We start from the raw sequence: 144179 nt of genomic DNA on the forward strand, positions 1-144179 counted from the left end.
ATACACTAACAGCTCAGACTATTGCTAGGAAATGAATGCACAAGTTGTTACATCTTTCCTAGGTCCAGGGGTCTTTTTATAGCCCCTAGAAAAACTTATCCGCAGGCTGAAGGCGCCTTCCATAGGGCTGGAAGGCACCTCCAGCGAGGCACCGATGGATAAAATTTTATCCACTACAACGGCTTGAACCAGCCTAGTCGAAGGCACCTTCCATTGCTATGGAAGGCGCCTTCCATGATGAGTTGAAGGCACCTTCCATGCGTAAGGAAGGCGCCTTCCATGAAGGCTTGAAGGCGCCTTCCAGCAGAAGGCTTCAGCTTCTTTTCTCTTCCTCTCGCTCTTCCACTTGGGTGATTTCGGCCAATCGAAATAAGGCTCACCAGAACTCAATTTCAGCCTTCTCCTGGAACAGCCTTCCTCCCCGGCTTCTCATCCCTCGGATCGCCGTGTGTGTCCTTCTCATCCACCGGTGTACTCTTCCGCAACACCTCGTCCCTCAGATGCACCGAACCCGTCGGCTCTCTCCTGTGTCATCCTTCTCGCTAGCTGCATCTTCCACTTGACTTCCTATGCTCTCAAGCTCCTGCACACTTAGACACAAGGATCATAACATAATAGGACCTAACCTAACTAGTTGATCACATCAAAATTAATATTGGGGTTCCAACAGTACGTACCCTAGAGGAATTGTTTTCGACTTTAGAATTACATGAGACTCGATATGTAGGTACAACAGTAGAGGCAAGCCAGAATCTGGCACTAAGAGCCACCAGGAAGGACAAACCCGAGTCAAACTTAGATCTGGAAGGAGACTAAGAAGCGTACATGGTAAGAAAGTTTAAAAAAAAAATTAAATCAAATAAATTTAAAGAATTACAAATAGAGAAAATCAAAGAAATAGAAGGAAGGTTCGATACTTACTAGTGCCAAAAAGGACACATAGAACAAAGCTCCAAACAAAACAAAAGCCAGCATCGATGAAGGGATGAAAGTAAAAAGGCAAAGGTCCCAAGCAAAACAAGCACAAGAATCTCAAGGTCACTTGGAATGAAAGCTTGTCATCTGAGTCAGAAATATAAGCATATGTCGGACTAGCACTGATGGCTAGTCACAAAGAACAAAGCTCCTCAGAAGCCAGCATCGATGAAGGGAGAGTGGCATCAGACGAATGTAGTGAAACAGGGGGAGAATCGAGCTTCAGATCTGACATAGTAAGTGATGTATGCCTCTTACCTCCTAATCAACTTTACTTTGACATTAAATCTATGACTAGATTAATGTACAAACTAAAAACCAAAAAGGAAAACTTAGAAATAAAAAGAATCTTAGCAAAATCTTGCTTAATAGAGGAGCTTGATAAATTAAAAATTAAAAATACAAATTTAAATAAACAAATAGAAAAATTAAAAAATTCTACATGCTCATATTCTAGAAATGATCAAGGACTCAATTGATATTTTAGATAATATAAGGGTCAAATTAGAAAGTTATCACCAAAATATGTTCCTAAAAGATAGTTAATCAATCCAATAGGACGAAACCTATATTGGGTTCCCAAATTCTACTTAGAATAAATTAAACTTTTTAAAAAGTTATAATTTGTAGAAAGAAAATTAAATGATTAATTTCTTTAAAAGACTTTATCTAGAAGTGGTTGTTATTCCAATATCCAAAAAAGTCTAGTGTCTCGCAAGAGCCTGAAAGTCAATTATTAAAATGAATATTTAATAGACTAACTGTTAAATAGTTAAAAGTTTTTTGGCCAATCTAAAAATATTTGTTAATTACTGAAAAAGGTAGTTTTTAAATTAAAGTTTTTTTGGGAATTTATTTTCTGCTTAAGTTAACTCCTTTGTGTAAAATTTTATATCTGCTTTATATATGTTTGTTTAACTCCTATTAAAATTTTTAGAATTTTTTAAAATATTTTTTCAAAATTCATTTTCCATTAGACATTTTTTTGGACTGACTTCCAAGTCATGTAAAAGTACCTTATTTTTTTAATGTGATCAAAGGGGGAGAAATACGTACAAGTTAAGGGGGAGTAAGAAATTTTGCTAAATTAAATATGAATTTGTTTGCTTAATTCATTACAATATTTAATTCTAATTGCAACTTATTTACATAAGTCATGTTATTTTTTTCTTTACATAAGTTATATTATTTTTAACCCTAACTTGAACTTAGGTTGATGCACATCAAAAAGGGGGAGATTGTTAGAACCCTGAGGTAGTTTTGTGGTCAACCAAGTTCAGTTAGGTCATGTTGCATTTGATCCTTGTGTCTAAGTGTGCAGGAGATTAGGAATACAAGAAGTTGAGTGAAAAACACAACTAGCGAGAAGGACGACACGGGAGAGATTAGACGGGCTCGGCACGTCCGAGGGGCAAGGTGCTGCGGAAGAGTACACTGGTGGATGAGAAGGACATGCGTGATGTCCGAGGGATGAGAAGTCGGGGAGGAAGCCTGCTCGAGGAGAAAGCCGGAAGATGGGTCTAGGTGAACCCAATTCCAGATGGACGAAATCACTTAGGTGATCGGAGCAGCGGAAGAGCCAAATGGGAGCTACGGAGCTGCTGGAGGTACCCTCAATGTGGTTGGAGGCGCATCCACGCCTTTCTATGGGAAGGTGCCTTCAACAGGGTTGAAGGCACCTTCCATGGGTGGTAGAAGGTGCCTTCAACCCTTTAAAGGTGCCTTAGATTGGGCAAAATGCAACCGTTGGTGAAGATAAGACCTTATCTTTGCTTGCCTTGCTAGAGGCACCTTCCACCTTATTGGAAGCGCCTTCCAATCTCGGATAAAATTTTTCAGGGGTTATAAAAAGACCTCTGTATTAGGGAAATAGACAGCAACTCAAGTATTCATTTCCTAGCTTATTCCTAAATGTTCAAAGAGTGTAAGAGGCTTCTCCGCCTTTAACGAAGAAGATTTTTAGTGCTTTCTTTTTGTCTTGGATTAACAATCATCTAGGTTGTAACCAAGTAACTCTTTTGCCTCTTTCTTTTTAAAGTTGTTCATTTAATTTGTTGTTACAACTATGATACTAATTAGAGTTGGAAGTCGAGAAAGGTTTGTAATTATTATACAAGCAATTCACCCCATCTTGTCGGCCACACAGGTCCTAACAGTGGTATTAGAGTGAGGATGCTTCAGAAGGACTAATCGCTGACTGAAACAAAATCAATGGCTGGACCAAGCCTCATCCCACCAGAGTTTGAGGGGAGTTCGCACACTAGAAACGTCGAATGGAGGTATTCCTAAAAACCGACTTTAAAATTCTTTTAATAATTCAGTACAATTTTACAGTTCTTAAAGATCAACAAGGCATAGAGAAAGAAAAGTACCTCTGGATGAAAAAGGAGCAAAGTGATTTCCTAGCCAATAGTAAAGCGGAATATCAGCTTTTAAGTGTATTACCGTCTCAAGAAGTAAATCACATCGAAAGCTACACATCAACAAAAGACCTTTGGGAAAAGTTCTAAGGCCACTTGGGACGAAAGCTCATCATCTGAGTCAGAAATAGAAGCATATGTTAGACTAGTACTGATAGCTAGTCACAAATAACAAAGCTCCTCAGAAGCCAGCATCGATTAAGGGTGAGCGACATCAGACGAGTGCAGCAAAACAGGGGGAGAATCAAGCTTCAGATCTGACATAGTAAGTGATGTATGTCTCTTACCTCCTGATCAACTTTACTTTGACATTAAATCTATGACTAAATTAATGTATAAACTAAAAACCAAAAAGGAAAATTTGAAAAAGGAAAACTTAGAAATAAAAAGAATCTTAACAAAATCTTGCTTAACAGATGAGTTTGATAAATTGAAAATGTAAATTTAGAGAAACAAATAGAAAAATTAAAAAATTCCACATGCTCATATTCTATAAATTATTGAGAACTCAATTGGTATTTTAGATACCATAAGGGTCGTTAAATTAGAAAGTTATCACCAAAATATGTTCCTAAAAGATACTTAATCAATCCAATAAGAAGAAACCTATATTGGGTTCCCAAATCCTGCTTAGAATAAATTAAACTTTTTTAAAAGTTACAATTTACAGAAAGAAAATTAAATGTTTAGTTTCTTTAAAAGGTTTTGTTTAGAAGTGGTTGTTGTTCCAATATCCAAAAAGGCCTAGTGCTTCTTCATAGTTTGGAAGTCAATTATTAAAATAAATATTTAATAGACTAATTGTTAAATAGTTAACTATTTTTTGGCCAATCTAAAATATTTGTTAATTACTCAAAAAGGTAGTTTTTAAATTAAAGTTTTTTTGGAATTTATTTTCTGCTTAAGTCAGCTCCTTTGTGCAACATTTTATATCTACTTTATATATGTCTGTTCAACTACTATTAAAATTTTCATAATTTTTCAAAATATTTTTTCAAAATTTGTTTTCCATTAGACTTTATTTTGGGTTGACTTCCAAGTCATTTAAAAGTACCCTATTTTTTTAATGTGATCAAAGGAGTAGAAGTAAGAACTACGCACTAAACGCCTTTCCCATAACCCCTGAATGAACTTCAATATTAGACGCTTACTACATCTCGAAGGACCTGGAGGTAAGTACCCTTGAGGAATTATTTTCAACTTTAGAATTACATGAGACTTGATATACAGGTACAATAGTAGAGTCAAGCCAGAATCTAGCACTAAGAGCTACTAGGAAGGACGAACCCGAGTCAAACTCAGATATGGAAGGAGACCAAGAAGCGTACATGGTAAGAAAGTTTAAAAAAAATTAAGTCTAATAAATTTAAAGAATTGCATAATAGAAAAAATCAAAGAAATAGAAGGAAGGTTTGATGCTACCAGTGCCAAAAAGGACACATAAATGAGGACTACCCGGAGCTCAAAAAGGAAACAGGCAAATGCCCCAATTGCAAAACAAGCACAAGAATCTCAAGGTCACTTAGACGAAAGCTCGTTATCTGAGTCGGAAATAGAAGCATTCACTGGACTAGCACTAATGGCTAGTCACAAAGAACAAAGCTCCTCAGAAGTCAGCATCGATGAAGGGGGAGTGACATCATATGAATGCAGCGAAGTAGGAGGAGACTCAGCTTCAGATCTGACATAGTAAGTAATGTATGTCCCTTACCTCCTGATCAATTTTACTTTGGCATTAAATCTATGACTAAATTAATGTACAAATTAAAAACTAAAAAGAAAATTTTGAAAAAAAAAACTTAGAAATAAAAAGAAACTTAGCAAAATCTTACTTAATAGAGGAGCTTGATAAATTAAAAATTAAAAATATAAATTTAAATAAACAAATAGAAAATTTAAAAAATTCTACATGCTCATATTCTAGAAATGATCAAGGACTTAGTTGATATTTTAGATAATATAAGGGTCAAATTAGAAAGTTATCCATTGGTATGAGACCTTTTGGGGAGAGCCCAAGAGCAAAGTCATGAGAGTCTAGGCCCAAAGTGGACAATATCATACTATTGTGGAGATATCTAAATTTTTTTCGATCCAACAATTGGTATCAGAGCCCGGACTGCCAGAAGGTTTAACCGCCGACTGTGCACAAGAGCTATGGTCTGATTGAGCCATGTGGGTACAATATTGACCTCGAACAAAGAAAGTGGGGGCTCCTATGTTCGGATCAAGAGGACCAGATACCAGGCAGGAAGTCCTAGTTGCGACTAAGCAAGGAAGTCCTAATAGGTCGGGTGGACCGAGGGGCAGGAAGACCTGGTGGGTCGAGGATCAGACGTGGGAAGCCTATGGTCCTTTATTTGAGAGGGGGATTGTTGGGGTTGCAAGGTTACAAACATAGTCCCATATTGGAAACACATGGGAAAGATCATGGGTTTATAAGAGAAAAGATATCTCTATTGGTATGAGGCCTTTTGGAGAGAGCCCAAGAGCAAAGCAATGAGGGCCTAGGCCCAAAGTGGACAATATCATACCATTGTGGAGATATCTAAATTCTTTTCGATCCTACAATTGGTATCAGAGGGGTTTTATAGTTAACTCTTTTTGGCCAATCTAAAAATATTTGTTAATTACTCAAAAAGGTAGTTTTTAAATTAAAGTTTTTTAAAATTTATTTTCTGCTTAAGTTAACTCCTTTGTGCAAAATTTTATATCTACTTTATATATGTCTGTTTAACTACTATTAAAATTTTCAGAATTTTTCAAAATTCGTTTTCCATTAGACTTTATTTTGGACTGACTTCCAAGTCATTTAAAAATACCCTATTTTTTAATGTGATTAAAGGGGGAGAAGTATAAGTTAAGGGGAGTAAGAATTTTTGCTAATTTAAATTACGAATTTTATTGCTTAATTCATTACAATATTTGATTCTAATTGCAACTTCTTTACATAAGTCATGTTGTTTTTTTTATTTACATAAGTTATATTATTTTTAATCCTAACTTGAACTTGGGTTGATGTATATCATAAAGGGGGAGATTGTTAGAACCCCAGGGTAGTTTCGATGTAGTCAACCAAGTTTAGTTAGATTCTGTTGTGTTTGATCCTTGTGTCTAAGTGTGTAGGAGCTTAGGAACACAATAAGTCGAGCAGAAGACACAGCTAGCGAGAAGGACGACACGGGAGAGAGCCGCGGGGCTCGGTGCGTCCGAGGTACGAGATGCTGCGAAAGAGTACACCGATGGATGAGAAAAATGTACGCGACGTTTGAGGGATGAGAAGTCAGGGAGGAAGCTTGCTCGAGGAAAAGGCCGGAAGATGGGTCCAGGTGTACCCAATTCCGAATAGATGAAATCGCTCAGGCGATCGGAGCAGCGGAAGAGTTAAAGGGGAGTTGCGAAGTTGTTGGAGGCACCCTCAATGTGGCTGAAGGTGCCTTATTGAGGGCGCCTTCGTGCCTTTATGGTGGAAAGTGCCTTCAATAGGGTTGAAGACACCTTCAACCACCCATGGAAAGTGCCTTTAACTCTTTGAAGGTGCCTTACCTTCTTGTTGGAGGCACCTTTCAGCATCGGATAAGATTTTCCAAGGGCTATAAAAAGACCTTTAGACCTAGAAAATTGACAATAACTCAAGTATTCATTTCCTAGCTTATTCCTGAACGTTCAAAGAGTGTAAAAGGCTTCTCCGCCTTTAACGAAGGAGATTTTTAATACTTTCTTTTATCTTGGATTAACAATCATCTAGGTTGTAATCAAGTAACTCTTTTGCCTCTTTCTATTAATGTTGTTCATTTAATTATTGTTATAATTGTGCTACTAATTAGAGTTGGAAGTCGAGAAAGGTTTGTAATTGTTATACAAGCAATTCACCCCCTCTTGTCGGTCACACAGGTCCTAACAAGAAGTTTAGATAGTGTATTTTATTAACTTTGAGAACCAGAGCTCTATTTATAGCACACTAGTTGAGTGTAGTTGTTGGCTAATGTGACAACTCCCAAGCGCCTAGACCAGGTTTGAGCGCCTAGACGTAGTTGCCTCAATCCACTCTGCTATGGTTCTTTATCAACGACTTATTAATTTCCAGGTGCATGGACCCAGTCCGGGTGTCTGGAGTCTGCTGATGTGGCCTCTAGCGTGGATCCTCTTAGCAATGGCTCATTGACGTGACACTTACCTTCCATGCACTTGGACCTGGTCGAGGTGCCTAGAGTCTAGGAGTCTGGACCAGGTACAAGCGCATGGATAAGGTTAACTACTCCAAGTTGACCTTGGGTGATTCTCCAGCCATCTAGAGTTGAACTCACCGGAACCCAACTCCGGTCTTCTCCTCAAGCAGTCTTCCTCCCTGACTTCTCATCCCTTGAAAATGTCGCGTGTATCCTTCTCATCCACCGGTGTACTCTTCCGCAGCTCCTTGACCCTCGGATGCACTGAGCTCATCAACTCGTTTCCAGTGGCATCCTTCTCGTTCGTTGTGTCTTCCGCTTGACTTCTTGTGTTCATAAATTTCCGCACACTCAGACACAAGGTATTAAAATCACACGGTGTAATTTAACTCGATTGATCATATCAAAATCAACTCGGAGTACTTATAGATATACCTAAATTGATTGAAAATTTTCATGATTAAGAATCAAAAAGTAAGTTCCAACATCCGACAAAAAACACACAAAAAAAAAAAAAACCTTTGAGTTGTGTTTATAAATTACTTGACCTCCATTTTAGACCAACCCAAGCTATTGCAAGAAGTAACCATTGGACAATGATTTAAAAATTTAAAAGAGCGAATGCAAATATAGGTTATACACCCTTGTGCAAAGCTGTGAGTAATCATTGGAAAGGTATATTATTTTTAGACATATAGAAACCATTCTCTCTTTGTTTTTTCACTACTTCAAGTGGTAAAAGACCATTCACTTATCTCATGTCTCTCTTAATATAATTTTAGGTCAACGTAAAAGAGGTCATAATTATATATTTTTAGATCAACATAAAAGAAATAAATTATGAATGACTATTAGTCATTAGTACTCATTGTATCTTCTTAAGAGGACTTTTTTTTTTAATAATTTAAGATGATAAAAGATGAATATGCTCGTCCCAGTGCCCCCGTCAATCCGTCTCAGGACCAACGCGGAAGAGGTAAATCACGGATGACTATTAGCCTTTGGAATAGTGACTAGAACATAAGTGAGACATTTACCTTGACTTTGACGAGATTTGAACCACATATCTCATGATGATAACACATCATGCGCTACCCATTAGTAGACCTGACCACGGTTCAGAACCGACGGTTCGACGATTTGGAACCGCCGGTTCGACAGTTCCAGGCAGGTCGACCCTTAACCTTAACCGCCCAAGACGGTTACGGTTCACAGTTCAGAACCGTCGGTTCACGGTTCGGTTCACGATTCGTCACGGTTCGTCACGGTTCAAGATTAATATGTTAAAAAAAATTAAAAATTAAAAATTAAACATTAAAAATTAGAAATTAAAATTTATTGAAAAAAGAGTTTGCACTTATTTAAGTTGCCTACGTATCCCTTTAGGGGAATCAAAGTCCACGTAGTTATTTTACATTTTTATCCTTTTACATTTTCATTCACTTCCATTTCCTGTTCCTGTCGTATTTGTTCCTTCAGTATCAAAATCTTCAACTTCGTCATCTGAAAGTTGCATTCCTTGGATTCTTTTCTCCGCTCTGGTCCAATCGTCCAGTAATGCTTGGGCTTCAAATGAGTCGGGAGACAAAGTTGATCGTCGTTCATCTAATATGTTGCCGCCGGCACTGAACGTCTGCTCCACAGCAACAGTTGACACTGGACAAGCTAAAATTTCTTTTGCGATCACGGAGAGAACGGGAAAGCTTTGAGCCTTCTGTGACCACCACTTTAAGATATCGAAGTTTTCGCTATCTGCTTCATTAAAATCAAAAGAAGTCGTAAAATAATTCTCAAGTTCCTGTGTGGAACTTGAGGATCCTCGTGGACGTTTTATCCGTTCTTTTAATAAGAGTTGTGCTTTTGTAAATTTTAAATTACTACTAGTAGTTTGTTGAATTTTAGAAATATTAATTTGTGTTCCATATTTTGCATAATATTGATTATAAATATCATATAAATAAATTCTAACATTATATATAATATTAACTGGATCAGGGGAAGAAGAATCTTTAATTGGAATTAAAGCGTCATAACATAAAGTTAACATTTCTTGTAAAACTTCTAATTTAAATCTAGGATCTAAAGCAAATGCAATTAAATAAATTTTAGGAATTAAATAAAAATATTTTTCCCATTTAGTTTTCATAGCTAAGATGCAAGGAGATAAAGATTCATTATTAATATGTTCATTTAAAACTAATACTATATTAGAAAAATTTTCTAAAACTAATTGAGTAGTGGGATAATAAACATCGGAAAGTTGTTCGGTTGCATCATTAAATACTTTTAAAATTTCACAAATACTACTACAAATATTCCATTGTTGTGAAAATAAATATATATTAGTATTAGTGTTTTGTGCAAAAAATGAACATAATAATTCTTTATATTGAAATGAATCTTGTAATAATTGGTATGTTGAATTCCAACGTGTTGGTACATCACGTGGAAATTTTTTAGATCTCATTCTATTAATTTTACAAAACCTACCCCATTGTTTCATTATAGATGGATGTGACCATAAATAAGAAATTGTAATTCTAATTGGTTTAATATAACTTTCTAAAATTTTTAAACTAGCATTATCTAATGATATTGAAAATATTTTATGAGTTAAACCATATTCTTCTAAAATTAAACATAATAATTGTGCGATATTATGAGCATTATGTGATTCATCAAAAACTCTATAAGCTAATAATCTTTTTTGGAGGTTTCAAGAGTTATCGATCCAATGGCAAGTCACACCCATATACGAATGTGTTTGCCAATGATCACTCCAAATATCGGAACATAAAGAAACTTTATTATCTAATTTACTAAATTCATCAATTAAATTCTTTTTTCCTTGTTTTACTAATTTTTTAATTGTACGAGTAAGTGTAGTCCTAGGAACACGTTTAGCACATGGATTAAGAGATTCTTTACAAAAATCTTCAAATGTGCATTTAGATCCAAAACTAAAAGAAAGATGTTCTACGGAAACAAATTTAGCTAATGATTCTCTTAATTTATTATCCGAATATAAAAATAAACTGGAATCGGTACTACCGCTAGTTGAAGAAAATCTTGATAATTGTGTTTGAGAACGGTCGAGTCCATATTCCGTCGGGTGGTTGTTTTAACGACCCATAGCCGCCGCCGGCTTGGAATTTGTAGGAAGCATTGCAGTGCTTACATTTTGCACGCATTTCTCCCGACGGAAGAGTGACCTTCTCAAAATGTTTAGTAAAAATAGAAGACTTTAGAGGAGGAAGTTCCCGAACCTTAGAAGTAATTGCATCGGTACTTCCTTGTGTTTCGGGTGTCGGATTCGGAAGATGCTCGATCTCATCATCGGTGGATTGAATGTTGGGGTCCTCCTCCCGCGGATTCATTATTTGCTTTCCCTTCCGAGCTCGAGATGATGCACCTCCGCGACCTCCTTCCATTGTAATTGAAAATTGAAAACGAAAGCGTGTAGAGATTAGAGAATACGAAAATGAGATTAAGAGTAGAGAAGATGTGTGTGAAAAATGATGAAATGATCTCTCTATTTATAGAGTTTTGATAGTAACGGACACTAAATCATAGTCATTGATCAAAAAACGGTCAAATAATCCTAACCGTTGAAAAAAAATATCCAAAAAACCCTCCCAACGGCTACGAACCGCCGGTTAACCGGCGGTTAACCGGCGGTTCAAGCCGTTTAAAAAAAAAAAATTGTTTGCGGCTGAACCGCCGGTTAACCGGCGGTTCGACCCGGCGAACCGGGTCAACGGGCAACCGGCCCGTTGACCCGGTTACGGGCCCGGGCCGGGTCTGGGCCAGACCCGGCCCGGGCCGGGTCCGGGCCAGACCCGGCCCGGGGTCGGGTCTACCCATTAGACCCATCCGAAGGGATCTCCCCTCGTATCGATAGTACATTTAGAAACATGAATAATTTAGAGACCCAATTATCAAATTATCCCAAGAGTTTCAATTCGATAGTACATTTCTTATTGGTCTTAAGATTTGGTTTTATTTAATAAAATTTAGTTTGGTCCAACAATTTAAGTTATTTGGTCTGTTAAGTTTAACCGCATGAAAAATTTAAAATTGAATCTGGATCGAATTAATCAATTGAAAAATTAAATAAATTGAATTAAATTTTAAAATTTGATAGATTCATTCAATTTATTTAATTAAATTACATTTTTACTGACCTTACCAACAACAAATCTCATTAGCTTGTATCTGAGCAAGATCTCAAATATTGGAGAATTTGTTTTTTTCTGAATTGATCTGGAAATTACCTACAATCGAGGGCAGTATTCTATGCATGAATTGTGACATGAGACACCTAATGACAGAGTGTACTTAGATTGACTACGTTTTATAATCTGGATAAATAGTTATCTATAATTTATTTTTTCAGTATTCATCTAAAAGATAAGTTAACAGAGATACTAGCAACTAACAAATCATGTTTTATTACATACTTAAATTGACGATGATCTTTTAGGATGATATGATGATTAAAATATAAAGTATTATCATATAAGGTGATGATGTTTGATTAAATGATGAAAATAATTATGGGTATGAATTTAATAGTAAGATGGAATAAGAATGAAAATGAAAATTAAACTCACCTAATTATATAGGTTTAATTGATTCCCATAAATTTAGAAATTACTTCTAATTTATCATTCTCAAACACATAATTTAATTACTATCTTCTACTATCATTCTATTCTCTTATTCTTAAATCCATCAATTAAACATCCCCAAAATTTTGAGGTCAAAATTTAATAAATATAATCTTTTGTCATAAATTTAGAAATTACTTCTAATTTATCATTCCCAAACACACAATTTAACTACTATTTTCTACTATCATTCCATTCTCTTATTCTTAAATCCATCAATTAAACAACCCTAAAATTTTGAGGTCAAAATTTAATAAATATAATCTTTTGTCATATATTTAGATAGTCGACGTACCTAAGATTGACCGTTGATATATATATATATATATATATTCGAGACCGTAGATATCTTCTCCTTAGTTCGTTCATTGGATGAAAGCATATGTTATATAGAGCACCGTAGATTCAAATCGAGGATAATTGTGAATATTATTGTGATATAAATTTAATATACAGATGCTTATTTTCTTATATCAAGATAGAAAATAAACAATTATTTATTTATCAAACTATGTTTATTCATCATTTTCATAAAATGAAAAATCTCTTATTTTTCTTAAATAATTTATTAAAAAAAGTAAAAGAGTAAGGGGGTGTTTGGTTTAAGGTAATAGGAGTGGGGAATGGGAATGAGAATCATTGATTCCCATTGTTAATGTTTGGATTATAGGAATAGGAATACAAATAAGGGAATGAATCCTTCAATGAGCCATTACCCTATTTTCATCAATCAAAATATTCCCTTATTCCAAAAATACCCTTGACTTAAAACTAAAAATTTTCTCCATTAATATCAAATATCAAAGTATATTTATTTTTTTTTTCTTTCATATCACTTATCTCTCCTTATTCTCTCTCATTATATTTTCTCTCTCATCATAGTTTCTCTCTCATCATTTTATCACACACTTTCTCTCTCCTTAATCTCTCCTATCACACTCTCTTTCCTCTTTTTTTTCTCATTACACTTTCTCTCTCATCATACTTTCTCTCTCCTCAATTTCTTCCATCGCACTCTCTTCCTTCTTTTGTTCTTCATCATACTTTCTCTCTCATCACACTTTCTCTCTCCTCAATCTCTCCCATCATACTCTCTTTTCTCTTTTTTCTCATCACACTTTCTCTCTCATCATACTTTCTCTCTCCTCAATCTCTCTTATCACACTTCCTCCTTTTTTCCTCAACACACTTTCTCTCTCATCATACTTTCTCTCTCCTCAATTTCTCTTATCATACGTACGCCTTTTTTCCTCAACACACTTTCTCTCTCATCATACTTTCTCTCTCCTCAATCTCTCCCATCATATTCACTTCTCTTTTTCTCTCACCATACTTTCTCTCTCCTCAATCTCTCTCATCACCTCTCTCTCCTTATTTTTCTCACTATATTTTCTCTCTCTTCATCCTCTCCTATCATACTTTCTCTCACATCATATTTTCTCTCATCATGCTCTCTCCAATCACTCTCTTTTTTCATTTTCTCTCATCACACTTTCTCTCTCTTCATTCTTTCTTAGCACACTTTCTCTCTCATAATACTTTCTCTCTCATAATATTTTCTCTTTCATCATATTTTTCTCTCACATTCATCTTTCTCTCACATCTAATTTTTTCTCTTATTTTCCTTTATGGGTAAAAAAGGAAACTTTGATTTATTCCGATAGAAGATATACAACTAACCAAACATTGCTTTTAAGAGTGATATCCATGCTCATACCCATTCTCATTCCACAATACAATGATTCCCATTCCGATTCCTATTCCTAGGAAAGAACCAAACGCCCCCTAAATATCTTGTATAATAAATATTATTGTTTATATTTAAAAATATAATAAAATAGTACTCCATTTTAAAATAACTTTCCATCCATATTATTAGAACACCTCTGACCAAAATTATTTTAACATAAAATAAAATTATTTCATTTTAATTAAGATCACTAAGAATTATCATATTAAAATATTTTTTAAATTTGATTAATTTTTTAATATTAATTAGAATTATAAAATTTCCACAATATTTATTAATTTTGAATAAAATAATAATAGTAATAAAAATAATAGAATAAAAATGTTTTTAGATAATAAATAAAATGCTCTTTTATTGAAAAAATATTAAACACTTTTTTCACAGCTGACGATAATGAAATCAAATGATAATTGTGGAGAAGAGCAGGATACCTCCGCGAGTGAGCGTACCGCCGTTGGATCACCACAAGGATGCTCGTATAATTCCAAGATTCCGCAGCCGGCGGCCTCTGGTGGTGACGTCAGCCCTAGAGTGGTAACCGGTGAGTCTATTTCCGTGCGGTGACGACATCACGTTAGCCGGGAAGCACAATCCCTGTGCCGGTGTCTTGCGGCAGGATCTCTGCCCACGTCATCGATCCGCGTCGTGTTCCATCCGTGAACGGTCGAGATCGTCGCTTCAGCCTCTTGCAGGTGTTCTTCGAAAATTCACACTCTGTCTCTCTCTTCCTCTTCCTCCTCTCAATCAACGCGATTCTTCTCCCCTCAATTTTCCGAGATTAATTTTGTGTTTGTGTGTTTTTCGGGTGGAATTTTCTTCTCGGAGAAGATGAAGGCAGTAGGTGTGGCGGCGGCGGAGGGGGAGAGGGAGATGGAAGCGGGGAAGAAGCGGCTGAAGGAGGGGGAGATCAAGTCGGTGAACGGAAAAACCGAGGTATACGACGTCGATGAAGACGGGGAGGAACCGGAGGATGTCGTGGAGCTGGATGACGACGACGATGACGACGGCAACGTTGAAGGAGACGATGACGACGACGACGACGACGATGAGGAAGATGGTGGCGACGACGAAGACGACGACGATGTGGAGGATGTCACCCCCCATGGGTTTCAGCCCCAAGCGCAGGCGGTGGATGAGGACGACGATGATGAAGAGGAAGAAGAGGAAGGTGCAGAAGGCGGCGGCGATGGCGACGATGACGACGACGAAAGCGACGATGACGACGGCGAGGGCGAGGAAGAAGAGGTATATTTCTCCTTACTCTCCCGTTTGCCATGGATTAACGGCTGGATCTTGGTACAGTGCTAAGGATCGCGTATCAATCCCGTCGTCTTTGTTTAACGTTTTCAGATCTGGAAACATTTCTCGGTTTTCCATTTGCAACTGCTGTTAGTTACCGCTCTTTTGTGAAGAAAAAAAAAGATTCCTCTTTTGTGCTAATTTAACTGTTTTTTATGCGATTAATTCTTATTTTCTCCGATCTGTTTTGCATAGCGCCCAGCAGTAAACTTGTTATATTTTATTATGAAAATTGAATAGCTAATTGCAATCCTTTGAAAATTCATCTTTTGAAATATTGACCATAGAGGAAGGAGGACAAGGACGAGAGGGGAAGAGAGATGGAATTTTGCCCTAGATTTCATGTTTTTTTCGTTGCCAACCCTGATGTTTACCTTCCCGTTTGATTTTTTTTTTCTACTTTTGCTTCCCAAAATATTCAATAATTTAAGGAACATACTAATTTGCTATTTTTTTCATAATAGAAGTTCCTTTACAGTAATTCCTTTTGCTGCCTAGTAACAAAGCAAAGTTCTCCAGGGAATGATCAGATATAAACTTTTTAAAGATTATTCTGTGTTTTGTCTACTCAGTTTGAACTGTCACTGGACACTTACAGGAAGAGTTAGGGACTGAATATCTCGTGCAGCCGGTGGGTCGCCCCGAAGACGAGGAGGATGCGAGTGACTTCGTTCCAGTGGATGAAACAGACGAGGATGAGGACATTGATGCCCCAGGCGGCTTTGGCGGCAGTGGTTCTGTGAAGGATGGAACATCCTCGAAGAGGAAGAGATCCGCAAAGGATGACTCAGATGATGGGGACGAGGATGAAGACGATGATGGTGAGGAGAGGCCGCCAAAGCGATAGCCCACTGTTGACCTACCTCTCTACCATTTGACATCGATTTGAGCTCTTAGGAAACCCAGTGGCAAGCTATCTGATAGCCTGGTAAAAGATGAGATTTGATGAGCTTCCATTGTTTAAGAAGTGTGGATTTGTTAGGAACTAAGAACAATAAACTTGCTTTCCTTGTTTCTCAGTGTGTTATTTCAGTTTAGTTTGACCATAACTTTTCTATTGATGCCTGTGAATTATGTTTATCATCAAGTCAGTAGATTGTTGAAAAATGCACCCTCAAAAAATACTATTCTTGTTCATACATGAACTTATTTGTTTATTAGCAAGGGGATTACTTGGATGATCTACCGTGCATAAGCTCAAAACACTAGTTTATGAGTCTTGTTGAGTGAATTGGTAATGCCACTTGGGTTGAAATCAAGCCTAGATCGATATTGTTACATAGTAGATGAGGTAGAGGATGATTTCCTAAGCAATAAATCAAGTTGTTTAGCATAACTTGCCAAGATGCTTAAGTGCAAAGTGCACCAAAGTAACACATTAAGCACCATATGCATTACATTGGTTTTATTTGTTACATATGCTCGTACAATTTGAATGTGTATGGATCCACATAAGAAGGCATATGGTGTGCTTTGCACACGACTCATCATATACTAATGCGATATGATATTTTGTGCTTGTGTGTCTTATATCATGAGTTTCATTTGTTACATATGTGCTCGTGCATCCTCTATATCATGCAATTGAATGTGTACGTATCCCCATAAGAAGGCACATTATAACACTTATAGGCTACTATCGTATACAAACGATATGATATTGTGTTTGTCTTATATCATGCACAATTTGCTTATGCATGTATCTAGTATGTGACCAAGACACTTCGAGAATCATACTTACTCTACTATATAAAAAAAACATATAATATCTCTACTATATTTAATTTTTATCAAAATATAATTGTGTTTCATATATAATTATACTTAAATAATGCCTTAATTTCTCTTTAAATTTTTAATGAGTACTAGAGTTTTTATGAAAAATCTAGAAGTTGTCTTTCTTTTTTTTCATTATTACCCAATACTATATTGTAACACGTGTCCATGGAATGGTTTATAAAAAACAAAAAGGTATATATACCTGGTTGGATTGGGTTCCTCAAGCAAGCGATATAAAAGAGCATCATCATCATATGCCAAAGTGGCCAAACCAAAGAATATAATTTTTTATCATATTTTTTTTAAAAAAAATTTCTAGCATTCCTTTTTTTCATATATATATTTTTATTTTCTAACATTCCTAATATTTTCTAACATCATCATCTTACGTATTTTTATTAGTTTTATAATATGTCATGCATGAGTATAAAGGTTATGAAGATCTATATGAAAAAAGATTCTCGTTCAAGCATGGATAGAATATAAATTTAAAATCTAGATTATATTAAATCTAAGTTAACTCGTATATGAATATAATCTGTGTAAATTAACCATCACATGATAGAATAATTCCTCAGTGCTATGAAAGAGTGAAACACCTATATAAGATGATTATAATTCTGAACAAACTACTTCTTTAGTACTCAACAATATTTTTTCGACTCGGCGTACCAGTAGCGACCAACGATAATGCACTCGACGTCACTCGGGCAGTCGAATCTGCAAGTGCCATTGGACACATGGCAGCCTCCTCAACGTCCCTGAGGGCGGCAGCAACTCCAAGAAAACCACCACAAGAATAGCAAGCTCTCTCTGTCATCTTCCACCATCGCTGCCGCTGCGCCTACACGCTTAAACTTCTAGCACAACCTTAGGTGCTGCACGTTGCTCTGGCAATCACTGTGGCCGTTGGTATCGGTGCCTCCCTGCCACCGCTTCCGCCGTTCTTCTACAACAGCGACTGAGGGAGAGTTGCAGGCCTCATTAGAGACGATCTCTTTGCTTTTCAGGTTCGTGGCGGCGGTTCCAAATGACGCTTGCAGGTCGTGCTGCGATGATTTTCTTTATTATGTTATTTGGTGCTCAGCCCACCCTTTCCACAATCCCAAAGTCAAAATCCTAATTCTTGGATCCGTTTTCACATTTATATTTACATTCCTGATTATGAACAGTGATTTTAAAAAAAAAACTAAATAGAAGTGGTAATGTTAAATAAACAAAATACCATTCAATTCACTTTTTTCTTAGAGAAATTATTTTTCAATGAAAAATTCGAACTGTTCTACATAAAACACTAGTCAATCCAACACAGTTCATATCTGATTGCAGCTGAAACATGAAAGTGCATTAAGCCTGATAAACATTTAACAAGCACCACAAACCCATTCAGAACAACACCGTGATCAATTGTATTTATCAGATTTCACTCATTCTATTATTTGGCTAAACAGGGGAAAAGAACATTAATGAGAGCTGGCAATATCCATCTTCTCATTTGTATCGCTTCTACCTAATTTCATCCCCCCAAAAACCTTAACCAAGAAGACAAGGAAGGCGATTAAACTAGTTAAGAGACAAATCTATACATAATACATGAGGGAAAAAAAACAAAATGAAACTGCATAAAACGAAAGGCTAATGAATCAGGTATGCTTCTTTAGCCAAAGTGAACTGTCCTTTAGTTTACACAAACCAGATTCTAATCAATAGTTTAAGCAAGATATCCTTTTAAATTTGATCGATCGAAAGATTATGGATAAAACAACCTCCACCAGTCTCTACATTCTAAATAAATTAAAAAGATGCTACATGTGGAATAATCGCTAAAGCTTGGTTTGATGTCGAAACCAAATGCTATTCCTTCTCTACACTTTTCTGCACAGGGTAGAAGAGTTTGGCCTAGTTAGCAGAAAACCAGATACAACCTTGCAGCTTTATTCTCCCTTCTGCACAATGATATCCAAACGGATCTATCGTATGTTGATGCTCCGTGAGGATAAACGATACAGATTAGCTTCTTTGATTCCTTTGACGTGCCAAACATGCAAATTAATTACAGAAAAGGTTTAGCCAGAGCTCCAGTGCGTTTCCCCTCTATAAATATGAGCCCCAGAGCAGGTTCATGTCTCAGGCCCTGAGAGTTCAACAGATTGCAATGGCTCGTATCAGTATCAACCCCGCAGCGTCCACCGTCCTCTCTCTCAGGTTAGTGCTGTAACTCCCAAAGCTAGTGAGTTAGTTGTTTATTTGTTTTTGTGTCTGCATGAGTGTAATTACAGAAGGCGGGCATTTGCCGTGGTGGCGGCGGAGGAGCGGCGAGCACCGGCGACGGGAGGGGCGATGGAGGGGAGAGCGACTTCGGCGGCGGCGGAGAAGGTGTACTGGATGAGGGACCCCAAGACGGGGAACTGGATGCCGGAGGATCGGTTCGGCGACGTGGACGTGGCTGAGCAGCGAGCACGGCTTCTCAGCTGCTGGCCTGCGGGCAGAGCAAGCAACTGAACCGTCTGCTGTTTTTATCTAAGATTTGGCATTGCAGAATAAGGAATCCGTGGTGTGAATTTCAGATTAATTCCGGAGTATTAAGCTTGTGGAAGAACTATGTGTTGGGATTTCTAGTTTCTCATACACTTTTTATAAATTTTTAGAGTTTTTTCTTTTTTCTTTTTTCTTTAATAAAAATTAGGTTCGCTGGGCTAGGCTTGTGTTGCGCGTAGACCTAGCTCAACGCAACTTAAATTGAACTAGGCCCACACAACTTTCCATAAGTGGGCATAGACCCGACCTATGCTAGTTCGAGTCCTTTAGGACTGTTTCATAATTAAATTAACTAATATTACTGATGCTCTCATTCGAATCACTAACGAATCTTTTGAAATTGCTGAAGAGGTTTCCTTTGTTGGATGTCGTGGAATTTGGGAAGAAAATTTGTTTAAGTGGGCTCACCGGGAATTGCCTGGCAAAATCCCTTGATGTCTAAGTCATCAGAGTAATAAGGGAGAGCGAGCTGAGAGAGTCAGCCCTTTCTGTTTTTTTCCCACAGCATATAGTTGATATTTATTAGTGTGAGTTACTGAGTTACACGTAGAAATTATGAGGAAGTGAAGAAGAAATCATGGGAAAGTAGAAATTACGGTCCATCTTTTCTTGTGGTCTGCCGACCTAGACTAAAAGAGCTCGGACAGCTCGGCTTAATAACTCAGTGACTCGACTTGACAAGTCGAGTCTTGGATCAACTCGGACCAACTCAGATAGACTATGCTACTCGGGGTGGGGTCACGTAGATGCATCATGCTAAGCTGAAGCTAGCCGTCAAAGCCAACTGGGATGAAATTTGGAAGAACTGGACTGACCCAACTGTTTTGAATTGGGATTAAGTCTAGCTCGAATTCTGTGCCATCACATGGTGTTTGTTGTTCCGACCGCATCAATTCTCAAGTTGAAGGGTTTCTAATTGAGCTAAATTTAGTTCAATTAAGATAGTTCAGGAATTCTCCTACTTAGTTATTTAATCATCAAATGATCTAACTATTCTATATTATATTAAGTCGTCCTCACATATCCTCTAACTAACTAACTAACTAACTAACTATATATAGAAAAATATAGTTAATTGAATTATGCTCTTAGGGCTTGGTGTGATAATAAAAAGCAGAGTGCATTTCTCAAATAATCTCAATTCAATTTTTAAGCAGGAGACACAAGAAGATTGAACTACTAGTAAAGTTAGAACGTTACGTTAACTGTTATTGTGCTTTTTGAATTTACTTAGTGAACAAAATATAATGTTAGACTATCTATACTAGAATTAATTAGATTATAAAATTTAGATACCTAATTAAAAAAGTTAATTCAATTATATCACCTTATATCATTTATTCTTTTACATAATCAATACTTTATTTGATAAGAGCCCAAGGTTTATCAGAAACTGAAAACAAAGATATGGGATGATTGGGAATCCTCAACTTTAAACGTTATTTATTACTAGAGTCATCTATTTAGATTTGACTCGTTGGATTGATTTGTCTCATTAAATAATTTAAACGAGTTGAATTAAAATTTTATCAATACATTTAAAAATAGATCCAGGGGTTTGACCTACATAGGTTGTGAGTCTAGACGGGTCAGCCCGTGGCTGACTCAGGTTGAGAAGATTTTTTTTTCAAAACTTAAAATTAATATGAAAAATAATGTGGTTGACCCATCTAATTTACAATTCAAATTTAAAAATTTCAATCTTTTCGACTCATGAGTTGACCTGCCTAACTCACAGCTAACCTTGAATTGAGTAGAAAATTTTTCAGCCCCCTACGATGATGGGCCAACCCACCCTGACTCATCACGACTCATTAGATGATGAATTTTTAACGACCGATACACTCCACCACAGACGGATATACCTGGCACAGGACGATCATAACAACTGTATTTATTACATGCCTATATAAAAGTAAAATTTAATAATAAAAATAAATTTGATACGACAATTTATCAAATAATGTAGGTGATTATGTGTTTTTCCTGATTACGTATTTCATTTTGGAAATGTCCAAATAACGTAGTCCCTTCCTTTTACCACTCTCTCTCTTCCTTTTTTACTATCCATCTAATAAAATTCCTAAAACCAATTTTTTTTATTGCATTGCTAATTTTTCAGCAATGCAATGTTATTGATTTCTGAAATTAGTAACACAATGTTGCTGATTTTTGAAAGTGTTATCAATTTTTGAAAATCAGTAACACCATGTTGCTAATTTCTGAAAATCAACATGGAAAATCTTTCGAACCACTTATTTTTTACTATGTTGCTGATTTTCAAAAATGAGAAATACAATATTGCTGATTTTTTAGAAACACAACGTTGTTGATTTTCAATAATGTTGCTGATTTTCAAAAATCAACAACAACATTATTGTTGTCTTAAACTTTAAGAGAACATAAATTTTGATTCTGGTTGAACTATAAGATGCATAATATATCAAACCGGAGCTCGTTCAAATATCTCGCTTTAATATATTGTGCGTCCTATAATTTAATTTGAATCAAAAGTTGTCATATCTTAATATTGAACTTTTAGTTGTAGCAGCTACGGTTTCGTAGCTACTACAACGTGTATGTTGAGTAAATTTTGAGAGGTCATAACTTTTGACTTAAATTTAACAAAAGGACACACAAAATATCAAATCGAAGATCTCTGAATGAACTTCAATATGATATATTGTGCGTCCAGTGGTTCAATCCTAGTCAAAAGTTATGGTTTCTCAAATTTTAAGTTAGCAACAATGTTGTGTTGGATCGTTGAGATGCATAAATAGCGATCGTCACTATTTCAGAAATCTAGAATATGCAGCAAAAATAAAGCTAAGGAGAAAGAAATGAGAAAGAAAAAGACAAACACTAATACAAGTAGTTTTTTATTTGGTTCGAAGCCTTATACTACTCTTATTCCAAGGTCCACACTCATTGAGTACTTTCGTTGGGCAATCCATTGATAGTTCTAAATGTTACAAAAATAAAGTACAAGAACTAAAAGGAAAGGTTACTGACAACAAAGAAGATAAGTAGAACTTGATCGTTAGTTGTCCAAGGAGTGTTACAGCATCGTAGAAGCTTCTTTGGAGTAGCGCGCAGGAACGAAAGTTGTAGCAGATGTTGTGTTTTAGCTGTTGGTCAAAGCCTCTTTTTATAGCCCCGTTCGTGCACTTGGATTCCCTCTTGGACACTTGGACAGTGTTGACGTGGTGAGCTCTCGTCGAAACTTCATCCTTGAAGTTTATCCACCTCCGGACGCCCGGCCCCCTATAGGCACTGGACAGTTGACGTGGGTTCGGCTAGTCAACACGCTCTAACTTAGCTTTAAAATGAGTTTTGCTATTCTGGTGCTTGGAGCACCTCCGGGCACCCAGACCGCTTTTGTGCTTGGCCAGACACTTGCTTTACTGAAGCTAGTTTGGGTGCCTAGAGTTCGAGCGCCTAGATCAACTCTAGGCACCTGGAATTCGGGCGCCTGGATCCCTTCTAGGCACCCCGAACAACCCTTTTTCACCCTTATCTTTCCTGCAAAAAAAAGTTAGTCTAGACAACTATAATATGTTTATGTTGTAAAACAAAGGTAGTAGTATTAATTAGATCATGTCTCCCTGAGACTAGGATCTAGTTAAGGTCTAAGTTTAGATTTCTCAAATAGACCTAAGCTAGACCGACACCTACTGTTCCCTCAATCAGGAACAAGTACTCACTGGATCTCTCCTCTAGTTGATTACCTCCACCTACTGTTCCCCTCAATCAGGAACACGTACTCACTGGATCTCTCCTCTAGTTGCTTGCCTCCACTTACCAATTGCAGACTTCAGGTCCCTTGACCCACCAGAACTTCTTGCCAGATTTCAACCAATCTGGATTTCTTCCTGCCAGATCACAATCGATCTAGATTTCATGCCAGCTATTTGTTGGGGGTTGCAAGGTTGTAAATATAGTCCCACATTGAAAACACATGGAAAAGATCATGGGTTTATAAGAGAAAAGATATCTCCATTGGCATGAAGCCTTTTGGGTAGAGCCCAAGAGCAAAATCATAAGGGCTTAGGCCTAAAGTGGAAAATATCATACCATTGTGGAGATATCTAAATTCTTTCCGATCTTACAATTAGTATCAGAGTCCGGACTGTCAGAAGGTTTAACCACCGACTGTGCACAAGAGCTATGGTCTGATTGAGCCATGTGGGTATAATATTGATCTCGAACAAAAAAAGTGGGGGCCCTTATATTCGAATCAAGAAGACCAAACACCAGGCAGGAAGTCCTAGTTGAGGCTAGGCAAGAAAGTCCTAGTAGGTCGGGTGGTCCGAGGGGCAGGAAGACCTTATTGTTGGGGTTACAAGGTTGCAAATATAGTCCCACATTGAAAACATATGAAAAAGATCATGTGTTTATAAGAGAAAAGATATCATATCTCCATTGGCATGAGATCTTTTGGGTAGAGCCCAAGAGCAAAACCATAAGGGCTTAGGCCCAAAGTGGACAATATCATACCATTATAGAGATATCTAAATTCTTTTCGATCCTACAACAACCTAGTTGGACTTCCTTCTGCTAGATCTTAACCAATCTGGACTTCATGCTAGCTATCGAATTTTTAGAGTTTTTTAAATAAACTTTTTTTAAAAAAAAATAAAAATTAGGTTCACTGAGCTAGGCTTGTGTTGTGCGTAGACCTAGCTCACCGCAACTTAAATTGGACTAGGCCCACACAACTTTCCATAAGTGGGAATAGACCCGACCTATGCTAGTTCGAGTCCTTTAAGATTGTTTCATAATTAAAGCTAGGATTGTAAATGAACCAAGTGTTCGTGAATAAGTTTGGTATTCAGTTTGGTAAGAGTTTGTTTATGTCCGTTGAATATACACAAGATTAATTAAATAAACAAGCTTAAACAACTCATTAAACTAAACAAACAAGCTTAAACAGATATGTGTTCATCTTGTTAACGTTCGTGAACAACGTCCGTGAATAATGTTCATGAACCATATTTATTAATAAAACTTTTTTCAATATGCTAAATAAATAATAAAATAAAAAATAAATAAATAAGTTTGAATTATCAAGCTTAATAACCAATCAAATAACTAAAAGTTCCAAACAATCAAACAAACTTGAATTGAGAGTTCGATAATATCTAAATGAATAAACCTCAAACCAACCTCAAGTTAAGTTTGAATTGAGAGCTCGATAACATTTAAATAAACTAAGCTTCAAACAAGTTCAAATTTATAAAAAATAAACCAAGTTAAATTTGAATAATTATGCCAAAGGTTTGATTCATTTTAAGCTCAGCTCGGTTCGGCTTGACTTGATTACTTTATATATCAAATAAACTTGAACACCCTAAAATTTAACTCAGCTCATTTATAATCCTATTTAAATTAACTAATATGACTGATGCCCTCATTCGAATCACTAATGAATCTTTTGAAATTGCTTAAGAGGTTTCCTTTGTTAGATGTCGTCGAATTTAGAAAGAAAATTTACTTAGAGGACTCACTGGGAATTGCCTGGCAAAATCCCTAGATGTCTAACTCTATCATAGTAATAAGGGAGAGAGAGTCCTTTTGTCTTTTTCCCAAAGCATATAGTTTGATATTTAACTGGGATGAAATTTGGAAGAACTGGATCGACCTAACTGTTTTGAATGGATCAAGTCCTAGCTCGAATTCTGTGCTATCACATGGTGTTTGTTGTTTCTGTTGGCACGGTTAGCACTAATGATCTAACTCAAGTTTTGATGAATGATAAAGTAGGTTAACTTAGTTTCATTTGTGATCTAACACTCTGACCGAGTGTGCAGGAGAAGTCCAGATAAGTCGACGGGCTGACCGGATGTCTGGCACGAAGCCCAGCTAGGTCGACGGGTCGACCGGATAGCTGGCACGAAGCCTAGCTAGGTCGACGGTCCTACCGGATAGCTGGCATAAAGTTCGGACGGGTTGACGGGCTGACCGGACGTTTGACACGAAGTTCAGCTAGGTCAACGGGCTAACCGGATAGCTGCCACCAAGTCCAGACGAATCAACGGGATGATAGGACGTCTGACAGGTAAGTTGAGGTAAATCACTGGAAGGGAGTGACTGTGAGGACGCGTTCCTAGGAAGGGAACTTAGGCGCCGATCCAACTTAGAACTATTTCAAAACTCTAAGTTGAGATCTTGACTAGATTCCGGTCTCGATGAGACGAAATCTAATTACTATTATTTGGTTATCATAAACTGTGCTAACACTCTATTTTGCGGGATATTTTGCATTTATGCTTCGGACTAACATTTTCTTGCAGAGAAATGAAGTTGCTGGAAAATGGAGTACGGGCGCCCGGAAGGGATCCGAGCGCCTGGAATGTAAACTTTATCCCCAGCGCGCGTCGACACGTGGAGCTTCATGATTGGATGGGCTACGTCACATTCCAGGCGCCTGGAAGGGATCCGAGCGTCCGGAACCTCCTATATAAGGAGGGTCAAGGGTGGACCAAAGAAACAACTCAACAACTAATGATGTGCTCTCATGTGCTTCTGCGACGCTGCGAAGACTCTCCGACAAGTGTTATTTCTTTTTCTGTCTCTCTTTTATCATTGTCGATTTTGTCTTCTCTGAATAATTCCTGTACTTAATTTGTAATAATTGTTCAAATTATTAGTGATTGTCTAACGAAAACACTCAACGAGTGCAGGCCTTGGAGTAGAAATTGTCAAAGGTTTCGAACCAAGTAAATTGACCCTTATTAGCATTGTTGTTGTTTTCACTTTTCTGCTGCTTAGTACTCGTTTAAAGTTTTAAATCGCTATTCACCCCTACCCCCTCTCTAGAGAAACTCATCGATCTAACAGTTTCCACCTCATCATTTCTCAAGTTGAAGGGTTTCTAATTGACCTAAATTTAGTTCAATTAGGATAGTTCAAGATATTCTCCTACTCAGTTATTTAATCATCAAATGATCTAACTATTCTATATTACATTAAGTCATCCTCACGTATTCTCTAACTAACTAACTATATATATAGAAAAATATAGTTAATTCAATTATGCTCCTAGGACTTAGTGGAGTGATAAAAAATAGTGCATTTCTCAAGTAATCTTAATTAAATTTTTACACAGAAGACACCTATGATAATTGAACTATTAGTAAAATTAGAGTGTTATGTCAAGAGTCACGTACTTCTTGAATTTATTTATTGAACAAAATATGACATTAGACCATCTATTCTAGAATTAATTAGATTGTAAAATTTGGATACCTAAGAAAAAAAATTAATTCAATTATATCGCCTCATATCATTTATTCTTTTACATAATCAATACTCTATTTGATAGGAACCCAAGTTTTATCACAAACTGAAAACAAAGATATGGGATGATTGAGAATCCTCAACTTTAAACATTATTAAACATTATTTACTACTAGAGTCGTCTATTTAGGTTTGACCCGTTGGATTTATCTATCTCATCGAATAATTTAAACGAGTTAAATTAAAATTTTATCAATACATTTAAAAACAGATTTAGGGGTTTGACCAACACAAGTTGTGAGTCCAAACGGGTTGGCTCGTGGCAGACTCAGGTTGAGAAGATTTTTTTTTTCAAAACTTAAAATTAATATGGAAAATTCAATGTGGCTGACCCATCTAATCTACAATTCAAACTTAAAATTTCAATCTTTTCAACTCATGGGCTGACCTGCCTAACTCGCAACTAACTTTGAATTGAGTAGAAAATTTTTCAACCCCCTATGTTGATGGGCCAACCCACCCTGACTCGTCACGACTCATTAGACGATGAATTTTTAACGATCGATCGATACACTCCACCACGGACTGATATGCCTTGGCACAGGACGATCATAACAACTATATTTATTACATGCCTATATAAAAGTAAAATTTAATAATAAAAAAAAATTTAATACGACAACTTACCAAACAATGTAGGTGATTAAGTATGTGATTTTGGAAATGCCCAAACAACGTAGTCCCTTCCTTCCTTTTTTTATTGTTCATCTAAAAAAAATTCCTAAAACTATTTTTTTTACCGTGTTACTGATTTTTCAGCAACACAATATTACTGATTTATGAAATCAGCAACACAATGTTATTGATTTTCGAAGGTGTTGTCAATTTTTGAAAATTAGTAACTCCGTGTTGCTGATTTCTGAAAATTAACATGGTAAATCTTCCAAACTACTTATTTTTTACTATGTTGCTAATTTTCAAAAATCAACAATACAATATTGTTGATTTTTTAGAAACACAATGTTGTTGATTTTCGATAATGTTGCTGATTTTCATAAATCAACAACAACATTAATGCTGACTTAAACTTTACGAGAACATAACTTTTGATTTTGATTGAATTATAGGATGCATAATATATCAAACTGAAGCTCGTTCAAATATCTTCGTTTTAATATATTGTGCATCCTATAGTTCAAATTGAATCAAAAGTTATCATATCTTAATATTGAACTTGTAGTTGTAGCAGCTATGGTTTCATAGCTGCTATAACGTGTATGCTAAGTAAATTTTGAGAGGTCACATAACTTTTGACTTAAATTTAACAAAGGGATGCACAATATACCAAATCGAAGATCTTTGAACGAATTTCAATATGATATATTGTGCGTCCAGTGGTTCAATCATAGTCAAAAGTTATGATTTCTCAAAGTTTAAATTAGCAATAATGTTGTGTTGGATCGTTAAGACGCTAAAAAGGGGGGTGGGGTGAATAGTATTCATCACTATTTCAAAAATCAAGAATATGTAGTAAAAATAAAGCTAAGGAGAAAGAAGTGAGAAGGAAAAAGGCAAACGCTAATACAAGTGTTTTTTACTTGGTTCAGAGACCTATACGACTCCTACTCTAAGGTCCGCACTCGTTAAGTACTTTCGTTGGACAATCTATTGATAGTTCGAAATGTTACAAAAATAAAGTATAAGAACTATAAGGAAAGGTTATTGACAACAGAGAAAATAAGTAGAACTTAATCGTTGGTTGTCCGAGGAGCGTTACAGTATCGTAGGAGCTTCTTTGGAGTAGCGCGCAGGAATGAAAGTTGTAGCAGATGTTGTGTTTGAGCTGCTAGTCGAAGCCTCTTTTTATAGCCTTGTTCGGGCACCTGGATCCCATCTCAGGCACTTGGACCATGTTGACATAGTGAAGTCTAATCGAAATTTCATCCTCAAAGTTTATCCACCTCCGGGGGCTCGGACCCCCTCTGATCGCTGGACCGTTGACGTGGGTTCGGCCAGTCGACGCGCTCCAACTTAGCTTTAAGATGAGTTTTACTGGTTTGGGTGCCTAGAGCACCTCTGGGCACCTAGACCGCCTGAGTGCTTGACCAGGCACCTGCTTGGATGAAGCAAGTTCGGGTGCCCGGAGTTCGAGCACCTGAATCAACTCTGGACGCCCGGAGTTTGGGCTCTCGGATCCCTTCAGGCCACCTGGACAACCCTTTTTCACCCTTGTCTTTCTTAAAAAAAAAAGAGTTAGTCCAGACAACTATAATATGTTTTTCCTGCAAAACAAATTTAGCACAATAAGATAGTAGTATTAATTAGATCTTGTCTCCTCAAGACTAGAATCTAGTTAAGGTCTCAGTTTAGGTTTCTCAAATGGACCTAAGCTGCATTGACACCTACTGTTCCCTCAATCAGGAACGCGTTCTCACTGGATCTCTTCTCCAGTTGCTTACCTCCACTTACCGATTGTAGACTTTAGGTCCCTTGACCCACCAGGGCTTCCTGTCAGATTTCAACCAATTTAGATTTCATCCTGCCAGATCTCAACCGATCTGGATTTCGTACCAGCTATCAACCTAGTTGGACTTCTTCTACTAGATTTCATCCAATTTGGACTTCATGCCAGCTATCAACCTAGCTAGACTTCAGTATGGTGTTCCAGTCCTCTAGACCCATTAAGTCCTTCACACTTGGTAAAAGGTTAGACAAACAACACATCTAATTTTCAACCTATTTATCATACATCAAAACCTGATTATCAGTGCAGCCTGCACCAACAATCTTTTTATTTATGATGTAATGACAACCTATGTTAAACTTAGAAAAAAATATATAAATTTGAGTAAAGTGAGTTGATCTTTCTAATCTAATCGACTATATCCTCCATTTGGCATACATAAAAAAATAATGCAACGCATTAAACACAAATTTTGAATTATAAATATTTCAACTTGACTAGTGTTTAGAAACTTTTGAACAACTTAAATAAAGATTTAGCAAAATTAATAAATTTTGTAAACTGATTTTTTAAAACAAGTTTTCAAATAATAATTTCAAGTTTTTAAATAGTAATTTTGAAAATGAGTTTTTTTAATGAAAACCAACCACATTAAAAAGAAAGTGTTATATTTTGAAAGAATTTTTGCAAGTAATATTTTCACAAAGGTAAAGTAATTTAAAAGAAAATTTTCAAACTTTGCAAAGTAATTTTAAAATTTTCAAAATTTTAAAAATTGAATTTTGTAAAAATAAAATATTTTGTAAAGCTAAATTTTGTAAAGCATTTCCAGATAATTTTTAAAAAGTATTTTTTTCTAAATAAGTAATATTAAAACATTAAATTTTCAAAAGATTATTTTTTCAAATCTTGTAAAAGGTATTTTAAAAAAAATGAAGAAGTAATTGTAATCAGTTTTTAAAATAGATATTTGAAAAGTAGAAGAATAAATTTTGAAAGTTATTTTTCAAAATAATTATAAGGCAATTTTTCAAACATATATTTTCAAAATAATTTTCTAAAATGTTTAAAGGTTTTTTCAAAGTACTTTTCAAAATATTCATAAGGGTATTCAAAGACCAATGACTTTTCAAAAATCCTTGTTTACTTTTAAACTATTTGAAAAAAGTTCAACTCTTCTTTCAGCTTAATCTGACATATCCTGTTTATTCTTATTAGCAATAAGGATTTCTACCTAAGTACCTAGAAAATTTAGTGTTAGTAACACTTATGTTCAATAAATATATTATTTACATAAGTATTTTATATATACCTATTATAATTATTCATTTAAGTTTGATTAATTAAAATAATATTATTTAAATTAATCGTTAATAAATTATTCTTAAAATAAACATTGGATTAAGTTAACTAAGTTAAAATTAAGTTTTAGGTTAAATAAAATTATTGGTTACTAACTCAATAAAATTAAGTTTATTGATTAAATTTTACATAACTTAATTCACAAATTTGATTAATCAACTTAAATTTTGTATTAATTGATTGAGTTACTTGATTAATGAGAGTATTAGTTTAAATTTTATTTTAATTTACTATATCTTTAAGTTTTGATTAGATTTAACTTAAGTTAAATTATTAATTAAAGTTAATTTAAATTAAGATTAACTAAGTTTCGAGTTACTTAGGTTGCAAGTTTGAATAAGTTAAAATTTTAGCAAGATTTAACGATAGGTTATATTGAGATAAACATTCATTAAATTAATATTAAGTTATGTTTTAATTAAATCTTGAAGAATGGTTAAGTTAGATTGATGTTTTGAATTTAATTCAATTAGGTTTTAATTGTTTACATATTAATTATTTAACTAAGTTTTAAATTTAAATTTAAATTTAAATTTATTTAATTAGGATTTAAGTTTAAAGGTGATTAATTTAAGTAAACTTTAAATTTAACTTTATTAAATGTAAGTTTATTTAGTGTTTTTGATATTATTTTATTTTAAGTTAGATTTAATTTATGTTTTAGTATAAGTTTTAATAAAATTTTTAAGTTTTAGTTAAGTGTCTAAGTTTTAAATAATATTTAAAAGATTGTTAAACTAATATTTAAAATTAAAATATTTAAAATATTTTTAAAATAATTTAAAAGATTTTAAATAATTTAAAAAGACTTTTTAAATAATTTTTAAAGGATTTTTTAAAAGATTAAAATAATTTTTAAAGATTTTTTAAAAAATATTCTTTAAAAGGATTTTAAAATTAATTTTTAAAGTATTTTTTAAATAATTTTTAATTTTTTAAAAAAAAATTAAAATATTTTCAAAATAATTTTAAGAGCTTTTTTAAAATAATTTTTTTAAATATTTTAATGTAATACGTTAATTAATTTTAAGTTTAATTCAATTTTAATTTTAAGGTTTAGTTAAAATAATATTAATATTTAATTTAATTTATTTTATCCTTATTCATATCACCTAATCTATATTTTCAATTTAGGGAATCGTATAATTTTGTGAGATGAGTTAAGTTGAATTTCAGAGTTTAACTTATATTAGATTCAAGTTTAGCTTTTGGTTCAACGAATAGATATTCTCTGGATAAAGTTCTGTCCTCTGAACTTTGTACAAAACATTGGTCTAACCAGTAATGATTAGTAAGTGGTAGCTTTTGTTAGTTTCATTAAGCCAATTGTATTAGGTCGAAGTCATATTTTCTTAGACATGCACAATTAATTTCAAAATATTAATTAATTAATTTTGGAAATGTTAATTAATTTTAAGTTCATATTGACTATCAAATGTTATTTAATTTTAAAACCTTAATTAATTTTAAAACTTTAATTAATTTTAATTAACTTCAAATTTAATTATTCAAACTTGATTACTTTTCATGTGTTAATTAATCTTTAAATCAGAAATTAATTAATTGCAAAATTAATTACTTTTAAATATTAATTAAAAGTTTCAAAATTTAATTATTCAAACGTAAATATTTTGAAAAATTTAAACTTAATTACTTTGAAACTCAAATTTAAAATACTTTTTACAAATTCAAACCTAAATATTTAAAAAATTTAGACTCAATAATTTTTAAAATTCAAAATTAACCTAACTCCATCTTACACAAACTCATAAACTTAACATATTTGACAACTTAGAAAGGGTGAAATGAAAAATAAAAAAATTAAATGATTATTTTAAATATATTCTTAATTTTTTAATGTTTGGACTCTAAGATTCTCAAACTTAAATAAGTTACCTAATTTTTCTTTAGGCACTAATCAAGGGAGAGAAAAGGGGAGTTAAGTTAGTTTTAAATGTAAAAATATTTTTCAAAAAGGGAGTTAAGTTAGTTTCAAATGTCAAAGTATTTTTCAAAAAGGAAGTTAAGTTTTTTTAAAACTATTTTTGAAAGTTTTAATATTTTTAAATAGCAAATTTGAATATTTTTATATCTGGAAAAATAAATATTTGAAAAAGTGTTTATAACTAAGTTTTTATTTTGAAAATTCTCAAAAGCTTAGTACTTGGCAAAAAATTTTAAATTGAAGAATTTGGCCAAGTTTTTTCATTAAAGAAAAAGTTAAGTTCTTTTCTCAAAACCTTAAGGCATCCTTTAAAAAAAATTTCGAGGCTTTACAAAAATGCTAAGTTTTTGTTAAATTAAAAGTTGTAAATTTTTAAAAAACTATATTTTTAGTCAAGTTCTTTCTAAAAGTTTAAGTATTGTTCAAAAGTTTTTTTTTCACAAGTTTTTAACTATATTAAACTCCCTATTTGAATTTCTTTTCTCTTTCACTCCGCTTTTCAAAGTTTTTCAAAACAAAAAATTCTACTATCTTAAAAAGAAGAGTTTTGTTCCAAAGTATTGTTCGGAGTACTTGAAAAGCTAAACTATTAGATTTTAAAATTAAGTATTTTTTCCTCCCTAAATGGTTTTTAATATATGTTAAAGGGAGAGAGAATATTCAAAAGTTAAGGGGGAGAGAAAGTTAAGGGATTAAAAGGGAGCTAACAAGTTAATTCTTTATGAATGAATTTCTTAACTTTTGCTATGTTGTATTTTTTTTTCTATATGTTGCTATATATTTTACTTAACTTTTCAATCAAGTTGTCATATTAAACAAGAGGGAGATTGTTGATGTAGGGAGTACCAGAAGATCGAATCTGAGTTTTGATTATGGTAAAGGGGTCAAAAGCTAAGATGTCTTGTGATCTAACAAGTGTGACTGAGCTTTTAGGAAAGTCCTAAGTGTTCTTATGTAAAAGTCCTAGTAGATTATAGGAAGGTGGAAAACCCTAAGGGGAGGTAACCCTAGGTCGTAGGGGGAGGTAACCCTAAGTTATGAAAAGTCCCAGCCGCGGTTAGGCAACGAAGTCCTGGTTCGAGGGGCTAGGCGAGGTCTTGGCGGGTCGAGGATGTTCGGCGAAATCCTAGTGTTGAGGACACTATGTGAAAATCATGGGGTCACAAACACTAAGTCGAAGACTGGACAGATCAGGGATTGGACGTTCAACATGAAGTTATGATGTCTCGGTCGCTGAGCAAAATTCTAGATGATCTGGAGGACCAGTCTGGCAAAAGGTAAATTCTCTTAAGAGGAGTAGGTGAGGGCGCGTTCCCTATTGAGGGAATAGTAGACGTCGATTCGACCTAGGGTTTCTAGAAAATTCAAAAGTTAGAACCTAACAGTCCATAGACTATTGAATAATTTATTATTCATATTTTATTGTGCTAATTTTATCTTGTAGGGTATACTTTGTATTTGGACTAATATGTCTTGCAGGAAGTGAGATGCATAAAGAAAAGCTCGGAGGAACAATGTCTGAGGTGCCTCAAGGGCTGTTGGAGGCACCTCAATTGCTTTGGCCAAAGGCTAGTGCAGAAGAGGTGCGGAGGCTCCTTCGAAGCCCCTAAAGGCACCTAGGATCCCAGATGGAAGGCGCCTTCGAAGGGATAAAGTTCGCATAATGTGAGAATTATCGTCTCTATGGATTCAGGGATAAGGATTAGAGTTGGAGGAGCCTTCAAGGGGGTTGAAGGCGCCTTCAACAACCCATAAAAGAAGGCTTCAGGCAAGAGCTTCAATATAACTCATTCTTACGTTCTTCTCTTGTGCGCTGCTTCAAGGACGATCCTGCGACTTTGCGACATGACTCTGACGATCGAAAGTAGGACTCTCCAAATTCCAAAAGTCGTCAGTATAATCAAACCAACTAGAATGCTTGCTTAACTTTGGCTAACCAAGTGAAAACTCTATATCATGGTAAACAGTTAGTAGCTAAAGGTTAGACACTTGTTTAAGGAAAATAGATGTTTGTTTTGAAGATTTTTTGCTTTTACTTTGAACTATTATGCTTGGACTCTAGGACCCTAAAACTTAAGGCACTTAATTATTTTTTAGGCATTAATCAAGGGGAAGTGAAAGGAGTTAAGACACTAAATTTTATTTGGGTTAAATATTTTCTCAAAGTTAAAGTATTTCATTTTCCAAAATCTCAAATATTATTTTAAGTTTTTTAGAAGCTAAGTTTTTAAGGTTTAACTATTTTTGAAAAGAAAGTTTAAATAATTTTTGAAAGGAAAGCTTAAATATTTTTGAAAAAATAAGGTTAAACTAAGTATTTAAGAAAATATTTTTAAAGTTAAGTTTTTAAGAAAATCTTTTTAAATCTAAGTTTTTAAGAAAATCTTTTCAAAGCTAACCTTTAAGTATCCCTTAATTGTTTGTTTCAAGGCTTTATAAAAAAGCTAAATATTTGTGTTAAATGAAAAGCTATAAAGTTTTGAAAAGCTAAGTTTCAAAAACTATATTTTTTCCACTCTCCTTTTCGGAGTTTATCAAAACAAAAATTCTATCTCAAAAAGAAGTTTTTCCGAAGACAAAGTATTTTTCATAGTACTTAGAAAGCTAAAATATTATATTTTGAAATTATCTATTTTTTCAATACTCCCTAAATTATTTCGATATATGTCAAAGGGGGAGAGAATGTTCTAAAATTAAGGAGGAGAGAAAGTTAAGGGATTAAGGGGGAGCTAATAGAAAGTTAAGGGGGAGCTAACAAATTATTATTTTTTATCTCTTAACGTTTGCTATGTGTTGCATATGTTGCATTTTTTTGTAGATATTTTACTTAACGTTTGAATCAAGTTGTCATAATCAAAAACGGGGAGATTGTTGGTGCAGGGAGCACCAGACGATCAAACCTATATTTTGATCATGGCAAAGAGTTCAAAAGTTAAGATGTCTTGTTATCTAACAAGTGTGAATGAGCTTGAAGGAAAGTCCTAAGTGTTCTTAGGTAAAAGTTTTAGTGGATTCTAAATAGGTAGAAAGTCCTAGCTATGGTTGGGCAATGAAGACCCAGTCTGGGGGATTGGGCGAAGTCTTGGCAGGTCGAGCACTTTAGGCGAAATTCTAGAGTCGAGAACTCTAGGTGCAAATCCTAGTGGTCGCGGACCAGGTGGAAGTCTAAACGGGTCATGGAGCGAACATTCAACATGAAAACCTAAAGTCTCGGACGCTGAGCAAAAGTCTAAACGGTATGGAGGACTAGTCTGACAAAAGGTAAACTCTTCTGAGATGAGTAGGGTGAGAACACATTTTCCAAAAGAGGGAACAATAGGCGTCGGTTTGACCTAGGATTTCTGGGAAATCTAAAAGTCAGACTAGACAGTCCGAAGACTGTCAAAACTGTTTTTTACTTTATATGTTATCTACCTATTTTCTAAACTCTGTTTTGCAGGAAACTAATACTTTTGCAGGTTGAAGAGTCGACCTTTATCGGTCGATCGAACCTCCAAGCAAACAGATTAGATTTTCGACGAGTTAATCAGGTTCGACCATGGGTTCAGTCGATCGAACCATGGGTTCAGTTGATCAAACCGTGGATAGGCGTCAACGTGGTCAGACTGAGTTGATCGGACCAGATAAGTTAGGGATCATCGATGGATTAGTCGACCGAACAATGAGATTGGTCGATCGAACAAAGACTCTTATCCGAGCAGTAACATCTAGATGGAAAGTCGGACAGGCTTAGCAGGTTAGGTCGATCGAACACCTGGATTGATAGATTGAACAGTGTCGAGTCAAACATGATCCCTAGATCAGTGGATCTTGATCATGTCTAGCTTGGCCATAAAAAGGAGCCTCGACGATCACTTCAAAGACACTGAAATTGAACATCTTCTGCTTCCTTGTGTGTTGCTTTGAGACAATTCGACGACGTCCAAATACTACTCTAACAATCAACGAACTACTAATCCTTTGTTGTCGGTAAACTTTATTTTTTCAATACTTGTACTTGCCATCTCTATAAAGATTTATCAAACTTATAGTGATTGCCCAATAAAAACGATCGACAATCACGGACCTTGGAGTAGGAATCGCCACAGGCTCCGAACTAAATAACCAAAAGTGTTAGCGATTGCGTTATCTATTTGTTTATTTCCACTGCGTTTTATTCTGTCCGTTTTCTGAAAACGTGAAAAAATCCACGAGCGTTATTCACCCCCCCTCTAGCGTGTATCTATCTTACAAGAGAGGTGCAAGAAGCAAGCAAGCAGGGCCTTCCTCTTGAACTCCTCTTTCCTTTTGATGGGTTGTTGTTGACGCTGCCAGATTTGGTGGTGGTAACGTGTCACTAGTGTTGGCTTATTATTATTATTGAAGTAATTTTTGCGCTCTGACATTGATGAACAACTCCAGATCTTCTTGTGTTAAGGTGTTAGTGTTGAGTTTTCCAGCCTCCTCCATCTCATAGCTTCAGATTTAGGCAAAGATTCCCACAGACAGTGCTAAATTTGATCCTGTCTGAAGGCTGAGGAGATGGCGCGCTAGCCGAGGTGGATGATTTATTGACGGATAGTTGACTCTCCGATCTGGGATGAAACTCCTCAATGATCTTGCGCACAAGCAGACGATCCAACGAAGCGTTAGTGACCAAAGACCAGGGAAAGAATCCTTGGCAAGACCCTTCGACGCTCAATTCTGTCCCGGAGAAGAAGAATAGTAGTGGATGTGTGAATGAAGGGTTCAGATGTGAAAATTACGTACCTTGCCAATGGAGAGGGTCCTCTTTTTGTACCACCTCTCACGATCTTTATGACCATGAGGTGACTTCATGTGTCAGAGTTTGCTAGGTAATTCCTCAAAGAGCTTCGGAGGAATCTTTTTTGTACTCACATATGTACTGCTTTTGTCATTTATAACTTAAACTCTTTCTGAAGTCGTTGGAGGGAGATGTCATTATAGATGAATCACTAATGAGAAACCAAATAGACTCCGGAGGAGCTTCCAAATATTTCCTGACACTTATGCCAGACTGTTAAAATATTATCAGTTGTTTGTCTGTTGAATATATCTCAGCCGGTCCGTAAGGCCGACCGTATTTCTTGTCATTGTATTCTGTCATAGTATGTCGGTCGGTCCATAAGGCAGGTCGTATTGCTTACCATTGTATCAATCTGCTCTATTATATGTTAAGTACTACAAAGATCTGTTCAGAAATTAACATTGTGCTTATAGTATGTCAAAGCTTCATTCAAGAAGTCATATGATAAATTATGTATATTAGAGCTTTATTTTAGGGACAATGTGACATTAGGTAACTTAAACTCTATAGACCTGTGCCTGATTGAGTGAATATGTAGAGTTCCCTACATATAAGTGTATTTAAGCCCGTCCGATCTTTTCCCAGTAGAGCACACACGGATATCCTTATGCTCGACAAACTTCTGTCCGACCAACCTTATACTAAGAACTTTATAAGGCCAAGTATCCTTAAGCTCGCTTGGTTTTTAGCCGACCGGACGTATATAGACAGCCTTGTGTTCGATCGACCTTCATCCAGTCGATCTTACACTAAGATTTGTATGAGGTCAAGTATCTTTAAGCTTGTCTGGTCTTTACCCGGTCGGATGTATACAGACAACCTTATGTTAGATCGGCCTTCATCCGACCGATCTTATACTAAGATTTGTATGAGGTCCAATGTCTTTAAGCCCACATTGTCTTTACTCAGTCGGGCGTACACAGACAACTTTATGTTTGATCGACTTTCATCCGGTCGATCTCATATTAAGACTTTTATGAGGCCGAGTATCTTTAAGTCCACCCGATCTTTACCCGGTCGAGCGTATACAGACAACCTTGTGTTCGATCGGCCTTCATCCGGCGGGTCTTACACTAAGACTTGTATAAGGCCAAGTGTCTTTAAGTCCGCCTGGTCTTTACCCGGCCGGGCATATACAGACAGCCTTGTGTTCAATCGACCTTCATCCGGCTGATCTTATACTAAGACTTGTATGAGGCCTAGTGTCTTTAAGCCCGCCTGGTCTTTACTCGGCCAGGCGTACATAGACAACCTTATATTTGATCGACTTTCATCCGACTGATCTTATACTAAGACTTTTATGAGGCCAAGTATCTTTAAGCTCACCCGGTCTTTACTCGACTGGACGTATATAGACAACCTTGTATTCGATTGATATTCATCTGACCGATCTTACACTAAGACTTGTATGAGGCCAAGTGTCTTTAAGCCCACCCCGTCTTTACCCAACCGGGCGTATATAGACAGCTTTGTGTTCAATCCGCCTTCATCCGACCGATCTTATACTAAGACTTGTATGAAGCCGAGTGTCTTTAAGCTCGCCCAGTCTTTACTCGACCGGGCATACACAGACAACCTTATGTTCGATAGACTTTCATCTGGCCGATCTTATAATATACTAAGGAGGGTGTATTCAATCAAGAGATTGAATGATTTTCATTGACTTTTTTTTAATGATAGACTTTTGTAGAGTTGATTGATTTTTATTGACTTGTATCGAATCTCGCGTAGTTGTAAAAAGAATTCTATGGAGTTCTATAGACTTTTTTGCAAGACTTTTACAGACATTTATAAACTTTTTCATGGAAACTTGTGAATTTATGAGAAAGAAAAATTCGTTTCGTTATTGCCAATATGATAAACATCGCTCCACATTCGATCCGCTATTGTATCTCTCCATGCATTGACATTTGCTCGTTGTTATTCTTGAGTATCAAATAATTGATCAAAGCAATCGACACCATGAACTTATTCTGGTAAGGATGACGAAGCTTCATTATCTGGTTCAACTAGAAATTCATCAGAACGACACTCCTTGCAAAGAAAATTATGCAATTCGGCACAAACCAAACTTTTTATAATAAAAATTTTATTTTAAAAAAGATCGTAAACTTTAAAAAAAATTAAAGAAAAATTAAAAAAATGGTAAACTAATAAAAAAACATAAACTAAAAAAATCGTAAACTTAAAAAAATGTAAAGAAAAAAACATAAACTTTAAAAAAAAAACTTAAACTAAAAAACGTAAAGTCAAAACTTAAAAAAAAAACCTAAACTAAAAAAAACATAAATTTCAAAAAAAAAAAACGTAAACTTTAAAAATAAAAAAAATAGAGAAAAGCATAAAATTCAAAAAAATAATAATAATAAAGTTAAAAAAAACATGTATAGTTAGTTTTGTAACAGAGGATAACACACAAATCTCTATGGTAGACCATCGATGTGATCAAGATGGTGAAGGAATAACATCGAGAACAGTGTTAAATTTGATTAAGGTGGTGAAGATTCTTTGTTGAATATGCGTCAAGTTGGACTGTATACTATTGTATTGGTAGGCTCTGGACGGGGCTCAAAGAAATAATCAAAATCGAGGAGCGGAAAGAGAAAGGACTTATTTGTAAAAAATTAAAATGATTTGAAGTCTATAGAAATCTCAAGGATGAGGAGAAGACTTTTTTATTTTATATTTAAACTTGTACCAAGTATTTTGGAGAGCTCTCATTAGTTAAAATTTATATTCAAGGAATTCTAAAAGAATCCATGAAAATCTATTAAAATTTTGGATACCAAAAGATTTTCATAGAGTTTTTAAAAGTCGAGTTTGAATACCACATGACTTTTTAAAACTCTATAAAAATCCAATTTGGATACCATTAGATTTCTATAGAGTTTATAAAAATCTAGATTGAATACATCTAGACTTTTAAAATCCACAAAAGTCATTCAAAGTAATTAAAAGTCCAACATTGAATACACCCCCCTAAGACTTTTATGAGGCCTAGGTGTATAATGACATCCTTGGTATGATTTTCACCTGGTTAGGCTCCCTTGCACTTGGTCGACTATTCGACTAATCAGGTACATTATTTCTTGACTTTCAATATAAAATACTAGAGTCCTTATATCTGACCGATTTTGCGTCCGATCGACTTTATTCAAACATCATACTCGATAGCCACTTAGGTAGGACCTTATAGTTTTAACACAGAATGATCAACAAAGATATCTGGGAGGCACTTCCCTATTCTAACTTTCGATCCTCATCGTATCCTAATTTTGATCATCACATTATGTTTGACATCAGCTCGTTATAACTTATATTAATAATAATTAACGTTGTTTGGTAATGGTTGAATTTAATAACCTATAATGTTCGAAGGGAAAATTTGCATGCAGTCTACATTAACAAACACAACTTTGCATGCACTCTCCACTGGAAAAAATCTTTGTTTTCACTCCCTAATCTAATATACTTACCTAATTGCCCATGATATTTTAAGTATAAAAAGTCTAAAAATGTGTATAAATCCTCTTAAATTCAGTACATTAAACTAGGATCTAGTATATTTTTTTATCAAATTGAGTACGATTTTTTTTTCACCTCAATTGGATATAAAATATACTAGATTTTCTTTAAATGATACTCAATTGGATGGAAAATACACTAGATTTTCTTTAAATGATACTTAATTGGATGAAAAATATACTAGATTTTTTTCAAATGGTATTGAATTTAGGAAAAAAATCGTACTCAATTTAATAGAAAATATACTCGATTCTAATTTAAAATACTGAATTTAATAGGAATTATACTCATTTTTAGACTATTTATACCTAAAAAATATGAAGGGTAATTTTAATAGAAAATATACTCGAATATACTAGATTTTTTTTAAATAATACTCAATTAGATAGAAAATATACTAGATTTTCTTTGAATAACACTCAATTAGATAGAAAATATACTAGATTTTTTTTGAATGATACTTAATTGGATAGAAAATATACTAGATTTTCTTTTTATATGGTGCTGAATTTAGGAGGAATTATATTAAAACAGGAAAAAATATGCTCAATTTAATAGAAAATATATTCGATTTTAATGTAAAGTGCTGAATTTAACAGGAATTATATTCATTTTTGAACCTTTTGTACATAAAAAATCTGAAGGACAATTAGATCATAATATTTGCATGAGAGAGTTGAAGCAAATAAAACTTTACATGCAGGGAGTGGAAACAAAGTTTTCTATGAGTGAGAATTGTATATAAAATTCAAGTTGTGATTGAAGATTTTTCTCTATTTTAAATAAATTATTAATTTTTAATAAAACAAAATGATGGGTTTTTATTTTATTCCTATTTTATGGCCTAGTGATTAATGTTCGTATTCCAAGTAAGGTGCAAAAATAATACGTGAATAATTCAAGAAAGGGAAGTCCAGGTCAATTCTCAAATTGGAAAAATGTCGATGTATATATTTATAACAAACTAGTAACTCAAACCCAACTTGGTTTCTCCCCAGTTCACACGCTTTCATAACACCGCCTTAGGCATCCTGCTCGCCTTCTCGGCTCGTATTCCTCCTTCTTCCTCCTTTCTAGCCCTAATTCTGGTTCCTCTCTCGCCCAAAATTTATTGGAGCGGACGCTCGCATCTCGATCTCTCGTCGTCTCCCTGTGGACCAGGTTCGGCAATCCTAGGTTCGATCGGTTTCCCGTGTTTATTCGATCCAATCGCGCTTTGTCAGAACGCCTTTCATCTGTGTTTTTGCGCTTATTGAGGTGGATAAGATCGATCGATTGCTCAATTCCTGATTTCCGTCCTGTTTAGCGTTTTCTCGGATCTCATTCTGTCGGTTCCTTTCAGGTTCCAGCGATTGAAGGCTTGCTCTCGTCCCCGAGGTAATTCGACTAGAATCACTTTCTTTTGGGGAATGCAGCATCGGTACGATTAGTTTGGGTAGCCACTTGACTCGTTGATTTATAGCAAGGGATGTTCTTCTCGGGGGATTCATCCGCTCGGAAACGAGTGGATTTAGGTGGACGTAGCTCCAAGGAGAGTGACCGGCAGGTATTACTGGAGCAAGCGAGACTTGATAGGAAACGACGTTTAGAGCTTCGGCAGCAAACTTCGGCGGCCATCAAAATCCAGGTCTGGATTGCACTTTGTTACATTTGGTTTCGGCTCATTTGCCTTTTCTAACCATTAAATATGTCAACTTGGAATCATTCCATTTTTTGCATGCTTGTATCTGCTTCTTATGAACTTATGAATAAAAGGTTCCTAATTAAACTTGACAAATTATTTGCTGCAGAAATGCTTTAGAGGGAGAAAGGATGTGAAAATGACACGCTCAAAAGTGCGGGAGCAATTCAAGGTTACATTCGGGGCCCATGGAGAGAAGGCAAATTGGTAGGAATTATGCTCTTGTTCATCCAGAGTTTTGGCTTCTTGAGATCCTTAACCACTTTCTTCAGCCAAATATTATTATTATTAAATTTTTAAACCAGGCAATGCTTTGGTCCTGACTCAGAGTTTCTACCTCAACTGCTTTTCTTCACTTCAAACAACAGCACTGATGTTACTATTCTTGTAGAAGCTTGCCGACTGCTTTTGCAGTATGTTCAACAAAATGGTACGATCAAAGAATGCTCTTTACTTCAAACAAAATTTTATTGATTATTCTTCTGTTCTTTCACATCCTTCCTGGAGAGATACATCGGGTTTAATTATTTCATAACATAGTCCAGTGCTTTCAATTGATGCCATCAACTTTGTGGGATCAGGATTAGTAGAGTGGATATTCTGCAAATTTTTTTGAATTCTCTCCCCGACCATTGTCTATTAGTGTTGCGATGGGGGACAAGCTGATATGTTTCAGCATAGCAGCTTAGACAATTACCATCAAATGGCCAGCATAATATCTTTTGCATGTATTTTATATTGTACTAGCATGTTGTCATTGTTCTATTTTTTTCCTTTCATTTTCTATACTGTTGCGAACTTGTCTTTCTGATTTCTGCTATAAGCCTATAGTAACCTCTTTCACAAAGGAGGCCTCATCTGCAGTGAATTGAGCATGCTAATTCACTCTAAGTAGGCATCTAATTGTTGGAATGACTATATATATTGCCTTACTGTATACTTAATTATTGCCCTAGGTTATATTTTTGTTAGAGATTTTGATTGGGATACTCAATGTTCCCAAGTCCTCTATAGGCTTCTTTTGTTTACTTGTGTTCTATGTTGGTTGGTAAGCAAAAGCTTCTTTGAGTTCATAAGCTCATTGCTTTTCTATAAGCAGAATGGGTGGGAAGCAAAAGCGAGTAGTAGACTCTGAACTAAGGAAAGTTGAATTAATTACAGTGGATGGTGCAAGGGGCAGGTGAAGTTCAAACAAAATTTTAGTTAGTGTAATAAAAAATTGATTTGATTCATTTGAACATAGCTGGTGACATTGCTTGTAGAGAGCTCAATTGAGAGATAAAATTCATATAGATGGTTGATGCTACTACTGCCTCCAATATAATCAAATTTATGAAACAAAGGAAGCCAGCTTTGGTGCTAAGCTTTGATTGGACATGGCATGTGGTGCCTATAATTGAGCTCCCTTTCTGAATTCGTACTTATTTGTTTTCACATCATTGTTACATGAATCACATTTTTTTTTTACAGAATACATAAATGTACAAAATTTTCTCTGGTCTTTGTGGAATGGTTGTAGTTCTGCCATATGTGTTCACAGCACAGTTATTGTGAGCACACAATTATTTGACAAAGAAATGAGAAGCACCTAAGGAGCAATTGCCCCTCTCACATGAGACTCTTTGTTGCCTCATATCTACCACCTTGCTTCATGTCTGCATCATGGCATGCCTCCTTAATTAGTGATTCTGGCTATATTTCTTCTTTCTGATATTAACTGAGAGTTCCTCCTCTTTTCCTCTGTTACAAACCCACTCTCCTCTCTCCTATTACATCTCTAGCATGCATGGCTGTACCGGTCATTCCTATAACAGGTTGTACTATACATTACAACTTTCTTAACTTGAAGTCTCCAGCAACCTTTTCCAGGTAGTATTCTGTAAGAAGTTGATTTTTTTCAAGGAAAATTGTTGACTCTTTATTAGTTATACATACTGCTTGCTTTGAATGAGAAATAACAGACCTATTAGTCCAATTATGTGATTCCTATCTAATGGATGCAATTCTTACCTCCATTGAACCACAATACTATTTGGGAATTATAAGTAAATCCAATAAATTGTACTAGATTTTCTCTGTACAATTATTTTCTATTTTTAATTGTCATATATGAGTAGTCATATATGCTACTTACTCCATTTCTATTGTTCTTTTATCTGTGCAAAATAACAAAAATTTGAGCAGCAACATTTTGGGAGTGATACTAAATATGCAAAGTTAACCAGTAATTTTATTTTAAATTATTTAACATTTTCAAATAAAAACTTCTTATATCTTAATTTCAGAAATTGGTTCTTGAGGGAAACCAATCTGATGGTTATCATTAATTCATGACTAGAGAAAGTTAAAAGTCAAATGATTGATATATTACTTTTCTAGTGTGATTGATGTTGAAATTTGCATTGCGTTTAGTATATCTTCACTTAAGAGCTAGACACATTATATATTAGAGATATCACACTATATTATTACAAGGAAACAAAATATATTTGAACTTTATTCTGGCAGCCCGTTACACGAAGCTCCCGCTAATACGGGTCCCGAGGAAGGGTCTATTGAACTTTATTCTATAACTTGTTAAAATTTGCATTGCTAAAAATACAAAATATTGAGCAGTTTTGAAGTGTTTTGTCGAGTCAGTGGAGAATTGGATGGAGAATGAGTAAGGAGATGAAAAAGAAGAAGAAAAAGAGAACACATGTACATTTCTAACTCTCATATGAAATCGTACAATGTTGACATTGTATTGTAAAATAAAACCTAAAATAATACCAATATAACATGCCAAAGGGTATCGAATGTTAGTATAACACGATACTCATCGATTACGATTGACACAACAACACAAGATAAATTACCTGTGCCGAGTAGTTTTCAATTTTGGTAATTTATTGGAACATTACATTTCGATTGTGTCGCTTGGCACAAAATGAGATTTCAAAATGATGAGTACAAGTCCCATGAGCTGCAATAGGAGGCGTGATGTGGAATTAAGAAGAAGGATGAGTGTCTTGCTTAGTTTTGCAAGTCTCGAAAGAAGTTGTGATCCTTTCTATCCTAGACAATTCATTTCAATGATTTTGCTGCGAGGTTGTCTGAAGCAACTTCGTCCTTTATTTGACCTCTTTCTTGCTTTGAAATGAATGGTCTCAATGAGGTAAGCCTTTGGCAACGATACATTTTATGAGGTAAGCCTCCACTTATTCCTCTTATTCTACTACTTGGTTCTATTATCCTCCTCATCAGTGCCACCGGCACCACATGTTAGCTTGCTGACATGGCAGCCACTATCCTCAGTCTGCAAGCTTCCACCAAAGCTGCCATCCTGAATCTGCCAGAGAATTTGTAGAAAAGGCTCCTCTGCTAGGTTGTCTGCAAGCAACTCCATCCTTCATCCATTCTCTTTGTTTTGACAAGCAGCAACAAATTTTTTCAATGAGGTAAGCCTCCTCTTCTTCTTACTCCCTTCCAACTTATTCTTCTTCTCCTGCTGGCTCCATTCCCTTCCTCATCATTGCCACCACGCGCTGGCATGCTGGCATGGTAGTCACACTCTTTAGTTTCATCCAGGTACCTAAACTTTGCTCTGAATGAAACATTAAACGTAGGATAAGAAACAGTTCTGTCTGAAAGCGGAGAAGATGGCAAGTTGGGGATGTGGCTGGAAGTTTGACGAAGTGAAGACTTCACGTAATCCTGCAGCACAAAATCGTTAGTGCCGGGTCGGGAAGGGGTTCTCGGTGTTGGCCTTCTGACGCTCAAGTCAGTTTCCGATGAGTAAGAGAATAGTGGAAAACTGTAGCTAAAGCGTGTAGAATAGCGAAGTTGCACATACCTCTTCCTGTAGATGGGAATCTCCTTTTATAGTGCCACTATAGTGCCTGCACACGCATCTCAAAGTGTGCACACGTTTTTCTAAGTGTCCTATGAAAAGATAAGTCAAAAAGTGTGCCTGACATTTTTCTTTAAGCGAGCATGCATATCTTTGATGTAACGGTCTGGAAGCTTCTACCGTATGATTTGCCTACGGAACATGCTCTATTTAGTGGCATAAACCTCCAAAAGAGTACGAGGAGATATACAGATGGGTCCCACTGGAGGCCGATCGGTGGCCGCTCGGTCGGGACACGCCATCTCGGCCGAGCACTTTCCCTTCACTTATCTTTCTCGTTGTCGGAGGGCTGCCTCTTATCTGGACGGACATGCCTCTCGCTCGGCAGGTACGGTGATCGGGGGATGTACTGCCTGTTTGTCTCTTAACCTCAAGTTATCCTTTGACCCTACTTGTCTGCTTGGACATGCCATTTGCTTGGCCGGCCGTAACTTGCTCGCTCGGCCGACTTTAACTTTTTCCTTGACTTTGACTTCCATGTTAGCCGGTCTTCCTTGCTTTGACCTATATTTGGTGGGGCCCTCTTCATCACCACATCACAAGCCTTCCCTTCAAGTCTAGTCGAAGGAGACTGTAAGTTCGATTGACTGGACAATTAGTGTGGCCTATCATTCTTTCTTCCCGACCGGGTGTGCTAGGGTTTAGAGCCGTTGTTCGACTATGATGTCTACTGCTTCAGAGTTTATAGCCACCGCTCGACTGCGTTCTTCAATGTTCAAGGGTTTATAGTCGCCGCTCGACTATGATCTTTGTTCAAGGGTTTATAGTCGCCGCCTTCTTTGTTTAAGGGTTTATAGTTGCCGCTCGATTGTGATCTTCAATGCTCAAGACTTTATAGTCGTCGCTTGACTGTGATCTTCTTTGTTCAAGGGTTTATAGTTGCCGCTCGGCGATATCATGGCCAACACTTAGCTGTCTTTTGCCTTCTTTCTGATCTCTGCTCCAACCGCTCAACCCATATAGTGCCTTTTAATTACCATAATTTTTCGAAAGCCATTCAAATTCCTAATCATTAATGCGAAACACGCCTAGCCACGCCCTGTAATCATGCTCTCTGCCTCCTCATTAATACCACCTGTAATCGAATGCCATGCGTCACCCTTGCATGTCGCCGCATGCGTGATGTGATAGGCGGTTGTTGGAACTTGATGTGACGACTGCCTTTTTGAATTCAACGGTCACGATGAAGCCTCGTTTTCCAAAGCCGTCGACCGGACGGCTATGGTTGATCATCCATAGGGTTTTTAAACCCTTACCTTTTTCCTTCACGTTATTGCCTTCTTCGTCTTCGTCTCCGTTGTCTCCGTGCTTTCTTTTCTATGTTCGTCGCCGGCGATCTCTTCTTCTTCAGTAAGTCCTCGCTTTTTCTTCCTTTCAACCTTGGCTTTCTATCCTTTATTCGATGGCCGTTTCTCCTTCCTCACTCCCAGCTATCCCCAGGTTGTGGTACACTTCCACCGAGTCGAAATTTAATGGCGATGCTGAGCGGCAAGTGCAGGCTCTCCGATGCGGACATCAATGCCAAGGGTGTGGCCGAACTCCAAAGCCGCGACCTTTTGCTAGTCGAGCATTCGGATGAGCCGACTTGCGAAGTTGGAGGAAGTCGGGTAGAGGCTAGCGAGGCGGGAGGTAGCCGGGCGGCGGTTAACGAGGTGGCCGCTCATATTGGTGAGCTATCGCGCGAGTGCCTATCCATGGTGCTGGTCGCGGTCCCATCTGAGTCGGCTTCTTCTGGCAAGTCGCTGATACGCCGTAAGCAGCACCGAGCCGAGTCCATCTCGCTAGGCTACATCGGCTTTCCAGGCTCCGCTTCGGTAACGACCCTTCATCCTCTGTCCGAGCACGGCGAGACCCTTCCTCCGCGCTTCTAGAGGGGGAGGCTGTCTTACCAACTCCCCCTTCTTCCGATTAAACCCCTCCGCATTGCCGGCTGAGACAACACTCGCTCAGCCGATCGCCTATCTTCCTCCTCCGCCTGCCAGCGTAGAGGTCCCCATCTCCATCATTCGCTCCTCCCCGATGTCCAAGTCCAAGGGCTCGGCCACCTCAGAGCCCTCTGATTTGAGCAGCCGTAAGCATATCAAGGCAATTCTCTGCCTACCGACCGACGAGTGGCAACGCTCAGATGACGCCAAGTCACGATCTTTCCAGCATCAAATTACAATCCAAGGTCCCCTAGCGCAAGTCTAGGCAGACGCTAGGACCCGAGCGGCGACAATCTCGCTTGGGAGCTTGCTTTCCCGATCAACACTGACTAACTCCATTTGACTTGTAGTTTTGGATGGAGAGTCTGGCTATGTGCCATTGGCTGACCTTCCTCGAACATGAGAACTAGCAACTGCGAGCGTCGGGCGGGCAAATAGAGGTGTCTCGGGCTCGGGTCGAGCAAATGATTGCCGAGGTCGTCCAACTTAAAAAAGACTTGGACATAAGCTCCGAGCAACTACTGGGTCTGAGCGGGCCCTTACCGTCGAGAAGAACAAGAACCATGACCCAGCTTTGTAGCGCAATCAGCTGACCAAGTAGGCTCACCACTTTGAATCGAAGATAAATTCTGCCAACGACAGAAAACTCTGAGCCATTGAAGATCTGGACATCAAGAAAAAGGAGGCTCGGGTCTTGGCACATAAACTAAAAGAGGCAGAAGAATTCCTTGCGGCGGAGCAGGTCAGTCGAACGACGGAGCAGGCGACGAGTGAGCTCCAGCTCGGGGAGTAAAAATGAAGAATCAATGAGCAAGCTGCCGAGCTGGCTACGCTAAAGGCCGAGTTGACGGCGTCCTAGGCTGCATTTGACAAATTCAAGGAGGAACCCGATCGACTGGAATCTTTCCGAGTGAAGTATCTTCTCTCCCCAGAATTTAATGAAATGTTTATCGACCAGACTCTCTGCCTTTTTGACTATGGTATCGATGAGACCCTCCAACATTTGAAGGACGACGGCTATATCACTCTCGATCTATCGAGCAAAATTATAAAGAGGGAGAAGATATCAGATTCGCTGACGACATGCTCAATTACTTGGCATAGTTTCTTCTTTACGTTCTTCATCCTTTTCTTGTATCGCCAAGTGCAACTTGTAAAAGTTTTCTAAGTATAAATCAATGCATTTCCGTTCGGCGCTCTAGAGCTCTGTTTTTTGAACTTATCCTTCACGTAAGAGACTTGGCTTTGTATGCTTGTCCGTGCAATATGTAGAACATAAGCTGAGCTCGCTCATACTACGACTGAACGATTTGTGAGTCTTCGACACTTAGCGCGAGAGCTCCGCTCGCTTATAACACGGTCGAACGACATGTGAGTCTTTGACACTTAGCGCGAGGGCTTTGCTTGCTTATAACATGATCGAACGACACGTGAGTCTATGACATTTTAGCGCGAGGCCTTCACTCGCTTATAACACGGCCGAACGACACGTGAGTCTTTGACACTTAGGCTTAAGAGCTTCGCTTGTTTATAACACGGCCGAACGACATGTGAGTCTTTGACACTTGTCGTGAGGGCTTTGCTTGCTTATAACTCGCTCGAACGGGTCGAGAGTTTTTGACACTTAACGTGAGGGTTTAGCTCACTTATAACTCGTTCGAATGGATCGAGAGTCTTTGACACTTTAGCGCGAGGGCTTTGCTCACTTATAACACGACTAAACGACACGTGAATCTTTAACACTTTAACGCGAGGGCTTTGCTCGCTTATAATATGACCGAACGACACTTGAATCTTTGACGCTTTAGCGCGAGGGCTTCATTCGCTTTTAATATGGCCGAACGGCACGTGAGTCGAAACTTTTGCACGAGGGCTTCGCTTGTTATAACACGGTCGAATGATACATGAGTCTTTGACACTTTTGGGCGAGGGCTTTGCTTGCTTATAACACGGCCGAACGACTCGTGAGTCTTTGACATTTTAACGTGAGAGCTTCGCTTGCTTATAACACTGCCAAACAGCACGTGAGTCTTTGACATTTTAGCGCGAGAGCTTCGCTCGCTTATAATACGATCGAATGACACGTGAGTCTTTGCCATTATTTTCATTCAAAACTTCCTGCATTCATAGAATAAACACTCGTACGTGTTACATAAATTTATTTACAAACTTACTACTCGGCCAGATAGGGTGGTTCACGCTCCAGGGCCGCTTTAGATTTTTCTCCATTTCATCTTGTAAATAGTAAGATCTCGAGTTGAGCATTTGAATTACTTTGTACGGTTCACCCCATGGGGCCTCCAGCAGCTTTTCCACTTCCGCTCATATGCTCTGACTCTTCTCCGAGCTGAAGTCTCTTTATTTCCCCGGTTTGGTGTCTGGTCGGACGTGCAACTCCTGCTGTGCGAGGGTTGGTGAAATACCCGGGAGCTCGTGTGTCGCCCATGTGAATACATTGTAGTTTTGCCTTAGCTAGGCAACAGGCTTTGCCTTCTTTTATGCACTCAGCCGTGATGAAAGTGCTTCCGGCCGGTTGGGATGCACTTGGACTTCTTCTTTCTCATTATAGACCAGCGCGTGAGGCTCTTCCAGAATTGCACTTACCTCCAGTTGTTGAGCTTTCCGCGCAACCCATGACTCAGTTTTCACCATTTCGACGTAGCACCATCGGGCTGCTAGCTGGTTGCCCTTAACTTCGTTGGCTAAGTTATCAATGGGAAACTTGATCTTCTAGCATAATTTGGACATCACCGCTCGAAACTCGTTCAACGTCTGTCGGCTCAGTATGACATTGTAGGCGAACAGGGCGTCCACCCCAATGAAGCTCATCATCCTTGTTCTCTTGAGCGACCCCTCCCTGAGGGATATGGCAGTCTGGCCGATCGACAATACCTCATTGTTCGTAAACCCATACAAGGGCGTTGTCATGAGCTGCAACTCGCTCCGATCGATTTGTAGCTGATCAAACGCCTTCTTGAAGATGATATTTACCGAGTTTGCCTATATCTACAAATGTGCGGTGAATATTATAGTTAGCAATTACCGCTTTGATGATCAGGATGTTATCGTGAGGGACCTCCACTTCTTCTAAGTTTTGAGGACCGAAATTAATCTCTGGTCCTTCTGCTCTCTCCTTACTGCATCCGACAACGTGGATCTCTAACCACCGGGCGTGCGACTTCTGAGTCTGGTTAGAGTTGCCGTTAGTTGGGCCTCCTACGATCATTCCTATGTCACCCTGAGCGGCGTTGTCGTGATTCTCTACCTCCCGAGCTGACGACGTCCTGCTCGGCTGATGCCTGGGCAGACCTTTGATAATCTCCGTGCTGGTGCTGTTGTCAGTGCTCTTCGATCGCCGACCTCCTCTCTTCGCATCGCTCTCCTAATCGGTGGTGATAATGTCCATCAGGAGAGGGGGATCGACAGCGGAATCTCAGTGAAGCCACTCAGCGGGGCTTCGGTTTGAGACTGTAGCAATCTCTGGTGTTATGGGTTGGTGAGCGATGATAACTGCAAAATAGTGGAGTCCACGATCGGGACTCAGTGGACCTCGCCTGCTCAGCCTTCACATGTTGGACTGCATGGGTCTTGGGCTCCTGGTGTTGCTATGTCATGCTCGCTCGGGGCCGCTTGGGCGATTGATGTGTGTGGGCCGCTTGGCGCTCCAGGACAAGGCCGACTCAGGGATCACTTCCTTCTTCTGAGTTGCCTGGGCCTCTTCGACGTTAATATACTCGGTAGCACGCCTGAACAGATGATCTAAGTCTCTCGGGGGTTTCTTGATGAGTGACCAAAAGAACTCACCCTCTACAAGTCCTTGGGAGAAAGAACTTATTAATATTTTCGGAGTGGCCGATGGAACTTCCATGGCCACTTGGTTAAACCTCTTAATGTAGGCCCGTAATGCTTCCTTGGGCCCTTGGTTGACAGTGAACCGGTTGACGTTAGTTTTCTGATAGCGGCGACTGCTTACATAGTGTTGAAGGAATGCCATTCGGATGCCTTTAAAGCTGTATATCGATTCGTTCCACAACCACTTGTTCCACCGGAGAACTTGGTGATGAATACTCAGCACTTGACTCCATCGGTGAACTGGTGGAGTGTGGCCATGTTGTCAAATTTAATAAGATGATCCTCGGGGTCAGTGACCCCTATGTATTCTCGATCGTCAGTGGTCTATAATAACACGACAGTTGGTCGTTCAAGATCTCCTGAGAGAATTGCTTATTTATCTGCTCGGGCGAGTCGTTGGTTTGGGATTCCCATTCCCGCATTTCTAAATTTAATTTATATTATTATTATTATTATTTAATAATAATTATTAATGATAATATTAATATTAATATCAAGTGTACAAGTCACAACTAGATGGAAAAATGAAAGAAAGAAAGAAAGTGTTTCAGTGTGTAATAGCAAAAGGACTGCCATGATGGAGTAAAGCAAACAGAATCTGATGAACCAGGCCAAGTTAGTTCACGAGCATAAGAACCTCTTGTCCCTACCATATCCGCTTAACGTCGCAAAATTACCTAGCATATTCTGCAGGAAGATAAGTCATTGTAAGCATCAATTGTAATTTCAATAAAAAATGACGGGAAAATTGCCATCCCTAGGTGCTTTTCCCTTCCGCTCATGCCGGGTGGGCATGTCCTCTAAAGAGGAACTATGTCGGCCCTGCTCTTCTGATGGTGTGCGGAATAATGCACGGTGGTAAGGGATTGGCGTGTTCGACACTTCTCTAAAGGCGTCGATCGACTTTTTTCTTGGCTTGCGACCGATGGGGTTTTCCGCTCGGCCTCTTTGATAAGCTTGTTGGCCGGTCGCCGACGCTGACGCCGCTGTGTCGATCGCTTGGCCGTCGGCTGCTATTTGTTGCTGCTCCACCATCTTCGCAGCTCGTGCTTGTATCAACATCTCCAAGTCTTCTTGCGTTAGTGTTACCTTAGTAAGTTGTCCAACATCTTCCATCTTTTCGTTTCGGATGCAGTTTCACAGACGAAGCCAAATATGTTCCTATTAGAAAGCGGAGAAGATGGCAAGCTGGGGATGTGGTTGGAAGTTTGACGAAGCGAAGATTCCACTTAATCTTGCAACACAAAATCGTTAGTACCGGGTCGGGAAGGGGTTCCCGACGTTGATCCTCCGACGCTTGAGTCAATTTTCGGTGAGTAAGAGAATAGTGGAAAACTGTAACTAAAGCGTGTAGAATAACGAAGTTGCACATACCTCTTCCTGTAGATGAGAACCCCCTTTTATAGTACCACTGTAGTGCTTGCGCACGCATCTTAAAGCGTGCACACGTTTTCCCAAGTATCCCATGAAAAGACAAGTCAAAAAGTGTCCTGACACTTTTCCTTAAGCGAGCATGCATATCCCTGATGTAACAGTCTGAATTTGTCTGCGAAACATGCATTGTTGTTAGTAGCATAAGCATCCAAAAGAGTATGAGATATACGGGTAGGTCCCGCTGTAGGCCGACTGGTGGCTGCTCCGAGCACTGCCCCTTCACTTAGCTTTCTCGTTGTCGGAGGGTTGCCTCTCATCCGGACGAACACTCCTTCCGCGTGGCAGGGACGACGGCCGGGGGATGTACTGCATGTTTGTCTTTTAACCTCGAGTTATCCGTTTGGCCTTGCTCGTCCGCTCGGACATGCCGTCCGCTTGGCCGTAACTCGCCCACTCGGCCGACTTTGACTCCATCCTTGACTTTGACTTCCATGTCAGTCGATCTTCCTTACTTTGACGTATCTTTGGTGGTCCTCTCTTCATCATCGCATCATATACTAATAACTGAATTTGGAGACCCAAATTGTCGGATAGTTTTTGACCTTGTTTCAACCTAAAAAATTAGTTTATTTGTTTTATGTTTTGTTAACTTTTCTATGTATTTAAATTATCCTCTCAATTGGTCAAGCTGTGTTTTAGTGTACTTATTTATAATCTATTTCTTTCAAATATGTTGTCAAATTTGCGCATATCAGGGGCTGCCTCAAGGGCCTTTCTTTCCTCATTGATTTTGCATTTTTTCCCCTTCTTTTGATTAATATAAGTATTGAAATATTTCTTTTACTTTATTGTGTTCACATGAGGAGTGACAGTTATTTCTTTGGTGTCTATTTCATTCTAACCAAGTTGCACCCCGAGATGCGGGGTGTGGCATAATGCCATTTTTTGTTCATATATTTGGTTCTATAGGTTCTATTATAGTCATTGAAATGGTGTTTGTTTTTCTTTTACTTATTTTATAGCTTTTATGTTAATGAATTGCTACTTCAGAAAGGAGTAGAGCTATTTTTCCCTTTTGCATAACTTTGATATGGTTAATGGATCAAATCATGTTGATAGATTTTATGATGTGTAATTTGATTAGTATATTCCATAGAATTTCTGGTCTCTTGTTTACTGAGATGTTTTATACGTTATTCTGATATTAGCCTGCACTTTACTGGTGTTACTACACAATCATAATGTATTATTGATTCTATTTATTTGCTTGTAGGCAATATTGTATCACTTTTTTCTGGTTTGGATTACTCTTCTCAAAATCATTCTCTAGTGGATTTTAGGGTGAAGAAGCTTGCATATGCTTGCCTTCATGCAATCTTCCATAATCGGTGAGTCAATATGTTCAGGTTGAAATTTGAATGTCCATTGACACTGCTTTACATTCATCCTTTTTCTTGTTTGTTGATTTCTTTAATATTTATGTTGGTTGGAATGGAGAGATGCTGCAAGATTAGTTTTAGACCAGCATCTATTATAAACGACTACTTTTTTAATGGTGTTTATGTTGTTTTGGTGGTTGTTTTAAGGCTCTTACTATTCCCTGATTGGTTATTAAATAACAAAGTTGGCTTTTTCTTTTGAATTTTAATCTATTAAAAAAAAAATGGACCTAAGGCTTCTCTACATTATGGTTCCAAATAAAATGGTTTGTCAAGGGAATATTAGCAACATTAACTTGAAGGCTTCGAAGTCTCATGGAAATCTATGGTGGATCATTGAAATCTATAGTTCAAACTTTAGATTTATTTCTTAGTGGTTGCTTATGTACTAGCACTGTTGTTTTTGTAAGCGGTGAAACTTGTTGAACTATCACACATAGACAAAACTATGAGGTTATAGCGATTACAAACTAGGAGGATACAGCGAATTCTGCTCACTATCATGAGGCGAACTAATAATATATTCCTTAGCAGGAGTGTGCTTCACAATTGCAAGCTTGTTATGGCAAATGACCTTGACATCCAAGTATCCTAACACAACATGTAGTTTTACAGATGATTACCATTAGTTGATGTGGTGCAATAGGTTGTACACTACTATGCATGCGATGCTTATGATATGGAATTTGCAAAGAAAATGACAAAAATAAGATCACCTAGGGCAATGTGTGGGAGGTGGCATTCTTGGTTCAATTCTGATCTTAATATCAGGGAATTTAATGTGGAAGCATAATGGAATTTGCTCATGCAATTTGATGCGATCAGGTTAACTTTTAAAAATTTCGTTTTGCATAAGTAATCTGAATTCTAACCATCTTTGTGCTTTTGATTCACTATTTGGATTTATATACATATCATCCACTAAGGTATCTGAAGCTCAGAGATAGCTTCACGATCACATGAATTACAGGGGAGTGGCATGGGTATTTTGATTGCTATTGTCAACATTACATTCCATGTTGCAAGAGGCCATGGGCCAAAGCTGGACCTTTTTTGTTGGTTGGCATGGGGAGGTTGTATGCTGTAGGCTAGATATTTACATGATTGCATGCTGCATCAGAGTTTTGTATGAATTTAGATCAGATTTTGGCCAATTGTGATGGTGACGGTCTTGTGCTAACAAGATAAGACCCATTGTCTTCTTTGGATATATAAAATTTGGTTCACAATCATTTTACTATGGTGAGAAAATCCTTGTCTATATATGGTTGAAAAGGAAAAGGTAATCCTTTAGATTTTGAAAACAAATGTTCTTATTCATTAGTATTCTAAAGAGTCATATTAGTTACTAATTTAGTCATCATAGAGATTCAGGGTTAATTTTATGGACTAGAGGATAGGAGAACATTCATTAAAGCACAAGCATGAAAGAGTATGTTGGAAAGGTTTTCTTTTTTATTGATACAAAATGAATTTACAAGTAAGCGTGTAAGTATTGTTGTGTCTCTGGCAAAGCATAAGTTTTTTCTACATTTGATAGTGTCCATGATAAATTTTTTACTATGTTTGATTGATGTTTACATGGCTTAGTTCAGGTTTTGAGGTCTTTAAGGTTTAGTTACAATGAAGTTGATCAAATATAGTTTGTTTAGTTACCATTTGAAGCTGCCTATTCTACACTCAAGCCAATATTGCACAAACTTTCATATCCCTTGTTTACTTGGAGCGCATTTGCAAGTTAGTGGATACAATGAGTTAGCTGTAAATCAGCTTGTAAATTCATTCTGTTGAAGCCTGTTTAAGTTTTAGACATTTTTTTCTATACTGAATTATTAGAATATTCATAGCTTTATAGACCCAAAGGTAAAAGATGACATTCATGTCTTATTTAATGTATTCTACTTTTGAAGTTGTTGTAGCTTTGAGATATGCTTGTCAGAAATTATGCTAATGTGATTGCTTTTTCTGTGTCTGATTTTCCTTTATTCGTTCTACTCGACATGGAATTTAATCTATTCTACTTTTGAAGTTAATTGTAGCTATGAGATATGCTTGTAAGAAATTATGCTAATGTGATTACTTTTTCTGTGGCTAATTTTCCTTTATTCATTCTTTTCCATAAAGGAACCAGTGGAAGGACAATTTACTGGTGTCGTCCACGTACCCTTACTTGCCAGTGGTTGTCTTATTTGAAACGGTGACTTGTTTAACTGCTCCTGCCCTTCCATGGAACTGTACTGTCATTGATTATCTGTCTCAGAGAAAAGTTTTTTTGCTGTTGCGTTGCATCATTCTTACTGGTTTGGTATGTGCCTTCGCAATATGTTCAAGCAACATATTTCTTTTATTGTTATTTTGAATTAGAATAAAGTTTGAATATGTTATCTGTAATAAGAAGTTAGGCAACAAAACAATCTTGCACTGGAAGGAAAATTCTATATGCCTTATTAGTGGAAGTTAGGGTTGATGCTATCGATGATAATGACCTTATATATGTAAAAAGCAAGACTGATATTACTCAAGTGACCAGAAATATGGGATTAGAAACATTATTTGTAACACACTTTAAACTTGAGCCCATAAATGTTTGATAACCAACTTAGTCCTAAATGGCTTTGATAATAAAGGTAGCAATCAGTCCAGTGGCATCTCATGCTGTTGAAATAGGGAATTTTTTTTAGTTATTTCATAAGGAAGTCTCCTCATGTATGTTATCTTGTTTGTCACTTTACATTTGCATTCTTATATTTAGTATATTTATATGCAAGACGTAATTCATTAACAATTAAATCCTCAACTGTGCCCCTTAAGATGGTTCTAAAGTGTTGCAAATTATAGTTTGTTATTGTAAAAGAGAAAGAGACCATATATTTTTTACCCCAATAATCCGCTTACATGTAGATATTTATATACATAAGGAGGGAAAGAGAATCCTATAATTATGGTATGTCTATTAATTACAATCATTCACAATCTCTATAATCAAGTTAATCTAAATTCATCATAATCCCTACAATTAAGGGAATCTTCGGAAGTATTTAACACTCTCCCTCAAGCTAGAGCATATATGTTAATCATATCCAACTTGTCACAAAGGTCTGAGAATCGTTTTCCTCCCAATGCTTTAGTGAAGACATCGACAACTTGGTTGGATGATGATGTGAATGGAGTGATAATTTTCTGGCTCATTACACACTCGCGAATAAAGTGACAATCAACCTCAATATGCTTAGTTCTCTCATGAAAAACTAGGTTACTTGCAATGTGAATAGCTGCTTAGTTATCACATTGCATTGACAGTGGTTTATTGTAGGTGAATCCTAATTCTTCAAGCAAATTTTCAGCCATAATATCTCGGTTACAGAATGAGCCATGGCTCTGTACTAAGCTTTGGCAGTTGACCTAGCAACAACAATTTGTTTCTTACTTCGTCATGTTACTAGATTTCCCCCTATATAAGTGTAATACCCAGAAGTGGACCGCCTGTCGGTCTTATATCCAACATAGTCGGCATCAGAATAAGCTTGCCCGTTTCTATTAAATGACAAACCTTTTACTAGAGATTTCTTAATGTACTTAAGAATCTTGATAGTTGCATCCCATTGAATTTGCTTTTGCTTATCCATAAAATGATTGATTATTCCAACTGCAAAAGAGATGTCAGATTTCGTTACTGTGAAGTAGATTTTACCTTGTCCTCAAAGAACTCTCCAGTATTATCTCAAACACTTTAATTGATATTCATTGGCATATCAACCGACTTCATTCCAAGCAATCCAGTTTTTTTTGAGTAAATCTGTAGCATACTTTCATTGAAACTCTAGATTTGTTGTGCACAATTTCAATTCTCAAGAAATACTTAGGACGCCCCATATCCCTCGTCACAAAGTGTTACTGTAAATACTTCTTAGTTTCATCTATCCCATATATATCACTGCCGGATATTAGGATGCCATCAACATAAACAATAAGAATGATAATCTCATTCGTGCTCCAATTTACATTGTTTGAAGCTAACAACACTGATTATATTATTTAATTTATCAAACCAGGCTCTGGGGCTTTGTTTAAGACCATAAATAACCTTTTTAAGTCTGCAAACCATAGTAGCATTCTCTCTTGAGCAACATACCCTCGAGGTTGCTCTATAAACACGGTCTCGTGCAAATTACCATAAAGAAAGACATTCTTCATATCTAGCTTACATTGGCCAAGATTGATTGATAGCTAAAAAGAACAAAACTCTAATAGAATTCAGGCGAGCAATAGGAGAGAACATCTCAAAATAATCAACACAAGTCTGTGTAAATCTTTTGGCCACTAGACAAGCTTTGTATCATTCAATAGTACCATCAGCTTTAAATTTTAGAGTAAATACCCAATGACAGACAATAATATCAACAGAAGGTGGTGCAGTCATCAACTCCCAAGTACCACGAGAGATAAGGGCATACATTTCCTCATCTATTGCAGTTCGCCAAGCCGAGTGTTTATAAGCCTCAGAGTAGGAAGTTGGAACGTCTGTAGATGATAGAGAAACAACAAAAGTGCGGAATAATCAAACGAAATATGATTAAACAAAGGATTGAGTAGTGCAAAATCGAATACCTTTATGAAGAGCAATAGGCAGATCAATATAGGAGGGGCGAGGAGCATCAGGATCTGCAGGAAGAGGAGGTGAGGGACATGAATCTGGTTTTGGCCGAGCACGCCTCATGTACATTTGCAAAGGTTTAGGAGATAGAGCATCTGTAGTGGGAGACATAGATGGTGGGATAGCTTATGGAGGAGATGCTAATGTCTCATGTGACTGAGCTACATGGGAGAAAGGTATGGTCGAGACTCAAAAAATGTAACATTAGCACAGGTGTAATTGCGTTTTGTGAGTCGGTCAAGACAACAATATCCTTTTTGTGTGCGAGAATATCTAAGCATGATGCATTTAATAGAGTAAGGAGACAATTTATCCAAGTAGTAAATTATGAATAAAACAAATACAACCAAATATGCGAGGAGACATAGAAAAGAGATTTATCAAGATGAAGGCAAGAGAAGGGGATATCCCCATGTAACACTAGAAGTTATCTTATTTTTGAGAAGCAAGCTATAAGTACAACATCATCCCACAAAAACTTAGGAACATGCAGGTGACAAAGAAGAGTACTTGCTATGTCTAAAATATGACGGTATTTGCGTTCAACAACTCCATTTTGTTAGAAAGCGTATGAACAAGAGGTTTGATGAAATATGCCATGAGAATTATAGAATATAGACACTGTCTTATGAGTGAACTCAAGGCAACAAATATAGACACTGTATTATGTAGGAAGAATGCGCAAGGCAACAAAATATTGAGTTTTTATTTCGTTATAAAATGATGTTAACACCTCAGAAACCTCACTCCTATTTATGAATAAATATAACGAAGTCATGTGAGAATAATCATCAATAAAAATTATAAAATACTGAAAACCTCCTCTCGACTTAACTCTACTAGGTCCCCAAACATCACAATGAACAAGTTCAAAAGCAAAAGAACTACATTTATCAACTCTAGAAGGAAAAGGAGTATGATGGTGTTTGCCAAACTCACAGGACTCACACCGGAAATCAGTAGACGGAATAGGAACTAAACTTTTGAGAGCGGAAGAAGATGAGTGACCAAGACAACAATGCACTGATAAGGTGACAGTTGTTGAGAGTGCCCGGGAACTTATAAGTGTAACCGAATCCAGATAGTATAAGCTATCACTCTCAAGTCCTCTACCAATTATCCTCTTTGTATGCAGATCCTGAATAATACAATAGGATGTATAAAAAGATACAGAATAGTTGTGAGCTTTTGTTAGCTGGCTTATGATCAGTAAACAGGAAATTTGGGTGTAAAGAGAGCATTATCAAGAGTGATATTTGGCTGACAACACCTCTTCCTATAATCGGAGAATAGGTACCATTGGCTATACTGACAGGGGATAAAGATGAGGAAACAAAAGAGGAAGAGAAAACAGACTTGTTACCCGTAATATGAGTAGACGCACTAGAATCCAACATCCAACACTTATCACGAGACAACAGTGGCAGAGGGAATGCTAGTAGAAGAGCGATGCAATTTCTCATCATTAGTATGAGAAACAGAGGCCATATCATCATGACCGCCAATTTCTAGTTACGGAGTTGATAGTTCAGTAGATGCATTATTAGCTTACCAAACTTCGTCCAACTCTTTTCGGAGGTATGGTTGGAATGACCATAGTCAACACACGAACGACTACTCTTGGTGGTATCAGTTTCACCACCACGACTGCGACTATTATTATAACCCCGAAAGAACCCACCACCGCGAGCAGCCATAGCCGAAGTGTTGGAAGATGAGGAAAAACTGGTGTGAGGATGACCTGTAGTCACAAAGAACCTGAGGTAGAAAAGGATGATGTAGAAATCAATAGCATAGGGTATTGTTGCCAAAATCGGTAGAAAATGGCATCGACGTCGAAATTGACAGCACATGGCAGCCAAAATTGGCAGAAAAGGACGTCGGCATCGAAATGCAGAAAAGGATGCCGGTACCGAAATCGATAGCAACAATAATAGGAAGAAGCAATGGGAGGCGGCAGAAAAATTAGGTTTGAGAAGGAGAACTTGACTCTAATACCATGTAAAAGAGAAACAGACCATATATTTTTTTATCCCAACAATCCTTTTACCATGTAAAAGAGAAACAGACCATATATTTTTTTATCCCAACAATCCTTTTACATGTAGGTATTTATATACATGAGGGAAAGAGAATCTTATAATTATGGTATATTTATTAATTATAATCAATCATAATCTCTATAATCAATCTAATCTAAATTGATCATAATCCCTACAATTAAGGGATTCGAAGTATTCAACAATTATGAAGTATCTAATTCTAGGACATGTGAAGGATTTAGTCGACAGATGTGCTAGTTGATCTTTGGAACTTAAAACTATGTATTGCATCTCTCCCTTTCCCTGATAAAAATGTAAATATGTCTATATATTTTTTCCTCACATAAAATAATGGATCAGAAAGAATGAGTATAACAACTTCATTTTCACAATATCGCTTCATTGACTCAATATGAGCATTACCAACCTACTCAATAATCATTTGAGCTAGATAAGCTTGCATGTGGCTAAAGTTATAGCCCTATATTTGATATTGTACAGTAGTTCGATGTGGATCAGTTATAGAGAGCCTATGCAATCATCAGTATATCCATAACCTCGAGCTGACCTTTTTTTGAGGTATTTTTAATATAAATCCTTAATGCTGCCTCCCAATGATCCCATACATATAAGGAATTGACTGATCACAGTTGTATTAACAGATTAGATATTAGGGTTACTAAATAGTTTAGTAGCTTCGTGAGTTTGCTAATAGATAGTAAATTCATAGAAAAATTTTGTATTTTGAGAACCGAAGAAAGTGGTAAAGATGATGTAGGAGTGACCTGACCAATGCTCTACATGGATAGAATGAGGTAGGCTTAAGACCAGAGAAAAAGGGACATAACCGGACATATGCTCATAGGATTCAGAACTGAGAATCCAGATTTTGGAGGATGTGATGGTGCATTCTCAAATTTAGTCTGACATTGGAGGAAGCAAACATATTTCTCAATTGCTATATCAACAATATAAGATCTTCTGTCAAGGATACTATCCTTATTGATTTGTTTATACTTTATACTGTTTTTTTGACGACAACTGGGGTGAAGTGCTGGAATTGAGAAGAAAGCAACAGATAAAGAAAGAAGAACAGGTTTTCCAGGCAAAGAAGAATCTGTAGCAGATAAGATGAAAAAGAGATTAAATAAAATGAGAAAACAATAGATGAATCTGAAATCCACAAACTGCAGATGCAAGAATTTGATTCAATTTGGATCCACAAACAGATATAATCTGGAATTCTAGGAAGAAAAACAACAGAAATCTCAGAGATAAAAGATAAACAGGGAAAAATCCTAGAGAGATTTGATCAGTGATGGAGCTAAAGTGGAACTCCTACTTGATTGGAGAAATCATGATTGGGAGGAATCAGGAAGCCTCTCAAGATCTACGTCGCTAGTGGTTTCTGCCTTGAGGAATCCAGAGCATGGTTTAAAGTGCCGTGTTGAGACGGCTGAAATGGGCGAAACATCTCATTCCGCTCGGCGACCGACATCGGCACTGGCACGACCCCGACACCAGACCCGCGACAGGTGCGACGTGTTGTGTGACCCCGTGGTCACAGTGGAGGGGTCGCTCGACCTTGCAACAGAGGAGTCGCATAACCCTTCCGCTGTCGCCGCGGAGGCATTGTGCGACCCTGCGATCGCAGAGTGATCGTATTACCAACGTGGTCGCGCCGAAGGAGTCACGCAATCCCCGCGGCCATGGCTGGTCGCGCAACCCCGCGACAACACTGAAGTCGTGCAGGCTCGCAAGTGGTGTCGGATTTTAGATTTTTTAAAATTAAACTTAGGCTAATTATTTTAATCAACTCCTAGATATGATGGAGATAATCTAAAGAGACTTTATTAAACCCTAATAAAATTATCTAATTAATTTTATATTTCATTTATTTTAATTTAAAATTATAATAAAATTATAATTTATTTACTTATCTATTTTCATATCTTTTTCTTTTTTTAAAGATTATTTTTTATATTGTTTATTTTTTAAATATTTATGTTAAATATTTTAATTTTTAATTAATATACTTTATATTTAAAAAATACTGAAACTATATCGACACGGCACGATACGGTACGGAAACCGTATCGTTCCGGTCCAGGACCGAAACCTCGGCACGGGTCGAAATTTTAAACCTTGATCCAGAGGTTCCCTAAAGAAATCTAGATCAATTTTAGTTGTAGTAGAAGAATTCCAGCAGTGTTCGGTGAATTCCTCACAGAGATGAGTAATAGACAGGTGAATAGAATCAATTTGATATTGGAAAGATTGGATGATAATTGGTTAGCTTGATGCTGGAACAAATGTTGGATTGTCAGAGAAGCAGATTCTTCATTCAATGCTGGTGTAGAATCAAAAGAAATAGGAGATGTTTGCTTGCAGGAAAGCAAGAATCAAAATCAGGCAGAGACGCTGGAAGTTCATTCAAATGAGTAAGAGATGCTTGGCTGTGCGCTTGTATTATTTATCCAAAGAAGATGCATTCCTGTGAATGTGTTGTGAAGACAAGCATGGTATGGGAACGATGCTTTTAAATTGTTGTGCAAGAATGACAATGAATGAAGAAGATGAGTACACGGGAGAATTACTGCTCTGATCCAATATTGAAATGGAGAAAAAATTACTAGTTATTACATATACATATATATAGTATATTGTCATTTTTACATATACATCACTTAGTTTAGTATATTTACATATGAAACCTAATCTATTTATTATTTGCTTCTCAAAACATGCAAATCTTCTTGACTGTAATTATTGAATGACCTGATGTTTCATGTGTAATGCATTATTGAAATGTTGAATTTTTGCAATGTAAGTAAACACTTAATTTTCACAATGCTTATTAGTTGGTTCAATGCTTGGAAATCCTAGATCTTCAAGTAAAGGCTTGAGCTACATCATTTCTGTCTCTTTCCGTCAGTTGTATATTTTGCTTTAGAATGAATTGTAACACGTTGCTTCTTGCGCCTATGTTATTAAATTTTATCGAACATAAGTGCATAATATTACTGTCAAACCTCCTACTCCTACCTATAGCTGACCCAATGAAATTCACACAATTTAATCTTCAGAATGGTTTGTAGATTTGGCCCTTCCAGATGAGGATAAACCCAGTTGGATCAGGATTGACTATTACTGATCTGATCGTGGCTGGTTTCTTGGACATCTGTTTAACAAAAACAAATCAGTGCTTTAGTTGGAAATCTGCATATATGGTTTGCTGCAATACTGTCTGAGACAGTGGATGAGGTTCAATCCTGAGGGAGGAAGAGATCCCCTCATGGATTGCAAAGGAGGGTTCGATAGTTTGATCAGGGAAGTAAACACTTGTGGTCCCAAGTAGGGAGCGTTACTACATGGAAACCTAGTTTTGCGTGTTATTATTTATTTATTTACCTACTTTTGTTTTTAATACCAAATCAATATGAGTAGAGGTGTAATGTTAGATTATTTAATATAATAGGTTATAAAATATTACAATTCATACTCAACTGTTACAGAATAAGTTATATAACACTATCTTTCATTGGTTTATTTTTTTTTTTAATTTTAGTATCAGCATGTTTAACAATATCAAAATGATAATAGATATCATTAATAGGATAACTATTTTTTAGTCTGTGCATTAATTATTATTATTTTGCGTGTTTTTGTATCGTATTAATATTATTAATAACAATGATTAGTTACTTATATATATTTTTATTTAAGATAACTCTCTTAATAATAATATTGATATATTTACTATATCAGATTGATCTGATTAATAATAATATTATTTATTCTTAATATCGTATTAATTATTATTATTTTTATAGTACCATCATTAGTAATAATATTTATTTATTTATCAATCTATTTTTGGTATTGGAGTAACCTTGCTAATCATATTATTTATACAATTTTTCTATTTTGAATATCAGATTAATCAGAATAATATATTTTTATGCCAGATTATTATGCATATGTATGAATTATCTTAATATTATATGATTATCATTATATCATTTTTTTTTGGATAAGTAAAGTTGTATGACATGTATCAAAATGTACAAAATGGGGCTTTAGAAGTTACTCATGTCTGATAAAGTATAAGATGACACCTAAAGTCCTGTATGGATGGAGCTGTATGTGTATCCTCTCAACATCTAACTGCCCCTCACTAAAGAAACTTTTATTTCGGGCCCTCTATACATAATAGATCACCCCTCACTAAAGAAACTTTTATGTCGGGCCCTTTATACATAATAGATCATATATGACTAGGCAAAATGTCGCCTGAGGATTCTCATCGTCCATTGATAGGTGGACATTTGCTGGCGCATATGAAGCCAATCTTTGATCCTCCACCACAACTCCACAATAGGGGGCACTTGAAGAATAGGTGCTCCTGTGTCTCCACCACCTGACCAAAAAAGTGTACTGTCTATCCTCTAGGTAGTATCTTTAGTGGGAAGTCAACTCTGCGCTAACATCCAAAAAAATGAGTGCATGACTGGCTGTAAGTCTTCCACACGGTCCGACCCCACGACTTCTAAGGATTAGGATGCTTAAAGAAGTCGTAAGACCTGGCCACCCTATCATCTTGCACAAACCAATTTGCCAATCCTTGTCGATCAGCCTCTGGTGATTTGACAATTGCTACTATGAGATCCCGTATATGCAACAATTACTTAATCAGTGGGAAATTTGAACAGGCTGCTTTCCACGCCATAATGTCGATGTGAGTCAAGTAGTATGGTATACCCACTTGATCCAGAGTGTGTCCTCCTGTACGTGACACAATACTTTCGCTAGGAGAGCTAAATTTTAGGCTTGCAAGTCTCGGAATCTCAATCCGCCTTCATCTTTTGGTTTGCACATATCTGCCCATGATCCGGTAGGTTGGACGTTCACATGAAAGGCTTGCAAATACTGTACATGCGATCGATGATGCCCTGAGGTAAAGGTAGAATAGATAGCCAGAAGCACTTGATGCCTTGAAGTACTGATGTGATAAGCTCCGCCTTGCCAGCGTAAGACAACATATTCCGTGACCAAGTGTTGATCCGACAGATTAGGGAATCTAACAGGGGGGTTGTAATTTGATATCCGAAGATGCATTGCAGTTGTGGAATCCCCATATATCGAAAAGACATGGTGCCCTCTAGAAAGCCAGTGATGGAGAGAAGCCTCTTGCGCATAGTGTCGTTAACTTCCGCCGGATAGATGCTTGACTTTAAGCTAGTAACCCAAAGTCTAGCAGCCGCCTCAAAATCCTACAAGTATGTGGTCAAGTTCCCAATGGATGCAACATCTCCTCTGCTAAAGTAGCAAATCATCCGCATAAGCCAGGTGGGCTAATCTGAGGTGGGAACCCTGGGGATGATAGCCAAATCCCGGCTGGGATGTGCACTGCTGCAGCTGCCTATGATTATATCATTGATATTACATATCATACATAGTGCATATTATTCTTTTAACTAATAATGATAGTTTTTATATTGTATTGCATTATCAAATCACATTATGATTTTATTTTATTGTTTGTATTTACATTAATTGTTCTTGATTATTAATCCTCTAGTTATATAATATGTAATTATTGAACAGTTAGTAATTATTTATTGATTAAATTGTGTTGTTATTTTACTTAGTGTTGGAAAGAGATTTTAGATAATAGATGACTAGTTTAAAAGAGAAAGCAACAATCAAAGGGATTTGATGATAACATGGCAGATCTATTAAATTATTGGATGGGAACATGAAATATTATTAAATCCAGCACTTAAAATAGTTAAATGCAAATGCATAATATTATAAGGAAAAATTTTACTTCTACGATCCTGATATTTAATGGAATATAAGTTGCATCATTCGTAGAGTTTTTAATGTTCTTTGTTATTATTAAACTAACTTATTTTGTTGCTGTAATTTTTATCCATCCTTTAGAATTTCTTTTTAATTAACTGATTCTGATGCAGCTAATTCTATATGGCCAATTCTCCATGTCTCTGGGCTGTTCAATACCCATGACACTGCCGATATTGACGGCCATGATTTTAACATCCAGAACCAGAAGAAATCCATGGATTATTATTCCATGGATTTCTTCTGCTCAAATGCTAATTTCTTTTAAGCATTTTGAAAAAGATATGCAGGTCTAGGATGAACCCTTTGATAAGTTCATAGTTTGTAGATACTGAGGTTATAGATTGGTGAACTGATCCTTAAAATGCATACTATTGTCCATAGTTAATGGATTACAGTAGATCCTAAAAGATCCATGACAGTTCAAGAACATAATTGCACATGACATATTTTGACCTAATTTTCACCTACTAACTTTTTTCTTATCATAATGGTGCAGCATGACGTGAAAACTCCTTTGCTCCGTGGCAGCGTATCCTCTTTGGAGCATGTCCTTATAAGTCTTGCTTCCCATGTTGGTCAGGAACCATGCTATTGTTCAAGTGTTGATCAAAGATGGAGTTTTTCTTTGCAAATACTTTCAATACCATTTTTGTGGCATCACCTTCCTTTCTTCAAAGAGGTAATTTCTTGTTATAAAGTTTCTTGGAGGGTGCTGTAACTAACAACACTATGTTCCAAACTTATAAGGGAATTCTACCACTTTTTTCAGGTTCATGGTTTTCTGATGGAATTAATTTTAATTTGATTAGGTGTTTTCAAATCTCCGTGTGTTCTCCACACAAACTTTTAAGAGAATCCATGAAACTCTATCTATAGATATCCTTACTGGCCCCATGTTCTGGTGCTAGTTGTTACTGATTTCTAATTCATATTCTTAACTGGTTCTTATTGAATTTAGCTTTTCTGTCAGGTCTTTTGGGCAAACCATTTGGGCAGACATTATATGCATCAAATGGCTGATTTTTTGCCTAATCATTCCAGTATTGTTCTGAATGATGTATCACAAGAATACCCAGGTCATGCATGTTTGCTTGGGAATTTGACTGAAGCTGCTGGAGTAGTCCTGTCTGATCTAAACTCCAGTTCTCATACTGTAAGTGTGTCTGTTTAGTTGATTTTGACATATGGTTAGTGCATGATGTTAAATTTTTGTTCCCACTGAAGGAATTGAGTGTTCCATGCCCATGCAATTATGAGCCTTTTCAAAGGAGTTGAATGTTAAATTTCTGTAAATGCTTTTTTGACATATGCCTTTTTGCACCAGTGCCACCACTTAGCAGAGTCAAACCTTGGCCTGAATTATAGTTTAATGTCTACATTTAAACTGAACTAAACATAGTATCTGTTGGAATGAGACACATCCTAAACCGCAGCTAATAATAATTTTCAGATTGGGTGAACTTCACCTTGCTCACATAGTTGATGGCCAATGCAATTATTGTCAAAGTGCAAAATAGTTCACAGATCTGAAATCCTAGTCAATTTACACCATGTGACTAGAGTTTCATAATATGGGTGATAAATTGACTAGGGTTTGTAAAGTGTGGTTTGTGTATTTTGACAATATTGAAACTTTAGGGCCATCCTCCTAACAATACCGTGGCCATGGGGCATTTTGACAATATTGGTATGTGTTGAATTTTGATTTCAATATATGAAAAGCTATGCAAATATACAAAGCCATGGATTAAAGTTTCTTGCAATTTTAGTTGACAAAATTGTAACTTCTTGTTTGTTGGTTGACCAAAACCAACCTTCATACCAACACAAGTTTTTTTTTTTGCTTGTCATCTGTGCCGCCATAGTACCACCAATGTTAGAGGAGGTTCATCTGCTTTGGGCAATACAAATCAAGACAGAATCTGATTGTTGGACATAGGATATAAGCAGGGAGAACAAGAAAATAAAAATATGGAGAAGAGAAGGATGCGAAAACTGAGTGGGTGAAAACAAACATCATAGGCGTATTTGTCTCAATCATCTGAAGGAGGTGGATCACACAGGGAAGATGGAAGGTGGAAGAAGAACACGCCTAGGTCATGAGGGGGAGTGGTATGTATAGTGTAATTAATCTATTAGTTATTTACTAAGCTATAATGTAATTTATTAAGTTATAAAGGCTATTCAACTTATTAATTTAATTACTCTATGCTAACTTAATAACATTAATTAATTAATCTATAAGTTATATTAACTTGCTAAGTTATACAAATATCAGTTTATAGGTTCTAGATTTTATAGATAATTTAATTAATTTTTTAGTTACATTAATGAACTTAATAAGTTGTAAAATTTATTATACTCGATAAATTGAAAATATGTATTAAATGTAAGTGTATTAACTTATCTTTAAACTTAATAATTTATTAATATAAATGATTTATTCAATTCAATATTAAAAGTTTTTGGTTATTAGTGTAGCTATAAATTTATAAAAAGGTTATTATTGAATAACTATAAACTTATACCAAAAGTTAGTTATGCAAATTAAGATCAATATTCTAAAGTAATTTGTATTTGGTATTAATTAATTTTATAGGTTAATAATAACGTAAATTTACTATTAATATTTTATCTCTTTGTAACCATTTAAAAATTAAAATTAATTTATGATAAATTTAAATGAATTAAAATATAGTCCATTAATAAACTACGATAATTAAATTATAGTTCAATTAATATTAAATATTTTTATCTATATTTGATTTTTAAATAGCCGACCCCACCTAGTGGGTTAAAAGTTAAAATTAATTTATGATAAATTTAAATGAATTAAAATATAGTCAATTAATAAACTACGATAATTAAATTATAGTTCAATTAATATTAAATATTTTTATCTATATTTGATTTTTAAATAGCTGATCCCACCTAGTGGGATAAGACTTGGTTGTTGTTGTAGTATTTGATTCTTAAATAGTTAAAAAAATTAACTTTACTCTATACTATATAATTATATTTATCTATTTAATTATTTTTAGTTGATTTTAGTTTATAAATTTAATCATAAATAAAAAAAAATTTATGTATAACTCTTGCTGTGAAAATAAATGTGAAAATAAAATACAAAATTGTTTGATTAGATATCTCATTATATAATGATATCATCTTTTAACTTATTACTAATATTTGATATTATATGATAAAATTGAGTTGATAAATTTTCATTATAATGCATTAGTAGACATTGGTTGAGATGCCACTAAGTTTATTATATTTTTATAAACTGAATTCCTCATCTTATTTGAGAAGTAAACAAGTAAAGACCTTATTTTAGAAGTAAAAATAATTAAAGATGAAAACCCTTTCAATTTCTTCTAGCCACACTTCTAAATGTGCTGAATATTGGTGTGATATGCTATTGAAATTGTACTGTTTCATCCATGCTTATTTAAGGCATGAAGCGCCCAAAAGAGCATAGATGCTGTGGGGCCTGAAGTGCTAGGCACAAGGTGAAGTGCACGTCTTACCGAAGTAAAACACTTTGGGTACAAATTTTTACAATTTAAATATATATAGACAACTTATGTCAAAATCTTTCACTAACAAAATTCAAATATTTCACAAACTATTAGATAATAATATAAATATAAAATTCACTAACATTCAAATTCACAAACTATTTCACCGATTTTCTTTGTGGTGTTGATTTCCAAAAATTAATTTTAACCGCCACAATGGTGCTGAAAATCAGTGAAATAAGTGGGAGGGGAGGGGAGAGGTTGATGTTGATTTTTTAGAAGAGAGGAAGAGTCACGTAGAGAGAAAATCAATGAAATAAGTTTGCAAGGACTAAGGGAGGTTGATGTTCATTTTCTAGCGGAGAGGAAGAGTTACGCAAAAAAAATGTGTTGCATGCATACAAGATAATGCAACCTAATTACTTTTAAGGGTAATTAAAGGTATGGGTTGACTTTATTTTTTTTTAAACTTCAATAAGTGAGGAAAATCGCTCCTAAACCTCTCTAAAGGCCCATTCAAGTACTGCGCCGGGGTCACTGCCTAAGCACAAATGTCGTGCCTAGTTGCGCCTTGCGTCTAGGCGTAGCCAGGTGCGTGCTTTTCACAACTATGGTTCCATCCATTGATCCATTCTCCGACATTGAAATATGATATAAATGCTAAGTGGTTTCTCTAAGTGCAATTTTCCTCAAATGGATCACACTATCCCGTTGTGTATCTTTTCGCTCACTGCTCAACATTGTTATCGATAAAGATGCTCATCTTACAATTTTCATTTAGTTATTTCTTTTTAATCATAAAGCCAAACTCCTATAGTTTTCACTTTAACACGTGTTTGAATGCTGATTTATTATTAAGTGAATTAGTATAAGAAATTAAGTTCAAATTGATACTTTTCTCTAGTTTGGAATATTTATGTCACTATGATGGATTTTTGGAAATATTTCTGATCTAATTTCTATGTTTTTGATGCTATTGCTACTAGTTTGATGTCTTTTTGTTTTATACTATCAACTAGTTTCCGTCAGAGTTTTTTGGTTGGGAATTTTCACCACTTGTAAGTTTGATTCGTTGTGTTTTCATCACACCACGGTACAGATTTATGCAAACAATATGATGATTGAAATGGATGGTGTGTTTATTGGTTTTTATTAACGATTTAACCTCACAAGTTAACTGTTAATCTATAAATCAGGAGGATGAGTTAAACTATTTCTTTATATTATAGTTGATATTTATTGTGACAACTTATTTGTTTTTTACTCTGTTATCTAGGCAATCGACTTCCTAACTGTTTCAACATTTTTATTGGGATTATTGCCTTGCATGGATGAATCGCCTAGACAAAGTAAGTGATTTGGTTTGTTTGCAGTTCTCTGTGTATACTTCTCTTGGATGCTAAATATGAATATGAAATTGGCCATGTATAAAGATTTTGGAAGTGGACCATGCATATACATTCCTTCATCACTTTGAATATTCTTGCATATTCAATTACATACAACATCAGTAAGACTAAATTATTAATTTAAGACCATATATAACTAACTCCAAGCTGGAGCATAGATAATTTAGCAACATCCAACTTATTATAGGAGCCTTAAGTAATCAACTACACTCCATAATGATAATAAAGAGGGTATGATTGGAGAGTTTGGGAGTCTATCCGTAGTACCCTTTAGATTATGATTGATGAGTTGGTCTAATTTGCAAATTTTCTTTATCCTTAATCCCTTCTAAAATTTAAGATATCATAGTCGGGATACGAATTTGAATAAAATTTATTAAAATTTGCAGAGAAAAAGTACATTTACTGATAGACTATGTCAATGCAATACTTTGGATTGAAGTTGTTTAGTTGATCTGATTTTCAAATGAATAAAATATTCTCAGATATTATCCTCTTAATCCCTCAAATTGTAGATATCTCAGGATATTGATTTGTAAAGATGGATATTGTTGGGATTGCAAGGTTGCAAACATAATTCCACATTGCAAACACATGGGAAAGATCATGAGTTTATAAGAGAAAAGATATCTCCATTGGCATGAGGCCTTTTGGGTAGAGCCCAAGAGCAAAACCATAAGGGCTTAGGCTTGTGGACAATATCATACCATTGTGGAGATATTTAAATTCTTTTCGATCCTACAAATACGAGCCTTGCTTGGACCCGTGCTGGTTTTGGTGATGATATTAGCAGATAGTTTTTTTTCTTTTTCTTCTTTTTAATCAAGCATTCTAAGTGTGTACTTGTGATGGGGGTGATCTAACATGCTCAGTGTGAGCTTGCGGTGAGGGTTGACTTTTTTGTTATAAAAATGACACTAAGATTATCTATGGCAGATCATCTTGAGGTAGTCATTGAGAATAGCAACTAATTGGTGGTGGTAATTCTGATGAGAGAGAGCAAAAGTTGTTGCAACCCAAAGTGAAATCTTAGATCATGGCTTAGAGATACAATGGAATATGATTGAGGTATAATTGTGTTTGCATGGTTTAGGACGTTGATAAGATTATACTTGAAAGGATTCTTGAGGTTAAGGAGATTGTGGTTATGGAATTTGGTCTATAATGATAAATCAAAAGCTGACTTGTGGGAGGGGTCAAAATTGATTGTGGTGCTTGGCTGTGGCCACCTTTGAATTTGGTTGTGTATAGTCAATGATAGTAGTAAGCAGTGTTTTAAATGGTGTTCGAGGCGGCCGCTTAGGCGGGAGGCGGGCATCAACTACACCGCCTTAGGCTGAGGCGGTGCTTTATGTGGTAACTCACCTTCCGCCACTGTCGTGCCAGGAGTCGCCGCTACTATCGTTTCACCACCACGATGCATCCGGACGCATCTCTTGGGCTCGACGCGAGGTCGGAGACATCACGGGAGCTCAGATGCGTTGCCCTAGCTTGGTGATGCATTCAAATGTGTTGTGCAAGCTCGGACGCATAGCCCGAGCCGAAGGCATTGCCCTGACGCCACACGCATCGCCTGAGCCGAAGGCATTGACCCAACACCCACACGCATCTCCCGAACTCGATGACAAGCCCAGACAGATCGCTAGGGCCCGACAATGCGTCTGAACTTGTCGCGTGGTCCCGACGATGCGTCAAACCTATCGTCCAACTGAAACAGGGTACATGGGTAAGTTGTAAGTTAGGGTTTAATTACATTACTTTAGGTTAATAATTTTAATCAACTTTTAACTATGATTTGGATAATTTAAATAGATTTAATTAAAGTCTAATAAAATTATCTCATTAATTTAATATATATATATATATATATATATAAGTTGTAAGTTAGGGTTTAATTACATTACTTAATATATATATATATATATAATTATATTTTTTTTATTTTAAATATTTAGATTAAATATTTAATTTTAATTAATATATTTGATTAAAAGTAAATATTATAAAGAATAATGATTATTTATAATATTATGTATAAAAAATAGTAAAAAGATTAAACCGCCTAGGCACTGCGTAGGCACCGCCTAGGCGGTTAGGTTGTCTGCCACCGCCTACCACCATTTACAATATTGGTTGTAAGATCACATGTACGGAGAAGAGAAAGAAAAGTGGGGAAGAGGAAGAGTAAGAATCAAGGCTCTCTCTCTATATATATACATAGCTAAGTTACGCTGTGAACTATGCACACTCTCAACTAGGGGGTGAGGTCTACAACATATCAAAATTATATATATATATATATATATATATATTATTAAGAATCCGCCCTCTTTACTAATTAACTTTGGTGAAGCCTAAAATGTAATTACGTCAATGTCCTTTTTTTTTCTTTTCACACCGAAAATAATTTCAAGGTTTATTAGTAATTTCCACAAACATATCAATTAGGTATCTAGAGTTCGAGATTCAGCTATAATGTTTTATTAGAAAATTTTCTAATTAATCAATCAGTGATCTAAAGTTCGAGACTTAGCTACGGCATATTATTGGGAATTTTTCTCATTAATCAATCAGGGATCTATAGTTCGAAACTCAACTACAGCGTATTATTGAGAATTTTTCTCATTAATCAATTAGAAATCTAGAATTTTCTTTAGTCCCACATCTTAGAATTGGTAACACTGCGAACAGAGAAATTTCTATAAATACCTTGGGCTAGCGATCTTAGAAAACATACTTTTCTCGGTTTTTTGACTAAGATCAAGTATAGTATTAAATTAATTTTTTATAAGGGGGAGTCCATTGCAGTAGCTTGCTGTTGGGATTCTCGAGCGTCATCCTAGCATTGCATTATTGTATGGGTCTCCTTATCCAATTTATGGGCGGTCTTTTAGCTAAGATTAAGCATACTATTTGTTCTTATCAGTTTAATATTTGATATAAGAATTAAATTATTTTTTTTATGAATGAGACTCTGTTATCCGCACGCATTCATGTATGATATTACATACGCAACCAGGAGTGAAGCTACGTATAGCTTTGGTGGGGTAGTTGCCCACCTTTAACTTTTTGTAAGTAACCCTAGAGGTGTATAAAATTATAAAATTATTAGAGTCTTGCCATACTAAAAAAATAAAAGTAGGGGCAATACTTAAAAATTAAAACTATTTTCTATAAAACAATTCTTTTTCCCTTAAATCTCTCTCTGCATTGCCCTACCTGATATAAGGAGCCTAGCTCACGCAATGCATGTGTACGATCGCTAGTATATATAATTATAATTGTTTTTATGACGTTTTATTATTATAATGATTATAATAGTCTTATATAATACTAGCATAATAACTATAAGGGTCCGTTTGGTTCAAGTTATCATGCATAGCTAATCACAAAACCAAGGGGGAATAAATGATAACCTAATGTTGTTTGGTTTAATCCTAGGTAATGCTATAACCTAATTTAACATTTACTATATTACCCTTGGTTCAATTATATTAATGTGATAATATAATTAGGGTTTGAGAAAGCCTATTTAAATTATTCTATTAAATTAGGAGTTAATTAACTAAAGTTTAATTATTAGTTCACTGTATTGTTGTTTTCACCTTCACCCCATTTCGCTCGTTGCTGCTGTTGCTCTCTCACAATCCCCGGCTGCGCATCATAAATCAGCCGTCGCCTCTGCGTTCTCGGCCACTGCCCCCTCCCTTGTCGGTTCCTTCTTCACTGTGTCGTTCTTCGTCCGTCGTCTACTAGGGATCGTGCACTGCTCACCAAAAGTTTGGATTTTGTGAGGCGAATTAGTATAATACGAGGTCAAACCGCTAGCGACCGACTGTTGGGAGTTGGATATGTTCTTGGTTCTTGATGAAGTCCTCCAATCACCGGCTCAGCTCGTCCTGGGTCGTCGGGGTGATGACTCATCCGTTTCTTCTTCCAACTCGACCTCCATTAGCTTGTCCTCGATCTCTTCCACCCCTATCTTCGACACATTCGTGGGGGCGTCCATTGATTCGGTTGTCAACGATGACAAAGAGGAGTCACCACGGTTGTTGACCTTCATCGTCTCCCGGGTTGCTTCGTCATCTCCTTTGTGGTCCACTCCTCCGGGCCGTTCTGAATCTGCTTTTGACCGGATAACTTCCAGATGGTGAGAATGATGAAATGCACGACTGCGAAGAGGTAGGGCGGTGCAATCCATGAGCGAAGGGATGTCTAGGGTGGAAAGAAGAGAGTGCACCGGAAGCAGGGGCGACGATTGCCTCGATTACTTGAGAATCGTTCATTATCTAAACCAAACAGACTTAAACAATATAACCTTGGGTCGATAACTAAAGTTATTAACGATAACCCCTAACCAAACACACTCTAACAGTTATATTATCAATATTAATGTTATATTTATTATAATTGTTGTAACTATAATTAATATATTAATTAATTAAATTGATATAATTAATATGTTAGTGATATAAAAATTTATTTTTGTCATTATTATTATTGATGATGAAGAAGGGGAGCCTTAGCGTAATAGTAAAGTTGCTTTAGTGTGACTTGTATGCCACGAGTTTGAGCTCAGAAACAACTTCTTGGAAAGTAGAATAAGATTGCATATCCGGGACTCCGTATTGGCGAGAGATTCGTGCACTAGGCTGCCATTATTATTATTATTATTATTATTATTATATGATGTAATTATGAACAACAAAAATAGAATAGATTAAAGAATTAGATGATAATTCTCATTATTCAAATTTATTTGAATATGTAAATTTAAATTAATTTTTAGATTTTAAAAAATAATTTTAAAATCTCAAAAATTAGTATAAGATTATGATTAATTTTTTTGAATAACAGGTAATTTATAAATTTATCTTAATTTTTTAATTTTGGCCAAAACTTACTTGTAAATTTAAGATATTGAAAAAGCGATATATAATTCTCAAACTATAGTTTTAAAATTTTCAATAATTATTTTTTTAAAATAAAAACTTTCAAGTATATTAAAAAATAACTTTAAATCTCTAAATAACTTAAGGAAATGATGAATAATTTATAAAATTATTCTTAAACTCTTTGAATTAATTTAATTTTTTAAAAATAATTTAAAATTTTCAAAAATATTTTTTTTTTTTTCATTTTTATAAACAATTATTTTAGTTTACATATTTAAAAAAGGAAAAAGTACTGAGGTGTGACGTGCTACGCTACTAAAATTATATTGTTTCAATCTAAAAGCGTAATTTCAACACGACTCGAATTTTAGACCTTGGTCATTTGAGGAAAACGTTATTCCATATTATTGGGACGTTTACCTATTAAAGTTCAACATTAGGACAAGCTAATGTTATCCTTGCAATTTGTTTCTCATTTGAAAATTGCTTCTATTTTATTTTAATTGGTTATCATTTTTCTATGTTTACTCAACTGTTCTCACAAAACCATAATTTTTTTCTCATCACAAAAGATTAAAAAGGTTTGTTTAGACTTTATTTTCTTGTTATACCTTCATATTTTAATTTGTCCTTGAATAAAAAAATATCATAATAGTCCTTTATTTGTACCCTTAACTTAACAATGCCATAAATTTTAATATGGCATTACTTGTGAACTTTTGGAATGACATGCTAAACCCCATCATGGAAGATATGGATAGTAGGTGCGATATACTTGAAACCAAATGTAAAACATTGTTGGCGAGCTTAAAACCATAAACTATGCTTGGACATCTAGAAAAGGTTAAAGAATATACTTGGGAAAAAATCAAATGGGCGCCCATCGGACGAATGAGCGCCCCTCTGCACCCTTTTTAAAGTGACCTGTCCAAAATACACTTACATTATCTGATCATTCGACCATGTAGAAGCTAGCAACTGGCTTTTACAATTGTAGAAGCTAACATCTAGCTTTTACAATACATTATCTGATCATTCGGTCGCGTTGAAGCTCGCAACTAGCTTTTACAACGTATAAAAGCTAGCAACTAGCTTCTATAATACATTATTTGATCATTCGGCAGTGTAGAGGCTAGCAACTAGCTTCTACAATTATAGAAGCTTGATGGAAGCTAGCAACTAGCTTCTACAATACATTATCTGATCATTCGGCCATGTAAAAACTAGATGCTAGCTTCTATAATAGTGACTTTATATCATTCTGATTTTGCTTATTTGAGTGATAGCCTGGTTAAAACAACATTTCAACGAGCAAAATAACTGATTGAGGCTCGATGATCGCATGGGGCAGTTCTGGAGGGGCCCCGGTGAGGGTTATCACCTTTTGATGCAATAAATGATAATCAAATAAAAGACTAAAATAATGATAAATTTGATTTTTTTAAAAAAATATTTTAATAAACTCTTATAAATAAAGTAACTATATAGATATTTAATTTTCTTATATGTATAATTGTTTATTCATATTATATAATAAATATACAACAACAGCTAAGCCTTTATTTAACTAAGTGGAGTTCGTTATATGTATGAATCCTTCTACACTATTGGGCTTCATCTATTACTATATCCTCATTTATATTTAAATAAATTTTTATTTCTGGTTCATTGTTACTAATCAAGCCTTCTTTGGTCTCTCTTCCTCGATTAATCTGCAATTTGCCAGGGTTTCACATCGACTATTTGAGATATTTATTGGTTATCTAAGTACATATTCATACCATCTTAAATGAATCTTTTAAAGTTTTCTATCAATAAGTGCAATCTTGAATTTCTTTCTAATGACCTCATTTCTTATTTTGTTCATCCTCGTATGTCCCTACATTCACTTTAATATCCTTGTCTTTGCGACTCTCATCTTTTGCTTGTGTGCCCACTCTATAATTCTCCATATAATATTTATCAAGACTCTGCCATAAGCTTTTTGTAGGTCAATAAATAACATGTGTAAATCTTGCTTCTTTTCTCGATATTATTTAATTAATTGTATAGGAAAATGAATAGCTTCAACCTTTTAGACATAAATCTAAATTGATTTTCACCTTGGTCTCATTAATTTTTTTCTATTATTTTTAAAAGTTTCATGATATGACTCATTAGCTTAATGCCCTTACAATTCATATAATTTTGCATGTCTTCTTTGTTTTTATATAGGGAATTAAAATACTTCCCTCCACTAATCATGCATTTTTTCATTTTTAATAAAAATGACAAAGCAATTGGACATATTCCAATAGAGTCATAAAAGTGTCTAGAGAAGTAAAGTATTTTTTCATTGCTTCTTTATTTCCTCATCCTTCACTAGTATACTATTGAATTCATCATTAGTGCTTCTCATTTGGGTAAGATCTCTTATTTTATGCTTTCTCGCTTTAGCTATTCTATAGATGCTCCTTTCACCTTCTATTGTATCAAGCTATTGGTACAAACGTCGGAAAACTTCATTCTTGGCTTCACTCATTACTTTTTCTACCTCTTTCTTAGCTATTACATGTTATTTTTAGCTTTCTTCATTTTTACAAGTTTACACTAAGTTATAGGCTATTCATTTTATTTTATTTTTCAATTTCTCTTGTATGGTCTCATTCCACTACTAAGATTCTTTATCTGGTAATGTCTTGCTTGTCTCACTTAGTATGCTCTTGGCCACTGTTTTCAAGTTTGACATTGTACTTGTATTCGAGTCATTGTGTATTTCTCCTAATATTTCTGCTCCTACTCTCTCAGATACTTTGTTTTCCATTTTTTAAATTCCATCACTTAATCCTATGACCCATGTACATGTACATTTTCTTTCTACTGTACTATGCTTGAGGCACATATCCAACACTACTAACCTATGTTGAATGCTTAAATTTTCTCTAGAGATGACCTTACAAACTTTATAATCTTTTATTCCTCTACTTGTTAATAAGAAAGTCAATTTCCAATTTATTATTTCTACTTTTGAACTTAGTTGATTGATTTTCTCTCTTATTGTAAAACACATTAGCTATTATTATAGATTCTATCATGAAATTCAATATGACTTTTCCTTCTTCATTTCTTGTTCTAAAATCATATCCCCTATACACTCTAACATATTGCTTTTTTTTACTCCTACATGCCCATTTAGATTTCCTTTTAAAATGATCTCGTTTGTCAGAATTTTTTATACTATTTAATCTAGGCCTACCCAAATCCTAATAGTTTTTTTGTTATCACTATCTTGAGCTCTCTTCCTAGCTACTTGTAAGTCATTTGACGAACTTCCTGCAACCATATCTACCCCATTTCTTGTCTCACTTTCCAGTGTACCATAACTTAAATCCAAGTTCTCTATCATCTTTACTTTCTCCTCTATCTATTTTGTCTCTTGTAAACACAAAATATTAATTCTTATCATAATTATTGTACTTTCATTGTTTTGCCAATGAACATTTCAACGTTCCGTGTTTCAAAACTAATACAACTAATATTTTTATAATGTTTGTTCTTATCCAACTTAGGATGTGAGAATTCTTACATATTTAACACTATGATGTGTGGCCGTGTACGGAGATGTCAAGTAATAAAAGATATTGATCCCACGAGGATTTTGAATCAAGTACTAGTCAAAATTGCAAAATAGGTTATTTAGACAATCAAGGATTTGTGTGTCACTAGGACAGGGAAGGAAGTTAGAGTTGAGAGAGAGAGAGAGAGAGAGAGAGATGCAGAGAAGATCACAGCAAGAAGGTAGAGAAATTAGAGGTGAGATCATAGAGAGAAGATAGTAAGATCCCAATGAGAATACAGAGATGATCATGGAGAGAAGGCAATGTGATTAAAGCAGGAATTAGTGAGTGATCTAGATCAGAAGGTAGAGAGATCACAGAAGGAAGATAAAGTGATATAAATCAGAAGGCAGAGAGATCGTAGAAGGAAGACAGAGAGATCTAGATCAGAAAGCAGAGATATCAAGAGATTTCACCCAATTGATCGTAAACACCTAATCTATGTTTGGTTTCCTATCTTCAATGGGTATTTATGTAGATAGACCATCCTATGACATCCGATGTGAAATTTTGCTTCTACAACTGCGTAGCAACCCTAATCATTGTCGGAAGAATCATAACTAGTGATCGAAATCTAGGGGGACTTGTCACAAGATCCCTCGACCTTTAATTAACCACGTTTCCTACTACGTGACAACGAATTAGGTTTGATCCATTAAGCTCTATGACGGCCTAGGGTTCCTTGCATCATACCGGGTTGCACTTTTGTATCCAACTCTCAGCGTCTCGATTTTCTACGGATCGAAGGGTTGGATTCTCCTTTCGGTTCATTTCCAAACCCTCATGGGATACGAATCTTGTGCTTTTTGGCATTGAGATCATGTTAATAAGGTAGATCCCGACTATAAACACATTTCATTAAACAAGAAACATGCAAATATATAGATTAAACGAAAAGATGTTCACATATCAAAAGGGCTACTCCCTACATACTAGAATCAAGAAAACTATTCCATTGCAAGGAAATTACAAATCAAAAACACAAATAAAAACATTCATATATATTAAAATAGAGATTAGAGATAGAGAAATGCTCAGGGAGAAGATTTTCGATGTCTTTCGTTCCCTTGCGTCGAAGGTGGACAGATCGCCGGAGTGATAAAAATGAGTGCTTTAGGGTTTCCCTTAGAGGGGGAAACCTCTTCTAAAGAGGAGGACGAAGCCCTCTCGTCCAAGACCCCTAATCCAATCGAGCGAGTCCCTTTATATAGGCGATGAAGACGGTTGCCTGACACAGACCATGTCGCTGGGCACAAGCGCCCGTGTCGGGTGTTGAGGAGCATATCTTGTAGGCTATGGCTCGTGCCACTGGGCACGGGCGCCCATGGCGAGGCGACCGAACGTGGCACGACTCGTGCCATTGGGCACAACCGCCCGTGGTGAGGTAGCTGAATGTGGCACGACCCATGCTGCTGGGCACGGGCGGATCGTGGCAAGGATGCAGAGTCTGGCACGGGCCGTGGAGAGTGGCACGGTCGCTCGTGGCAGAGCAGGGCTTCTACCCTTGATCACCGTTGCTCTCTGTTTCGCTCCAACCTTCGCTCCTGTCTACCAAAATACACGAAAGCAGTGTCTTGGAGTAATAAAACATGAAAACGAAGCATAAAATCAAGATATCACGAATCATTCATGCAAAAGTAGCTCGAATGTAGCATGAAAATATAATGAAAACCCTATATACTTCACACTTATCACACTACACCTAAGTTCTTGGAAGATGTAGCCATCTTTGCCAAGGTGTTGTAGCGGATTCTGCAATGCATTCTTTCTGCCCAATTAACCTAGCATTAACACAATAGTTTGGTAAATTCATATATAATATTTGCTTATATTTTAATGCTACGTGACAATCAAATGCAACCATCTTCCTTTATTCAGGTTTGGGATTGGCCATGACAGAGTATTCGTCATTGACAGAGTTATATATATATATATATATATTGAAAAATAATTTTTTTAAAATTTGTAATTGATTTATTTATAAGTTTATAAATACTATATAATATAACTGCAATTATATATTATAATTATTACTGTAATATATTATATAACTCTAATAAACTGATATAAGATAATAAAAAAATTATAACAACATAATAGTTATAACATAATAGCATTGTTTGGATTGAAATCTCAAGTTGATGTAGGTTTCAGTCCCTTTCAAATCAAGGCAATGCTGCCAGTGCTGGTATGGAAGACGAAGGTGTGCCAAAGGACGAGAAAGGGGTGCCATTGTCAAAGAGAGAGAGGGAGAAGAGTAGGTGCCGACATTGATGCCGAAGGAGAAGGGGGCTTTATTATTAGAGGAGGAAGGGGGGAGCAAGAATGCTAGTGTTAGAGGAAGAGGAAAAGGAGTAGGAGATGAGTTTACCTTGAGGAGGAAGCTTGTTTGCATTGGAGGAAAAAGCTAGGCTGCTAGGGTTTTGACTTTGATGAGGAGAAAAGTTCGACACAAAGGAGCCAACATTGAGCTTGGGTCATGACTCGTGGCACCGTGGAGGACTAATGATGCATAGGTGGCACTGTGATATGGAAGAGAGAGCATGAATGGTGTGCCAATAAAGAAAGTCACACTTGCGACCGCTCACTGTCTTGACGTATTGATAATCTCGCATGTCGGGTGTTTGGTGGAGCATAAAGTTTTACATGTCTTTATCGGCACAACTTGAAATTTTAGAAGCTAGTTATAACTATTACTTGGTTATGCTCCTAATTGGTATATAAAGACTCCGGCATGTTTAACTTCTGGATTGGCAGTATTAGCAATATTGATGGTATTAGCGGTAATAGAGTTTGAAATCCCTAGAGGAATACATCATGGCACAGTTAACACCTTAAGGTAAATTCCTCGTGTCATTCAGTGTTGTGTTTTGCAACTTCAACGTAATGTTTAATCTTAACTATGCCAGGCGATATGACTCGAGAAGTCAATCCATGCTTTGTGGTCAACTACAAGTTTGTTATGTTATGGTTTATTAGGTTCATTTATTTCATTTTTTTTAAATTTTCTTCTATCATACTTGATAAAAGTTGGAACATGGCTCTTTTATTGAAGTCCTACATCATCTTTTGCAGGCGATGTATGAGGGTATCCTTGTGGACATACCATTTGCAACATTCTTCCTTAGTAAATTGAAAGAGAAGTGAGTTCTCCTGGTCCTCTACTTTTGTTCTACTAGCTTTCTCCAAAATTACCAGTCAAAATATTTTCCTCAAGTAGTAGTTAAATAGTGTTTATCTTCTTGGAGATTTCTTTTACATTGAAGCATTTAAATAAATATTAATGAGTTTCTTGTTTATTGATGTTTTTTTTTGAAGGATTTCAGTGCATATTTTTATTTCACGGTTGACTATCTTATTTCTTAATTGATCATGTTTCATTTCTTGGCAATTAGGAGCAACTTTTTGCATGATTTGCCTTCACTAGATCCAGAGCTGTATCGCCACCTTCTCTTCTTAAAGGTGAAAGCCCTACTCTTGGTGTATTTACAATGTTAAATTTTGTCTCTAATCCTCACAACTTCAATAAAATATGGACTATACTTTATTTGATGACTCTTCTAGGGTTTGGTATTTCTTCCCAATCTTTTAGTTGGTGATGCAAAATATCTTTTTATGGTATAGAGTCTATAATGGGTAGCAGAAAGAAAGGATATTGAACAATATAATTAACTGTCAAATATCTTGTACCTATTGTCTAACACTTAGAACCATAATATTGTTGTATCTTCAGTTGTGTTTTCAAATTCTGACTTGGGTATAAATGGATTAGGGGATCCTCTCAAGTGGAATCTCTCTTTCTAATGTAACCCAAATAAATGTATTGGCAAATACAGGGCACTCGTGAAAATTAGGAATATATATAAAAATGAAAATTCATTTTTTATTATTTCTTAATAATCTCACTGAACTCTTGTTTAATTACGAGCCATTCTCATTACGTCATTTTAGTTTCCCATCATTTCAGTTTAGCATTGGAATTTAGCCATATGGTTGGTATCACGATGAATTTGTAGAAGTTGGAATCAAGGGTTTCAATCCTGAAATCATGCCATTTTTCATCAGAATCACTTCTAAATTAGATCATAGAAAACAATAGGTAAAATTATTTGCACAAGTAAATACGATTTGTGCTTACTGATAAATTGGTGTTAGGTGTGATTATCTTATATTTGGTTGCTTGCTGAATCTCATGTTTGTTCTGTATTTGTATGCCAAGTGAACTTAATTCGTTTATATCAGTCTAGCATCTGTTGAAACTTTTCCAAGTTTTTTAAAAGAGAAATTGATGTATGGTTAAGCATCTGGAAAGGAAAATGTTGATGCATGACTGATTTGGATTACATCTAAGGACAATGTATTTCTTTTCTGTTCCACCAATTATTTTACTTTTTGTTCTCTTCACTCTACATTCATTTACAGTTATATCATCTGTGCGTAGTATCTGTCTATGTTTGCGGACAAAGTAAACTTCAATATTATTCCATCATCTGGTCTTCTTCAATCTTTCTTCAGTCTTTCTAATTTTAGATTTATTCCTAATCTGATATTATTGTGAGTCACTTGATAACATATTTAAACATCTTGAACTTAAAGTACTAATGAGATTAGCAGCGTGAAGTTTGTCTTCAGAAATTGTAAGTGCTATTTGCACACTAGTTTTTACCTTTTCAGCTTGATTTTACTCAGCTTGTAAAGCATAGTGTATGCTTTTCCTAAATTGAAGTGTCCAACAACATTTCATGCCTAAATTATTTGTCCAAACTGTAGCCTATCTTCCTTCCCTGACGTGCCATTTGTATTTGGGCATTTTTGTTATACTGCAGCATTACAAAGGTGATGTGTCGGAACTGGAACTGTATTTTGTTGTTGTAAAAAATGAATATGGAGAACAAACAGAAGAGGAACTAATTCCTGGTGGAAAAGATATGCGCGTTACGAATGACAATGTGATCTCTTTCATTCATCTTGTTGCGAATTATCGCTTGAATTATCAGGTTTGCACTGCTTTTTCTTTTTCTTTTTCTTTTTTGTTATTAAGGCTTCTACATACCTATTTGTCCTTTTCAACGTGCAGATTCGCATTCAAAGTTTACACTTTTTACGAGGATTTCAACAGCTTATCCAGAAAGAATGGATTGAAATGTTCAACGAGCATGAAATTCAGGTTAAGTGCATTTTAGTTTTTTGACACATTGACCATGCTGTTTATATCAGTGGCATAGCATTGAAAGGGTATGGAATTGAAAAGTTGATGCAGACAACATCTTGTTTCTTTCGGAGTCTTTGCTAATTCACTAATCTCTTTTATGTATTTTGTCATTTGTTTACCCATTTTTGCCACATCATCATCATAATTGCTCAATTAATTATAGAACAGAAATGGTTTTATTTTACTTAGGATTTCATCACCACTACCATTGCAAGAAAGGCATGATTTCAAACCACATTCCTTACCCGTCAAAATTGACGAAACGCATTCTGCTTGTTGACCAAAATGAAACCATGTTGTCACCGAGTCTATATTGTCTGATACGAATCATGTTTTTTACCGGATAATAATAGCCTTCAATTTTTACTTGTGTTGAGTGAAATTGATTTCACAAGGCGGTTGGTGAGTAAGACAGGTTTAACTACCAAGGGCTAGAGGCAAGTTGGATTTGATTTTGGCTCTCGGTGATCGCAAACAACTCAAATAATACTTGAGCCTTAATTTGAACTCATTTGGGTTCAAATATAATTCTTATTCACTCAATTATATCTAAAACTTGGTTGGACTGGTTTGATTGTACTTGATCTATACCTAGTGCCAGTACGATGTAGCACAAAGGCAGTACAGATCCAGATTAATACCAAAGAGTATTCAATTTCATAGTTATACTTGCAAATTTATATTTCTTCTTTCCTATGTATTTAAGAATGTAGATAGGTTCACAAGTTCCATAATGATGTTCATTACACAATAGTAACACCTGTTAAATCAAATACTATTTGCTGTAATATTACAGCCGAACAATGAATCATTTATTATTAATTGGGTCCCTGAAAAAGAGATGTCTATTCTCAGATTGATTTTAATTATTTGGGAGAATTCAATTTTTCTCGTTGAAGTTTATTCCTTTCTAAAACATCATTGAGTCTCATTATTCTCATAATACTCTTGGTTTTAACTGCAAAATGCTCCCTTTGGAGTTTAATACTATCAATATGCCACTCTAATTTGCTTAAGTTTACTTATATTAACAAATTGTTCCCTATTGTTTACCTTTGTACAATGCCTTGACATACTTCAAAATCTCTAGACAAAGCCATGAGTCTATGCAAAAAAGGTAAAATCTAGTTCTCATAAAGTTGGCCAGTGGAACTTAACATTTGCCATGGATTTTTTTAAAATAATCTAGAAGCCTTTAGACAATTGAAACAAGGAAAAATCTAGCAAAATAATTGGTGACTTATTCCATCATATTAAAAAAAAAAAATAATTGTCCTAAAATAGGAAAAATAAGAAATAGAAAGAATCTAGAAACTAAAGTGAAATCCCATAATTGGAAGAATATTACAGGTAACAAATTTTATAGTAAGTAACATATAACTAAAAATAACAACAAATTAAAATCCCCTAAATCAAGGGGTTTGGGTTGATCCTCCAAGTGTTCTTCTGCCAATCCTCCGAAATTCCCCCTCAATCTGGTGAATAGTTATCTATAATTCAAAGGTTCCTGACTTCCTATAGGAATATAAGCAAGATTTTAGTCACCTTCCTCAATCACCTTTATAAAGCTTCAAAATCCTAATAATGCTTTCTGTTAATATAAAGTATTGTTGGAGAAACATGTGGCAATGCTAAGTGTTTCGCTAGTCTATGCAATCTGATCAAAAACTCATAAATGGTTCTGATCTCTGCTTCTGCACTTGCTTTATGCTATAATTTATTGATTTTTTGCTTTTCCAATACGTCAACTGGCCAAATTCTTCTGTAGCTTGGAATAAAACAAGGAGGTTGATTGGCTGTCAAGAATGCATCGTGCTAGTTAGAACCTTTTGAAGGCTTCAGCTCCTTGTTTCATTTTTTTTAGCAATCTGATTCACCTACATATCCCAAATTACCTGACTTGCACCTTAACTCATATGCTTCATAGTATGTCTAGGGTGAATAAAGAAAATAAATAAAATACTTCTAATATTCCTCCAAATAAAAGTTTAGAACTTTTACCAACAAGGGAGCCACAACTCTCACTGAACCAGTTCATTATTGATTCCATCGTAAAACACTTATTTAGAATCCAAATTGTACTCGACTTGAGCCAAATTAATGTTGATCTCTTAGTTCACTAATAAACTCCAACAATAACCCAATCAAAGACTCAATCTAACCAAACAATTAATTTTTGCTATGGACCTTCACACAATCAATCTAATTCTAGCCAAGCCCAATTCTAATGCAACTTAATATGGATATAACACTCTTAACCACAACCCCAAGACAACAAATGATATTTGAATTGAACTTTCTCCAATTCCAATGGTATCAAATCAGTCCTAACTAAAATTGATTTAACCCTCAATGCAACTGCTAAAATCCTAAGAAATCATAATTATAAATTTTTGATATTATAACAAGCTCGATGCAGAAGCCCCATTGCAGAGTCTGAATCCTTGCCTCTATGGGCAAATAACTTTTACAGTAGGTAACAAACAACAACTTGCAATTCTCTTAATCAGGTATCTCTTATCAATCCTCCAAGGGATCTTCTGCTGATAATCCAACAATAATAAATTATGGTCATTTTGCAAAAAGGAGGGACATGTTGGGGCAAAGTGAAATTTGGATATTTTGAGTGACAATTTTATGGGTTTGATGTAGTCACAGGTAGATGCATTCTTATTCGACTCAAACAACTATATCAACTCATTGATAAATCTTAATTGAAATGATTGTTCAATTTTCCCTGATTATGATTTTAAATGTTAGCTATCATATGACTGCTTTCAATTTATGGTGATTGTTCTAAATCTCAAGTTTATTCCCAAAGAAATTCAATTAACGTGAGCTCTTCTTGGCTATGTGATAGGAAACTTGTAGCTTTATCTGAGTGACTAATTTTAAGATATGCATTTCCTCTCTTTATTTTTCTTCATTCTCTTTATGAGATACGTGGGTCAGAGTACGCGTAACTGATTCGTTGCATCGACTAAACCACATTAAATCATATGTATAGACCAAGAATTAATTGTGTTTACCAGCATTACATTATTGTATATTTTGTTTTGTTTATGAAGCAACACCTCTTCATTTACTCTGGTGTTTTTCTTCCAGCTTCTTATATCAGGGTCACTTGACAGTATGGATGTGGATGATCTGCGTTCAAACACTCATTATGCTGGTGGCTACCATCATGTATGTTTTGGGCAATTTGTTTCTTGTTACATGTCAATTATTCTCGATTTTTTTTGTTGTTGAAATACTTGCTTGCCTTCTTTGTTGAATGCTAATTGATGCAAATTAATTGGGATCTCAAATTTCAATTTGTTATTGAATTTTGATATTATTCTATTTTAGAATTGGTATCTTATGTTTCAGGAGGATTTTAATGGCTGTAAATCTATCCATCCATCCCATCTTAAAAATCGTGTTTCACTCATTGCTAATATTGATTTCAATTTCATGGTACCCACTATGCAAGTCAATGTTAGGGAGCCATCAGGCTTCTGCTATCAAATTATGTCTTCAAGTTTAGGTGTGAGAGATCTAAACTTAACAACAATTTTGTTGATGACACGACTAATAATGCACGCTCCCAAATAATCTTTTTATTTGTCACTAAATGAAGCTTTAAGAATTTCTTGACTTGCCTATTTAATTCAACATGATCCAAGTAGTTCATGTTATAGTAGTGAAAATTATTCAATTAAGACCTCAAAACATATTCTGCGCTGAATTATGCACATAGGTGGATACTCATCAAGTCTTCTGGAATTTTTTTTGTAATTATGTCTTGGAACTCGCTTAGAACCTTCTTGACCTTTGGAGGATGACTAACAAGAGAGGCACTGTACTTGACTATAAGGTTCTGGGCAAGCCAGTAAGGCTATTATAACTCATTACTCCTTTTCTTTCTCAAATTGGGATTTGTCTGAGAAGGTGAAGGGGATGTCTTAGAGATTGGACAACTTTGTTGTTGGCTTGGGTTTTGGACTCAGCTTCATTAGCCTTGACTAACATTATGTCCATTGCGCTTGAAGAAATGTGCTTTTTCTCTCCCATACTATGTAATGCCCATTCAACCCATCTTCTACAAAGGCACCTCCACTTTGCACTATGTTTAGTGCCACAAAGGGTGATTTGGAAAGTCTTATCTCTCTATCCAATAGGATGAATGCTTCTTGGTAGGGGAGGACGATGCAAATTAATTGAGATTTCAAATTATAATTAAATTTTAGTTGTACTCGTTTTGGATAATATCTTATGTTTTGGAAGGAATTATTTGTGTTAGTTTGTTTCTAAATTTATGGTAAGAGTTGAGTCTATAAAAGTGTTGTTATCTTATGTATTTATAAGCGCTTGACTAATAAAATTCCTTTTTCAATTTTCCATGTGAAATTCCCTCTATGTGAGGGCTTGTGCTACGCCATTGGTCCATGCTAATATATAGAACCTATGGTTGCTTTTTCCGGTAACTTAAGTGCTATGACTAAATTCTCTACATCTGCACAATAATTTATTTGAATTAGCTTATTTGTATATAGCCAAACACTTGCAAAAGTTTGACGAAATCATGATGTTGTTGAGGAGTTTTCCCCCTCTCTTTTTGGCTTTTGATTTGATCACGCAATCTTTTCTAGTTTTGTAGAACTGATGTTGGTTCTCTTGGCAGGATCATGATGTCATTGTGATGTTCTGGGAAGTGCTCAAAAGCTTTTCTTTGGAGTACCAGAAAAAGTTCCTCAAGTCAGTTTTCAATTTTACATACCTGTTAATGATATATTTTTTAAGAATATAACATGGTGAATCTTTTTTGCAACCATTATTGAATGTTGTAGTAACTTGATAGACAGTTAAAATTCAATAAGAATTTCCCATGTGATGTTACTGTTTTCAGTTTATGATTGATAAATAATAGAGACCAGTACTGCTAAACAAATAAATTATGTTTATAGAATCTAGAGTTATTATACGAAGGTAATTCTTTTTCAGAAAATTTATGCTTAGTGTACGAGCTTAGGCTATATTGATCAAAATGCCCCTCGTGATTTAGATAAAGCCTTAGTCCCCAATCTTCCACTTCACTGCGTAACCAATGCTAGTGTTCTCTTCACGTGCCTCATTCGTTGGATATCATGAGTCAGGTGTGCAACACCTCTCTTTAGCATCTTCATCTCATCCATATGAAGTGGAGTGTTGATTCATCGTCTTTCTTGTGAACATCTCCATTGCACCTTAATTGCATGATGCTTGCCCCTATGAAGCAGTGAGCCTGGAGTGATTCGAGAATGAAATGACTTTGCTTAGGGTTCTTTTACTTGTTCTTGCAAGAGGTCCATCAATTCATACCCATCGCCTAGGCCTAGTCGCTATTCTCTTCCTGCGCATTGCAACATTTGTAGCAGCACTGTGTGGTCTTCTATCCTTGTTCTGAAAAAGAGATGAGGCTCTCTCACAACTTGTAAGGCTACAACTGAACAATGTTGCCTTTATTCTCTAGATTTAATTTCCTTTTTGGTTGCCGCTTCTTCCATCTGCTTTCCTTTCTCCTTTTGTTGGGACTATTTTCGCTATTTCAAGGCCAGTGATCATCATAATGGACAAATCTTCGTCGTTCCTATATAGTTTGTGGATCAAGGTCACCTAGAGCATCTTACTAATTAAGTTTTCAAGATCGATGAGTTCACTTGTTCATTGTGGGAGCGGATAGGTGCCTAACTATTGGCTCTTTTATGGCAATTGATTCTTCCAAGTCTTTTGAACATCTTTTGCTGCTATCTTTCCTCTTACAAGACCCACATATATTTTGACTTTATATGGGTGATATCTCCCAAGCCTATGATGTCATTGATAGTCTCTTTTAGATACACCATGGTGACACAGAGATGACTACTAAGTCATTTCCAAAGTATCACAATCAACTTTAGATGTGTCCTTTCGACCTCTTTTGATGTCTAGGAGATGTAGGACCACCATTGACAAGTTATTCTACATTATATTTCTCCATGCTACTCACCTTGAATTGTAGATAGTGAGATCTTGAACCCTATGTGGTCAATCTTCTATTTTTCCTCTATCTAATGTGTATGGATGTCATGTGCTTCAACTATTGCTTCATCCTCTTCCATCCTGGGGTAGATTGATGTATCTGCATTGGTAATTGATTCACCTCTCGGAGGATCATCAGGTGATCGTGAAGGTTGACAATGAGGTGGTTTCCCGAGAGGATATTACAAATTCAAGTAATACATTATATTCTCTTCATGGATTCCCCCTCCCCTCTGGTCATTTTGCCTCAAACTCTACTAATATATCCTAGCCTAATGCTCTCCTCAGTCAACTCAGTCAGACAACTAGAGCAGTCTTTGCTCTTTCTACTTCAGATGACTGTGTTAGTGCATCACCTTGGTTAGTTACCTCATTCACCCACAACTACTTTTTTATCATGTACCTTAGTCATCTTCTTAGATCCTAAATTCAGGCCTTACATTTCTGATAACACAGCCCTTTTTTAATCTTATATCCCCTGAAATCTTTCTAGTGTTACAATAGCCAATGGGTCTCACTCGATATTAGAGATGTTTTACTTTCACCCTTGCTCCTCTTGTCTTCTATCTTATACGTTCCTAAGGTTCCATTGAGCTAGTTGTTCATTAGTCAATTTACTAATCTTTGAATTGTTGTTTTGTTTCTGACAAGGTGACTGATGTAGGAAATGAGTCTCATAGACTTTATTGACTGAATGTGTTTTTGCTATCATTAAATCTTTTGGCTACACTCTTATCTTGAGTTGCAGTCATCTTGGTCATCCTTCTCTTTAATACTTGAAGCAAATGGCCTTTAGTATTTCTATACTTCAGTCTCTTATGTGTGATTTTTACTAACTTGGTAAACATATTATGTCCTGTTTCCCTAGGACATCAACTCTTTTGGCTACACTATCATCTCGAGTTGCATTGTCATCTTGCTCATCCTTTTCTTCAAGAAGCAAATGGTCCTTAGTATTTCTATTCTTCAGTCTCTTAAGTGCAATTTTTTGCAAACTTTGTCAACATATTAGGTCACTTTTCCCAAGGAGTTTCTATAAAAGTGCCCTACAACTTTTTTTTTGCTTTGGTTCATTTAGATGTGTTGGGTCTAAGTCATGTCAATCCTACTTTTCATTTCAAACATTTTATAACTAGAATGAGTGTTTTCTAATGAAATATTTTTTTTTATTTAGTATTATTTTAATAAGAAATAAAAAATTAGTTTGACATCCCTATAGAATTCTAGCAGTGAAATGCTTGGTAATACTGCTCTTAGATTTCATGTCATTCCTATCTTGCAATGGCATTCTTCATCAGTCTATGCCTCACACACCTTAGTAAAATGGTATGGTAGAACTGAAAAATCTACAATAAAGCTGCTTGGATTCTACTCTTGCACATGTATATATCCCTTTCGTTTTGGGAAGTATTCTCTCTATTTGTTATCTTATGAATCATATGTATTTCGACACTCTTCATGGCCAGGGCTCATTCAGTGTTCTCTTTCTACGTGATACTGACTATTCTTTTCCACCATGGGTCTTTGGATGCAATAACTTTGTTTATTTTGTGTCCCTTGGTTGTGATAAGTTATCACCTTGCTCTGTCAAGTGTATCTTTCTTAGTTGCTCATGCTTCTAAAAAGGCTATTGTTGTTACTTTCTTGAGTCTTATGCCTATCTTTATTGGTCTCATCTTCTAAAAAGATCATGGCTTTTGATCTTTGGATCACTCTTTCATCTGGTGGCAAATGAACCTATATATTGATTTGTCAGAATGTTAAAATAGTTTAAATGTTTCAGATACCTTATTTGCCGTTTTATTGCCTGGATTCTAATCTCTGATGTTTGATTATTTAAGGCTTGTGGGAACCCATCATTGTTGTTACCCAACCTCTATATTTAGCCAGCACGCGGGTTTCTCAGACAAGCATTTGCCTTTTGCTTCCAAGCCTATCAAAATTGGAGTCTGATGCTTGACCAAACACTAACATTTTTTTAAAAACCTGATATTACTAAAATTTGAACTTAATGAACAAGTCAAACTTGTATCTCTATGCAAACAAGAAATTGGTATCTCCAACAAGTTCAATTTTTTCCTAACAATGCCAACATTTGATGAGGTTATTCTTAAAGTTCTTTATATTTTCATGGTGTTATAAGCTTGTAGGATATTGGATTCATCCTTAATTTGACTTCCTCCAAAGGATTGGTGCGTGCAACAACTAATCTACCCTTTATGATTTATAGGTTTGTGACTGGCTGTTCCAGAGGGCCACTTCTTGGTTTCAAGTATCTTGAACCAAAGTTCTGCATACAAAGGTTTATTCAACTAATTTTTTTTCCGTTTATGCTGTTTGACTCCTTACATTTTGTTAGTGTTTTGCTTAAAATAGGGCTGCTCCTTTTGATGTTGCTGAAGAAGATCTTGACCGCCTACCAACTTCTGCCACATGCATGAATTTACTGAAGTTACCTCCATATCAAACGTATGTTACCTCCATATCTACTGAGAAATACTAGGATCATTTCTTTAAGTGAACCTTGTAACTTGTGTTCTTTGACCTTTTTTCTTATAAAAGCCATGAATATTCCAAACTTTGCAATTTATATTTGGTCGAGTTTTTAGTTCAAAGCTGCAAGGGTCTGCATCTCCTGATGACCTCTCTACTTTTACAATTTGTGTTAGCATCTGGTTTTACCAACTTTTTTTTTCTCACATCTTATTGGCTTCATACATGTGGTTTTGCAGGACGGAACAAATGAGAACCAAATTAGTCTATGCAATAAGTGCAGATGCTGGTTTTGATTTGAGCTGATTCCTGGTCATCGACACTCGTAGTTTACATAAAACAGCTAGAGCAGATTCCTGCTTATCTTGTCTTCGCATGCTTTCTGATGATTGGGTTGTCGAAGGCCTGATTGAATGATTCTAGCCTCCATCATGAAAGCGAACACAGGGTGTTACAGCGGCTCCATAAAAGGCTATGACAAACAAAGACAGTGGTACTTGTAGATACTTGGGAAGACGGTGGGAGCTTCCAAATTGGAAAAAAAAGATTATATTCAAATCTGTAAATACTGAAATCGATGTCTGGTCACCCAATGTTAGAAATGAGGTTAATTGAAATGTACACGCCTTCTTTTTTTTGTGTACTGGTGATGCTATCATCCTACTTGTAAATTTCTGCATACTGGAAGTTAGTAGCATAGGGCTTTCTAGTTTGTGTATAATTATTGGATGGTTGGAAATAATTCAACAGGTTTTAATTATAAGTACTCTGCTATTTTAATTTTATAGATATTTTAATTAATGCTGATATTTTTTGGAAGTTAAACTGTGTTAGTTATCGAACAGAATACTTTGACCATTTACTCGTAGACGGTCAAGAAAAGCAGAGCCTACAGGAGACAGTAGCACACCACACGCTTAGGATGAAACCTTCAATCCTTTTTTCTTTGCCCCTTGCACCAAAATTATTATTAATTTGTTCTACTCTGAGATCCTATAAGTGTAGCAGTGCCTAACTCCTTGGCCTACGAAAGGAGAATAAATATGAAAGCATCTCATAGTTGTTGTAATCGGAGTGCTCCGAGTAGTAGACACGGACAAAGTGACTAGTCATCACTGTAGTTGGCAAAGTGACAGATAAAAGTGATCTACATTATTCTTTCACATCGACGAGCCTTTTCTGAGGGCATCTGCATTCTCGCTGGTGCTTTGAGCCCTTGCTAGCCACTGCGAGTGCTTGTTGGTAGCACTCAGTGTTTGTCTCATCTATTTTAGTTTCCTAGTCTTTTACCCTGTAAATTGCAAAAATAATATGGCAAACTTTTCTATCCTTCCCATTTGCTTATCATTTGGCTTCCGAGTTGTATTTTTTTGAACATTTTTCTTCCGTGTTAAGAGTTCCAAATTTCTTTTCTCCAGACGCATGCGTAAGAAGAGTTATCTTAGAATTGTACACTCTGAACAATCTTAATAATAGTAATTAACTCCACAAAGGTTCTCTCTAAAATTCACCAAAAGTATTGCTTAAAAACTGGTTTTCGAAATGCGAAATTTCTTTTTTATATTAAACTTCATTAATACTGTTAAAATACTTCCAGAACTTTAAGAGAAAACCAATGCTGAGAGATATTGAAGCTGCAAGAGCTTTAAACTAGAGTAGCAAATGTAGCTCCGGGGCAGAGTGTCATGGTCAGGTCTTCCGTTGATAAATCAGACATTTAGAGTTTGAAATTCAATTAAGACGTATTATGAAGGATTTTCTCCCTAATAGGTAGTGGATCCGAGAATGTTGGTTATCAAATTAAAATGGGTTTTCATGTGTATTTTCCTAATTTATCCAGATGGTTAGTGGAAAATTTACGTGGGATCGAATCAGTCATCCAAGTTTGTTGCTATCTGATTCATTATTTTTTGTAGAGTAGCAAATATATGTTTCAATTCAACTAGGGTAGCATACTTAAACTTGATCAAACCATTGTAGCAATCCAAAGAAAAAAAAGAAAAATATTACTCAATTCTGACCAGGGTTAAACAATCGGTTCAAAATTGAATCTACCAAACCTATTAAACTATTTTTTTTTGAACTAATCAAACTTTCCAACAAAAATTGAAGAAATTGAATAAAAGAATATTGGTTAATTTAGTTTTCAATTAAATAACTAAATTAATTCAGAGAGTCCAGCATCGAAAATTAGTTGTGCTGATTTTTGAAAATCAGCACTACTGTGATGTTGATTTTTGCTGTGATGTTAAATTTTAATTTATCCAGTTAAATCGAATTAAGAGTCTTAAAATTGAAATTGAATTGTCTGAAATAACCAATTTTTTAAATAAAATTCTACAATAACTGAACCAATCTTTAAATTCGATTAGTTCGGTTGGTTAACTTCGTTTAACTAAACTTTTGCTCCCCTAGCCGTGACTTAAAATAAAACACTAGTCCAAACTGAATTCCATCTTAAAGCTTCTTCATTTGCACAATGAGCTCCATCCACTGTGCTTCAACTCTCAATCCTCCATCCTTTTGGTGGAGAAGAGCCACCTTCTTGAACCTAACAACAAGTCATTTTCTCCCTTCAATCTCTTGTTTTGCATGCATAAAAGAACATAGAAAGAATTTTGTCTCTAGTTATGCAGTTCTTACCTCCATTTACTTCCTCCGTCTGAAGATTCATTTATAGGTTAACTAGATCATTCGCCAAAGGTTTGATTTCTCATTCCAACTCCAGATGTTGGACAAACACAATAAGATTTAAATGAGATTTCAGCAATATTATTCAAGAATTTGGTTACCTTCTCCAACATTTTCTCTCGTGTATCTTCCGTCTCTCAAAGCTCTGTGTTCTTCTTACTACAACCCAAGATCTTATTGAGGAATAAAATTTCGGTCGTTGATTAGCGATTGAATAAACTATTGGTCATTAATTAGCGATCAAATAAAATTTTGGTGTAGACAAAATAAATTTTAAGATTTCGGTCACTATTTAATGACCGAAAAAAATTCAGTGACTAATCTAACGACGGAATAAATTTTCCTAGCTAGATTAGTGGATGAATAAATTTTGGTGGCTAACTTAGCAATCGAATAATTTTTTTTTTGTTAAATTAGCAACAAAATAATCTTTTGATAGCTATAAACTACAATAGAATAAATTTTTTAATGTTTCATTTGCGACGACATAAATTAGTGACGAAATAATTCCGTTGGTTCATTGCTAATATTAAAAGTTTAAAGTTTGGATTAGCAAAGGGACTAGGTAATCCCTTTTTACTAGGGGTTAGACTATCCCTTTTGAAAATCAATATGTGGTGAAAGATTTTTAAAATCAACACCACCGTGCAAATTAACACAACCCAAATTGGCATGATGATGTTGATTTTCAAAATCCAGCATCAAAGTCGGACTTATTTGGGATAATTTGGTTTGAATTTTGATTTTAAAATTTCAAATTTAGTTAAACAAAATTAATTGATATTATCAACACTACAATGGTATGGTACTGATTTTTTTTTTTAAATCAACACCACAATAGTACTGTATTTGTGATTCTTATTTTAAAAAAATTAGCACCACTATGTTGCTGTATTTTGATACAACACCACTATATCATTAGTGAAAAATTCAGTTGAAGTTAGGTTACTTTTCAAAATCTACAAGCTTCTATTTGTTTGGTTGATAGTGAAATATAAGCTTTTCTCAATACTTGCTTGTTAAGAACTTGTTCTTCTTTTGAAAAAGGATATAAGTTTACTTGCAAGTTTATGCCCCTCCTTTTATAGGTTTTACAATTGCTACAGTGCACCTCTTGAATTAAAAAATAATTTCATAAGTAAACATATAAATCTCACTAGTTCCATCATATATTCTTGTACTGATTTGATTATTATTTGAAACTTGTATGTGCTATAATGTTATTTTACAGATATAATTATTTCAGATCATACGTACAAGATGACCTGATTATACTAAAAATTATTGTTGATAAATAAGTATATTCATTATATATTGTTAAATAATCGATGTTATTAGTAATTCATATTTAGACTTTTCTTAATTATTTAAAATATTAAAGATTTATTATTATTGTTATTATTATTATTTTAAAATATTAGAGATTTTTTTAATGTAATTTTTCTCCTGATGGTCCTCGCATATCCACATATATTACTCAAAAATTTAAAGAATATCAATACTTTTTTAATTATATATAGAGGCACTTAGACTAAGGACATTAAAGATTTCTATTATGGTATTTTTTTAGTAAGGATTTGAATATAATATCTTATTTTACTAATTTTCTTGGTATTGTTGCAAACAAATATATTTCGAAGTCGGACATGAGGCTAAAGTTAAAGTAACAAGGAACTTGTATTGTCAAAAATAATATAAGGAATTTTTATAGAAGTGGAGAAATATATAGACAAATTCTTCGTCGATGTAACAGATGAGTTTGCGATGCTTTAAAAAAATTTGGACCATACAAAAATAACAACAAAATTTAAAAATAATAGACATTGTTAAAAATAATAGAAATATTGAGGCCACTGGCCCAAGTAACAAGAGCCACAAAGCACATGGCTGGATTATGATCTATCATAGAACTTGCAATAAAGTTAATGAGTTTACAATAAATTTATATAAGTACTTTTTAATAATTATCAATGAATTTATTTTAATTTATAAAAAAAATATTTATATAGGAAAATACTTTACAACGACCAATGCAGTTATCTTGCAGTACGGATCGACAAAAGAATGATACTTTTATCAATGCTCTATCACAAGCCATAAACATAAATATCTAAACTTTATTATCTCCCACATATAACAACTAACTTTATTATTTGTATATTAGATAATAATAATATTTCCTTTTATATAGGACAATATGACTGATAGAGTTGAACAAGTGTCTCAATTTGTTGTAGAGGGAGTGGAGCCGCAGATTCTATTACACGATGTTATAAATGATATGTATTATGAAGTTTTTGTTGGAAGCAAAAAATAACTTCCTCTATGGCTTTGGCTCTTAAGCAAAGGTTGTATTTGATTGTGTGTTGTGTACTCTTAGGCTTAGGGATTGTCTGAGTTCTTCATATGTTGAAGTGAAAGCATTAAGGACGGAGAATAAGAATTGAGAGCTTGGGCCATGACAATAGAGCAATCAATAAAAGATCAGATCCCAACAATAATAGACCATTGGTTCAAGGCGGCAATAGATCATTCAATGCAAGATTTCATGTCTGATTCATTAGCTCATCCTTCTTCATTTCTTGACTTTTTGAGTCCATCTTTGATCTCAGGAGACTCAAGATCTTAGAGCTACTATTTGGAGATTATATGTTGTGTTTTGGTTACAAATACTTTTGGATAAATATTTGTATTTTGAAATTGATGATTCGAATGTCATGTCGTTACTAAATATTAAATTGATCGGTATTGATATTGTAATTGTGTAGATTTAGATGAGTTACTAATATTATTCTGATTGGTATGATATTGTAATTTTGTATTGGTTTCTATATATTAAATTGTATTATACTAAAATACAGATTTAAAATTTTTATCGCTAATTTAATGATGGAATTTAAATTCAATCACTAATTTAACCAATGATTTTATATTCGGTCATTAAATATGAAACATTAGTATATTAATTTAGCATTGAATTAGTGACTAATTTAAATTTAGTAGCTAAATTTAGAGACTGTTTTTATTTAGATCTCTAAATTTAGCAGAATTTAAAGTTTCGGTTGCTAAAATATAACGATTGAGTTTATTTGAGTCTCTAAATTAGAGATCGAATTAAAATTTTGATCGTAAACCCTTAGCGGCAAAAATTAGAGTGACTAACCAAATCAGTTGCTAAATTCTTTTAGTGATAGATTAGCAACGGAGTCGATAGTCATAAATTGATGATTTTCTTCAAGTGAAACCGAAGAACATCGACCGTGGTGAGAGAGGAGAGTTTATGCCTACATTTATAGTGAAGATTTTTCTGTATTTTTCAAAATGCATTCTACAATTGTAGAAATTGCAAATAACCTCTCGAGATTTTTCTTTTGAAAAAAAATCCTATCAGTGCTCATAAAGGGAGGCATTTGTTATGCTGCTTGACTTTCTCATCCGACTGAAGTGATCTTGATGCCCAGATGTCTGTGAAAGTCATGGACAAATTTGTGCACAGGGTGTCGTGCAACACACAATGGCGGAGTCTGTTCGGATGATCTACTTGGGTTGTGGGCCACGAGCGTCGACGCCAATGTCGTCACCCTGGACTAGGCGTCGATGTCGACGTTGTTTCCCCGGGCTAGCCACCGACGCCGACATCGTTACCCTGGGCTAGCCATCCCTTTCTCACATTTTTTTCCTTTCTTCCCTGATAAATTTCTTTACGACTTTTATTAGCTACCAAGGATACAACACGAGTAGCTGTTAATGTGATTTCGCCACTGGCAAAAAGGCTCAGGTGAAGCTGCTGCCTTCAAGAACTTCAATAAGTATATCATAATTCATAGGCCTCAAATTGCCTTTTCGAAAACACTTATGATGCTCTCTTCTTCTAGTGTTATTTTTCTAAACATGAATGCATATGTAGGTGGGGATCATTGAATTTCCTCTTCCTTTTGGTAGTGTCCTGAGCTCTTTAAGTTTGTTCATGAACTTGATGAGAAGGTAAGAGGCCTACATTTGATAGTTTTCATTTAGATTTTATTAGAATATTTATCAGAAGAGTATAATATTTGACTGTGGGAACTATCTTCTTTGTTAATTTAGATGAATGAGCTTGAACCACACCTCCTTTTTGGATTAGCAAGAAATAACAAAAACAGCCCGAGGGGTAACAGTGCAATGGTAAGATGTCTTTTCTAGACATCTAAGAATTGAGTCTCAACTTCGATGAATTAATAAATGAATTTTACTCAATGAATTTTTGACCTAAGAATACTAACTAATAGATTATATGTAACGACTGCTTCTCGATTTACATTGATGGTCGATGAAAATTTTTTATAAAACTGAGTTGGTCATCCCAAAAATTAATCTGCATTACTTAAATACGCGCCAAATATATATATATATATATATATAAAAGAAGTACAAAACCTAATTGGTCGAAACTTTAAAGCAATTAATTAATATATCATAATTTTTATATAATGATGAAACTATCAAACTTTCCTTTTAGAAGAAACCGTTTGGAATACATTTAGTTGTATAAATATGCATATCCACCTGTGATAAAAAAAAATAGTTGGAATTGATGTGTAGCCAATTGATTGCCAGTTATTGGAGTTAACAATTAACTTCAAAAATTATTTAGTTGTTGGATTGTGTTATGTCTAGTTTAATTTTCATGGTTTAATAGTTCTCCGTTATTAATAAATACAATAGTTTGTTTCTCTAGGATTAGAGATTTTATGGTTTAATGGTTCCATATTATGTTCCCTTCTAAGAATTTAGCATTATCTCGATTAATTTTGAAAGTGATCGATTCAGTCCTACGAAATTTTTCACTGACTATTAGAATAAATTAAAAATTACTCATGAAGACTAATCCAATTGATCAATATTTTTAGAATTATCATTTTATTAAAGAAAAATCTCTTGCAGTTGAAATTCAACTCTTAAATGCTTGGTTAATTGTTTGAAAGATTTAACCGCTATACCATTGTCCCCTCGGATGGGTCTATTGACTAGTACATGAGGTGTTGCCACAATGAGGTCTGAGGTTCGAATCTCGGTAAAGCCGAGGTAATACCTCACTTATGTGCTAGTCATTATTTCAAAGGTTAGTAGCCGTCCGTGATTTACCTCCTCCGTGTTGACCCTGATAACATTGTTTGATGAGTTTTCTTCTTCAATCTGCCTACAGGGAGATCACATTGTTTGATAGCAAGAGACAACCTATCCTCCCTCCAACATCGAAAAATATAAATAGTGTCTCTCTCCCCTTCACCTCAATGCCAACGTCCACTACGCAATTCATTTTCACGCCCTTGCCTTCCTCAAGCCTTGCCAATCACACCTCCATCAAACCAAACCAATGCCAAAAAAAAAGCTGTGAAAAAACCCAATGTTACATATTCTTTAGCTGACCGCGCTGTTCTACTCTGGCATTGGCATCGACACTGTTAGTAAAGAAACAACAATTGCAAACCCAATCTTCAAGCTAGTTAAAGTATTCTTGATTGAGAATTACTTCCCTCTTCTCCATCTCCTATGGGGCTATAGGTGTGCATTTATTCGTCTCCAAGATCATAGTGTAATGAAAAGATATTTAATTATCATCTAAATATTCATCATTCGATCCACATTTCAAATACACGATATATAAATAATAAAAAACATCATCAAGTTTCACAGCCGAGGTCACGGACAACACGTTTTTGATAGATTTACCACTGATCGGTCAACGCTCGAGGGCAGTGAATCACTCAAGATTACGCTATTGACTTACCATAAAACCGGTCAACGCTGGGGGGCAAGTTAATCGAACAAGATTTCGCTATTGACGCGGCGTGAAATCTACGCCCTTTAATGAGCTAAGCGGACAGCGTTGACTAAACGATATCCGTGTAGACCGAGCCGTCTCCACTTAAGCTACCGATTTGGCTAAATAAATCGAGCCCGAGCGAGTCGAGTCGCGTCGCAACTCGATCCCGACTCATCACCACGCGTCCTTCGGACCGAGTCGCAACTCGCACCGAGCGAGGTCACCAGCCATGGCCTCCTCCGGCGAGGGCGACGAAGGGCGCGCTGCCGGGGAGAGACCGGAGGGATCCAGTCCGAGGAAGGAAGAAAACTCTTGTGAGGCTCTTATGACTCTTTCCGTCGCCGGAGGCGAGGAAACGACGCGGCGGGGGTTTCAGAAGCTGTGGACGGACGCCGACGAGATCGCGGTGCTGCAAGGGTTCTGGGACTTCACGTCTCGGCGGGGGACGGCGCGGGCGGACTACCAGCACGACACGGGTCCTTTCTACGACGAGATCCGCGGCCGACTCTGCTTCGATTTCAGCCGGAGCCAGCTGGTGGAGAAGCTCCGCCGCCTGAAGAAGAAGTACCGCAGCACGGCCGGGCGGATGGCCGCCGACAAGCGATTCGCCTTCCGGAGCCCCCACGAGGAGGCCACATTCGAGATCGCGCGCAAGATCTGGAACCCGGTCTTCAAGCGCGTCCGCGACGCCCAAAGCGGCGATCTTGACCACGGCGACGCCCTAAAAGAGGGATCTTTGGACTCGGATCCCGATTTTAATCCGAGGCCTCGAGGCCGCCTCAAGAAGGGAAAGGAAACGGAGACGGCGGGGGCGCTGCCGGCGAAGATGGTGGAAGCGGAAGCCGCCTCCGTGGTGGCTCCGCCAAACATGCCGAATCTCGACATAGTGGAGCAAACCTTGAGGAGCTGTCTCTCGCCGCTCTTCAACGAGATACTTTGCAGCACAGGTATCGGCATAACAATATCCAACACCCCTCCATTAAACCCCAAGCCACTGAACTCGAGGGCAGCGGCAGCGCCGGCGCCGGCGCCGGCGGGTGATAGATGGAAGCACCACCAGATTCTCGAGTTGGAGGTCTACCTGAAAAGGCTGGAGCTTGTTCATGAATACATCAAATTGAAGCTAGAGGAGCTCAAATCTCAGGGAAGCTGCTAAAACTAGAGATATTCTATCGAAAAACAGAGAGGAAAAAAACCATCTTGCTTCCAAATCTTCTTCAGATTTATCAGTGACTGCCACTTTGATAATTTATCTCTTGTAAAGGTGTATAACCCATCGGAATCTACAAATAAACTTTTGCTTTTACCATCCTAACTACCAACTTTTTCTATCAAATTAGCATTTTTTTTTCAGTAAAATTCTCAGCTTTGTTCTTCCCTCTTGATTGGTTCCTGAACGACGCCCACATGTTCTTGCCTTTTTTTGTGCGACGAACTGGATTGTTTGCTTGCGTAGGGAAGGTAATGGGTGGAATTGATACATTGAAATTCATGATCTCAATTTGTAGAGAAAAACACAAGTCCATGGACATTCCATTCATAGACTCTAATGTTCGTAAGTTGAGCTGAAGCTTTTGCCAGGAGTTATGCTCATTCGATGACCGCGAACCATATCAAGGTGGGTGGCGATGGAGAAGAATTGCAGGCGAGGAAGTTACTAGTTACCATAATTCCAGTGGCAAAGTGCCTTCTCATACAGACAAAGTTCATGAATGACAGTGAATAAAAGGGATCAAGTCTTTCGATAAGAAAGGCATTCATAAGTTTGAAATCTTATTGCCTCCGGGAAAAGTTACTTCAACCGAAACATTCCTTTGGTCCTCTCAAATACCTGCTCAGCTTCGACGGCCACATTTCCACCAGCCCTTATGACCTCCAGATGAGCCTTACGATAGTATGCGGTACCTCTCAGCGCATCGCCAACGGAGGCATCGAACCCAACAGCTATAGCAGCCTCAGCTTTTGCTCCGTAAACCAGTCTCTGGTCACATAATGCCGAAATACAACATGAATTTTGGTGATGTAAGAGCCGAACAACAAAGAACCAAATTACGATCCGATTGCACCTTTATTCGGGAAAGATAAATCGCTCCAAAGCACATCGGACACGGCTCACAGGACGCATACATCTCACAGTCGCCGAGCTCTGTTCTCCCAAGTTTCTTGCATGCCTACAACAAGATTGAGTTGCGCTGAAACTAAACTTATACCAAACTCAAGCTCATAAAAAAAAATCTACTTCTTTCAACGGTTTAATATCACAAATAAAATCGTAGGTAGGAGAAGCAAGATAAATTGTATGCGTGAAATAAATACTGAAAATTATTTCAGAGGAAGGTATTCTATTTTGTAATGGTGTATGGTAATTTGAAAAAACTAAATAATTTACCTCTCTTATTGCAGTGATCTCGGCATGAGCAGTAGGATCAGTGTTCTTCCGGACCATGTTGTGGCAACTAACAACTATCTCATTGTTCAGAGTAACTACAGCACCGAATGGACGTCCATCGCCACATTCGACTCCATCATACGCCTCTTTGATAGCTTTTAGCAGTAAATCATCGTCTCCATCTCGAACAGCTGCTCGAAACAATTTGTCATTCGAGTAGATAAAAGCATTAGAAAGATTGAAACACAAGAAATCAAATATATAGTTTAGGAAGATACAAACTTTTTCAAAACTTAATCAAAACAGCTCTAAGATGATATATGTTGTTTAATTTTCTACGAAGCAGTTCCAAAGTGAAATTGTTTGTACAAATTTAGCAAATTCAAGATGGAGTTCAGAGGAGCAAACCATCAAACTCAAGATCAGCTAACGAGGACAATTTAAATAATAATAGAAAAGAAAATAAATTAGAGCAAAGTGGTGTTGTTGCCTACCTGATGCATATTCTCCTTCTTTAGTCGTCATTCTCTCATGAGATTCGCCTTTCTTCTTCGTCGAAGTTTGCTTGATTTTCTTGTAAGAGTTGAAAATGGCCGCAAGTATGGCCCTGAATTGCTGTGGTGATCTTTTAAAATATTCATTAACCTGTGTCAATTACAGAACAGACAACTGCTGATCTGTATCCAATAAATTTTTGGGTAAATATATATATTTAAATAGTGTATGATTGGATAGATATTGAAAGGTTTTGAAGAATTTTATTTTATTTTATTCGAAAGGCGGACAAAGTATAAAGAACGCATTAATTTTCTATTTTACCCCATTAATTAACATCATTCTGATACATTTTTAAAATATAGCACCACATGGTGGTATTAATTTTAAGCTGTAGATCAACCAAGGGCTTGAACTGTAATCGGCTTGGTTCTTTTTATTTATTTAGATGACTGATACAAATTTTTAATGAATCCGGATTGATTATTTGAGTTTAACGTTATTTAGTTGATTAATTATTTTAAGGTTATGATGCACGATTAAGTTATTTTTTAGATATTTATAATTCAATTCTCAACTATAATTTTATAGGATTTTTTTTTAAATGAAATTTACAATTAAAAGGTATTGGACTTTTGAATTATTTATCGTGAATATTTTTTGATTTATCTTAATAATATAGGATAGGATCAATCATCCCAAACTCAACTCGACATTATAATCTAACTTTTAATAACTCGCTAGCGACTTGATTCATTTCATCCCTATTATTGACGGTTGATTTGAGTAACATACCTAGCTAGACGGCCACTAGATCAATATATTTGATATGCAAGTGCCCCTGGAGCTATGGTGTAGCGGTAGAGTATTCAAGTTGTTACTCAAGTACCCGCGGTTCGAGCTTTAGAGCGGTTCGAGCTTTAGCTATGATGATAAATTTATAAGAATTTTTTTTTCAAATAGGGCACGCAACTAAAGGATACTGGGCTTCTGGGCTGCCCGTTACGAGCGCTTCCCGATTTATCCTGGTGACCATTGGAAAACTTTAGTGGGACCGGACCGATCACCCTTACCCAGATTTTTTTTTTTTTTTTTTTTTTTATATGTAAGCGCCCAAAACTCTAAATAAAAAAAAGTCAGGAAAGCTTTTTTTTTTAAAAAAATACTTAAATAAGTTTTTTTATTCTGAGATAAATGAAACCTAAACGTTAAAGTACACATGTTAGAAATCCACGGTCCCTACTTAATTTTCTGTCAAGTAAATATGGCCATGGTGATTAAAACCAAGGGATTAACTCAGTTTAAAACAAAGGGTACGTTTAATGATGAACAAAGCAAACTCCTAAGTCAGTTTATACATTTTTTTAATAAAGTACCACAATAATATTAATTTTAAGATTTATATAGTATCAAAATGATATTAATTTTTAAAATACAATAGAACTTTATATATCGACCAAGGGCTTGAACTGTAATTAGCCCGGCCTCCGGTTAGATTGGTTACGGTTTAATGACCCAATTAAGTGAAATTGCCGATTCATTTCTGCCGGTACAACAAGTTTTACTTATTTATAAATGATATTTTTTAATAAAAATTGTTAAAAAGAATTGTATTGTGGCGACTTGAATGAGTCTCTATCCTAGCCAATTAAACTATAATAAATTGATATTCATAAGTGGTAGTTAATCAATAGTTTTTTATATATAAAAAGAATAATAGGAGAGTAAATAATTATTTTTTTAACTGTTTTTTATCAATGATTATAATTTAATGTATGTTATTCTCCAAATTCTATAAATAAGAAATCAATTTTATCATTTTCATGTTATCTTCTCTACTCTCATCTTTCAATTTCAAAATCTCAATCATTTTTGACTTTAATTCTCTAATTAGCATAGAAGGAGAATAAATGATGATCACGATATTCAATTTACCGATAATAAATCTGAACAAATTTTGACACCCGAGATTAAAGAAGTACTTATGACGATACTTTTGAGTTTCAAAATATTTGTTTAAAATCCTAAGCTATTTTTTTTATATCTTTTATAATTTTTTTAAAAAAATAATAATAATTTTGAACTATAGCGAGCCATGAACTGAATCGTGAACTAGCAATTCCGAATCATGAACCATAACTTGTTAGGACATTTCGGGAGCTAGAGGAGGAGGAGTGATTAGCTCCAATTGTTTTGTCTTGTTGAATTATTGCAACGAAGAACTCGAAACAATGCTAACACTCTTGATTTTACTTGGTATTCACCTCCTTGAGGTGACTAATCCAAGGGTTCATTCTCCTCACGATCTCATCCACTATGAAATCTACTTCCTTCTTGAAAAGTACAATCCGGAGGCGAAGAAGCCTCGTACAATCTCACAACAAGAATTCAATGAAAGCAAGAAGTAAATACACAATATAAATAAAACCTTACTTGCTTGATCTCTTATTGCTTGTAGATGTCTCTTGAAGCTTGGAAAGTTCAACAACATTTCTCTTCCAAAAGCTCCAAGAACTATTGAAGAAGGGCGAAGAAGAAGAGGTGATTCAAATCCTTGTGAAAACGCCTTTTATCTGCGATCTAAGGTTTCCAATCGATTGGTCTTACCCCAATTGATTGTCATGTCAGATCCAAACAAATCTAGTCATCTAAACCTCACAACATTTTTTTCTTCTTCTCTCAATCAATTAGTCAATTGATTACGAGCCTTCTTAATCGAGCACCCAATCGATCCAAAAATCCACTATTTGCTCGCAAACTTCTCCCAATCGATCACCTGATTGATTCACGTGGTTCAATAGATTACCTAATCGATTCAGAAGCGCACTATTTGTCACAAGCTTCTTCCAATCGATTGGGTATTTTTCCAATCGGTTCAACACATTAAAATACTGTGCTTCACGAAAACCCCACTTTAATCGATTACCCAATCGATTGAAGTGGGCCGAATCGATTAGCCAATTGATTTAGCACTTCTCTATTCTCGTGGGAATAACTCTCACCTGATCGATTGACTTTGGCCCAATTGATTGCCATCCTTAACTCACTTAACCGGAGTCTAGGGTTCTCTTGCCCAACATCCGGTTAACCGTGACCTATTGGGACTTCTTCACCAAGTGTTCAGTCAACCATTTACCCACTTGGACTTTTTCATCTCGTGCCAACTTCTCGTTAGACTTCTGATCACCAAGTACGGTCCTCCTTGACCTACTTAGACTTCCCTTTGCCTAACTGCAGTTAGGACTTCCCTTTACCAACATGCGGTCCTCCTTGACCCACTTGGACTTTCCTTTGCTTAACCGTAGTTAGGACTTCCCTTTGTTAACGTGCAGTTCTCCTTGACTCACTTAGAATTTCTTTTGCCTAACCGTAGTTAGGACTTTTTTTCCAACACAGTCCTCCTTGACCACTTGGACTTTCCATTGCCTAACCGTAGTTAGGACTTTCCTTTGCCAATATGCGGTCCTTCTTGACCCATTTGGACTTTCTTTTGTCTAACCCTTGAATTAAGACTTTGCCTTGTCGTACCTCTGAGTTAGGAGTTTGCCCTTATCTAATCTTTAGTTAGGACTTTACTCTTGCCTAACCCTTGAGTTAGGACTTTGCCAATCAAGTATCTGGTCCTCCACAACCTACTTGACTTTCCTCTCACATATCGTCAAATATTCGGTCAACCTTGATTTACTTTACCTCTTTCAAATATTTTCCAAATATATTGTCCAAAAATCAAAACTCAAACTAGAATCCACTCTAGCTTAGTTAAACTGATCAACCTTGACCCAGGGGTGATTGCGCCAACAATCTTCCCCTTTTGATGTTTGACAATATATTTAAGTTAGACTAACCCATATTAGCCCAATTCCCATGCCAAATGCATGAATGCGGGTTTCTAACTTAAACCCCACATTTTCTCTCCTTTGACACATATAAAAAATTCTTCACCTTAAGAGTCAATTTTGTCAAAGAAACTCAATGAAAGTCTCATACTTTTCATTGTATCCTATGATCAACCTTAAGCATAACTCTATCATAATGAATATTTCCAATCTTCCATTGTTTCCAATGTTCATCCTCGAGCATTCATAACGATGAAAGTTTTCTACCTTTCATTGTTTCTTCATCCTTATATATATAAAAAATCATGTTTTTAAGGAAGACCTCCCCCTCAAAACATGCACTAAACTTCTATCATTGCACCAATACTGATTTAAAGTTCCTAAACCTTTAGAAAATCCAAGATTGAAGTTTTGAGGTTCAAAATTCAACTTTAAAACTAAACCTCCTCCCAAACTCCAAGTTAGTCCACTTTAACTGTTCCTTTCTTATTTTCATCAAGGAAATTTACTCTTAGATATTTATCAAAGTATTTTAGAGGGTTAGGGATGGTTAACTTAAATAAACGTGGCTTAATGGACTAAAATCAAATCACTAAAACTAAAAATAACTTTCCTAATAGATTGGTTTCAACTACCAATCGATTTTGGCATGACTTAATCGATTGAAGTTGGGTTTCAATCTATTATTGCAATCTTAATGGATTAGCTGATCGATCCAGAGGGCTGATGCTCGTCAAAACCCCATTATCAATTGATCACCCGATCGATTAACATGTCCTAATCGATTGGAATTTCTGATTTTTTGAATTCAATTTCAGATCCAATTTCAAAAACTCATAAATAATTTTATGATTATCAAAAAATTATAAAATTTTACGTAGATATCATTTATGTCATATACTATGAGAAAAAAATAGTTATATGTGAAAATAACTCTCATTTTTAAAGATTGATAAAAAATTAGAAACCATTGAAAACTTCAATGTTTCACTCTACTTTGTATCCAATTAATCAATGGTGATTCCTATCAAAAGATAAACTTTACCAAGGTTTTCCAAAATAATTTTGAAATGATTTTCAAAATAAATTTCTAACCATATTTTTAGGCTAAATACACATAACTTGTATACTTGCTTTACCAATGATTGGACTTCACATAATCTATTATTTTGATGATACTAAGACTCCAAAAGGATACACTAAATCAACATCTTGAGCTTTGTTTATCTTTTTAGCATCTCACTTATATCTAATGTGTCTCAAAATACATACAAGTCAAACTTATGGTCTTGTGAGATGTAAAATAAGTTTTCCCTAAAACTAAGGGATCATGCAATTTTAACTAGACATTTAAACTTTGATCATCCAACCTAGGATGTCAATTGATATCATTATCCTTAATTTTAAGAATTAAAATAATGCATGAAAATGATTATGACATACATCAAAATAAATATTTTTCAAAAGAAAAACTATCATAAATAATGATGTATGTATAACTTGACATATGACATTTTTTCATAACAAATATGAATGTAAAATATGATATCATGTCATATGACAGGGTACACAAAATATGATAATTTTATCATAAATAAAATACCTAAATTCTCTATCTAAGTATCATTTAACTAATTGCTAAATTTAAAATAAGTCTAAGTTGCCCTTATCTCCCTAATAAAATGTCAAGATCCCAACTTGACATTTCTTTGACTTTTAACCGGATTGTGCCAATTTAATAATTAATTCCTCAAAAATATTGACACACGTTTACTCTTCAAGAGTAAAGATTTAAATCTTTATTTTCAAGGTGTAATATTACTTTGTAAATGCCCCAAAATGACAACTTTGTCACGATAGAGTTAACCACCCTTCCATTTAGAATTGACACACTCTAAACCCATCTAGAGTGTAGAGAACACACTCCTAGGAATCCAAAATCTATTGGTGCTCCTCGGATGTTCTACATATTCAATAGAAATAACTTTTCTTGTGACATTCTTAATGATTTTCCTAGGCTTCTTAGAAGCCTTAACCATGTTGATCTTCTCAAGGTTAACTCTAAGGATAACTCCCTTGTAACCTTGGCTTGATTCCTAAACCTAAGGCTAGTTCTATAACCATATGGAACTTTATGGTACGAGGGCACATTCTTCTTGGCTTTTGATTTGAATCCCAAACCTCTCTTGCCATTGAATGACTCTTGTTCTTCTAAACCCAGGTTTTGCTATTTCTAGCATGCTTTTTATCATTATTTAGATAAGTACCATTTACTAATGGTATCTTAGTTTTCCCCTTGGAAGATCTCTCCTGACTTGAGCTTCCTACTATCTTTTTGGTCTGATTTCTCCCATTTGGATATTCACTCCGATAATGTTCTCTTTGATTGCAAGAAAAGCACACAATGTGGTCCTTGCCCTTGTGTACCACGGGGCCGACTTACTTGCCCTTGGGTGACACTTAACCCTTCTTCTTGGTCAACTTTGGGCACTTGCTCTTGTAATGTCCATTCTCCCTACACTCAAAGCAAATGACATTATTTTTATTTTTACAAATTAGAATTTTTATACCTTTACTTATAGGGGTGACATATGTTTCTTCATTTGATTTGGAAGTAGAGACTACTTTTTGTTTCAGTATCTATGAGCTTCACTCCCCCTCAATCCTTGAGGTGGATGGCTCTTCAACTTTATCCTCGGATGTTGAGCATCTCTCAACCTCTGAAACCTCTTGTTCTTGATCCAAAGAGTTTTCTTCTTTGGATTTTGCTTCACTTCGCCTCGAGGTTGGATTTTCATGAAGTTGTGCCAACTTGCTCCATAGCTCATTGACATCTTGATATTCTCCAAACTTGCACAAGATGGTGCTTGGTAATAAATTAACCAATAATTTGATTACTTTCTTATTGGTCTCGTATCTCTTAATTTGCTCCTCATTCTATTTTTTTTGTCTTAAGGAGTTTTCCCTTCGAATCTCTCGGAGCTTCAAAACCCCCCATTAGAGCAAATTATTGCTCTATCTCCATCATGAAAAAAAGTTGACCTTTGATTGCCAAAGATCGAAGTTTCTAATTCTGAATAGTGGAGGTGCTCGGACATCAAATCCGAATCCATCTTGACACTCTATTTTTGAACTTGATCTCTTGAATAATAACTTCTTGACTTGTTAAAATTAGAGCTTCAAACTTTAAACTTCGTTTTCTTTCTCTAGCTCGTTGCTCTCTTGGCAATTAGTCTAATGAAGAACGACTTAGCTCTGATACACTTGTTAGGACACTCCGGGAGCTATAGGGGGGTGATTAGCTCCAATTTCATCGTCTTGATGAATTGTTACAGCGAAAAACTCGAAACAATGCTAGCATCCTTGATTTTACTTGGTATCCACCTCCTTAAGATAAGTAATCCATCCACTCTTCTCATGATCTCATCCACTATGAAATCTACTCCTTGGAAACAATCCAGCGACGGAAAAACCTTATACAATCTCACAACAGGAATGCAATGAAAACAAGAAGTAAATATATAATACAAATAAAACCTTACTTGCTTAATCTCTTGTTGCTTGCAGATGCCTCTTGAAGCTTGGAAAGTGTAGAAACACTTCTCTTCCAGAAGCTCCAAGAACTAGTGAAAAAGGGTGGAGAAGAAGAGGTGATTTGAATCCTTACGAAAATGTCTTTTACCCGTGATATAGGGTTTTCAATCGATTACCACGTCAGATCTAAGCAAATCCAGCCGTTTAAACCTCGCAACGGCTCTTTTCTTCTTCTCTTAATCGATTAGTTAATCGATTATGAAGCTTCTTAATTGATCACCCAATTGATTCAGAAGCTCACTGTTTGCTCAAGAACTTCTCCCAATCAATCACCTGATCGATTCATATGGCTCAATTGATCACCTAATCGATTCGGAAGCTCACTATTTATCACGAGCTTCAACCAATCGATTGGCCACTTTTCCAATCAATTCAACACAGTAAAACACTATGCTTTGTGAAAAGACCTCACTTAAATTGATTACACAATCGATTGAAGATGGCTAAATCGATTCAACGCCTCTCTGTTCTCCTGAGAATAGCCCCCAATCGATCACCTGTCGATTGACTTTGACCTAATTGATTACCCAATCGATTGCCTAACCCTAACTCACTTAACCTGAGTCTAGGGTTCCTTTGCCCAACATCCAGTCAACTGTGACCTGTTGAGACTTCTTCACTAAGTGTCAATCAACCTTTGACCCACTTGAACTTTTCATATCGTTCCAACTTCCCATTGGAGTTTAGATCACAAAGTGTAGTCTTCCTTGACCCACTTAGATTTTTCTCTTGTCTAACCGCAGTTAGAACTTTCCTCTCGCCAAAGTATGATTCTCCTTGACCCACTTGAACTTTCCTTTATCTAATCATAGTTAGGACTTCCCTTTGCCAACGTATGATCCTCCTTGACTCATATAGACTTTCCTTTGCCTGACCGCAGTTAAGACTTTCCTTTGTCAACGTACGGTCTTCCTTGACCCACTTGGACTTTCCTTTGCCTAACCGTAGTTAGGACTTTCTTTTGCCAAAGTGTGATCTTTCTTGACCCATTTTGACTTTCTTTTGCCTAACTTTTAAGTTAGGATTTTGCCTAGCCTAACCTTTGAGTTACCACTTTGCCCTTGCTTAACCCACAGTTAGGGTTGTACCATTGCCTAACCCTTGAGTTAGGATTTTACCAGTCAAGTATCCAATCCTTTATGATCTACTTGACTTTGCTCTCATATATTGTCAAGTATCTGGTTAATCTTAACCTAGTTGATTCTCTTTCAGATATTTTCCAAACATATTATTCAAACATCGAAACTCAAACTCGAAGCCACTCGAACTTAGTCAAACTGATTAACATTAACCCAAGGATGATTGCACCAATAATTTCCCAACATAACTGTCTTTGAGAGTTAAGGTTAAGGATTGATTTGTCATGAACCATCAAACTAGCGATTTCGAATCGTCGATTTAAAACTCCGGTCGAGTGAAAATCAGCACTAATGTTGTTATTTGAATGTAGTATCATGATAATTGACGGAAAAGATAAAATGAAAATAAGTATTACTAGTAACCAGATTTATCCCCTAGCTAAGTATTTTTAAACACTTCTTTATCATATTTCATTCGATTTCGCTACTTAGCCCAATTTGAAAAAGGAATATCTGATCATAATCAGATTTACCCCCAAGCTAAGTATTTTTAAACACTTCTTTATCAGACTTTATTCGACTTTACTCCTCAGTCCGATTTGAAAGAGGAACATCTAATGATAACCGAATTTATTCCCGAATAATGGGGTACTGATCTTTTTTCAAACTTTGGGATTATTTCCATCCAAGTATTATAAGCAAGATCTATCGAGTAATATGGCTAAATTCCGTCAAACAATATATTCAAATTTGTCTGATCAATATGCCCAAGGTCCATCCTAGCAATATAATCAAGTTGGACTCGAGCAACCAAAGCCTCATAGCTATAGTACGTTGTATTAACATCTATGCTACAATACATGCTACAGTAATAAAGATACCGTGGGAAATCAGATTTATCTCCCAAAAGACTTCGGAGCTACAGTAGATTGCAGTAGCAGCCCTGCTACTTGATACAATAATGCTACAGTATATGAGCTATATTGTCTTCAAAAGATAACTTCTTCTCCTGAGCAATCACATTTTCAGATGATATAGTGACAACATTTCTACAATAATCTATAATAATACTACAGTACGGTGCTCCACAACCCGCTTGCTCTCCCGAACATTCTCTTTCCGGATGCTACAAGACTGCAGTCGCTACAGTATGCTACAATACCAAACTGCTACAGTAAATTACAGTGCTCTCTCAATTAGGATATCCTCCCGAGCAACTGCATCCTAGGATGCTATATATATAGTACCGATGATGCTACAATAGGTTACAATACTACAAAACTACGGTGCTCCAGAAATTAGTGTACTTTCCTTGAGTAACATGTTTAAGTTCTCTCGAACAATATAATTAGATCTGCCGAGCAATATGACTATCTTCCACTAAGCATCGAGCATTAATGGATCTGAAGTTTCTGGTTATGAATACATGGCGATCAGTGAATGGAAAAGCGAGTAGTGGTTTTTAGATCTGGTCCCTTTAATGTCTTCCTTCCAGTACATGATGATCAATGAGTAGAGGAATAATAACCGATTGTCAGAGATCTCGTCTTCACCAACTCACATGGGAAGAAGTGAAAGAGCGCAAAACGTTGGACATTGAGATATCGTTCACATGTCTATATAATTCTCACGGAGGATAAGTTCTAGGGAGGTTGATTCTCTTATTCTTGCAAGAGGAGGCAACTCTTCTCCACTAAACTCTTCTCTTCCTCTATTCTATTACTTCTTCATCGTCATCTGCTTCGATGACTAACTTAAGCTTCAAGACAGCTGAGTCGGTAAGCCGATCTAGGCTCTAATTGGTGTTATATCTCAGGATGATTAGATCTTACAAGTTTGGAAGTCGATCCAGTTTCTGGAGAGGAGAGGGCTGAGCGAGTAGAAAAAGAAATCATAAATATAATTTTTGATAAATTTAAAAGTTAGATGCATCTTTAAAAATTTTATATTAAAAATTTATTATAGTAAAAAAATAATTACACTCATATATTCCTTATACTTCGTCTCTAAATTATATAAACAAAAATAAATTTTGAAATCAACTTATTATAGGATCGAAAGCGCTAGAGGAGGAGGAGGAGGAGGAGGAGGGGGGGGGGGGTGAATAGCGCTCGTGGCTTTCACTTTTTGTTTCGTAAATACGCAGCGGAAATAGAAGTAAACAAAAAACCAATCGCTAACACTTTTGGTTACTTGGTTCGGAGCATGTATCGACTCCTACTCCAAGGTCCGCACGTAAGAGTACTTTCGATGGACAATCACTAATCAATCCGGAATAAGTGCAAGTACAATGATTGATTACAAATAATTAAAAACTTTAAAGAATACCAACAACTCAGAAGTATGGATCTTCAGTGCGATGATTGTCGGAGCAGTTTTTGAGAGTCGAGGAGGCGTTTTCTGAGAAGCTTCAAGAAACGAAAGTCGTTCGTTGTGTTGTTCTGAGGCTTCTGGTCGAGACTCCTTATATAGGCTGTTCCGGACGTCCGGAATCCCTCCGGGCACCTGGACCATGTGGCTCGGCCACTCCACGCGCGCCATGTCAGCTTCCCGATAACTTTTGGATTCCGGGTGCTTGGACCGACTCCGGGCGCCTGGACCAGCTCGGGGCGCCCGGACCAGTTCCGGGTGCCTAGACTCTGGGTGCCTGGACCCCTTCCGAGCGCCCGGACCCCTTCCGAGCGCCCGGACCCCTTCCGAGCGCCCGGACCAACTTTCTCCAGCTCCCTGTTTTATGCAAAACAAAGTTAGTCTAGGCAAAAATAATATAATATGAAATTAGGACAACCACTGACTGTCCGATTTTGACTTCGGATTTCCATCCGAAAATCCTAGGTCGAACTGACGCCTACTGTTCCCTCACCTACTCCACTAAGGAGAGTTTGCCTGTTGTTAGTTGATCCTCTAGACCAACTGGACTTTTGCTTAGCGCCCGATGCTTCAGGATTTTCTGCTGGACGTCCGCTCCACGACCTGTCCAGTCTTCCACCTGATTCGCGATACCAGGACTTTCCACCTAGAGCCTCCGACTCTAGGACTTTTGCCCGAAGCCCTCGACCCGCCAAGACTTTCGGTCTAGGATTACCACCCCCTACGACCTAGAGTTATCACACCCTAGAGTTTTCAACCTATCTAATCGTAGCTAGAACTTTTGCCTAAGTATACTTAGGATTTTCCTGCAAACTCATTCAGATAACAAATTACCTTAATTTTGAATCCTTTATCATTATCAAAATTTAAATTTGATTATCGGATACTTTTCGTACCAACCCTTTACCTAATCGTCCATCCGAAGCAGAATTATGGAGGGTAAATGACGCTTAATTTATTCCGGAAAAATGGATTATCGGAGTGACGGTTTGTATGGGAGTTCGAGACATTGACCATTAATCTTACTCTGTTTATTGCTTAGTGGTCCCGCCCAAATTTATATAAGAGGGTAAGGTCAACTTTTACATGTGCATAAAGCAAGTCTTCTATCTTATTCAAAATTAATCTAGTAAAATTTAAATATCAAACTTATTAAAAATAATTAAAAATATATATTATATTCTAATATTTATTAAAGATTATATTTTGCTTCTTAAAATACTCCTCCATCAAAATTACTTTACTCTTGTTTTAAGCACCGCTAAATTTCAAATGTTTTGTAGTATTTTTATGTTCATTTATAATTTTGAACTTCTACAGGATGAACTAACATTTTCGGCCTTTGTGAGTCGTGACTAATTCATCTCATACTTTGGGCCAAAGTTAATTGGAAATATAAAGACATTAAATTCTTATTAATATTGGGACCATTGACACTGTCAGAAGGGTGAATAGTGATTTTTTTTAAAAAAATCATTTTCATGTTTATATCTATAATTTATTAGTATACAACGAAAATAAAAACACAAACACATGAGACATGAGATTTTTACATAATTTGAAATTTCTATCTAGTCCTAGCGACACTCTATCAACTTTCTCTAAGAAAATATTTCAAAAATGAAACCCTTACAACCTCTTCTTTACAAATAATACAAAGCAAAGATAGATATACAAATAATATCAAAAGAAATTAAAATAAAATGATTTATCAATTCTAGTTTGACCATAAATAATTGATTGTTACTATTTATCAGCCGATTGATGCTCAAACAATCGAGTGTTGTAACCAACTCAAAAATATTTTATTCGCTACAACAATACCAACAATTGACTACTCAACTCGATTGATTAACATGAATCTAGTTGATCAACTAATTTCCTAGTTTTCTGTTTGATATAGTAATATTAATCAATTGTCCAACTCAACTAATCAATCTTAGTCAAGTTGATCCACTGATTTTTTAAAACTTTTTGTTTGTTATAAACAAAGTCATTTGCCTAACTCAATCATCATCAGTCGAGTTCATCAATCGATTTCCTAACTTTTTATTTGCTATAGTAACAATCGATTATTACTATTTATCAATCAATTGTACTATAGCAGAAACAAAATACTATACCATAAGCCCTAAATCCTAAGCACTGCCATAGAAATTCTAACACCTAAACATGGTAGCAAAAACCTTAAATACTATAACAAAAATCCTAAACTCTAAACAATGTTCACAATGGTGAAAAAAATATTCTGAATACCCTTATGCTAGGGACCCTTGTGTCTCCAAAACTTTCTCATATGATTAATATAGGTCAACTCCGACTTTTTAGGACTTTATGCTTACTTAGTATATGATATCCAATCAAACTACAGGGACTTTTCATTATCTAATATTAAATCAATTTTGACATGCTGAGACTTTTTTCTATTTAGCATCTAGTTGACCTTGACTTGTTAGAATTTCATCATTGCCTAACTAGCATCCAACAAACTTTCACCATCTAGGACTTCCCGTCTCATGTCTAACCTACTATGATTTCATTGTTATCTAACATCTGACCAATTTTTACCACCTATGACTTCCCTATTCGTGCCTAACATCCAATATGTCAATCTTGACATGTCAGAATTTCACTTTCTTGTACATAGCATTTGGTCCTCCATGACTTAGCTTATTAGGACTTCTTTCATTGTCAAGTATCCGGTCAACTTCGACTCGCACTTAGACTTCGTCCTTGTCAACTCTATGTTGAACTTCAAATTCAACAAATGTCTGATCAACTGTAATCTACTTGAACTTCTTCATGATTAAATATTTATTTAACCTTGACGTACTTGACTCTTCACTCTAATCAATATATATATTGATTGATTATTAAATGTCCAGTCAACCTTGATATGTATCATCACTCAATTAACTAACATATTGAACAAATATCAAAACTAAACTCGAGTTAACTTAAACTTGATCAACCTATCGATTGCACTAACCATTAATGTGTATCATTGCATGCATAGTACGTATTCCTTTGAATTTGTTTGACAACCTACATATATATATAAATGAGTATTGTTGCACTCTTAATATTATTCTCTTTAAGTTATTATATATTTATTAAAAAGAAAAAGAAATTGAATCATATATGATATTTAAATACTCTTGACCAATCAAGTGAAATTAATAATATCTCTTCTGTAGTCACCCCCAATCGATTCTTGGTTCGATCGTAGTGTGTGAGAAATTTGATAAATCTTAAAATATAATATACTCTTTGAATATTAGGTATAATTTTGGTGCACCCTCTTTAAAAATTTGTCGTTATATATTTCAATATTCGATTAAAAAGTTCTCATCAGCTTATTAGCCAATGAAATGATGATAGAAAGGCGATCCATGTGTTAATCCAATAATATTAGCTATCCTCCTCTTATGGATCTTGCCCACCCTTTTATTGTTCCTACAAATAACACATAATACTTCGCCATCTACCTTCAAAATTTCAAATTTCGATATCTCATATCATACCATATGTAGACATGGGCTCTTGGTTATGAATAGAAGTGTAAACTAATCGAATCGAGCTGAATATGTAAAAAAATTTAAGGCTCGAATTCAGTTTGAAAGAGATATATTCGAGTTCGAGCTCTATTAAAAGCTTGAAAAATTCAAAATGTTTGGTTCGAATTCGGTTCGAATTAAGGCTCGGGTTCGAATTCGGCTCAAAATATTCGAACATGTTTACAAACTATTCGAATTATTACTCGAAAATAGATTCGAAAGGCTCGAAATTTATTTATTTAATATATATTTAACTTATATTAATAAATATTAAGGCTCGCGAGCGGTTCGAACAATATAATTTGGTCTCGAGTTTGGTTCGAAAAAAATTTGAACATGTTCGAGTTCGGCTCGAATTCGATAAATTCGAATACGAATCGAATATTTTTCGAGTCAGCTCGAAAAACTCGTGAGCCAGCTTGATTCGTTTACAGCCCTAGTTATGAACCACTACTTCCCCCTCCGAAAAGGCTTAAACTCTAGTTCACACACACGGTGATAAGAATTCACAAAATCCAAGTAAATTTATGTGATATAGTAATGCATAGAGTTCCGTAATTTCTCATTGGCAAACCAGTGTGGACACTAGAGAATGATTTTAATTTTTAGAGTTTAGGGTTTAAGATTTAATGTTTATGATTTAAGATTTAAAATTTGGAATTTAGGGTTTGGAATGATTTCAATCTTCTTCCTTATTTATTATCAAAATAGCCTTCTATTTTATTTCAATCTATTTTTATTTTTAAAAATATATTTATTTCTGACAATTATATAGTAATTATAATCGTATAGTTATTATATAATTATAATTGTTATGATTTCTTAAGAATTACAATCATATAATTCATATAATATAATATTAATTAATATTGATTAGAAATATAATATGTATGTTGTAGCAGTTAAAATTAACTATTATAATATAATATCGATCAATCTTAATCAAAGATGATGATTATAATTGTATTATAGTAATGATTCCATATCTATTATAATATAATATTGATCATTGTTATCAGAAATAAATTATCTATATTATAGTAATTATGATTCATAATTATTATAATATAATATTGATTATTTTTTTAAGTAATCCAAGTAGCTAATTCTTATAATCCAACTAATTCGGTAGGTGATTAACTGGTCTCACGGAAGTTTTCTACTGATCATCAGTATAAATTAGGAAACACAGATGATCCTTTTTATAATTTAGGCATCCAACTCTTATGGTTCGACCAATCCTAGAGGAGACCGATACGAAAGATTTTTATCGACCATCAGGATGAATCAGGAAGCACAGATTGTTGGTGCAGGGAGCTCCAGATGATCGAACTTGTGTTTTGATAATAGCAATGAGGTTCAAAGTTAAGTTGCCTTATTGTCTAACAAGTTGAACTAAGTGTGCAGGAAAGTTTTAAGTGATCTTAGACAAAGAAAGTCCTAGCTGCGGTTAGGTAGGTGGAAAGTCCTAGCTGTGATTAGGTATGTGAAAAGTCTAGCTGTTGTTAGGCAACGAAGTCCTGGTCTAGGGAATTGGGCGAAGTCTTGGTGGGTCGAGGACTTTGGGTGAAATTCTAGAGTCGAGGACTCTAGGTGAAAATCCTGAGGGTCGCGGACACCAGATAAAAGACTGGACGAGTTGTGGATCAGACGTTCAGCATGAAGTTCTGAAGTTTCGGACGCTCAGCAAAAGTCTAGACAGTCTACAGGACTAGTCTGGCAAAAGGTAATTTCTCCTGATAGGAGTAGGTGAGGACGTGTTCCCCGAAGAGGGAACAGCAGACATCGGTCTGACCTAGAGTTTTAGCGAAACTCAAAGTCAGAACCGGACAGTCCGGAGACTGTTAAAGTTACTTTTTATATATTGCTTGCCTATTATTTTAACTCTATTTTTCAAGAAAATAATAATTTTACAGGTTCAAATTTTGCCTTGTTCGGTCCACCGAACCCCTAAGCTAAAAGATCAAATTTTAGCTCGCGATGAAGTGTAGGTCAAGGGATTGATCGACCAAACAGGGAGGTTCAGTCAATAGAACGGTGGATAAACTTTAGACTGGGTTGATCGGACCAAATAAGCCGAGGAGCCTCGAGGGTTCGGTTGATCGAATGGTAGAATCGGTCGTCTGAACAAAGACTCTTATCCGAGCAGCAGCATCTAGATGAAAAGTTAGGCAATTCAGGCAGGATCAACCAATCGATCAGGAGGATTGGTCGACCGATCAACATCGAGTCAAACAGCGATCTCGAGATCAGTGGATCGGATCATGTTAAACTTGGCTATAAAAAGGGGTTCCACCAGCAGCTTTAAGAACAACTATTCCAACGTCTTCTACTCCTGCGCACTGCCCAAAGACAAGTCCACGAAGTCGTAATATTGTTCTGACGACCAAAAGCTCTCATCTCCAACCCTCTAAGTCGTCAGTATAATTTCATTGATTGCACTTAATCTTTAATCATATTATAATTGTACTTGTCTTTGTAATTTTACGAACTGATAGTGAATTGTTCAAAGTAAACACTCAACGAGTATGAGCCTTAGAGTAGAAGTCGTCACAGGCTCCAAACTAAGTAAAACTAACTTATGTCGTTATTTTTGTTTATTCCTTTATTTCCATTGCACGAACTCTTACACTAGTGTTTTCAGAAAAAATGAATGTAAAAGTCATGAGTACTATTCACCCCTCATCCTCTAGTATATCTTGATCCTACATAGATGGGGCTTAGAGAATGACCCAAATCACAAGTACTTCAAACTCCCCAATTTAATGTGCCAAGGGTGAGATTTATACCCTTATTGTCTTAGGTGTCTGTCTCACCTTTTATCCGTTGGTATAATTATCCTCGGGTCAAGGTTGACCAAATTGACTCAGCTCGGGTTGGTCCAAGCTTGAGTTTTGATGTTTAATTTGATGATATATGAGAGAAAAATCAAGTAGTTCAAGGGAGGACCATATACTTGTTTGGAAAAGGTCTAACTAGAGGTTAGAAAATGGAAAGTCATAACTAAGGTGAGGCAAGGGAAGGCAAATGGAAAGTCCTAGTGGGGTCAGGTGATGGAAGACCTAGTTAGGAACTAGGCAATGAAAATCCTAGTGGGGCTAGGCGGTGAAAGACTTAGTTGGGAACTAGATGATAAAACTCCTAGCAGAACTAGATAATGGAAATCGTAGCAGGGCTAGGCAATGGAAAAGTCCAAGTGAGTCAAAAGTTGACCAGACACTTAGTGAAAAAGTCTTGCGAGGTTAGGCAATGAGAAAGTCCAAGTGGGTCAAAAGTTGACCAGATACTTGGTGAAGAAGTCCTGACAAGTCAAAGCTGATCGAATGCTAGACAACGAAAAGTCCCAACAGATCATGGATGACCGGATGTTAGGCAATAGAAGTCCTACTAGGTTGAGATCAAGTGGATATCGGGCAAGATATGATTTCAACCTCGAAAAGGTTGAAATTAGGGTTAGTAATTAATTGCCAAGGAGTAGAATCAATTGACAAGCCCTAAACCTAAATTTTCAAATTTGGGTGCTCGAACCAATTGACTTAATCTATTAAGTAGTGTCAATCGATCAACATGATCGATTGGCAGGAGATGCAATTTGAACAGAAGATGTTAAAATCGATTAGACAGGTTGCCTAATCAATTGAAACATATTCTAATCGATTAAGATGATTACCTAATTGATTGGGAGTTGTCTTGGTGAAGAGCAGTAGGGTTTGGAATCGATTAGTAAATTGATTAACCTTAAGGCTAATCGATTGAGGCAATCAATTGAGTATATTTTTCACAAGAGCACAGAATGTTATAGAATAGATTATTGGTTAGCTAATCAATTAGTATGATTCATCAATCGATTAGCCCTTTAAAAAAGAGTCATTCTGTAGGGTGAACTATCGAATTATGATGTGACAATCGATTAGAAAGAAGAGCTAATCGATTAGGAGGCGGAAATCAGCTTGAGGAGAATCTATACAAAGGGGAGTTTGTGCATATCTCCACATGCCAATTCTTGAAGGGTTGAGGAAGAAGTGTTGTTGTATTTCCAACCTGACAAGAGTCAATTCCTAGCAACAAGAAAGCATTGAAAGCAAGATTTATGTAAAGTTGTGTATTTATGGTATTTTCTTTCATTTCTTGTGCTCAAGATTGTATGAGGTTTCTCCACCTCTGGAGGAATTCCGAGAAGGACGTTTTATAGTGGATACTGTGAGAGAGAGTTGGACCCTTAAATTAGTTATCTTAAGGAAATGGATACCAAGTAAATTGATGTGTTAGCATTGCTTCAAATTTTCTACTACAATATCAAGTTTGAAGAAGCGAAACAAGTTATTCACCTCTCCCCTCTAGATTTTTACATGTCGTAATAAGTGGTATCAGAACGAGGCTTCTCTTCTTTAGATTAATCGCTGGAAAGAGCAAAAAGCTAAAGGAAGAAAAAGTTAAAAGTGAAGCCCTAAAAATCAACAAATCAAAGGACATCATTGTATTTGTTGTCGGGTCTTCTTTTGCTAAGAGGTCGCACCTCCGGGACTTTATCCATTGCCAAGTCACACTTAGATTTACATTGCCAAGACTACATGCTTGGATTTATACCACCAAGACTCACCCTTGGACTTTTCTCCTTTTCCAAGATCACACTTGGACTCTCTTTGTTGTACATGTATCTGTTAGGATGTATACTAAAAGCCTAGTTTTTGGAATAAACATTTATCTAGAAATAAGAATCACATTGGTCAAATGTCTACATTTATGATAAATGTAGATTTTTCAATTAATTTATATTGTAGATAACATGGTGTGTGGTGTCACACACAGTGGATCATGTTATCAGCACCTTATAAATTATAAAAAGTAGCTCACAACCAAGATGGAAAGAAACAAACCATTGGAAGGTCGTAGTGTAATTAGGTATTAGTTTATCCTAACTATATAATTACACTAGTACACTTAGAGTGTATTGAGTAGGACTATTAGAGGTCGTTTCTTTTTATACTGACTTTATAAAGGAACAAAAACCTCAGTTATTATGGAAGTGTGTGCTCTTAATCCTAATATAATAACAAGCACATATGTTTGATATTTATTTCTTTAATTATCAATGAGTGAGATTTAGTTCGATAAATCAATAAGCCCGATAAGTCGGGAAATGATATCACTTATAGTGTGTGTTGTTGATTATAGAAGGAAACTGTGTCCTAGTGATCTAGGTTGATAATGTCCCCAAGAGGAGCTCATAAGGATTGTCATGTTAAACCCTGCAGGTGGACTTAGTCCGACATGATGATAAGGTTGAGTGGTACTACTCTTGGAACTAGATATTAATTAAGTGAGTTGTTAGTAACTCATTTAATTAATGGACATCTGATATCTTAAACACAGAGAGACTAACACACTCATAATAAGAAGGAGCCCAAAAATGTAATTTGGGATTGGTGCGGTAGTTCAATAATAATTCTTTAGTGGTATGAATTATTATTGATGAAATTAAGTTGTGTGTTCGGGGCGAACACGGGAAGCTTAATTTCATCGGGAGACCAAAATCAATTCCTCCTCTCGGTCCCTATCGTAGCCTCTTGTATATAGAGATTTGTACCCACCGCATACCCACCTTCTTACCCATCCTAATGGAGCCGGCCAAGCTAGCTTGGAACCCAAGCTAGGGCCGGCCAAGACCAAGTGGATGAGCCAAGTTGGTGGCCGGCCACTAGAATATTAAAAATGATTTTTATTAAAATTATTTCTTATGTGGATATCATGGTTTTAAAAGAGAGTTTAAAATTTAAATCTTTCCTTTTATACCTTTCTACAAAAGATTAAGAAAAGATTTGAAATCTTATTTGTACATTGAAAGGAGATTTTAATTTTGAGAAAACTTTCCTTTTTAACCATGATCATAATTTAAAAGAGAGTTTTAAAAATTAAATATTCTCTTTTATTAGTTTCTACAAAAGATTAAGAAAACATTTGATATCTTTCCTTATTTGTAGATTGAAAAGAGATTTTAATTTTTAGAGATAACTTTTCTTTTTGGAAATTATCCACATGTTTAAAAAAAGATTTTAATTTATAAAATTTCCTTTGTATAACCCACGGGAAAAATTATTGGAGAAATTTTTTATAAATTTCTGGAAACAAATTAGGAAGTTTTAATTTTTGTTTTAATTAAAACTCTCCTTGTTTTGGGGAAATAAGTGGCCGGCCATGTAATAATGAAAAGGAAAATTGTTTTTAATTAAATAAATTTTTCCTTTTCATGGTAAAAGAATTAAGGAAGTTTTTAATTAAATTTCATTATTTACCAAGACCAAGGAATATAAAAGAGGAGGTAGAGGTGCTTTCATGGCGGACGACTCTATTATTTTTCTTCCTCTCTTTTCTTCCTTGGTGGTGGCCGACCCTATTATTTTTCCTTCTTCCTTTTCTTTCTTCTTCATTGAACGGACCTTGTAATCTCATGGAGCTTGAAGATGGCCGGATTTTAGCATGGAGAAGAAGGAGAGAAAGGAAGTATCCCTTGGAGCTTGGTGGTGGTGACCGAACCACATCTATTCATGGAATATTTGTGGTGGCCGAATCATGCTTGGAGAAGAAGGTGGCTTATGTGGATTCTCATCTCGGTAGATCGTTGCCCACATAATGTCCGGGATAAGAAGAAGAATACGGTAGAAGATCAAGAGGTCGTTGCATACAAAGGAAGGTATAATTAAGTAATTAATTTTCGCATCATACTAGTTGTATTTCTTTTGTATGAATTCCAAACACAAGAGACATTAGAATCTAGATTTTCAGATTTGTTTCGAAGATGTGTTTCTTTTTGTTTTGTTTTTCGAATTTGTGATTCGATTGTTCTTTTTGGTTAACCTAGAGTTATTTAAGGAAATTAAATATTAGCTTTCCTTAAAAGGCTTTGTCTAGGCGGTGGTGGTTGCTCCCATATCCAAGAAAGCCATGTGTCTCGCCATGCAGTCCTGGAAGCCAATTTTGGAAATTAATATTTAATGGAATTAGTAACATAGGTGGATTTGGATCAATAGTGTTAAGTTCCACTTGTGATCCAAATCTAAACCATTAAAGAACAAATAAGTTAAATTTGGAAATCAATGATGTTAAGTTCCATCTGTGATTCCTAATTTAACTTCTAAAGAACACAATAGGTTGTTTAGGAAAGGTTCGATACTTGTACAAAGTTTTTGTACAGTGAAACCGGTACGATCTTCCTAGAACCAACCAAAAGTATCTTGCACACTCACAATGCATATCAAATAGAATAATAAACCTAACTTAAACCTTTTCTCAAACATCAAAATCTAGGGCACCTAAATTGCTCCAACAAGGAAGTTCTAATTCGAGGGGCTGGGTGGAAGTCTTAGTAGATCGAGAATGTCGGACTGAAAATCCTATGGGTTGAGGATAGTAGGTGAAAGCCCTGGAGGTCGCGGAAATCAAGCGAAAGTTTGGACAAGTCGAGGATTGGATGTCCAGTGGAAGTCTCAAATCAAGATCACTAAGTAAAAGTCCAAATGGTCTGGAGGACTAGTTTGACATCAAGTAAAGTCTCTTGAGAGGAATAGGTGAGGACGTATTCCCCGTAATAGGCATTAGTTCAACCTAGGATTTCACAGAATTTCGAAAGTCAGAACTGAACAATCTCGAAACTGTCAAATTTAATTATAATGTTTTTCTTATTGTGCTAACCTTGTGACGCAGAAAATTAAAAGGCTAGAAAAAGGGAGTTCAGGTGCCCGGACACAATCTAGGCACCTGGACATAGTCCTGGTGCCTGCACATCCGAGCCCCCAGAGTTGGTTCAGCTGCTCGGGAAAGTGGAGAACCAAGTAGACGACATGAGGTAACACTTGTTGATTGGCCAGCACATGTCAGGGTCTAGGCACGTAGATCAGTTTAGGTGCCCAGAGTTGGATAAATTTTTAGAGATAAGTTTTCGACGAGGTGCAACCACGTCAGCACTCCAGGAGTCCAGTTGTCCAAATGCTCGAAATAGTGATATATATAGGGTCTCGACCAGTAGCATCTAACAACAATTTTTTATGACTTCCATGCTTGTGCGCTGCTCCTAAAAGTTCTCGACGACGCTCAAACGCTACTCCGACAATCTATGATCAAGTTCTTCTAATTCTCTTTATTGTTGGTAACTTTACTTTATAATTCTTATACTTCAATTCTGTAACCTTATTCGAACTGATAGTGATTGTCTAACGAAAGAACTCCCGGAGTGCGAGTCTTGGAGTATGAGTTGTCGAAGGCTTCGAACGAAGTAAAAAAAAAATACTTGTGTTAGCAATTGTCTTTTGTATTCTTGTTTCTTAATTCTATTTCTGCTATGTTTTCTCAATTTCTTTACGAAAAATGTGGAAAAGCTACAAGTACTATTCACCCTCTCTTTTAGCCTTTTTGATCCTATAGTCTTGAGGTCAAGACTTGAGATATTGGAGAGGACCCTTAAGAAAAAAATGAAAAATGAAATCAAGGGGTTTAAGAATAAAAAATTAGGGTTAGGAAGACAAAAACCATATATGGACAAGAAAGGTTGGGATATAAACCTAAGTCCAAGGATAATGTATCCTCTTACCATAGAGTTCCATATAAATATGGAACTAACCCTAGGTCTAGGAGTCAAGCCAAAGTTACAAGGTAAGTTATCACTAGAGTTGACTTTGAAGAAACTAGCGTAACTAAGGCTTCTAAGAATCCTAAGAAAGTCATTAGGAAGGTTTCTAGGGAAGTTATCCTTAGTGAATTTAGAACACCTAAGGAGCACCAATATATTTTGGGTTCTTAAGAGTATGTTCTCTAAATATTAAATGCGCTTAGAGTGTATTAACGGTAATTGGAAGGGTAGTTAATCGAACAATAGTAAAGTTGATACTTAAGGAAAATTTTAAGGTATTATGAAACCTTAAAAATGAGAAGTTAATTTTTACTCTTGGAGAGTAAAAGTGAGCCAATCAAATTTTTAAAATATTGAGCTTGATCAAATTAGTAAAAATAGGATGAAATTTACAAATATGTCAAATTTAGATTTTGACCCATTCTAGGGAGATGAGATCAACTTATGCTTATTTTGGCATAATAGTTAAGGATGAAAGTTAGATGAAAATCTAGGTATTTTCTTTATGTTATAATTGTCATGTTTTGTGTGTCCTATCACATGGCATGACATCATATTTTATATTCATATTGTTATGAAAAATATTATATGTCATGTCATACATATATCATTTAGCTATGATAGTTTTTTTTTTATAAAATACTCATTTGATGTATGCTATATTCATTTATCATGCATTATTTTAAATTTATTATAATTAAGGACAATGACATTAATTGATATTGTAGGTAGGATGATCAAAGTTAAAATGCTTAGATAGAGATACATGATCTATTAGTTTAAGGAAAACTCATTTTACATTTCACAAAGACTATAAAGTTGACTCGTATGTGTATTAAGATACACTAAATACAAGTGTGATGTTAGAAGGATAAACAAAGCTCAAAGTGTTGATTTAGTATATCCATTTGACTTTTAGTTTCATCAAAATATATGGATTTTATGAAGCCCAATCATGGGGAAAGTTAATGTGCAAGTTATGTCCATTTAACTCAGATCATCGTTGGAAATTATTTTTGAAAATTATTTTCGAAAACCTTGGTGAAGTCTATTTGTTGATAGGAATTACCAATGAATAATTAGATATAAAGTTAAAGTGAAACATTGAAGTTTTTAATAGTTTTTAATTTTATATTATTCTTTGAAAATATGATATATTTTCATAGAAAACTATTTTTTCATGATTATATATGACATAAATAATATTTATGTGAAAATTCATGATTTTTTGAATATCATAGAATTTTTTATGAGTTTTTGAAATTAGATATGAAATTAAATTCAGAAATCAGAAACCCCAATTGACTAGGCACTGTTGTCAATCAATTGAGACGTACTGTAATTGATTGACAGTGGATGTTGTTGACTCTCCGCAAGTGTACGGAAATGTCATAAATAATAATAAAAGATATCGTATCCACAGGGGATGGAATAACCACTAAAGATGTCTCAACGTGAGTTAGCTAAACAACTAATCAATTGATTCACAAAAGCAAAGTGTAACTATGAAAAGTAAAACATAGAAACAAAAGAATAAGAAACAAGAACAAGGGCAATGATAAGGGATGTTCTAGGAGTTTTGGTTTCTTTGTAAGGTTATCAAATGTAAATGATCTACCAAATCTTATTCCTCAATTGCCCATTATTTGTAGAAGGTTGTCGGTTCTCTCTTGCAATAGACAACCGACCTAAGACTAAAATCTATACCTAAATGTGATCAATTAGGTATGAATCTATGTTGTCCTTACACGGACTTGTTCCTGTCACGAACGTCCCTCGGATAATCAACATAGGAATTCACAATTCATCAACCGCATAAAGATACAAAGATTAATGCATACTATCTATCCTATCCCCTTGAATAACCCTATTTCACCTTCGAGATCATCCCTCAAACGTCCTTACACGGGCATGTCTGTCACGTACGTCCCTCGAAAAATCGAATGAGGAATTACCTCTACAAGATCTATAAGATATCTAAACATTCAATCAAGCATGGTAATTAAACCTTAATCACAACAATCCACACAAGAAAGAATGGATACAAACAGGGCAAAATCATAGAAATAGGAAATTGACATATCTACAATAGTTTTACATCAAATCATCTCCATAAAATGGGAAAAGAAATCCGAAGACAGGAAGATTACAAGCATTCTTGATCCTAAATCCAAGAAGAGGAAGAAAGAAAGCTTATCTATTATGAAGAACCGTCTCCGGATCCGATCCACAATCTTGGAGTCGAAGCGTTGAAGATCCGCCCTTGAATCGCCGAAAAATCCCTCCAAGATGGTGGAGGAACGCCCAAATCTTGATTTCCCCCAAAAAGGAAGAAGACCCCCTTTCAATTCATGAAGGAGGCCTTATATAGAGGGGAGGTTTGGGTGCCACACGGCCCCGAGGCATGGCCGTATGAGGTTCACATGGCCAAGGTCACTCCCTTCTCTGCCTACCTTACACGACCGTGTGTGATATATGGTCGTGACATGCTTCTTCCACAACTCCCTTTACATGGCCGTGTAGATCTACACGGCCTGCACTGCCTCTGCCTCTGGAAACCTTGCACGGCCGTGTAGTGCACACGACCAGGGCCTTCTTGGTCTCTGGAAACCTTGCACAGTCGTGTGGTGTACACGACCGAGGTTTTCTTGATCTCTGGAAACCTTGCATGGTCGTGTGGTGTACACGACCTATCTCCTTTTGGCTTTAAATCTTGGCACGACCGTGTGAGGTTCACATGGCCGAGGCCACTTCCTTTTCTGCTGCAACCACACAGCCAAGGATCTCCACATGGCCTGGGCAACCCCCCATGGCAAGGTCGTGTGAGGTTCAGGAACAACGCCTTCCTCTCTAGTTTCGCTTGTAGATTTGGCCTCAAATATGAATCCTTTACCAAATTCGACCCCTGTATACAAAAAATGCACAAAAGCATATCTCCGAACAAAAAGAGTAAATATGCTAAAAGGAAAACTGGAAGTATGAAAATGCATAGATAAATCATGCTCAAAGTATGTGAATGTGCGTCCAAACATGCTTAAAAGTGTATATAATCTACGCACATCAGATGTCAATTGATTTACATAAGCTGTAATTGATTGGTAGTTGAAATCAATCGATTAGCATGACTATGTTTTGTTAGCAACGGTGGGCCGACAAGAGGGGGTGAATTGACTTGTAAAATAAAATCGAACAATCTTTTGCTTTTTAAACTCAGCAAGGATATAAGTTAATTATGCACAAGCAATTAACATTAAAGAAATAATAACAACTTTAAAAGAAAAGACGACAATAATTATTTGGTTACAACCTAGGTGGTTGTTAGTTTAAGGCGGTTGAAAGCTCAATGAAATTCTTCTTTATTGAAGGCGAAGAAGGCTCTTACATTATTTGAAAGCAAATAAATAAATTAGGAATTGATTATAAGAGTTGTTCTTCATTCAGAGCTCAAAAACTCCTTTTATAACCGCTGGTTCGACCATTGGAGGGGTCTCGGTTCCATCAAAGGCGCCTCCTTTGAGGATAAACTTTTATCCTCAAGCAATGACTATTATGCGCTTATCCACTCAACCCGAAGCACCTTGGTTCCTTCTGAGGCGTCTCCATCAGCCAACACTTATCCTCTACTCCGAACACGCAGAGGCTACAGATTTACAGCCGAGGTGCCTCCAAACACACTGAGGCACCTCGGGTCTTCAGAAGTCAAAGGTTAACTTCTGAGTTAACCTTTTTCATCTACTCCCGTGTGGGTGATGATTCAGACAATCAGAGTTGAGCTCACTCAAACTCAACTCTGACCTTCTCCTCGAGCAGGTTTCCTCCCCGACTTCTTGTCCCTTGGATAAGCTGTGTGCGTCCTTCTCGTCCACCGATGTACTATTCTATAGCACCTCATCCCTTGGATGCACCGAGTCCGTTGACTCTTTTCCTGTGTCATCCTTCTCGCTAGTTGTGTCTTCCACTCAACTTCTTGTGTTCCTAGCTCTTGCACACTTAGACACAAGAATCAAACACAACGTGACCTAACTTGACTTGGTTGATTACATCAAAACTACCACGGGGTACTTGCATATTTTGGCTAAAATATTTGATTTCAGCCTATTAAGCCACATTTAATCTATTTAACTATCTCTTACTCTCTTAAGTTATTGGGTAAGTATTTAAGGGTAATTTTCTTGATAAAATGGAAAAAGAATAGTTAAAGAGGATTAATGTGAAGTTAAGAAGGAGGTTTAGTTACAAGGGTGAATTTTTGACTTCACGACTTCAAATTTTAGAACTTTCTAAAGGTTTAGGAACTTCGGATCATTGTTGGTGCAATGATAGAAGTTGGAGCATGCCTTAAGAGGGAGGTTCTCTATAAAGTCATGATATTGGTTGAATGCTCAAAGAATATTGGATATAATGAAAGGTATGAGACTTTCATTGAGATGCTTGGAGGTTAATAGGAATGAATCTTGGGAGAATACTTTTTATGTATGTCAAAGGGGGAGAAAGTATAGTTTAAGTTAGGAAACTCTCATTCATACTTTGGCATGAGATGAAGTAGGAAGTTGGGCGAATATGGGTTAACTTAAATTAACATATTGTCAAACATTAAAAAAGGAGAGTTTGTTGGTACAATCATTCTGAAATCAAGGTTGATCAAGTTAACTAAGCTCGAGTTGGTATGAGCTTGAATTTTGATGTTTGACAATATGTGAGAGAGAAGCTAAGTAGGTCAAGGGAGGATTGGATACTTTTTTGGGAAAATCCTAACTAGAGGTTATGGAATGGAAAGTCCTAAGTGAGGTTAGGTAAGAGAAGACAAATGGAAAGTTCTAGTGGAATTAGGCGGTCGAAGACCTAGTTGGAAACTAGGCAATGGAAGTCCTTGCGATGCTAGGTAGTGGAAAACATAGTTGGAAACTAGGCGATGAAAGTCCTAGCGAAACTAGGTGATGGAAATCCTAGCGGAACTAGACAATGGAAAAAATTCAACTGGGTCAAAGGTTGACCAGACACATGGTAAAAAAGTTCTAGCAGGGTTAGGCAAAGAGAAAGTCCAAGTAGGTCAAAAGTTAACCAGCCACTTAGTGAAGAAGTCCTGGTAGGTAAAGATTAATCGGATTCTAGGCAATAGGAAGTCCTAACAGGTCACAGATAATTAAATATTAAGCAAAGGAAGTTATAGTAGGATGAGGTCAACCAGATATTGGGCAAGATGTGATTTAGACTCAGAAAGGTTAAAATTAGGGTTAGTAATCTATTATTAAGGAGTGGAATGATTTACAAATCCTAAACCCAAATTTTCAAGTTTTGGTGCTCGAATCAATTGACTTAATCGATTAAGCAATACCAATTGGCAAGAGATGTAATTTGAACAAAAGATATTCGAATCGATTAGGCAGATTGCTTAATCTATTGAGACATGTTTTAATTGATTAAGTTGATTACCTAATCGATTAGGAGTTGTCTTCATGAAGAGCAGTAGGGTTTGGAATCAATTAACCCTAATGTCAATTGAACGATTGGGGTCTTTTTCGCGAGAGTAGAGAATGTTATAGAATCAATTGGGCAATCGATTAGAGGCTGATAAATCGATTGGTATGACTCACCAATCGATTAGACATTCGAAAAAGAGCCATTTTGTAGGGTGAACGATCGAATTATGACATGAGAATTGATTGGGAAGAAAAGCTAATCGATTAGTAGGTGGAAATTAGCTCGAGAAAAATTCATATAAAGGGAAGTTTGTGCATATTTAGGGTTTAGGAATCAATTAACCCTAATGTCAATCGATTGATTGAGGCCTTTTTTGCAAAAGTAGAGAATACTATGGAATCTATTGGGCAATCAATTAGAGGCTAACTAATCGATTGGTATGATTCATCAATCGACTAGACGTTTAAAAAGAGCAATTCTATAGGGTGAACGGTTGAATTATGATGTAACAATCGATTGAGAAGAAAAGCTAATCGATTAGGAGGTGGAAATCAGCTCGAGGAGAATTCATATAAGGGGGAGTGATCCGTATGTGAGGGGGCTAAAGGCAATTAAGGGAAAGAAGAAGGGTATTTTGCTTAAGGCCAGCACTGTAGAAGGGAGAAGGGGCATTTTTTTTGGGTGGGGGGGCCCGCGAAGGGGAGAAAAAAAAGGGAGCTTCTTGATCCATCGTCACCGACGCCGGAGAGGTCCGCCGACAACGATCATCCTCGGGCCACCTCCTCCCTTCTCTCTCGACATCGTCGCCTCTCACCGTTGTTGCTAGTGCATCACACGGCTCCGCCGCCATCGAGCCATGGCTCCACGCCACCGTGAGCATCGTCTGCCGCCGCCACCTCCTCTTCTTTTCTTCGCGCGAGCAGCGTTCCGCGGACAAGCATCACAATGAGTTCTCCATGCCTCCATCTCCAGCGACGGGCGCCGCTGCTGCCCGCAAGCGCCGCCTCCTCCAGTTGCAGCCGGCCTCCCCCGCCGTCACTGCTACTTCCGGCGGCTACCATAGCCACCGTCGGCGTCTCCAGTAGCCATTGACACCTCTGCCACCGCCGCCGGCACTTCTAGTAGCCATTGTCGGCGACTACAGTTGGTATTGCCTCTTGGCAGCAGTCCGCCGCCGCCATCCGCGCAGCTGTCCGCCGCCACCATCCGTGCGGCTGTTCGTCGCCACCCTCCGAGCAGCCGCCGTTCAGGTATCATGCTATGTCTATATGCCGGCCTGCGAGCCGAGAGTGTATTCGGCCTTCGTGCCACTGTTGTAGTCCGGCCTGCGAGTCGAGGTTGTAGTCGGACAGTGCGTCATCCTACGGATCCATATCGCGTTCGGCTCCGAGCCACCGGAGCTGGCTACTCATCAGGCGGACATTCACCTACTATGCAGGGTCGCGACGACTCGATCAGCGCCGCGACCAGCTCATCCATCCATCCGAGGGCGCCCCCGGGGGCAAGGGTACGTCGTCGTATTCATTTTGTACTTATTTTATTGTCCTGTTATTATGTGGATGCTTATATGTTCGCGGGACCCACCTCGAGCATCGAGGTACCAGGGATCGGAACAACCCGATCACTGGTTGCAGACGTTGTTGACCAGAAGACATCGGATGACTTGGTCAACACCGGAGACAGCTCATCAGCTGAGTCATGGGGGTGCGGTCAACCTTTCAGACACGTCATTCCGGCAGGTTCGTCTTCTCAGCTTCCCGACAAGATCAAGGAGTTTGTGCAAATTTTCACATGTCAATTCTTGAAGGGTTGAGAAAGAAGTACTGCTGCATTTCTAACCAAACAAGAAGCAATTCCAAGTAATAAGAAAGCATTCAAAGTAAGATTTATATAAAGTTGTGTATTCATTGTATTGCTTTCATTTTTTGTTGTATTGCTTGTGCTCAAGATTGTATTTTTCTACCTCCGAAGGAATTCCGAGAAGAAGGTTTTCATAATAAAAATATAAATTCATTATCTTAACGGTCCTCGTAGTGTCGGTCTGAATTTTTTTTATATAATAGATACTGTGAAAAAGAGTCAGACCTTTGGATTAATTACATTAAGAAGATGAATACAAAATAAATCAAGATATTAATCTTTTTTTTAATTTTTCGTTGCAACATGAAGTTAGAAGAAGTGAAGCGAGCACCCCCTCCTTTCCAACACTTTACATGTCTAAATAGTATCATCGGCTCATTGCATAATAGTCCCGGGGTAATATTGACCAATATTGTTATCATCGTATTAAATAGCGCAAAATAAAAATATTTTAAAAAATGTGTTGAGATGTTATTTTAATAATAAAAAAAATGCTCCCGACTATTCTAATAAAAAAAAGTAGGATGCTGTTGGTGTTAACAACGACATTAAGATGGAGGAGAATCTATATTAAAAAAATATATGTTTATAAAATAATATTAATAAAGTTAAGTAAATACAATTTGTACTATACAATTTTAGAAGCTAATAAAAAATTTATTATAAAATATAAGATATGTTTAAAGAATAACATTGAATTGATGTACGTTTTAGAAAGTTGGCAAAAGATAGTGACATTTTCAATGTGATTATTTTTAATCGTGGGCCAATTTAAAAAATATGAGTATACTATAATGATAATGGTCTCCTATGATGCATATATTTATTCGTATTTGAAATTTATGAAGAAAATAATCAAATGGAAGCTTGAATAACAATTAATATACGTTTTTGAATTGTTTAATCACTTTAATGCTCTCCTACAACAAATCTATATATTTAGAGCAAATTTTGATTAAAAATTATGATATAATTTTGTAAAATTATTTTATAATTTTAAAATCATTTAATAAATTTGAAAGAATGAATAAATTCACACACCCTCCCAAAACCCATTTATCTATTCAAATTTAAAAATTAATTAAAATATAATCATACAGTAAAATTTATTGATTATTTTGAGATTATAATTTTGACTTCACATTTAAATTTATAAAACTATTACATGATATTTATTTTAAAAATACATCAACTAATACATTACTACATGACTTATTTAATCCTTAAATTAAGAAAATTTTAATTTTAATTAAATAACTAACATATAATATTTTATCTTATTAAAAATTCCTCATTTTAATACTATATAATATATACAAGTCAATTAATGATATACCAAACTGAGTATAGAATTGTAAAACCTTGAATTTGATCAAACATTTTAAACCTTCTTTATATATATATTTTTTTAAAAAAAAGATTCCTGCGAATATTATATATTAATATATTAAATACAATTTATAAATGACTTGCCATTTCAAAACTTTTTTCTATATAAATCGTAAGTGCCAAAGAGTCGTGAGGTGAATTACTGTGAAGGCTCATTATTGGATCGTTAGATCTACGTTATTAATCTTGATCGTCAGTCCATTAACGCTTGAGATTAGAATGTCAGATCTGAGTGGTGGATAGGCCCATTTCACAAGAATAAAATGAAGTCGGATTAGTTTGTTCATTCACGACTTCTTCCCAAATTGACTCCGGCGACGCGCTTCTTTTGCCACTCCCTTATCGCTTAATCGCTATAAAGAGGAAGAAGGCAGAGGAATCGATCAATGGCAAGGCGGAGGGTGAAGTTGGCGTTCATCGAGAACGAGGGCACCCGGCGGTCGACCTTGAAGAAGCGGCGGAGCGGCCTGATCAAGAAGGTGCAGCAGCTGAGCGTGTTGTGCGACGTGGACGCCTGCTTGCTCATCTACTCCCCCGGAGAGGAGGTGACCACGTGGCCGGAGCCGGTGGACGCCCGACGCGTGGCGCTGCGCTTCAAAGGCGTCCCCCACTGCGGGCGCGAGAGGAAAATGGTGGACCACGTGGCCTTCCTCCAGCAGCGCCTCGCTCTGCTCAGGGACACCCTCCGGCGGAGGCGCCGCGAGAACAGGGAGATGGAGCTGCGGTCGATGATGTTCGAGAGCATGTGGGACAACGGGAAGATCGATCAGCTCAGCACGGTGGACGCCGCCGCGCTGGCCGTGATAGTGGACGGCAAACTGCAGGTAGGTGGTGATCAAATCAATCGACCAATCGCTTGTCTTAAATTTCCATCTTAATTTTATGACGGAGAAATCGTGGCAGGAGCTGTACGAGAAGAGGGAGGAGGCGATGAGGAGGCTGGCCATGGCCCAACCGCAGCCGCAGTCGTTGCAGCCTTCGCCGGCAGATTCAGAAGATCCTCTGGGGATGATTCTCCGGAAGACTACAGAGAGGAGGAGCGACTACGATGATATCATGGTCGTCCCGGCACCTCCACCTCCACCGCCGCCGCCGCCGTCGATGGATGAGAATCCTCTGGGGATGGTGCGGCGGCAGGAGACGTTTCTGTCTTTAAGAAATTCCCAGTTCGGGGAATGGAACTACAGCATGTTCTCCGATTATCGTCGACTATAGATATCATTATATTTCATGCAAAATAAAACCATTCCAATCAAAATTCTACAGAGACTTGCTTTCATATTTCTCTTTGTGTGCATGGATTACCTCACATAAATTTTAAAAAATATTTAAAAGTATACAAAATCAAAAAATTGCTGAAAAACTTTACTTTTCTCTATGTTCAACCGTCGATGAGCTATTTTGGATGCTGATGGAGTCGTCAATCTTCAAGGGGAAGAAAGAAAGCATGACTAAGAGAGACAGAGAGAGGGAGGAGTTAGAATGAATGCGGAGAAAATGAATGTGTAACTTTGCCCGCGAAAACGGACCACTTTTATAATACTATTGGAGAATGAACAATACCTCCCTTTAGGAATTAATTAACTGGACGTTATTATCTCAGTAAGAAAAACGTCATGTCGTTGTATCTTCAGTAGTATCTGTATAGTTATATTGTTCCAATGTTCTGATAACCCACATATTATCCCCACGAGTATGCTAGTCCACGTGTTGTCTCACGCGTTACGTCTACCCATAGACTAGGACAGCCCATAGGAAGGGAATAATTGGACCAAAGGGCATGACTAGTTAAGTACAGAAGCATTTGATCGATAAAGTTGATTCAACTGAGCGACGTAAACCTGAGCGTTCAGTCGACGGGGCCGATCGAAGAGGAGCTTGAGCGTCAGATAGGCGGGGCCGAGCGAAGAGGAGCTTGAGCGTCAGATAGGCGGGGCCGAGCGAAGAGGAGCTTGATCGTCCAGTCAGTGGGGTTGAGCGAAAAGGACTGGCCGAGCGGAGAGGAGATTGAGCGTTCGATTGGCTGGGTTGAACGGGGAGGAGCTAAGTGTCAGATTAGCAAGGCTGGGTAAAGAGGAACTTGAGCGTCAACCAACGGAGAGAAGATTGAGCGTCTGGTCGGCTAGGTGGAGCGTAGAGGAGCTTGAGCGTTCGATCTACTAGGATGAGTAAATAGGTGCTTGAACGTCTGACCATCAGGGTCGAATGGGAAGGAGTACTTGAGTGTCTGATCAGTAGGATCTGACGGAGAGGAGCTGGTGGTGTCTGAGGATTGTCCTGCCTATCTTAACTTTGTTCACCATCTCAGCATTGACTTTTCATATTCTTGGACTCATGGAGGCATGAAATATTCCCTGCGTCTCGTCCGTGTTGATCCTCAGATAGATTGACGGGAATGGTAGGGGCGAACATATTCACTTTTAGTCACCATGAAATATTCCCCGGGTCACTCCATTTTTCTCCTCCTTCCTACTACAATTTATCAAAACGTAAAACACTTTTTTTGTCTGCGTAGAATCTCACTCTTTTAAATTATTTTAATTTTTATTTTACCTTTAAGGTGTGCGACATGGGGAAAAATAACCGTTTTAAGTTACCTTTGACAAGTCGAATTTAATTAAAACCGTATGCTAACTAGATTTGTAAATAGACTGTAGATCGTGTGTGTTTATACACCCTAACAGCGTTAATAATCACTTAATTCTATTATGATTTGTCCTATATTGATTGTCATAATTTACAAGTTATTCTTGTTTGCGGTACACAAGTTCCTCTTTCAAATTTGAAGTTAAATTTGAAAGACTTTTCCGTCAATAAAACTATTTTTAAAAATTATTCAAAATGCTCAAATTAATCATGAAATTTGTTTGTCAAATTTCTAAATATTAAAAATTAATTTCTCAGGAGATTATTTAGAAAACCTTAATTGTATTTGTCCAATAAAAAAGTTTTTGAATTAATATTTAAATTCAAGAAATGAGAAGAGTTTAAATTATTTTTAATTAACCAATTGAGTCTAAATTGATCTGAATCTACCTAATTTAATTCAAAATTTAAGCTAAATAAATTCTCTACATGCATCAACCTCAACACTCCACTCTTCCTTCTTTAACACTTGAGACACCCTTTTAGATTAGGATGTTAAATACTATTTTTTTTATAAGAAAAAAATTTTAACTTTAAAATTTTATAAAATCTTGAATTGATAAAAAATCGACGAATCAAATCCTGGAATACTAAATAAGGGCATTGAGTTAAAGTCGTATAAATACGGAGATAAGGATAATGTGGGTTTAAACTAAAATTGAATTGAATTGAATTATGATTTGACTGGATATGTTGATTCCTTATTTGATTTGATTTTTATTTTTTTATTTTTGTTTCATTGTTAGTTTTATTCTTCTAATTTTTATTGTTTATAAAGAAAATGATATAAATAAGTAAATTTGATGAGTTTCTTGATTATCCTATTTGTATGATTTCTAAATCTCTTTTATTATACTATAATCAGTTCAAAATCTAATTAATCGAACTTATTTAATTAAAACTAAATAAATTAATTTTTTTTGAACTAACCAAATCAATTAAACTTTTCAATTCAAAACTAACAAACTGAATCAATTAAATATTGATTAATTCAATTGTTGACCTAATTAATCAAACTTTTCAATAATGATACATTTCTATCCGATAAAAACATGTGCTCGGCGTGCCATGTCCATTGCCCTGTGCTAATTAGGAGACAGTCTAATACTTCACATCATTGTGGTGCGTTGAAGGACTAGTTTGACTGAAAATATTGATTTATTTAATTTAATTAAATTTTAACTTTTAAAATCAAAATCGAATTGATTTAACTGATATTTTATTTAAAAATAAAATTTTGAATTAATTGAATCGAACTGTGGTTAATTCGATGGATTCATTTGCTTTAGTTGGATTTTTGTTCACCCCTAATATTGTCACCACCTTTTGATACGCAAGAATTACATTTCTAAGGATGTGACATAGGATAAGCTTGAAAGTGGGCCAAACAACCCTAACTTAGATCAAAATCTTTAGACTAATGTTCTTTGAGATATTTAGTTTTGCAGCAATCAAAATGATCAAAATGTTTTTAAATTATGCCATATGCCCTAAGAAAAGTAGTTTTTCAATACAACTAGCAAGTTTTTATCGAAATCAAAGTTATATATTCTCAAGTTATGGAAATGCAATGTTCCCAAACCTCAGACTTAATTTACTCAACTATTTAAAAATTATGTCTTGGTGTGACAATGATAATGCATGTCTAATGAAAAAGAAAAGAAAGAGGGGCACTAACCTAATCGAGCATCCAGTACTATATATATATTTTGTTGATAGGATATTAAAGTAGCCATGAAGCATACAGGCATACAGCCAAATAACATCGAATGCCCCTACAAGATAAGCAATGAGTCCATTCAATCAGTGACAACAAAAGTGTTTTTCCTTTCCTTTCTCTTAGTGTGGAATATACTTAGGAATACACATTTTTTGCATATAAAATGTAGGGAGGGCATTTCACTTCTGCTGGCTTGGTTCGAGTGGACTTATTTTTCTCGATGATTCGACTGCTCCAAGTGCACGCCATTCTTTCTTTCATTTCGGAGATGAAATCATTGAGGCCTTTCTCCACTTTGATGATTCATATGGGAGAATTATGGAGCATCTGATCCCCTTTGCAAACTCTAAGCTACCTTGATATATGCATCTTTTAACTAAAAGCATTTGGCCACCTGCCAAGGAATCACTCTCATGTTGTTGCTGGATGATTAGCAGGAATAGGGGCGGATCTTAGTACCATGAGGTTCCACCGGTGGAGATAGAGGATATCATCCCTTGTTTTACGTAAAAATCAACCTTTCATGCTTGAATTCCTAGATCCGTCATTGAGCAGGAACAAGTTCAATACCGGTGTGTGTACATAGTACATTTGTGGAGTGAATTTGAGCTTCGACCACTTGAGTTCGAGGTCATTAATTGTGTGCTTAAAGTGTTGTTAAAAGATCATATTCTATTCGTGGTAGTTCTTAGAAAAAGAAGCCTCTAATATTACTATATTAATTCATGGTTATACACGTGAAAGCAATTCAACAACTCCGAAGCTAAGTGATGGTTGATTCTTAAATTATTCTACTCTTTCTTGGTAATACAAGTGTCTAGAGGTAGGCGGTCTCCTCTTGATTTATCTACTGGCTAAATTATTCATAGACGCACAACTTATACACATTCAAAAATGAACCTTGAGAATATTCAAACAAGATTTTAATTGATTGCCCTAGTTTAGTAGTTTCATCGGCCTTTCTATCAAACGACTCCTCGCACAAACCTCCCTTTCACTGTCCTTCATGGGTGATATGATATTGATCCAGTTCACGGCTGCTAATTTCAAGTCTCAGCCCCGCTTTTCCTCTTTCGTGTCAGTGCAGGGGTGATCCAGTTCACTGTCCTATTTGGGAGTTGTCCCAGTAGCAAGGTGTTGGAGATGGCTCGTATGAAGTTATGTCAGGCATGGTCGTGTTGGAGATGGCTCATATGAAGTTACGTGAGGCATGGTCGTGCCATCAGATACATCCTAGCCATGTTCGAGTATGAGAAAAATAGCACGATCGTGCCACCGAACACGGCCTAGCCATGTCTAAATATGACAGGATGAGCACGGTCGTGCCATCAAACCAAGCCTAGCCGTGTCCCGGCCTAGAGGAACAGACACGCTTGTGGCACGGGTGTGCCCAGAGGCACGATCTGGCCGTGTCCAGTGTTGGAAGTGCCAAGTTGAGCGGGATTTTAGGTTTACTTGGTATTTTTTTGTCCAAAATATCATCTATTGCTTGGGATGTATAAATAAGATAACTGTAACTATAAACCTAATTCTAATAGAGAATTCTTGGTCGTTTTGTGGAGTAGACACATCGTCGAACTACGACAATTCTTTGTCATCTTCTCCTCCTGTCTCGATTCTTCTTTCTCTTCGATTTTCTCTTCTGTAATTTGTCACACTTATTGTGTCACAATCTCAACAACTGGTATCAAAGCTAAGACATCATTTCTAATATCTCTTCTGCAAATTCGATATGATGAAGTTCAACAGAATTGAAAATTTTGGTTTGTGGCAGAGGAGAGTTAAAGATCTACTAGTGTAACAAGGCATAATAAAGACGCTAGACGAAAAGAAATTATTAGGGGTGTAATCGAGCCAAGCTAAGTCGAACTT

At 36.1% G+C, this 144179-nt stretch overlaps 6 protein-coding genes and 1 pseudogene across 6 annotated transcripts; 6 read left to right on the forward strand and 1 right to left on the reverse strand.

The window, feature by feature from the left end:
• Window positions 1-14711: 14711 nt before the first annotated feature.
• LOC122047027 (prostatic spermine-binding protein-like) lies at window positions 14712-16419 on the forward strand. Its single transcript, XM_042608043.1, has 2 exons — window positions 14712-15226; window positions 15879-16419. Exons 1-2 carry the CDS (start codon window positions 14810-14812, stop codon window positions 16125-16127), a joined length of 666 nt encoding a protein of 221 aa, XP_042463977.1. The 5' UTR covers window positions 14712-14809; the 3' UTR covers window positions 16128-16419.
• Window positions 16420-19131: 2712 nt separating this feature from the next.
• LOC122049516 (protein SENESCENCE-ASSOCIATED GENE 21, mitochondrial-like) lies at window positions 19132-19919 on the forward strand. The gene is made up of 2 exons (XM_042610888.1): window positions 19132-19264; window positions 19339-19919. The coding sequence occupies exons 1-2, from the start codon at window positions 19182-19184 to the stop codon at window positions 19559-19561; spliced, it is 306 nt and encodes a 101-aa protein (XP_042466822.1). The 5' UTR covers window positions 19132-19181; the 3' UTR covers window positions 19562-19919.
• Window positions 19920-41927: 22008 nt separating this feature from the next.
• LOC122048653 (E3 ubiquitin-protein ligase UPL6-like) lies at window positions 41928-95616 on the forward strand. Its single transcript, XM_042610195.1, has 20 exons — window positions 41928-42196; window positions 42282-42316; window positions 42402-42566; window positions 42730-42827; window positions 42926-43050; window positions 54937-55051; window positions 57227-57407; window positions 68163-68345; window positions 68637-68819; window positions 72464-72536; window positions 83235-83290; window positions 84118-84230; window positions 84483-84549; window positions 85914-86084; window positions 86165-86254; window positions 89405-89485; window positions 90963-91036; window positions 94569-94640; window positions 94715-94807; window positions 95071-95616. The coding sequence occupies exons 3-20, from the start codon at window positions 42408-42410 to the stop codon at window positions 95135-95137; spliced, it is 2001 nt and encodes a 666-aa protein (XP_042466129.1). The 5' UTR covers window positions 41928-42196; window positions 42282-42316; window positions 42402-42407; the 3' UTR covers window positions 95138-95616.
• LOC122049744 lies at window positions 75330-75472 on the forward strand (annotated as a pseudogene).
• Window positions 95617-103424: 7808 nt separating the features above from the next.
• Window positions 103425-104643, forward strand: LOC122047028 (probable transcription factor At3g04930). Its single transcript, XM_042608044.1, has one exon. The coding sequence runs from the start codon at window positions 103558-103560 to the stop codon at window positions 104482-104484; it is 927 nt and encodes a 308-aa protein (XP_042463978.1). The 5' UTR covers window positions 103425-103557; the 3' UTR covers window positions 104485-104643.
• Window positions 104644-105084: 441 nt separating this feature from the next.
• Window positions 105085-106353, reverse strand: LOC122047029 (guanosine deaminase-like). Its single transcript, XM_042608045.1, has 4 exons — window positions 106212-106353; window positions 105718-105908; window positions 105395-105499; window positions 105085-105309 (listed from the first exon to the last, which is right to left on the reverse strand). The coding sequence occupies exons 1-4, from the start codon at window positions 106240-106242 to the stop codon at window positions 105121-105123; spliced, it is 516 nt and encodes a 171-aa protein (XP_042463979.1). The 5' UTR covers window positions 106243-106353; the 3' UTR covers window positions 105085-105120.
• Window positions 106354-138327: 31974 nt separating this feature from the next.
• LOC122048654 (agamous-like MADS-box protein AGL80) lies at window positions 138328-139201 on the forward strand. Its single transcript, XM_042610196.1, has 2 exons — window positions 138328-138765; window positions 138845-139201. Exons 1-2 carry the CDS (start codon window positions 138328-138330, stop codon window positions 139154-139156), a joined length of 750 nt encoding a protein of 249 aa, XP_042466130.1. The 3' UTR covers window positions 139157-139201.
• The last annotated feature ends 4978 nt before the right edge of the window (window positions 139202-144179 follow it).

This window comes from Zingiber officinale, chromosome 2B (genome assembly GCF_018446385.1).
Source record: "Zingiber officinale cultivar Zhangliang chromosome 2B, Zo_v1.1, whole genome shotgun sequence".
Lineage (NCBI taxonomy): Eukaryota > Viridiplantae > Streptophyta > Magnoliopsida > Zingiberales > Zingiberaceae > Zingiber > Zingiber officinale.

What these genes read in the sequence shown, in the direction of transcription:
- LOC122047027 (XM_042608043.1), top strand. Translation starts at nt 14,810, where the DNA reads ATGAAGGCAGTAGGTGTGGCGGCGGCGGAGGGGGAGAGGGAGATGGAA. An exon ending in GCGAGGGCGAGGAAGAAGAG is followed by an intron (nt 15,227 to 15,878) that starts GTATATTTCTCC and finishes GGACACTTACAG; the next exon opens with GAAGAGTTAGGGACTGAATA.
- LOC122049516 (XM_042610888.1), top strand. Translation starts at nt 19,182, where the DNA reads ATGTCTCAGGCCCTGAGAGTTCAACAGATTGCAATGGCTCGTATCAGT. An exon ending in TCCACCGTCCTCTCTCTCAG is followed by an intron (nt 19,265 to 19,338) that starts GTTAGTGCTGTA and finishes GTGTAATTACAG; the next exon opens with AAGGCGGGCATTTGCCGTGG.
- LOC122048653 (XM_042610195.1), top strand. Translation starts at nt 42,408, where the DNA reads ATGTTCTTCTCGGGGGATTCATCCGCTCGGAAACGAGTGGATTTAGGT. An exon ending in CGGCGGCCATCAAAATCCAG is followed by an intron (nt 42,567 to 42,729) that starts GTCTGGATTGCA and finishes TATTTGCTGCAG; the next exon opens with AAATGCTTTAGAGGGAGAAA. An exon ending in CATGGAGAGAAGGCAAATTG is followed by an intron (nt 42,828 to 42,925) that starts GTAGGAATTATG and finishes TTTTTAAACCAG; the next exon opens with GCAATGCTTTGGTCCTGACT.
- LOC122047028 (XM_042608044.1), top strand. Translation starts at nt 103,558, where the DNA reads ATGGCCTCCTCCGGCGAGGGCGACGAAGGGCGCGCTGCCGGGGAGAGA.
- LOC122047029 (XM_042608045.1), bottom strand. Translation starts at nt 106,242, where the DNA reads ATGACGACTAAAGAAGGAGAATATGCATCAG. An exon ending in AGAAGGAGAATATGCATCAG is followed by an intron (nt 105,909 to 106,211) that starts GTAGGCAACAAC and finishes TGTTTCGAGCAG; the next exon opens with CTGTTCGAGATGGAGACGAT. An exon ending in TTTATCTTTCCCGAATAAAG is followed by an intron (nt 105,310 to 105,394) that starts GTGCAATCGGAT and finishes TTATGTGACCAG; the next exon opens with AGACTGGTTTACGGAGCAAA.
- LOC122048654 (XM_042610196.1), top strand. Translation starts at nt 138,328, where the DNA reads ATGGCAAGGCGGAGGGTGAAGTTGGCGTTCATCGAGAACGAGGGCACC. An exon ending in TAGTGGACGGCAAACTGCAG is followed by an intron (nt 138,766 to 138,844) that starts GTAGGTGGTGAT and finishes AAATCGTGGCAG; the next exon opens with GAGCTGTACGAGAAGAGGGA.